Source organism: Coregonus clupeaformis, chromosome 11 (genome assembly GCF_020615455.1).
Source record: "Coregonus clupeaformis isolate EN_2021a chromosome 11, ASM2061545v1, whole genome shotgun sequence".
NCBI lineage: Eukaryota > Metazoa > Chordata > Actinopteri > Salmoniformes > Salmonidae > Coregonus > Coregonus clupeaformis.
In genome coordinates this window covers 32932028-33076206 of record NC_059202.1, presented here as the reverse complement: position 1 = coordinate 33076206, position 144179 = coordinate 32932028, and the positions used below count along the sequence as shown (strand labels likewise).

At 42.9% G+C, this 144179-nt stretch overlaps 3 protein-coding genes across 6 annotated transcripts in view; 2 read left to right on the top strand and 1 right to left on the bottom strand.

The window, feature by feature from the left end:
• The window catches only part of LOC121576810 (scaffold attachment factor B2), a 9693-nt gene extending 6866 nt beyond the window's left edge, over positions 1 to 2827 (top strand). The window contains exons 12-19 of one of the 4 annotated variants that reach the window (XM_041890295.2): positions 1 to 55; positions 154 to 296; positions 434 to 760; positions 965 to 1105; positions 1363 to 1405; positions 1559 to 1641; positions 1745 to 1861; positions 2051 to 2827. The exon at positions 1 to 55 is cut by the window's left edge and continues 69 nt beyond it. In XM_041890295.2, coding sequence (XP_041746229.2) covers positions 1 to 55; positions 154 to 296; positions 434 to 760; positions 965 to 1105; positions 1363 to 1405; positions 1559 to 1641; positions 1745 to 1861; positions 2051 to 2174 — 1033 coding nt within the window. In that variant the 3' untranslated portion in view covers positions 2175 to 2827. Of the gene's footprint in view, positions 56 to 153; positions 297 to 433; positions 761 to 964; positions 1106 to 1359; positions 1406 to 1558; positions 1642 to 1744; positions 1862 to 2050 lie in introns of all 4 variants that reach the window. The other 3 variants (XM_041890294.2, XM_041890297.2, XM_041890296.2) reach the window with 3 other exon arrangements.
• A 36441-nt stretch (positions 2828 to 39268) lies between these two features.
• On the top strand, positions 39269 to 102611 carry LOC121576809 (disintegrin and metalloproteinase domain-containing protein 10-like). Its single transcript, XM_041890293.1, has 15 exons — positions 39269 to 39388; positions 40766 to 40913; positions 41037 to 41155; positions 41284 to 41439; positions 56973 to 57058; positions 60318 to 60440; positions 71708 to 71800; positions 72006 to 72174; positions 89279 to 89442; positions 96879 to 97050; positions 98846 to 98990; positions 99302 to 99485; positions 101068 to 101167; positions 101472 to 101701; positions 102313 to 102611. The coding sequence occupies exons 1-15, from the start codon at positions 39328 to 39330 to the stop codon at positions 102415 to 102417; spliced, it is 2055 nt and encodes a 684-aa protein (XP_041746227.1). The 5' UTR covers positions 39269 to 39327; the 3' UTR covers positions 102418 to 102611.
• A 37902-nt stretch (positions 102612 to 140513) lies between these two features.
• Positions 140514 to 144179, bottom strand: part of LOC121577139 (lipoprotein lipase-like) — a 9635-nt gene continuing 5969 nt past the window's right edge. The window contains exons 4-6 of the mRNA XM_041890923.1: positions 142871 to 142947; positions 141291 to 141683; positions 140514 to 140736 (exon numbers count right to left, since the gene is read on the bottom strand). Of these exons, the coding sequence (XP_041746857.1) occupies positions 140514 to 140736; positions 141291 to 141683; positions 142871 to 142947 (693 nt within the window). The remainder of the gene's footprint in view (positions 140737 to 141290; positions 141684 to 142870; positions 142948 to 144179) is intronic.

The following is a 144179-nucleotide window of genomic DNA, read 5'->3' as shown; positions in this document are numbered from 1 at the left end:
GGACAACTCTAAGGGAGAGCCTGTTGTCAGCGTGAAATCCAAAAGCAAAGACCGGGTAAGATACCCAAACGCTGACCTCTGCTCCATCTATTGAACTTTCACAAACTTCTGTGAAAAGTGGTACGCTACATGAGCTTTTGTTGTTCAATCCAGAGCACCAAGAGTCGTGATCGCAGGTCTACAAGCAAAGAGAAGGATATCCTGTCATTTGACCAGATCAAGGAGCAGCGTGAGCGGGAGAGACAGAGACAGCGGGAGAGGGACATCAGGGAGGTGGAGAGACGCAGGCACTCTGGGTGAGGAGTTGCTGTAGCTGCAGGACAATTCACCTGAAGCCAGCTTGTTATAGCAGTTTGGTAGTATGCTTTGAAAAGGGATTCGTCATTCAAAGTGGGATCAGCTAAATATCTCCTATGCTTTCTGTTTGTCCCAGTGAGCGCGACCGCAGCAGTGGTGCAGATCGAGGCGGCGTAGACAGCCGCACGGAGCGCGAGCGTATCCGCTTGTTCCGGGAGAAGGAGGAGCGCGAGCGCCTCCTACGTAAGAGAAACTGGCTGGAGGTGGAGAAGGAGCAGCTGAACTTTGACCGCCTGGAGCGCGAGTTCCTGGAGCGCGAGCGTCAGCGTGTGGAGTATGAGCGCCGACGTGAGCAGGAGAGGATCCAACGGGAGAGGGAGGAGCTCCGCAGGCAGCAGGAGCAGCTGCGCTTCGAGCAGGACCGCCGGCCCCTCAAGAGGCCCTACGCTGACGTGGACAGCAGGTACACACTTTATCCCTGTCTTCCCCCCTCTCCATAGCGTCAGTACCCCCGTTTGAATTACCAGGTCGCTATTATAGAATAGATGGATGGATATGGCCACAACCTCAGCCTCTAGATCTTCAGTATGCATGCCTGTCATGTAAAGGTGTGCCTGGTTTGAGAATATTTTATTGCGACTGACTGACAAAGACCTGCTGCTTGTAGGAAAGACAACTGGCAGGACAACAAGAGGCTGGCTATGGATGACCGCTATGGGGGGCGCTCAGACTTCGGTCGGCAGGAGCGCTACCAAGACTTTGACCACAGGGACCGCAGTCGCTACCAGGACGATTCAGTCATTGACAGGTACAGAGTAGAGTAAGGTTATTTGACGCGAGCTGACACCAGCTGTCATGACGGTTTATGACATTGTCCTTGTGTAGGCCATATGATGGGGGGTCAAATATTTTGCGACTGATTCTGTAATAGATGCCTATATGTATACTTATGTAAAAAAGTAGTATTAATGGCCAACTGCTTGTTGGTGGTGAATTTGTAGTTGTGTGCCATATGCTTAGATCGATGCTGGATGTTTGTTTAATAATCAGAGATCTTTCCAGTAGGAGGGACACTTCACGGGCTGTGGTTGGAGACCGGGATAGCACGGTAAGAGACATGGCCTTATGTATGCAATGAGGCACAAGTATGTGTTATTGATCTTAATGTACTACCTCCTGTTTTACAGCATTTTCTCCCATTTGGTGGCTATTTAAATGTGAACCTCATTGTTTGGTTTTAATCATGCTTCCTTCTTGGCAGCACTTCTCGGACCGTACCGAGAGGCACGGGAGGGACACCTGGACCGCTGCAGGAAGTTATGACAAGCGTACTATTAATCCAAGGTCAGTTTGATTTAGATGGCTTTGCCGAGTTTATTTACCTCTCACGAGTTGGAGACCATGGTGTGTTCTGCACTGCTCGTCATCGACTGTCTGTTTCTTTCAGGGAGGGCCGTGACTGGGACTCAGGACGGAAAATAGATGGGGACCGAACGTGGCAAACAGGTCGAGATGGCGGCATCCCAGGCCAAAGTCACATTGGGGCACGGGGAGGAATGGCAAGGTAAACTCAAATCTATAGCATTATTTACTGCTTTTATCACACCTGAGACACACCAGTCAATGTAGAATTAGAAAATGTGGGGCCAGATGGAGTAAACTTTTGAGCCGGGTGCAACTGTTATTCCCCCTAGTAAGGGTGAAAACCTTTAGCAATATGGATACTGATAGTGTCTTGTTTTCTGACCCACAGTCGTGGTGGAGGCTACATACCAACGGGGACCTCCCAGTCCCTCTCTGGAGCTCTGAACCGTCAGAACCAGATGATGCAAGGCAGTGGGATGCAGGGTGGCGGGGCGTTCGGTCGCCGCTACTGAGGTCTGAACACCCTTGTTCCCAGTCACACGTTTAAGTGTATGCAAGTGAAACCGTCTGCAGCTTGTATATTGCTCACGAAAGCTTTGCGAATTCAGATGTTGCTTTTATAGTCCCTTTGACTTTCTTTCCTCCCTTTAAAACTAAGACACCATTGAACTGAACATCTGAGTTTTAAATGTCTCTGATCAGATCATCCATCGGTTTTCATTCAGTGTCCTTTTGTTTTCAAATTGATTGCAATGTATAATTTTTCTTTTCTATTTTTGGTGTATTTTAAGTGATTTGTATGGGGTTGACTTTTGGTAGAAATGCTCAGGAATGAGTCTACTCAAACCATTTGCTAAAACCTGTGGTGAACTTGGTTGCGGAAAAGTACGAACCCATTAATGATCATGATTGCGTTGCAGGCTTATTTTCAGTAATTGTCACATTGTCTTAGTTTTTGTACTTAAGCAACACCTTTTCAGACTTTGTATTGATACTAACTTCTTCACAGAACAGCAGTACCATGTTCACAATAGGAAACAATCAATCGTGTCGGATTCAACTACAGTTGTACTATACCGCTGGATGGCACCTGATGGCTATTTTTCTGTGAAATGAAAATGCTGCCTAATAAAATTCTTTTTGCAGTGCAACTGCTAAAAAAGTTGTTTGTCGCTTTCTCATAATGACGATTGTCTGGTAGATGTTAATAATTTAGACTTGCTTTAACAACAAAAAGATAGTGGTAGATATGAAACTCCACAAATCCAATAGAATAGTGGGCTTATAAGAGCTCAGGACTCTTCATGCAACCAGAAAAAAAGCAAGGACATAATCCTTGTGAAATGTGTTGTGTGGGCCTTAATTTAAGTTTAGGGCATACATTTAGCAGTGGTTTAAAGATAAATTGTAGAAATGGGTGGTTTTTAGCCACAATTATGATTTTTGTGGCTGTATTAACTAGTGACACCTTTCAAAATGTTACGTTGTGGGTCCTGGGGACCCCAAGGGATGCACGTTTTTGTTTTTTGCCCGAGCACTACACAGGTGATTCAAATAATCGAAGCTTGATGATTAGTTAAATATTTGAATCAGGGCTAGGGCAAAAAATGAAAACATGCACCCATTGGCGGTCCCCAGAACAGAGTTACGGAAACCCTGTTTTAGCCTATAGAAGGGCATTGAATAACATTCATACATAGAAAAACAAAAGTTGGCAGATTGGCGGTACCGATATCAGACGAGTCTGAGTCTTGTGGGGGTCATATAGCAAAACGGTAGGATGCTACAGAAGTTTTCGTGAGGAGAATGATTTTCGGGATGTGTCATGGTCTAACAAACATCGCTGTAGCTCGGCCACCTTCATTTTTACATTTTAGTCATTTAGCAGACGCTCTTATCCAGAGCGACTTACAGTTAGTGCATACATTTTTCATACTGGCCCCCCGTGGGAATCGAACCCACAACCCTGGCATTGCAAGCGCCATGCTCTACCAACTGACCTACAGGAAGCATTCCACTGCAGATGCGGAAGGCCGCAGTTGGCGGATGTAGTGGATTGAAACACAGCCCATGCAAAAAATAAATCTAGTTTAAACAGATTTGTATCTGTTTATTATTGTTATGCTAATTCTATTTCAGCGGGGGTGTGGACATCGACTATAGGGGGTTAACTAGAAAACCATGTTATTTTATTTCCCAGCTAGCAATGAAAATGAAGTGAAATGCCAGCTAGCTGTTTATTAATACTTTAGCTTGCTTGCTATCAAAGCTAATAGCTCTCCAGAGAGGAAAATAAGCTATCCAGCTAGCTAAGTTATTTATCTGTCAAATAAACCCGAACATGTTTTGTGACTGACTTACAGTAATATCACAAATTAATATTTCGGGGTCATTCCTTCCTGCACTTGAACCCTAGGTCCCTGCTGTGACTGTCCCTGCGAGTGTCAGTCGCATACAACATGACAGTGATTAGCTATTATTACCCCAAGTGGCTTGAACCTCTGACAAAGTAGGCGGTTCAGTACTAAGGTTGCAACATTTCTTCTTAAAAGGTGTCCCTGCGCTTCACTCTAACAAATCGATTGCACCAGCCGATCAGAATTTTGAAGGGGCCCTGCGACTGTCCCGTCAACTGACACAAACATGCTTTTCCGCAAGAGACCAATGGCGCTGGTCTACTTATTGTTCCCGCCCCGCTCTCTCCACCCGCCCGGAACAGACAAAATAGCCAGTAAGATGTCACGCTTCTGGGGCTGCCCTCCGTGTGTCGTGGAAATTCTAATCAAGTGAGAGAGACTTTGTCATTTCTTCAAACATACAGTCTTTATTTGATATCGATTAATTATTGCAATATTGGAGCTGGTCAACGAACCCCCGTTGAGAGCCCAACAAACAGGAAATGGTGACGTCATGGCGGGTTCCACCCCTCCCGGCAGATCAGGGCATCATAAGCTAGCATGTTTTCTTCTTGTTGCTATGTGTATCGGGTCATAGCCCACAAACAAGTGATAACGTTAGTTCCGTTACTCCTCTGTTCAAGCCAGCCTCTGTCACCTCATATTGCCACACAGCTGTGCCCTTGAACAGATATGAGAAGAAACAGGATGGGCTGAGACACTGTGGTCACTCTCAGGGGGTCTTTGTCTTGACCGTGTGACTAAATTGAACAAGAGGCAGAGTGGAAAAATACCAGCTCCTTACAAGACCTTCAAATAGACAGTTAGAAATGTACATGTTTAAGGCTCATACAGCGCATGTGCATAACAAAAGTTGTAATTTTGCCACGACATTCCTCCCCTTTTGAGATTAATCTCAACCTAATATAAAATTACAAGTAAGCATGTAAGTAATAATTCATAATGTAAACCAATTATGTCATAATCTAAGCAAAACTTAAACTAAGCAGAATATGAAACATTGTAGGGGAGAGCTTTCTTACACTAGTAAATCAAATCAAATCAAATGTTATTGGCCACATGCGCCTAATACAACAGGTGTAGACATTACAGTGAAACGCTTACTTACAGCCTTTAACCAACAATGCATTTATTTTTTAAATAAAAAAATAAAATAAAACAACAACAAAAAAGTGTTGAGAAAAAAAGAGCAGAAGTAAAATAAAATAACAGTAGGGAGGCTATATATACAGGGGGGTACCGGTGCAGAGTCAATGTGCGGGGGCACTGGCTAGTTGAGTTAGTTGAGGTAATATGTACATGTGGGTAGAGTTAAAGTGACTATGCATAAATAATTAACAGAGTAGCAGCAGCGTAAAAAGATGGGGCGGGGTGGGGGAGGGGGGGCAGTGCAAATAGTCCGGGTAGCCATGATTAGCTGTTCAGGAGTCTTATGGCTTGGGGGTAGAAGCTGTTGAGAAGTCTTTTGGACCTAGACTTGGCACTCCGGCACCGCTTGCCGTGCGGTAGCAGAGAGTACAGTCTATGACTAGGGTGGCTGGAGTCTTTGACAATTTTGAGGGCCTTCCTCTGACACCGCCTGGTATAGAGGTCCTGGATGGCAGGAAGCTTGGCCCCAGTGATGTACTTGGCCGTACGCACTACCCTCTGTAGTGCCTTGCGGTCGGAGGCCGAGCAGTTGCCATACCAGGCGGTGATGCAACCAGTCAGGATGCTCTTGATGGTGCAGCTGTAGAATTTTTTGATGATCTGAGGACCGATGCCAAATCTTTTCAGTCTCCTGAGGGGGAATAGGCTTTGTCATGCCCTCTTCACGACTGTCTTGGTGTGTTTGGACCATGATAGTTCGTTGGTGATGTGGACACCAAGGAACTTGAGGCTCTCAACCTGTTCCACTACAGCCCCGTCGATGAGAATGGGGGCGTGCTCAGTCCTCTTTTTTTTCCTGTAGTCCACAATCATCTCCTTTGTCTTGGTCACGTTGAGGGAGAGGTTGTTATCCTGGCACCACACGGCCAGGTCTCTGACCTCCTCCCTATAGGCTGTCTCATCGTTGTCGGTGATCAGGCCTACCACTGTTGTGTCGTCGGCAAACTTAATGATAGTGTTGGAATCGTGCCTGGCCATGCAGTCATGGGTGAACAGGGAGTACAGGAGGGGACTGAGCACGCACCCCTGAGGGGCCCCCGTGTTGAGGATCAGTGTGGCAGATGTGTTGTTACCTACCCTTACCACCTGGGGGCGGCCCGTCAGGAAGTCCAGGATCCAGTTGCAGAGGGAGGTGTTTAGTCCCAGGATCCTTAGCTTAGTGATTTGAGGGCACTATGGTGTTGAATGCTGAGCTGTAGTCAATGAATAGCATTCTCACGTAGGTGTTCCTCTTGTCCAGGTGGGAAAGGGCAGTGTGGAGTGCAATAGAGATTGCATAATCTGTGGATCTGTTGGGGCGGTATGCAAATCGGAGTGGGTCTAGGGTTTCTGGGATAATGGTGTTGATGTGAGCCATGACCAGCCTTTCAAAGCACTTCATGGCTACAGACGTCAGTACTACGGGTCGGTAGTCATTTAGGCAGGTTATCTTAGTGTCCTTGGGCACAGGGACTATGGTGGTCTGCTTGAAACATGTTGGTATTACAGACTCAGTCAGGGACATGTTGAAAATGTCAGTGAAGACACTTGCCAGTTGGTCAGCACATGCTCTGAGTACACGTCCTGGTAATCCGTCTGGCCCTGCGGCCTTGTGAATGTTGACCTGCTTAAAGGTCTTACTCACATTGGCTACGGAGAGCCTGATCACATAGTCATCCGGAACAGCTGGTGCTCTCATTTATGCTTCAGTGTTGCTTGCCTCGAAGCGAGCATAGAAGTGGTTTAGCTCGTCTGGAAGTCTTGTGTCACTGGGCAGCTCGCGGCTGTGCTTCCCTTTGTAGTCTGTAATAGTTTTCAAGCCCTGCCACATCCGACGAGCGTCAGAGCCGGTGTAGTACGATTCAATCTTAGTCCTGTACTGACTATTTGCCTGTTTGATGGTTCGTCGGAGGGCATAGCGGGATTTCTTATAAGCGTCCGGGTTAGAGTCCCGCTCCTTGAAAGCGGCAGCTCTACCCTTTAGCTCAGTGCGGATGTTGCCTGTAATCCATGGCTTCTGGTTGGGGTATGTACGTACGGTCACTGTGGGGACGATGTCATCGATGCACTTATTGATGAAGCCAGTGACTGATGTGGTGTACTCCTCAATGCTATCTGAAGAATCCCGGAACATGTTCCAGTCTGTGCTAGCAAAACAGTCCTGTAGCTTAGCATCTGCATCATCTGACCACTTTTTTATTGACCGAGTCACTGGTGCTTCCTGCTTTAGTTTTAGCTTATAAGCAGGAATCAGGAGGATAGAGTTATGGTCAGATTTGCCAAATGGAGGGTGAGGGAGAGCTTTGTATGCGTCTCTGTGTGTGGAGTAAAGGTGGTCTAGAGTTTTTTTCCTCTGGTTGCACATTTAACATGCTGGTAGAAATTAGGTAGAACTGATTTAAGTTTCCCTGCATTAAAGTCCCCGGCCACTAGGAGCGCTGCCTCTGGATGAGCGTTTTCCTGTTCACTTATGGCCTTATACAGCTCATTCAGTATCATCTTAATGCCAGCATTGGTTTGTGGTGGGAAATAGACAGCTATGAAAACTATCTTGGTAAATAAGATACTCTACTACAGGCGAGCAAAATCTTGAGACTTCCTTAGTATTGGATTTTGTGCACCAGCTGTTGTTTACAAAGATACACAGACCGCCACCCCTTGTCTTACCGGAGTCAGCCGTTCTATCCTGCCGATGTAGCGTATAGCCCGCTAACTGTATGTTGTCCATGTCGTCGTTCAGCCACGACTCGGTGAAACATAATATATTACAGTTTTTAATGTCCCGTTGGTAGGATAACCGTAATCTTAGGTAATCTAATTTATTCTCAAATGATTGAACATTGGCTAATAGGTTGATGGAAGAGGGCAGTTTACTCGCTCGCCGTCTGATCCTTACAAGGCACCCCGACCTACGTCCACGATATCTCCGTCTCTTTCTCATGCGAATGACAGGGATTTGGGCCTTGTCGGGTGTCTGTAGGATATCCTTCACGTCCGACTTGTTGAAGAAAAAATCTTTGTCCAATACGAGGTGAGTAATTGCTGTCCTGATATCCAGAAGCTCTTTTTGGTTATAAGAGACGATGGCAGAAACATTATGTACAGAATAAATTACAAATAAGTCTCCTGAGTGGCGCAGTGGTCTAAGGCACTGCATCGCAGTGCTAGCTGTGCCACTAGAGATCCTGGTTTGAATCCAGGCTCTGTCGTAGCCGGCCGCGACCGGGAGACCCATGGGGGGGTGCACAAGTCGTCCAGGGTAGGTGAGGGAATGGCCGGCAGGGATGTAGCTCAGTTGGTAGAGGATGGCGTTTGCAATGCCAGGGTTGTGGGTTTGATTCCCACGGGGGGCCAGTATTAAAAAGATAATGTATGCACTCACTAACTGTAAGTCACTCTGGATAAGAGCGTCTGACAAAAATGTAAATAACGCGGAAAAACACACATGATAGTACAATTGGTTAGAGGGCTGTAAAACGGCAGCCATCTTCTCCGGCGCCATTTTTCATTATTTACATTTAGCAAACGCTCTTATCCAGAGCAACTTACAGGAGCAATTAGGGTTAAGTGCCTTGCTTAAGGGCACATCGACAGATTTTTCACCCCTTTGTAAATGGCTTCTGTTGTGCCACTGAGTTTTAAAACCTTTAACCTTCTACACATACCATATACAGTTCTAACTTGCCAGTGTCTGCTGATGATTAGGTATAACAAAGATTGCCAAGTGCATCCTTTCTCAGAAAAGCGTTTGCTCCCAGAGTGCGGCTGCTTAGGAGAGAACACCTGCTTAGGAGATAACCACAGAATCTGGGCGTCCAGCCAATATTCCACTCCCACCGACCTTGTGAGAGCAAACCTCTGTCTACAAGAGGCACATTTCTGTCTGCAGCAGTAAAGGGTAGCTCAGCTAATCCTTCACAACCTGCATTCTGGCCCTGCTCATGGCAACAGGTAACATTACATTTGGCCTTGAATTTGTTACCAATTTGTTACCATTTGCATAATCAGATTTACCCCTATGGGAACTCCCACAAGCAGTAAATCTGCTCCTACCTTAACTTAATTGTATCCCATAAGGTAATTCAAGGAATATTAAAATGTATTAGTGACAGGTATCCCTCATTCAGGGGCAGCGCACTCTCTCTGTCCTTGTCATGGTCCGAATCACACATAGGACTAAATTATAACCTTTTTCCTAATCATTCGTGTTTACCCTGGACCCAAATACATTATTTAAAGACATTTCAAACATTTTGTGTACCAGGTTTACATTGGGTTTTTCAGTACATTTGTTATCAGGATAATTTACATGTGTGCAACCAAAATAGAATAGAGGCAATAGAAACTTCAGAAAATGTAATTTGTGTGCCCTTTAAGGTGTATCATTTCTAACCTGTGAAAAATCCACTAAACCCCCCCCCAAATTTTTTTTAATAATAATCAAACACAATACTAACAGCAGTAACAAATATTCATAACATAAACATTTCATTCGTTTTCTATTCATAACATAAACATTTCATTCGTTTTCACTTTTGCTAAATCTTAATCAGTCCAAACAATTTAAAATTTGAATTCTTACTTTCTAATTAACTTTCCAATTAACTTCACCTTCACATGGTGCAAAACATTCTTAAGGGAATCATTTAAACAATTCAAAGTTATAAAGAAGTAAACTCTTCATCTGTACAAAGAGGACAATCATCACGTTGATGCATCGATCTCAGTCCTCTTAAACAATGGGGCGGCTATTGTTTGCTAAACTCCCGTCCTGAGCCTGCCGTTGGCTCGAGCTGGAGCGGCAGTTATTTAAGCCCCGCCGTGGGACTATGCTGGTATTCTTCAGTTGCATTGTGGCCACTTCTCCCAGGGCCCATACGACATCTGCAATAAGAAGACTGACCATGAAAGCAACAAACATGATGCGTAGAGTCCGGTCCTGGTCCTCCCATGGCCACTGGGGTCGCCTATGACGATTAATCGGCTGGTACATCTTCATCTGGGTTGTGGGGCACCTTCCTGTAGTGGCTGGCATGAACCCACGTCGACCTCTCTGCAACCGTCAGGAGCACCTGAAAGGACCAGTCTTTCTGCGGAGATCCTTGATGACCACCCAATCTCCTGGCTGGAATTTCTGGAGCTGTCTTCCCTTTGGTTCAGGCAAAGACACTTTTATCCTGGGGAAAATAGACTTCAGAACATTGTTAAGTGCAGCACAGTAGCTTACCATTTGATCCTCGCAACCCATCAGTGTCAATCTGTTCTGTGGAAAAGGGGTTTACACATTTTTCTCAAAATTGCTCCGCAAATACAGAAAACCTGGAGCATGTGCCAATTTAGCAACATAGGGAAAATAGGACCTAGGCAAGGCCGGCAGGACATTTGGGCCCATCCACAGCTGAGTCTGTGAATCGCATGTACATTTTATGTTCCAGAGACAAAATTCCACTGGCCCTGCAGTAGATTGCAGGTCAGACACATCCTATAAAGAAAACATGTTTTTAACAGAGACAGGAAGTGCAACAAAATAGCCTCCAACAAGTTTTCAACCAATTTAGAATGTGAAATTGTCTTACCAGATGAGGTAAGGAACCCATGTTGCTTCCAGAGCGTACCAAAGTCATGCACAACCCCAAATGCATACCTGCTGTCAGTATAAATCATAACAGTTTTATCCTTAGCCAAAATAAATGCTCTAGTAAGAGCAAACAATTCTGCAGCCTGAGCTGACAGATGGGGTGGTAGCATAGCACTTTCTAAGGTAGTGGCAGCCGTAGTTACTGCATAAGCCACTAATGGTTCGCCTTGAGGTGATTTTTGAGCAGAACCATCAACGAATAGTTCCAAATCTATATTCATTAAAGGCACATCAGATAAATCAGGGCGTGGCTTACAGACCTGGTCAACTAGGACAGCACAATCATGGGGCTCACCATCGTCATCAGTTGGTAGGGCCATAGCACATTGACATTGCTACAGCTCTGAGGAAACACACCAACCCTCTCACCACACTGTCAAGTCTCTTAGAGTAGTATGCAATGGGCCGCTGCTTCCCACTGTGATCCTGTATAAGGACAGATTACATAAAGCCATTTTTTTTCACACACAAATAGATTAAATTGTTTAGAATGATCCGGCAACCTAAACAAGGAGAAGAAGTTAGCAGTTTTAATTTCTCAAGTGCCTGCAAGCCCTCAGGAGTCTGCTTTATCTTGTCCTTCATCGCCATCTTGTGGCCATGGATGAGATCAGAAAATGGTTGAGTGATTTCAGCCATTTCTGTAAGTGTCAACATGTGTTAAACAGTTCAAACAGTTCATCATTATGCTGTAGTGTATTAGGATTATGTCTTTTGTTAATGTTTTTCATGTAGAAATGAAAATATGTTTATGTTAGTTCAAAAGTAGCCATTTGTAGGGTGACGCCCCAGGGGAGACAGGTGATTGGACAGCAGAGGGAGCAACCCATATTTTTGCATTGTTTATAAGTATATGCTGGAGGAAGAGGGGGTTAGAAACAGACAGATTATTTTGGGACACTGTTTCTCCAGACACTGCAGGTCTGTAAACTTATGCTGAAAACTTGTGATATGAATAAAACTTGTGATCAAAGTTCAGTATAAGCGGACTCCTTTGTTTGACAGCAATAATTGCCAGCATCGACGCGATAGACTACAAATGGAGGCTCCGCTGAGATTGGCCTGCATCTTCCCTTTGTTTCATTCATGAGCAGCGAGGTGACTACCGCTCAAGCCGGCTATAAGGTGAGATTCCTCACAAATTATTGGGCGTTAGTTGTTTGGCTAGCTTATGGATGTGCGCTGGTGAAGGTGTACCATGTAAATTACTTGGGTTTGTGCTGATGTGGTGTTAATGCGGTCGACTAAGGGTCTGTCATAATTATTCAAAAATTGTACAGCAATTGATGGTAGTGAATAAAGGCAGATATACGTACAATTAGGGTATTGTGAATCTGAAAAGACCTCGAAACGAGGCCACCATAGGGTGGGCCATAAATCCTAATAACGCATTCGGTGTGATTAGGTGTGTTCTGGGAACACAGGTTTTTGGAATATATTCAATTGCATGTTACCGCTCAGCGGGTGGTTGACGAAGCATTTTGTTTGATGTAACCTCTCATAGGATATCCATGAACTCACGGCAGCATAAAGTTAGCGGTAAAGGAAAAATAATTTAGGCACAATGCAGGTTATTGTTACATGTTGCACGCCACATGATAAATGCTAATGCTAAATGCTAATGCTAAATGCTGATTGGGTTTCATGCCACATTGTACATAAAGGCTAATGCTAAATGCTAATGCTAAATGCTAATTGTGTTGCATGCTACATGCTAACGTGTGACCTTAGAGGGCCATTGCGATGGAATAAAGCCTCTTAAATTATGTTTGTGTGTGTAGAATTCAGGTTCTATGCGATTGTGAGCTCTGTTAAGTGTTATTGTTTGACTATAAACCCTTTATAGTCAAACAATAACACTTAACAGAGCTCACAATCGCATAGAACCTGAAAAGAGAGGGGCTGTGGTGAAATGCTAACGTTCTATTGTCTGGAAATCGTATCGTTAAATGTATTTGCGCATGCGTTTAATTTTACGACACTATACTACAAAACGGGGGAGTTTACGGCACTAGATTATGACACTTTTGTTTTACGGTACTAAACTACAACACGTTGTTTACTAAAACTACAAAACGGGGGATTTTGGGTAAATTGGTCATACTTCTGTTACACTGCAGGGGGAGACAGAAACACAGACGAGGGAACAAAGAGGAGAGATTTTAACACGAATGGAATCTTCTAGTTGTTAAAGCGGCTGTTGGTTAAAGATGAAACTGGTTTTGTGACCTATTGAATTGATAAATGAGAGGGATATATGTTGACTGATTAAAATAAATTAAATAAAATGACGGATTAAAATAAAATAAAAATGTTATTGAGCTATCTATATTTATTCCTGAGTTGATTCTTAGAGCGAATGTGAACGAAGGAATATTGAAGGCTAGAAGTAACTCAGTGATTGCATAAACTACTAAAATCTTTTTCTGTGTCTCTGTTCTTTTGTCATATGAGAGGAACGATAGGACGAGAGGAGAGAGAGGAGAAAGAGGGGAAGTGCTGACGTGTACATCACGTGACGCGACAGAGGATCGAGTCAAAAGGTTTCTTTGGTGCTGTTCTGTTTACAAAATCTTCCCCAACAGGATATTTGATGTTATGACAATTTCACAGAGGCTTGGCAACAGACTGATCATTTGAATAAAATTTGCATTTGGGAGTTTCTGTGTATCACTTGGGTTGATTGGAGTTGTGTGGAAATCAAGTACTGACATTATTCTGTAAAATTAAGATAATTGGGTGCTTATAAAGCAAGGGGGTTTATGGGTATTGTAGTCTGAAGTTGACTACTTGCATTTACTTTCCGGATGGGTTGTGGTAAGATAGCCACTAATTGATAAATTGGTAAGATAGGATATAGAAATAAAAAAATTGTTTTAATTATTCATAATTTTTAATTGATTTTTGATTGATGTTTTTATTTTAATTAAAAATATTTTTTGAATAAAAAATTTAATTGATTTTTTTTAATATTCATATTTTTGTTGATTGATTTAAAAAAATTGTTGTTTAGTTTATATTAATAATTAAAGGGGGGAAGCCATAGGCTATATAGTCTAAAATAAAATAATTCACAATAAAGGAATATAAAAGGGTTGTTACAATGGGGAGAAAGGACAGCAAGGCTATGAAGGTAATTACACCTGTTGATATAGTACAAAATAGTAATCCTTTAACTAAAGTATTGCTAGGTTATCCGGCAAATGAAACAAAAGTTGCCCTTCATTCTCAAACAAAAACTGATAAAAGATTCCAGCGATAAGATAAACAAAGGTATAGAGAAAAGGCTAAAGGAAGAGAAGGCGACAGAAAAACTAATGGCAGAAGTTAGTACACCTTTCTCACATACGGATTCAGCAAAAAGACCCCCACCTTATGAGAAGGAAGTAGAGCTTAGGGATGTTTATCCTCAGCTTCCAGTGATGATCCAGGAGGGTGATTATTGCATCAGAGATGAAGATGAACGAATAATAGATAGAGGACAAGCAGAAACGACCAGAAAGATGAATCCAAAACTCCAGAAGTAAGAAAAACCGAGATGTCTGGAAACTAAGAGAAGAATACAGTGAGGCCAAGGGAAAAGGCCACTAGTAAGAAGATGATGGAAGATGATATTTCGAGGGCAAAACTTAGAATATAAGCTGTTGAAGAATCCTGATATGACAACAACAAGAAAGAACAGGACCAAGAAACTCTCAGAAAACTCAATCAAATACAACTTACAACTGGTGGAGAAGAAGAAGGAGAAGAGAAGCTTTGGTTAGGAAGAATCAGAGTGCACCAAATCAACAATCACTGCCACAGCTTCAACAGGACCAGTTCCAACCGCAATTGTACCAGCCACCATTGGGGGTACCAGTTGTTTCATATCCACAGACAGTTTCTGGACAGACACAGAGTTGGAGAGGAAGAGGACGAGAAGGCTTAGAAGGAGGAGGAAGATTTCAGCTACACTTCCAGCAATCTCCAGAAGACTGTTATAATTATGGACAGGTTGGTCATTGTACCTGTTAATGCAATGGGCCAGGAGGAAACAACAGAGGAAATTTCTGAGGAAGATAAAGGAGCAAGTGAAGATCACCTGTTCTCTAGGTGAACCCTTCAAGGATTCTAGAGTGCCTAGAAGATACGAAGGGGGGTGTCAGCTGATAGCATCGATTAGAGAAGAAGGGAAAATATCCAACAATTGAAGTAAAAACAGAGGACTATGAGAAGTGATGGTGAATAGTGGAAAAACTTTTATCTGTGTTGAGCATAAAGAGGTTAAACATCTCACTATGTAAAATTAACTAATAAGGATAGGGATTTGAGGTAGTAAAACAGCTAATTACTCTTAAGGAACCAATTGAGCTCTTCTATAAAAATCTAAGAGAAATTAAAATAGACATACTAATATTAGAACATATACCTATTGCATTGCTGGAAAGAGATGCATTGTGTAAATTGAACTGTACAATAAGATGTACACTAGACGACTGTCTGGTAGAGGATTTAAAAAAAGTAGGGTTTTTGGGAATCATATTTGCTTAAAAAGATAATATCATAGGAAGGATGATAATCTATTAGACTGCCTATTAGACAATCTGTCTGAAAAATAAAGTTAAAAGGGGTGACTGTTATTCTGGGTTACATTCCTACACCAAGAGATTTCAGGCTAGGCTAAGGGATGTTTAGTCGTTTGCCAAGTCTGTGTGTAAAGAAGTCAGAAGCAGGTGGGGACTTCCCAATCACATATTCTAAAAATTGGTGGTAAAGGGATTTTGTGAATAAATCAGTGGAAAAGGTTTTTAAAGGTTAGGAGAAAAGATTAGATTAAAAAAGTTAGGAGAACTAGGGTTGAAGGAACTCTAAGACAGTAAGCTAAGTTTCAATGTTAGTTAGTAGTAAGAGAGAGAGAACAGTGGTGAAGGACATTTTAGAGTTTAGTGGGAAGATAGATATGGTAGGAGTTTAGATCTGTTAGGAGCAGATGCATTGAGAAAGTATGCGTTGCTGAATGATAAGAGAAGATTGAGGGTGATTGAGTATCTATACTTACAGTTCCCAGCAGGAAGATCAGGTAATTGTAGGTGTATTTTTTATAATCAAAAGTTTGAAAGTCAGGGATTAGAGGTAGGACGAGAGCAAAAAAAAAAGTGACACTAGTGGTGATAGAGGGAAATACAAGTAAGGAGTTAAAAGTCTTAGGGAAAAATAGATGAGTAACAACAATGACATTAACACTTCAGCATATTAAAACAACAGTGAGAAGCAATTTAACTCTTTCAACATTGATAGTTATTAAAGCCATAAATATATCGCATTTGATTATAAGGGAACCAATAGCTCCAGCACCAATTTTAGGGGAAAAAAAGACTGTTATTAGGGTTAGGATGGGGACGTTCCTCCCACATGGAGAGATAATTATGGAGAAGAAGTATTGTATCAGGACCAGAAGTAGAAGCTGTTGCACCTAGTCAAAGGAGGTATAGTTTGTACAACGATATGAAGTGGAAGAGGGTTATGAGTGATTGTTCATTTATTTTGCGTAATGTTACAGAGAAAGATCAGGGAGAATATATGTGTACTTATCTAATGCAAGCATTAAAATTTGTTCCGGTTAAGAATTATTGGTTAAAAGGCTATGTAATTCGTAAAGTGACGCTTATAATGGAAGATTTGAAATCTGTTGAAGCTTCCACAGTCACCGAAGGAGTTCAGGAGAAGTATATTACAGTAGTCACTCCAACAGTAAATAATACACAGAGGATATCGGTAGCTTTCCCACTAGAAGTAGTTAAGGGTGTTAATACATCAACTAAATCAACTACTTTAATGGTAACTTTGGAAGGGATTAATGATGCGACGGCAATAACAAATGTAGGAAGTATGACACCGACACCGACAACAACTTTTCTGAAATTAAAGGGGGTAGCAAGAAGGACTCAGGGGTTTATGGTACGGATAGAGAGTGCTGTCAATGGTAGTAAGGATAGGGTTAAAATAGGAGAGCAGATAGTGGTAGAGAAGAATATAGATTCATCTGAAATAGTGAAGGATATTATCATGGAGGTACAGGATGAGGTCTTTGATTTTAATGACAGACAAGGAGAGGTACAGTGGGGAAAAAAAGTATTTAGTCAGTCACCAATTGTGCAAGTTCTCCCACTTAAAAAGATGAGAGAGGCCTGTAATTTTCATCATAGGTACACGTCAACTATGACAGACAAAATGAGGAAAAAAAATCCAGAAAATCACATTGTAGTTTTTAATGAATTTATTTGCAAATTATGGTGGAAAATAAGTATTTGGTCAATAATAAAAGTTTCTCAAAACTTTGTTATATACCCTTTGTTGGCAATGACACAGGTCAAACGTTTTCTGTAAGTCTTCACAAGGTTTTCACACACTGTTGCTGGTATTTTGGCCCATTCCTCCATGCAGATCTCCTCTAGAGCAGTGATGTTTTAGGGCTGTCGCTGGGCAACACGGACTTTCAACTCCCTCCAAAGATTTTCTATGGGGTTGAGATCTGGAGACTGGCTAGGCCACTCCAGGACCTTGAAATGCTTCTTACGAAGCCACTCCTTCGTTGCCCGGGCGGTGTGTTTGGGATCATTGTCATGCTGAAAGACCCAGCCACGTTTCATCTTCAATGCCCTTGCTGATGGAAGGAGGTTTTCACTCAAAATCTCACAATACATGGCCCTGTTCATTCTTTCCTTTACACGGATCAGTTGTCCTGGTCCCTTTGCAGAAAAACAGCCCCAAAGCATGATGTTTCCACCCCCATGCTTCACAGTAGGTATGGTGTTCTTTGGATGCAACTCAGCATTCTTTGTCCTCCAAACACGACGAGTTGAGTTTTTACCAAAAAGTTCTATTTTGGTTTCATCTGACCATATGACATTCTCCCAATCCTCTTCTGGATCATCCAAATGCACTCTAGCAAACTTCAGACGGGCCTGGACATGTACTGGCTTAAGCAGGGGGACACGTCTTGCACTGCAGGATTTGAGTCCCTGGCGGCGTAGTGTGTTACTGATGGTAGGCTTTGTAACTTTGGTCACAGCTCTCTGCAGGTCATTCACTAGGTCCCCCCGTGTGGTTCTGGGATTTTTGCTCACCGTTCTTGTGATCATTTTGACCCCACGGGGTGAGATCTTGCGTGGAGCCCCAGATCAAGGGAGATTATCAGTGGTCTTGTATGTCTTCCATTTCCTAATAATTGCTCCCACAGTTGATTTCTTCAAACCAAGCTGCTTACCTATTGCAGATTCAGTCTTCCCAGCCTGGTGCAGATCTACAATTTTGTTTCTGGTGTCCTTTGACAGCTCTTTGGTCTTGGCCATAGTGGAGTTTGGAGTGTGACTGTTTGAGGTTGTGGACAGGTGTCTTTTATACTGATAACAAGTTCAAACAGGTGCCATTAATACAGGTAACGAGTGGAGGACAGAGGAGCTTCTTAAAGAAGAAGTTACAGGTCTGTGAGAGCCAGAAATCTTGCTTGTTTGTAGGTGACCAAATACTTATTTTCCACCATAATTTGCAAATAAATTCATTAAAAATACTACAATGTGATTTTCTGGAAAAAAAATTCTCAATTTGTCTGTCATAGTTGACGTGTACCTATGATGAAAATGACAGGCCTCTCTCATCTTTTTAAGTGGGAGAACTTGCACAATTGGTGGCTGACTAAATACTTTTTTCCCCCACTGTATCTGATCAGTACCGCTCGTTAGGGAAGAGAGAAACTAAATGGATGGGTTTGATTCTTCTGTTGTGAAAATTAAAGATGGATGGGCAGGTAGGAATCTTTGGTTCCAGCAGCTAGCTCATTCTGTAAGATCAGTGAGGAATCTTGAGGGTCCATGTCTGTTGAGAATTCCAGCACCAAACATTTTAGAGACGGTCGCTCAACCTCTATCGAGTATGTGTCAATCTTATGCTTTGTCATGACTGTTATATCAGCAACAATCATTAACAGATAAAATAATGTCGTTGTCAAAACATTTGTTTACGCCTAGGTTTAAGTGTTATTGGGTTAAGTGAATTAACTTGTGTGAATTTGTTAGATGGGAAGGAAAATCAGGTAACAGCGAACCCTGATGCATTGGAGGTGAAACCATTGAGCGCTAAAAGTTGTTTTTGTTCTAATAAAACCTATGATGTAAGGGGTATGTTTATGGGAATATCAGATTGTGATGATTATATGATAACTTTGGGTATGCATGACCTTAAGGGTAGTAATGAGAAATATAATGTTACTTTTTATGTTCCAGTTAGTAAGAAGAGCAGGACTTTGATGGTTAAAAGATTAGCTTTTGCCTGACAATGTGACTGTTGGGAATTTTATAGATATTTGGAGGGTTTGTGGTGATAAAGCGTATATATTCTTACCCTATGGATGGACAGGATGTTGTTACATGTCAACGTTGACGCTTCCATATGAGGCTTTTACCATTAAAAGAGGGGTAGCACCGGACACAGATAAATCTGAATCTAGGTTTGGAAATAGGGTGAAAAGGGACATGGCGACATTTCATAGTCTTGAAGCCTATCATTGGAGGATAAGTCTAAGAGAGAAGGGGGACTTTTTCCATGGTATGGTGTAACATTTTTGGCAGATCATATTGATAATATTAGCTATACTTTGATTCCAGATAGTTCAGATAGTATCACTATGCGTTGAAGAATATAAGGGATGCGTTTGGTAGATCTGAACGAGCTGGATGGTCAGCGAAGACTTGGTTGCAAGATCAGTTAGGCCCAGTAGGAGCAGTGATGGATTAGATTTTAATGGCAGCTTTGATAGCACTGTGTGTGATGTTTGTGATTTGTTACTGACCTTTGAGAAAGCTATGATATTGAGATAGGTTGGAGTAGTGATGCCTGGAGACAACACTCAGATGCCGTTGTTGACTGTTCCTGATCTGGATGAAGATGGACAAGTGGGACTGGATGGATAAATATCCTTTTTGATTATTTGATCATTTTTCAATTTTTTTTCAATATTAGTGTGATTTTAGTATGATTTTATGAATCAAAGGGGGGAAGTGTATGAATGAATCACATTATCCTATTTCATTATTCTATCATTTATATTGATTCATACATCATTTATATATCAGTTTTATATTCTTAGTTGATATTGATGTTTTAATTTGAAAGTGTTTGTTTTGTTTTGCAAGAGATACTGTTTGGTCTTTTATTTTCTTCCAGAAGCGTTTGGGGGAAAATGTAAAGATTGAAATACTCAAACAAGGACAATATGAAAGGAGAATGACTGGAGGAGATGGAACAAGGAAGGTGTGGAAAGGTTCCCATTCCATCATCAACGATGCATTGGAAGTCGAGACTACGGGGGAGATGAAGTGTAGTGGACTACATTCCAGTGTCTGCAATGAAATATAGACATATTTGCATGTGTAATACATAATTTGTGTCATAGTCTTAGGTATACATTTTTGTAGAATGATATTTGATGTTATTGAATACATGTGGGGAACTTAGATGTTTTTGTTTATTTTGTGAATGCTTAGGGACAGGGAGTCCAGGCAGGGATAGAGATTCACTGTAGGGTCCGATGGGTTGACCAGCCTTAGAGTGGACATTTTGGATAGTATTTTGTTTGCAGGGGCTTACATGTGTATTTAATTGCATCATAGTTTCAAATGCATTAATAAGGATTTATGAATTCATCGGGAGTACCTAGGTGGTTGCCTGGGGCAGAGGGACCGTGAGAGAATTTTACTGTCTTGATTGATGGATGGATTTGGAACGAAGGTTGCCAGACAGTTTTTCGCTCTCACACTCCATAAAGATTTGTTCATATTTCATAGTAATGTATTCACACTCCATAAAGATTTATTCATATTTCATAGAAAGGTATTTACACTCTAGAGAAAAATGTTTTTTGGTTTAATGTTAAAGATACTCAATAAGATAAATTGTTACTTGTCATAATCCTGTTTTGTTTGTTTTCGAGACTTTTAGTTCGTCTCGAAGGGGGGAATGTAGTGTATTAGCATTATGTATTTTGTTAATGTTTTTCATGTAGAAATGAAAAGATGTTTATGTTAGTTCAAAAGTAGCCATTTGTAGGGCGACGCCCCAGGGGAGACAGGTGATTGGACAGCAGAGGGAGCAACCCATATTTTTGCATTGTTTATAAGTATATGCTGGAGGAAGAGGGGGTTAGAAACAGACAGATTATTTTGGGACACTGTTTCTCCAGACACTGCAGGTCTGTAAACTTATGCTGAAAACTTGTGATATGAATAAAACTTGTGATCAAAGTTCAGTATAAGCGGACTCCTTTGTTTGACAGCAATAATTGCCAGCATCGACGCGATAGACTACAATGCTATCATTCATTCACAATCATTCTGTTACTGTGTGCGTCCACACATTAATTAATGGGGTACCCCTCCTTATTTGGTTAGTTCTTTAACGGTATCAACATTTCTTAACAGCAGTCAACTCTTAGATCAATCAGTTAACTAATTCCAGGCCTATTTTAAATTCAATTTGGTTCACTTAAAATCAATTCCAAAGATCAGTCAACACAATTCTCACTACTTTAATTCAGTTCCTGAAAATACAGGTATTCTTACTATACGTATCAACTCACTTGAAAACCAGGAATCAGTTACATCAAGAACCCCTTTTTCAAATTCTGTACACATGCCTTCTCTACACAAGACTCAAAGCATTTAACTTTTAAAACGTAGAATTCTAAAGTCTTCACCGGTAGTGCTGTGAAAGCAAAAGTTAGCGGTTACAACACTGCTACAACTAGCAGGCAGACAGAAAATGGTATTGTTGTAAATCAGGCATAACTCCTTCCGTCAGTAGCTTAGTTATAATTTTGTAAAACTACAGTCTACCGCAATTGTAGATCTTATAAAATGTTGGAAGGTCTAAAGGAGTCCACTGAGTTACAACAGTACTCTTATTCATTCCAATACCAAATTAATTCCCCTTAAACAAATGTCATATATTTCAACGCAAATTTCTAAGTCTTCAAACGTATAATTTCAAAACAATTCAGAACAATTTTTTTTCTCCATCAATCTTAAATAAAAACAACAGCAGTAAATGCTTTTCAAGCAGTACATTTCCCTTACGAATCTAAAACAACCTTAAAACAACTATTACCCGCTAACAGCAGTAAATGCTTTTCAAGCAGTACATTTTCCTTACAAAACAATCATCAAAAGAAATCACATCTAAAGCAACCTTAAACAACTATAACCCGCTAATTTAACCCACAACTCATTTCCCCATCGCAGTCATTACCGCACCAAGTTGTCAATGTTAATTTTCTACATACCTTATTTCAGGTAGGAACTTGGGGAAGAATGGTCACAACGCCCACACGCTTTTTGCGTTTCCTAAACTTCACTTAATCCAGCCAATTCAGTCTGTCATTTTATAATTGTAAATGGAAGAATACACACACAAGCCCAGTTAATGAGATATCCGTCTTCAGCTTTCAGCCTCATGGCCTTGTGTCGTTTATAATTCAAAGTCCATCTTTCTCTCGGCAACTTCCACTGCCGGCGACCCCGTGCAGTTTCTTCTTTTCCATGTATTAAGCTAACCAGCCCTCTTCCTCGCTCATCATGCAACAGTTTAGCCCAAATAATTATATTTTAGGCAAATCCATACTGTCTACATTATTTTCTCGTTTAGCGCGTTCCACTCCCAGAGTAGTTTTAGATTTATTTTAGGCACAATTTATGTCAGTACTTCATACTTTTAGAATGTCCTTCAACCAATTTCCGAATATCATCAATGTCACTATTTTTCCATTCAACCATTCGTCCAGTAGTCTTCAGGCTTCATGTTCTAAGAGTTCAGTTATCCTTCCCATTTTCGTACATACATTATTTTAGTATTTTTCTTCTACCGAAAAGTCGGCGTCTTTTCTTGTCTATCTTACTACGACGTTCTCCCATTCTTACTCAAGTTCTTTTACAATCATTCAATTTATGTAATTATTAGTATTTTAACAATGTTGTTCAAACCTATTTTAAGGTCTTACTTAAATCCTATCTACTTTTTTCTATGAAAACAAAACAAAACACTTCACTCAGTCATCAGCCTCAGTCTCATTTTACACACAATTAACCCATTTTTTTAAAAACGTAGTTGCCCTCCTATTTCCACCTAATCTGTCATGGTTCTCTCTTCAAAACAAACACACAAAATAGAGGAGTGATCAGTTCCTACAACCTAAATCATGTAATTGCATGGCTGCTAAAATATTGCCTTATTCCTCGTTGAACCACTGGAGAGCTAATCCAAATTGGTATCTTACCCACATAAAAAGAAAACACAGTTTTGCTATGATACTTAGTTTCAACTGTATGAGAAACAGTTATTCCTGTCCACTGATCTCTTAGGGCTGTATGTTGGCTGTGTGCTTCAATTATACAGAAGTATTTTCTTATTTCTAAAAGGGGGTTTGGTTTATAGATATCACAGGTACACGTTACTATTTTATACCATATAATTTAAATGCATTTCTACTAATTTCTTATAGTGTTTTTCTTTCCTTTAATGGCAGTACCATGCAGGACTCCGTTTTGTTAATTAAATGACAGTATCACGCAGGACTTCAAATAATTATCATAAGCACCTATCACAGTACCTTGCAGGACTTCATAGCTCTTAACGACAGTCTCCATAAGACTTCGTCTTTTTTAATTAAGTGGCAGGCCCCTCAGGACCCCAAGTAATTATTTTTACCTTTCTATCTATGACAGCTCCCCTTAGGACTTCATAGTTCTTAACGACAGTCTCCGTAAGACTTCGTCCTTCTAATACATTCTTAACGACAGTCTCCGTAAGACTTCATCTTTCTTAATTGAGTGGCAGTCCCCTTAGAACCCCAAACAATTATTCTAACTATCCATGACAGCTCACCTTAGGACTACATAGATTCTTAACGACAGTCTCCGTAAGACTTCGTCTTTCTTTAATTAAGTGGCCGTCCCCTTAGGACCCCAAATAATTCTCTATGATAGCACCCCGTAGGTCCACACAGATTCACAGCAGCCCCCTTAGGACCCCGTGATTTCTTTATCAATTGTTTCTAAGAAATGTCAGTCTCACCGTTTATTTATCGATGTTCGAGATCACGTATTCACCCGCCAATGCCCCTCTCCTTGAACCTTAGGCATGGATCAGCTTCTCCTCAGTGGAGTGTGAGTTTCCTTGAGTCACTTTGATGTAACCCCTGTGCACAGTTTAACCCAGTTCCTCAGGAGTGGTCAGCAGGTGAAGGCCGGGATCTCCTTCCTCATCGCCAAGAATGTTGTGGAAATTCTAATCAAGTGAGAGAGACTTTGTCATTTCTTCAAACAATCAATCTTAATTTGATATCGATTAATTATTGCAATAATGGGCTCTCAACGAATCACCTTCGTGGCCCCACCCCGACCGGAAAAAATTAGGGAGTGGGGTGTCTCGCTTTCTTTACCGTCTCTGGCTCGAATCTCTTGATAAAGGCGCTAGGTGTACTAAGGTCGCGTTAGCTCCTTTTCGCTAGCTGGCGACTTACCAGAATCGAACCATCTTGATGCACAATATTGATTGTGAATTGATTGAAATTGATCATACATTTTGTCTTTAGATCAAATAAAACAGCAGGCGACACCAAATACCAATTATCTGAGTCTTGACAATATGGAGAAGGCCATGGAGGCATGCAAAAAAACGGTACCCACCCACTGGGCACACACTGTTTGAATCAATGTCGTTTCAACATAATTTCAATGAAATTATGTTAAACCAACATGGAATAGACGTTGAATTTAAGTCTATGCCCAGTGGTTGGGTGGCAGACCTTAGCAGACAGGATGAGTGGAATGGTCGTCCATGGCTGCAGGAGTGGGCCTAAGAATAAGATGGCTGCTGTTATCAGAGGAAGATGAGAGAGGACTGGCACACTGGTGTAAATACCATGCTGACATAGGGTCACCCCTGACCAAAGACGATGTGTTTACCTGTGCCCCCGCCATTAGGATGAAAAGGAACCCAGGAGAGCAAATCATACCAATAGGTTGAAAATGGTGGATGAAATTCAAATTGAGGCAAGATAATATCTTGTTTATGCAGAAGCCATTAGACTTTACTGGAAACACAGCAGCAAACAGTGCCACTGCAACCCACAGCCACAGTGAAAACATGAAGTCACATTCCGAATCCCAACTGAAAGCAAGGGACATTACTGGGGTAGAGAAGAAACCGTCCCAGACAAGGGATGACCATTCCAATGCCAGCCTTGCTACATCTCCCTCAGAGTGTATAACTGGTTCAGCCACAGGTAATTATTGTTAGCTGACCATTTAGTTTCATTATCCCATCCTGTGATAGCTATATTGACCACCTGGAGATATGAATATCACGGATTGGACTCTGGTTCTATTCAACCTGATGTCCAAGGTCTGAAGGACAAGAATGAAAACCAGCAGTCCTGCAAAGTCACCCACATTTGAGAAAGGGGTCCTGTGGTATTTAGATTTTTTGAGGTAAAGTATTTAAAAAAACATTTTTTTCCCTCACTATTGATTTTAGTGCTTTAACAGAATCAGAGTTGAATGATGACGTTACTGATGACAGTGCAGATAATGAGCCCTTGATTAAGATGGTCAGAAATCCATCAATTGATGATCAGCTGAAAAGGACAGTGGAGAAACTGCTGGCCAAAGCCAACATGGAGGAGGTCACTATGAGGGACATTTTAAAGAAAGTTAGTCATCATTGTACTCAGTCTTTATGAAGAATTCATTCATAAAATGCTCATAAATTTCCTCATGTGAGGTATTTAAACTTAAGGGAAAAATGAATTACTAAGCTAAATCGGCAGCCAAAGAGTTTAAGTTAGGGAGTGGGGTGTCTGTTTCTGTCGTGTGTCTGTAAATAGCCTGTAAATACCCTGTTTTTTTGTATTTTTCGTACATATTTCCCTATCAGACTTTTCATCCTTCTACAAAATATACTTTCCTGCAACCCGCCTCACTCAATGTGGAACGGATTCTATTATTGACTTACCTTTTATCTAGAATCTAGAATCTCCAGTTGAAACTAGCTAGCCAGCTAACTAGCCACAGCTAGCGGTGTTTCACCCAGATCATTGGATTTTTCCGCGGGATTAATTTTAATCACTGGACATTGATCACCGGATATTCGGCCAGTCTGCACAGCGCGTTATCGACCCAGAACATATCAGTTTTTCTGCCGGAATCACTGATTCACTGGACCTTTAACTCCGGATTCATCGCTACCAGCTGGCTACAACAACAACAAAACGGACGCTGTGGTCTGGCTAATCATCCCGAGCTAGGCCCATCTCCCGGCTATCTACCTCTCTATCAACCGGACGGGACCACCTAGTGTTGACACGGAGCCCCGCCGATCCTACACGACTGGTCTGCCGACGAAATCGTCTGATGTGGTTACGACGTTAACCACGAAGATTCCATCCATCTGCTAGCCCTGGCCCGTTAGCACACGTTATCCGTGGCCTCTTACTCACTAAACTGAACTAGCTACTGAACTAGCTACTTGCTATTAGCCACAGCTAGCGGTGTTGCACCCAGAATATTGGATTTTTTTCCGCTGGGATTAATTTTTAATCACTGGACATTGATCACCGGATATTCGGCCAGTCTGCACAGCGCGTTATCGACCCAGAACATATCAGTTTTTCCGCCGGAATCACTGAATCACTGGACCTTTAACTCCGGATTCATCGCTACCAGCTGGCTACAACAAAACGGACGTAGCACACGCTAGCCGTGGCCTCTTACTCACTAGCGCTTCACCACCGGACCTTATGATAACTCAGCTATACAGCTGATATCTGCTGGACTGTTCCTTTTTACGGTACTACATCCTGTTTATGTTTAGCCTCAGCCCAAACATGGTTAGTTTATTGTTGTTTCGGTTATTTCTAATTGTACTGTATCACTGTAGACCCCCCAGCCTAGCTAAACCTGCCTTAGTTAGCTCCTTTGTCCCTCCGCCCATACACTCAGAGACCGACTCAATTGATGCCTCTAGAGATACTATCTCTTTCATTGTTACCCAACGCTTAGGTTTACCTCCACTTTACTCATATCCTTCCATATCCTTGTCTGTACATAATGCCCTGAATCTTTTCTATAACACCCGGAAATCTGTCCCCTTTATTCTATGTACCCAACGCACTAGAAGACCAGTTCTTAAAGCCTTTAGCCGTATCCTTATTCTAGTCCTCCTCTGTTCCTCTGGTGATGTAGAGGCTAACCCAGGCCCTGTAGCCCCCAGTATCACTCCTACTCCCCAGGAGCTATCATTTGATGACTTCTGTAATCGCAAAAGTCTTGATTTCTTGCACATAAATATCAGAAGTATACTTCCTAAATTTGAGTTATTCACTGCGTTAGCACACTCTGCAAACCCTGATGTTCTAGCAGTGTCTGAATCCTGGCTCAGGAAGGCCACCAAAAATTCTGAAATTTCCATCCCCAACTATAACATTTTCCGTCTAGATAGAACTGCCAAAGGGGGTGGAGTTGCAATCTACTGTAGAGATAGCCTGCAGAGCTCTATCATACTATCCAGGTCTGTGCCCAAACAGTTTGAGCTTCTACTTCTAAAAATCCACCTTTCCAGAAATAAGTCTCTCACTGTTGCCGCTTGCTACAGACCCCCCTCAGCCCCCAGCTGTGCCCTGGACACCATATGTGAATTGATTGCCCCCCATTTATCCTCTGAGTTTGTACTGCTTGGTGACCTAAATTGGGATATGCTTAATACCCCAGCCATCCTACAATCCAAGCTAGATGCCCTCAACCTCACGCAAATTATCAACGAACCTACCAGGTACAACCCTAAATCCTTAAACATGGGTACCCTCATAGATATCATCCTGACTAACATACCCTCTAAATACACCTCAGCTGTCTTCAACCAGGATCTCAGCGATCACTGCCTTATTGCCTGCGTCCGTAACGGGTCTGCGGTCAAACGACCACCCCTCATCACTGTCAAACGCTCCCTAAAACACTTTAGCGAGGAGGCCTTCCTAATTGACCTGGCCCAGGTATCCTGGATGGATATAGATCTCATTCCGTCAGTAGAGGATGCCTGGTTGTTCCTTAAAAGTAATTTCCTCTCAATCTTAAATAAACATGCCCCATTCAAAAATACAGAACTAAGAACCGATATAGCCCCTGGTTCTCCTCAGACTTGACTGCCCTTGACCAGCACAAAAACATCCTGTGGCGTACAGCATTAGCATCAAATAGCCCCCGCGATATGCAACTTTTCAGGGAAGTTAGGAACCAATATACACAAGCAGTCAGGAAAGCAAAGGCTAACTTTTTCAAACAGAAATTTGCATCCTGTAGCACTAACTCCAAAAAGTTTTGGGACACTGTAAAGTCCATGGAGAATAAGAGCACTTCCTCCCAGCTGCCCACTGCACTGAGGCTAGGAAACACTATCACCACCGATAAATCTACAATAATCGAGAATTTCAACAAGCATTTTGCTACAGCTGGCCATGCTTTCCATCTGGCTACCACTAACCCGGCCACCAACTCTGCACCCTCTGCTGCAACTTGCCCATGCCCCCCCGCTTCTCCTTCACACAAATTCAGACAGCTGATGTTTTGAAAGCGCTGCAAAATCTGGACCCCTACAAATCAGCTGGGCTAGACAATCTGGACCCTTTCTTTCTAAAACTAGCCGCCGAAATTGTCGCAACCCCTATTACTAGTCTGTTCAACCTCTCTCTTTCATAACGTCTGAGATCCCCAGAGATTGGAAAGCTGCCGCGGTCATCCCCCTCTTCAAAGGGGGTGACACTCTAGATCCAAACTGCTACAGACCTATATCCATCCTGCCCTGCCTTTCGAAAGTATTCGAAAGCCAAGTTAACAAACAGATCATCGACCATTTCGAATACCACCGTACCTTCTCCGCTATGCAATCCGGTTTCGAGCTGGTCACGGGTGCACTTCAGCCACGCTCAAGGTCCTAAACGATATTATAACCACGATTGATAATAGACAGTACTGTGCAGCCGTCTTCATCGACCTGGCCAAGGCTTTCGACTCTGTCAACCACCGCATTCTTATTGGCAGACTAAATAGCCTTGGTTTCTCAAATGACTGCCTCGCCTGGTTCACCAACTACTTCTCAGATAGAGTTCAGTGTGTCAAATCGGAGGGCCTGTTGTCTGGACCTATGGCAGTCTCTATGGGGGTGCCACAGGGTTCAATTCTTGGGCCGACACTTTTCTCCGTGTATATCAATGATGTCGCTCTTGCTGCTGGTGACTCTCAGATCCACCTCTACGCAGACGACACCATTTTGTATACATCTGGCCCTTCATTGGACACTGTGTTAACAAACCTCCAAACGAGCTTCAATGCCATACAACAATCCTTCAGTAGCCTTCAACTGCTCTTAAACACTAGTAAAACTAAATGCATGCTTTTCAATCGAACGCTGCTAGCACCCGCCCACCCGACTAGAATCACCACTCCGACGGGTCTGACCTAGAGTATGTGGACAACTACAAATATCTAGGTGTCTGGTTAGACTGTAAACTCAACTTCCAGACTCACATAAAGAATCTCCAATCCAAAGTTAAATCTAGAATCGGCTTCCTATTTCGCAACAAAGCCTCCTTCACTCATGCTGCCAAACATGCCCTCGTAAAACTGACTATCCTACCGATCCTTGACTTCGGCGATGTCATTTACAAAATAGCCTCCAACACTCTACTCAGCAAATTGGATGTAGTCTATCACAGTGCCATCCGTTTTGTCTCCAAAGCCCCATACACTACCCACCACTGTGACCTGTACGCTCTTGTTGGCTGGTCCTCACTACATGTTCGTCGTCAAACCCACTGGCTCCAGGCCATCTATAAATCACTGCTAGGCAAATCCCCGCCTTATCTAAGCTCATTGGTCACCATAGCAGCACCCACCCGTAGTCTGCGCTCCAGCAGGTATATCTCACTGGTCATTCCCAAAGCCAACACCTCCTTTGGCCGCCATTCCTTCCAGTTCTCTGCTGCCAATGACTGGAACGAATTGCAAAAATCTCTGAAGCTGGAGACTCTTATCTCCCTCAATAACTTTAAGCATCAGTTGTCAGAGCACCTTACCGATCACTGCACCTGTACACAGCCCATCTGAAATTAGCCCACCCAACTACCTCATCCCTATATTGTTATTTATTTTGCTCTTTTGCACCCCAGTATCTCTATTTGCACATAATCTCTTGCACATCTAGCATTCCAGTGTTAATACTATTGTAATTATTCTGCACTATAGCCTATTTTTGCCTTACCTCCATAACTTGCTACATTTGCACACACTGTATATATATTTTCTGTTGTATTTCTGACTTTATGTTTTTTTACCCCATATGTAACTCTGTGTTGTTTTTATTGCACTACTTTGCTTTATCTTGGCCAGGTCGCAGTTGTAAATGAGAACCTGTTCTCAACTGGCTTACCTGGTTAAATAAAGGTGAAATAAAAAAATAAATAAAAAAAAGTTATTTAAAAAAAGATCACATACAGTATATTTTAATATTGTGTCATGCCATCACATTTGGCTTTCTGACTCAACTTCACATTTCAGGTTTCTGACACATACCCTCACTATGACCTGTCAAGCAAGATGGCTTAAATCAAGGGGACAGTGAAAAACTGTGATTTTATTCGATTATGGACGTTATCTTTTGCATTTGTTGTGCATTTACCTAACTAGGCCTAACTTGTATTCCCACTCTGACATGAAGTTTTCCTCTGGTTTTGCAGTTGCTGTCTAAATGAAGAATCAACCAATCGATGCTTCTCGTTTGAATGAAGGGGTGATTTCTTATAATCAGCTCTGTCTGATATCACTAGTCAAGATTTCTGTTCTGTCGATATATTTAATAGATTACATTCTCATACATGACATTTGTGTGCAGAGACATAGATCTGCCAGCAGGACTGAAAACGTTGTTAAAGGTCTAAAGATGCTATGAAGCCAAATCTACGGTCTATTGACACGGTCTCTTAATTGGGTTGTTGTTTTGAACGAGTTGCATGTACGCCTCAGTCTCAAATTTAGTCAAACTCAAACTCCTTTTACTAAATGGGGAAACTATTTATGAATAATCTCTGCTCCCTCCTAAACCAGCACAGGCTTTCAAACTACAGTACTACCCGTTTACCTCAAATAATAAATTACATTCTGAAATTGTTGAATGAATCTCACACAATTTAATTCCATGATTGGATCTTTGATGGTCTATGATCTTATTCTTTATTACAGCCTACTGCATTCAAGTGCAATGTTTGGCAAAAAAATCAAAAAATGTGCAAAAGATGACAAGTTAAATGAATGTCATTGCCACATCTCTGGTCTGAGTTAAGAACACTGCAGACAGAGGGTGACTGCCTGTCTCTAATGAAATTTGCCCAACTAGAATCCTCAAGGGTGAAATGTTGCACAGAATGTACCAGTCAATTTTGAAGAAATAAGATGAAAAGCTGATAGCGTGATGGACGACCTTCGACCTGTACACTGTACTGTACAAATTGTGTTGCCTTGACCCTACATCTATCCTTTACCAAATTGCAATAATTGTTCATATTTCTCCTTATTGAAAAATACAGAGATGTCATGAGCCCTCTCACTCCACCGGGTTACCACCTTAATTTGTTTCTACTCTGCTCACCACTCTCTCTCTACTCAGCCTAACTAGCTCCACCTGTCCCTGCTCTGCTCGGCTCTAATTACTCTGCCAGCTGCGCTGCATTACCCACTAACCTCTCCCAGTATTTATAGCCCTGTCTTTCAGCTCTCCTTTGTCAGATCGTCTGCAAAGCTCACACCCGGAACCTGTGTGCTCGCGCTTTGGCTCACCCCTGTTTTGTGACCCCGGACCTGCCTGATTCCTGGATACTCTTCTGCCCCAGGAAAACCAGACCTGCTTTCTGCCATTACGACTCCTGACTACTCTTCGACCCCGGTAACTCTGACCAGCCTTCTGCCTTGCTACAACGTATTTGGATTTCCCTTGAACTGTACTTCTGCCTGTTTTCATCCGTCCCGTTGTGTCTGTGTTTCCTCCCCCCCCCAGGACTTCTGGACCACCAACCACCGGCGTCATCGGACGCATCGCTGCCACTGGGGGGAGGCACAGACCCAGCACATCGGACGGGATAACCCCTGGAGCCTTCACTCACTCCCTACATCCCTTTCCCCTTAAGTTTAAATAAACTTTCTGGTGTGACGCAATTGTGGTCCTCTTGTCGTCTGTCTGAACCGTGACAAGAGATGCCATACCCAAACAGATACTTACCAGGGAATACATTTGAGCTTACTTATGATTTTCTAAAAATAGTGTTCTCATATCAATAAAAAAATATCAGTAAATTTCAAAAACGTGGAAGGAATTCTTCTAATTTCTCACTTCTTTGAGCCCAATGGTTATTGTTCCTCCTCTGGAGTTCTCTGTTCAGTTCCTCTCTATCCATTACTCCCCCTCTTTGTAGTCTTTCTTCAGGACAATGGCTATTTCATTCAGAAAGAAGAATGGAAACAGCACCCTCAATGTCTACACTGGACAACCAGATTATGTATAAGGCTACTGCTAAGAAACATGGCATGGCCTATACAAGTGGGAAAGTGTCCTTTAAAATGTAATTTTCCTGTCAGGTTTCTATCGTTCATCCAACCCTGTTAATGAAAGTTAACTCTGGTTTATGTGGTGGTACATGTTGTCCAAATCGGGCATGGCAGCCACCTGTATTGAGGAAGTGAGCAATTTGATGAATACTGCAGACTGATAGATTTAACAGAAAAATTGAAGGACATTATATAACTTCACCCTGACTACTATAGGTCAAGTGTAAGGTAAATAAGCACTAGTGTTGCAAAGGAGGGTATATTACTGGAAACTTTTGAAGTTTACCAGTAAACTACCAGAATTTGTGTATTTTTCAAGGATTTTATGTAATGCTGGACTGCCCAACCCTGTTCCTGGAGAGCTGCCGTCCTGTAGGTTTTTGCTCCAACCCTAATCTAGCACACCTGATTCTAATAATTAGCAGGTTGATAAGATGAATCAGGTCACTAACACCTGGGGTTGGAGCGAAAACCTACAGGAGGGCAGCTCTCCAGGAACAGGGATGGCCAACCCTGATGTAATGTATCACAAGACATCTAGTGGCCCTTTTGGGTACTTCAGATTATCACAGGTGTCTGTAACAATCTCTGGCCCTCTGTGTGGCCTTATCACATGTAATATACAGTATATGAAATAACTGAATAATATGATTAAAAAATAATAATAATAGAATGACAAAGCTGTCTTATCCTAATTATAAACCATTAACTTAGTGAATACCGTTGGTGTTTAATGTGAAGGTTTCAACATGAAACATAATTTATATATATGTTTTACAAACCTTTATTTATTTTACTATGTTAATATGTATTTGTTAATGTTTTGGCATCAAACTGGTGGTAGTTGTGAAAAAAAGTAATTGTTGATTAGATGCTTTTTTCATTAATTAGGCTATTTTCTCTTAAACCATATGGTCTATCTACTAGAAACCCATGGACAATATGAACACAGATATAATACATTAATACTATATATGAATCCATAAAAAAAAAAGGTTATTCAAGTATAAATGACCAAAGTTACGATAGAATGCCATAGATTTTCTGTTAATTACCAAAATTACTGAAGATTCCAGTAAATTACCGATAACTTTGCAACCCTAATCAGGACGTAGGCCTACTGTATTAGATTTTTCTCAGGCATGTTTTTCGTACAACATTCTTGAGTTTTCTTCTCAGACGTTAATCTTATCTTGTTTTATGGTATTATGAAATCTGTAATAGGAAGTGTGAGTGATATTGTTATTATTATTAGTCATAGCTTCACCCAGCTGCAGATACCCTGGAACCCATACATGTAGGGTAACACAAGGACGTGTTTAGGCTTTTCTCCTCTAAGAAAAACATATTTCATTCAAGGATTCATTATTTAACAAAACACAGAAAAATTAGGTAGGCTAGAAATGTCATTTGTACTTTGTTTTACATTCTCAGAGGACTATCACATGCTGTTTCAAATATAAAGTAGCTGATCACGGACAGTGCCTAATCCGTAGTGATAGCCACTGCATGTTTACTACAAACAGCCACCTAGAAGTCCTTGCCGAGCCTCTTGTTTTGGGGTGCTTGTAGCATGAATGTCCTTGTGTCTGTTGAAGTTTTGGTCTCTTGGCTGCAGTGCTGCAACTGATGGCCCTTTCCCAAATACCATGCTTGCCTCACAGAGGGTGTTTTCTGCACCAGAGATACTTTAGTTCCCCAAAGTTTACAGCAGGGGACGATGCAATACCACATTTTGATTCTAATACTTCTCCATTGTCATTACCCCTCAAGGTTATGTCTAGAATTGATTGCACCTGAAGGTCTCATGGAGGATAGGACTTTTTCAAACAGATAATCCTCTTTTAGTGTTGGGAATGTGGGTCTATTGACACACATTATGTCTATCAGGCTTTCTCCCCTCTAGAACTTCACTATTTGTACAGAGCATATCTGCTGGCTGGGAATAGTGATAAGATATGGGTCGTTCCACCAATTGGGTGGGTGCCTTTTGAGTAGTGTAACTTGGTGGGGTAAAAAACGTGTTTTCACCTAATTTTAACATTCTGTCACAAAGAGCACATTCAACTTAATAAAAAACATGTTTTCCTATCTCAAGAGGTGTTAAATAAAATAAAAAATGACTATAGTAAGTGCCTATTAAGTGCCAAGTAAAGTAACAGGGTTGACGATTTCATCTTAAATCAGCCATAAATCCCCCAGGGGGGATGGAAGCTTGTTGTGTGCAACAGGGAGGGGCAATTGAATGCAAGCTTCACCCAAAAAACATTTGTTAAAACAGTTCTAGCCTATCTATGGGTAACAGGGTTGAAGTGTTATGCTCAACCCACTCAGTTTTCCACCACAAAACACCAGAAAATGGCCAAAAAGAGTATAACCTGCTTTGACACTAGGGTTTGACTATACGATTGAAAATGTTATGAAAAAAAAAATATTTCAAAAGGAATAGTTTCACCAAAACGTGAGTTCAGTTCACATAACAGGGTTGACCTTAAAATGAGGGACAGGTTTTTTTCTTTTTCTTCAAATGAATCACCAATCGTATTAAATAAATAATACATCGCCAGAAATGACTGTCAAAGCAACAAAATAAGTAGGACTTTACAACTTTGAGAAATGTTGGGGTGAGTTATAATGAGTGAGTTAAAGTGAGTTAGAATCTTCATAGTAGTCACAGAGGCAAATTTCTGGCACTTTAGCAATTCTTTATTCATATAAAAAATCAGATGTATTGAATGTTCCATGCAGTGCTCTATATTAAAGGGCACTTCATTTAATATAACAGGCTTTTAAAATGCAATATTTGTGCACAATTTCTACTTAAAATATCAAAGGGACACAAAGACACTCATTTCATGGAACGACCCATATACCTTCACCTTTCCCAGTCTTTGAAGCATCTTGAAAATAGTTCACTATGGCAGGGGTAGCAGCCTGCGGCACATGGGACATTTGTGGCCAGTCTAGAGTCTAACACGTTTCATGATTCTATGATTGCAACCTGAATGGGCTTCAATGGACAGAAATGGGTCAAAATGTTGGCCCTTGGTCACACTTGAGCTCTCCTGCCCTATGGACTTTCATACATGGACCCCAGACTGACATACAGTGCCTTCAGAAAGTATTCATACACCATCACTTATTCCACATTTTGTTGTTACAGCCTGAATTCAAAATTGATTAAATTGATGTTCTCTCACCCATCTACAAACAATACCCCATAATGACAAAGTGAAAACATGTTTTTAGAAATTTGTGCACATTTATTGAAAATGAAATACAGAAATATCTCATTTACGTAAGTATTCACACCCCTTTGCTGTAACACTCCAAATTGAGCTCAGGTGCATTCAATTTCCTTTAATCATCCTTGAGATGTCACTACAACTTGATTGGAGTCCACCTGTGGCACATTCAATTGTTTGGACATGATTTGAATTAGTGTCACTAGCAACCAAAAAGGCTCACAAAGTTGGTTTGAACCATTGATACCCGTGTTAAAAACGTATTCTTCCTATGGGATTAGAGCTAAAGGCTGAGTGTGCAGGGAACAGAGCGTAGAGAAGAGCGCTCTATATCTGGGCTAGTCCTAGGGCTGACTATTAAAGACTCCATACCGGACTAGACAGCCGTACATTTACAACTTTAGAGACCTCATGAACTGTTGAGATCACGTCTCGTTACGTCCCCGCCCCCCCATGTCCTAAAGTAACCTTGTGTAGAGTGTGGTTACCTGTGGGTGGGATGGGTGTGTGATGTCATATTTCAGATCAGGCCGTTCAACCCTGGCCAATCGGTTTAAGGCAGGATGTTTTGGGGGTGTCGGTCAGGGTATGGAACAGCAGCAGGAGAGATAAGGGTTATTCTACGAATCAGGTTTGAGGAGTTAACTCAAACTTTGGTCAGTTCTGAGTTCAGCACAGGATAACTAGTCAGGTAAATTTCTATGGCAACGAATCATTCAGAACTAACCTGCTCCGTGACAGGCTATCTCAGGGCTAACTCCATTTATCCTGAATGAAGTGTCTAGGCTTTGAGTTGATGACCAATGAAATACGATTCCCTCCCTCTCACAAAGATTGCGTCATCATCCCCTTCATTTGAGGAAGAAGACTGATTAAATATTTTATTAATCAAATGTTTTTTTATGTAAAAAAAAGAATAAAATGTTACACCTAAAAAGTAAAATCTTAAAATATCTATCACATTATTTAGTAATGACAGAATGCACTTGAAACTTCACGCAAAGTAAAACTTTTGTATGACAAATTAAATAATAATTATTATTATGATACAATAATTGTATTGATAGGAGTCGGGGAAAAAGGTGCTCAAGCATTGATAAGCACAACAAAGACGGCATTAACGATAAGTGAAGACAGCACTTCTAAAAGCCTATTTCACAACATAGCCTGTTGAATTTGCAAGATAACTTTTCCTTCATTTTGATTTTGGCACAAATTTAAATGGGGCACTGACTCGCCCATGGATTGATGTTTCAGTATTGTCTCAATAAAGAGTTTGCCGTTCGACTAGCCACGTGTGACATGCACACGCAGTTACATGCCTGCTAGAGTTAATGGCAAGCAATATCCACTGTCGTAGTACGGATGAAGCCTGAGCTGGAATGTGAAGCTGAAGCTGGTTAGCTTTAGAAAACCCTGAGTAGATCTAGCTTTCTTCGTATGATGCCCCTATAATATATAGCCGTAAAGAGCAAAATATTTACTTGGAGGAGAGAGGCCGAAGCTCAGCCCACCTCTAGTCGTGACAACCGTGTTTCTCTGGAGGTAAACCAGATCAGACAAGAAATGGAATTAGAGTTTAAGTCTTCATTTCAGTGTCAGACACAGGACATTGTCTGGCCACTATTGTGATCAGGCACATTTTTACTGCCATGATTAGCTCCTCTCAGTGTCCCTGGCATGAAAACAGTTACCGTCATGTTCAGCAGTTGCTCTTTATCTATTACAAATTACAATGACTTTTATTAATTGTGATTTTTAGATCAGTTTGATTATGTGGCCCCTGTTGGTACCTATATGCATTGCTTGTCTTAGCACTCTTCCACCTCTCCTTTCATATTGAGGTAATATGTGCATACCTCAGACCAGATGAAGTGCTGGTGTCTGGCTTGCATCACATTGTGGCCGGAGGAGATGCATTTCTCAGCTGTAGCCAGTTTGTCATGCAACACTGCAGGGCCTACTGAAAAACATCCAAATGAAAACAAACACATTACAGTAAAATATGATTTAAAGCAAATGTTATCCTGCTGTGTGTAATCTCTTATATAGGAACCTGGCTTTCGACACTTTATGCATAGACTGAGAGTGCACCATAGTTCTGTCCAGTCATTGGGTTGCCTTGTTCCGTTTGGGATGGGAATGTCTCCATTGCAGTTTCCTAAACTGAAAACCTTCACATTTGTTAATTGAATGAGTGTATTTCCAAGTAAAAGGAGCTCTATGAAAACCCCAGATGGTCTTTTTTTGTTCTAGTTTCATGAGGAATCACTCAACTGGTTACATTTATTAGAACTGGTGATGTCCATGCGTGCATCCCAAATGACACCCTATTCCCTGTACACTGAGTGTACAAAACATTAGGAACACCTGCTCTTTCCATGACAGACTGACCAGGTGAATCCAGGTGAAAGCTATGATCCCTTAGTGATTGTCACCTGTTAAATCCACTTCAATCAGTGTAGATCAAGGGAGGAGACAGGTTAAAGAAGGATTTTTAAGCCTTGAGACAATCGTATGTGTGCCATTCCGAGGGTGAATGGGCAAGACAAAAGATGAAGTTCCTTTGAACAGGGTATGGTAGTAGGTTTGAGTGTGTCAAGAACTGCAATGCTCCTGGGTTTTTCACGCTCAACAGTTTCCCGTGTGTATCAAGAATGGTCCACCACCCAAAGGACATCCAGCCAACTTGACACAACTGTGGGAAGCATTGGAGTCAACATGGGCCAGCATCCCTGTGGAACGCTTTCGACACCTTGTAGAGTCCATGGCCCGGCGAATTTAGGCTTTTCTGAGGGCAAAAGGAGGTGCTACTCAATATTAGGAAGGTGTTCTTAATATTTTGTACACTCAGTGTAGCGCACCACTTTTAACCTACTGGTTTTTACTTCCCTTTATATAAGTCTGATGACATAGTCACTCAATCAGAATATCTTGACTTCTGTTCCATATTGCTCCCCAAAATATAACACATTTTCTATTATAAAACATTCTCCAAATAGATCGGCTGTTGTGTGTATCCACTTCTAATTTGGGGTGGGGAAGTATTAAACGAGATGCCGATAGGCTAATCAGGGTGTCACTGTGTCCAAGGGGAGTTTCCAGCTAACATTTTCTAACACAACTAGCCTAAATAAAGATGATGGTAACTTCTCACCCCAATTTGTGTTAGGGTGACTGTACCAACCACAATTGACTTTATGACCTCTATCATTACCTCTATGAAACAGTAACACCATTGTTGTGAAACCACTGTTACCTAATACACATTCGTCTTCACTAATTGTATTTAAATAATAAATAATAATTTGGTGGGTGCTTATATCTGTCCTATTTGAATTGAAAATGTGTTTTTTTGCATATATTTCAAAGGACTCCCTAACTGTTAAGCCCCAGGATAACAACAAGTCTGAATTTGCCTTGGACTGTGTGTGTTCCTATCTTCCAATGGTAAGTCCTGGCATGAGCAGCTATCTAGTCACATTCCACAGTGAGGAGACCACAGGTAAGCAGCTATAGAGAGAGAGAGAGGGAGGAAGGAAAGAAGCACAGAAGACATCATGAATACACCCCAATACTGCTTTCTGATGTTGCTTATCTACTCAGGTGGACCCAATGCAGGTAGAATGGCTTTTATTTCCTGTGTGATACTTGACACCATTGTTAGGTTAGTGTTGAGGTGTGACAAGTCACGCGATGCAGGGGGGGATCTTACGCTGTAGTTCACATTTGGTGGCCTACCCTTAGCTTGGAACTATCAGACAAGACAGTGGATCTGCCTGAGCTTGTCCTCTGTGGAATGCTATGGCCAACAAACACATAGGACTACATTGATACAAAGGCCTCCATGTGGTGTTGATGCTGTGTTTTGTTTGATTAGATATGATATGAGATATTCTCTATTGAAGCTTTGTGTGAGTGTTATGTGGACAGTGTGTGTAAGCCCTCGACCATCTGTTTGGCATGTTCTTTGATAAAGGAGAAAACAATGTAGCACATTAATGGAGAAGTTGTAGTCATGATGAAATGATGTCACTTTTATCTGCTGTCCATAGGCCTACTAGAAAGAAGGAAATGCCTGATATTTATAACACAATCTAAATCAATCTGAATGGCAAAGTTGAAATGGATGAGAAATGTTCATAATGCCTGCCCAAGTAAGCCTCAGTTCAGTGTATCACTTCCCTACAGTAGCTAATTTATCTATAGACATTGTTTGTTTTCCCCCTCTCAAATGTTGTTATATAATCAAATCAAATTTGTATTTGTCACATGCGCCGAATACAACAGGTGTGAAATGCTTACTTAACCAACAATGCAGAATAAAAAGTACGAAAAATGTGCTCAATAAACTAAAGGAAAAACCTTAACACAATAAAATAACAATAACGAGGCTATATACAAGGGGTACCGGTACCGAGTCAATGTGGAGGGGTACGGGTTAGTCGAGGTAATTGAGGTAGCAGGTACATGTACAGTAGGTTGGGGTAAAGTGACTATGCATAGATAATAAACAGACAGTAGCAGCAACGTATGTGAAGAGTGTGAAGGAATGTGAATGAATGTTTGTGTGTGTGTGTGTGTGTGTGTGTGTGTGTGTGTGTGTGTGTGTGTGTGTGTGTGTGTGTGTGTGTGTGTGTGTGTGTGTGTGTGGAGCGTCAATATACATGTGTGTGTGTGTGTTTTCTGTGAGTGTGAGGTTAGTCCAGTGAGTGTACATCGAGCCTGTGCAAGAGAGTCAGTGCAAAAAATAATAAGAAATAGGAATAAAATAAGGGGCTCAATGTAAATAGTCAGGGTAGCCATTTGTTAACTGTTCAGCAGTCTTATGGCTTGGGGGTAGAAGCTGTTAAGGAGCCTTTTAAGCATTGTTTGTGCAGTTATCTGGAAAATGTTTTTGATTACGTCACAAAGCAGGTTAACACGGTTCTCACACCAGACAAGATAAAGCCACTGAATCTAAACTTTCATGTGTCTGTACTATGTCAACCTCTCTAGGAGCTCTGAATGGTATTAGCCCATTCATAAGGCATTACGAAGGCTTGTCATATGATCGTGAGGCCTTACACAGGAGACACCAGCGCGCCAAACGAGAGACACAGCCTCAGGACCAGACACTGCAGCTGGACCTCAGAGCTTTTCTCAGGTACTGGACACAAGCCCAGGAGATGCTGTTTCATTGCCTTTCTGATCAACATATAATTATAAACGCTTGTTTCAACACATGTTTCACTCTTTGTGCTGTGTGTCACACGATTGTTTACTTTAGGACCTTCCGGTTGCGTCTGAGGCGAGACACGACGGGATTAACAGAGCCTTTTAAAGTCTTCTCTGAAAACAGATCAAGTACAGCAGACCTCTCCCATCTATATTCTGGAGAACTTGAAGGTATATGACACTTCAGGGATTCGTGGCTTTATAATCGAACATACTGTAGCCTGCCTCCCCTCAATCTGCCTATCGGTCTCTCTCCCCCTCCATCTCTCGCTAACTCCCACCTGTCTGTCTCTCACCAGATGAGAGGGGATCTTCCTGTCACGGCTCTGTCATCCAGGGCCAGTTTGAGGGTTCTGTCCTCACAGCCAATGGGACGTATTACATAGAGCCCGTCCACAGATACACCAGCCAGCCCTCACAACACCACTCCATCATTTACCATGAAGACGACATCGGTAAGAGAGGACTGTTGAACATCTCATGAATGTTCTTCTCAAATGTATATTAAAACGGTCCAATGCAGCCGTTTTTATCTCAATATCAAATCATCTCGGGGTAAAAAATAAGTACCTTACTGTGATTATTTTAAACTAAAACAGTTTTAAAAAATTCACATTTTCAAGCAAAAATTTTGCTAGGACTGTGGGAGTGGTCTGAGTGAGGGGCCTTATTGGAGTAGTCTAATGGGAGAGATATGTAACCTGAAAACTAGCTGTTATTGGCAGTGAGGTTTGAAAATCTCTTTGTTAATGGTCTATTAACTTATACCGCCTGGTGATGTCGCCAGGCAGGCCAAAACTCCACTCATGCAAAACAAGCTGAAATTTCAGGTGGTCTTTCAAACAACTCTTACACTAAAAGGGCATTATCATCATTTTCACAATTTTCACAGTATTATTCCAACCTCATAGTGTGGACGTACACTACCAGTCAAAAGTTTGGACACACCTACTCATTCAAGGGTTTTTCTTTATTTGTACTATTTTCTATATTGTAGAATAATAGTGAAGACATCAAAAATATGAAATAACACATATGAAATCATGTAGTAACCAAGAATGTGTTAAACAAATCAAAATATATGTTATATTTGAGATTCTTCAAATAGCCACCCTTTGCCTTGATTAGAGCTTTGCCCACTCTCCCCTACAATCAGTGTGAGTGGGCCAGAGATAATGTGGCCATTTTGTACTACAGTAACTGCCTGTGGTTGTCATCTGAATTTGAGGTTGGATAAGGATGAAGGACTCCTGGTCCCAGACATGGGACGTCCCAGGTTTGTTTGTAAATAGGCCTGTAAGACACACACCCCTCCAGACAGACAGACAAACAGACAGACTGAAGGCCAAGCTCATCACAAGGTAATGAAGAAGACACTACGGAGGAAGTTTTACCACCAATCCATGGGGTCATAAAGCATTGAGATTATCTCCAGTGGCTTGGATTAGAGTAGCCTCTTGAAGTGTGTGTGTGTGTGTGTGTGTGTGTGTGGATGTGTTTGTGTGGATGTGTTTAACTATATAAGAATAGTAAACAAACAAAGAATGTGGGGACATTTTGTTAGTCCCCACAGTCAAATGCTATTTCTAGGGGGTTTAGGGTTAGGGTTAGAATTAGGTTTAGGGTTAGGGTTAGGAGCTAGGGTTAGGTTTAGGGTTAAGGTTATGTTTTCAGGTTAGGGGTAAGGTTAGGGTAAGGGTATGGGTTAGGGATAGGGAAAATAAGATTTTGAATGGAACTGAATTGTGTGTCCCCACAAGGTTAGTTATACAAGACTGTGTGTGTGTGTGTGTGTGTGTGTGTGTGTGTGTGTGTGTGTGTGTGTGTGTGCGTGCGTGCGTGCGTGCGTGTGTGTGTGCGTGCGTGCGTGTGTGCATGTATGACTGCAGTGAGGAGATAGAGAGGTGGGGGCAGGCTAGTACTGACAAGTCCCCATGCTGTATGGAGTGCTGAAAGAGGAGAAGCAGACAACCCAAGGTTAAACAATAACAGAGAAAGGAGTGTCCGAGTGTGCCTGTTTGTGAGCGCTCTGTGGTTACCCCTGGTCACATGACCGCTCTTTTGAACTCACACCACCGTGGTGAGAGAGAGGGGTAAATATCAAGCTTTTCCCATGCTCCCTGGGGCTGTCATTCACCCTGCGGGCGCTCCTTCTGCTCTGGGTGTGATTAGTTAAGAGGTTCACTCATGAAAACATACTTCCCAACCCACACCCTGCAAGCAAGCAGATGACAAAGTCTCTAGTTCTGATTGTAAGTGAGAAACAGTGAAGAAGAATACGTACTCCAGATGTGTGAAAGCATTTTTGTTTTAAGATCTATTCGAAACATGGGCAGCCCTCACACAGTGCTTTCAACGTTGTTCACATTGTGTGTTGTAAAGGGACAGTTCTCTAGTTGAATTCCATCCAGCCTCATAGACTGAATTCAGTCCCTTCATGGAGGATTTTGCAGAAAGAATCCGTGTTGGGAAATACCCCGAGACCACGTTTCAGGTCTTGAAACCACCCCAGGGTTGTCTCCTGGCCATGCTTAATGACATGATTTGTAGCCCACCATGGAAAGACGTCTCAGGAGGACCACTTTTAGCAAATTACTCTGTGAAAATGACAGAACCTTTCCATCAGCACATTCAGGGGATGTGGCCAAGTTCTCCTATAGGATCGAACTTTAATTAAAAAAATATGTCTGGTGACTGAGGGTTCTGGTCTACTCTGTGGCTGAGTATGGCACAGTGTTTCAGTTTTATGAAATCCTTATTTTGCCCTGAATTGGTTTGATCTTCAGGTAAACCAACTCAAGAGTTTTTGTGCTAGAGTTAGAACCATTATACGTTTAAACTGTGCACGTTTCACATAAAAAGTGTAGTTGGCTGTTTAAACTACAGTGCATTCGGAAAGTATTCAGACCCTTTTACTTTTTCCACATTTTGTTATGTTACAGCCTTATTCCAAATTGGATTAAATCAAATCAAATCCTCAGCAATCTACACACAATACCCCATAATGATAAAGCGAAAACAGATTAGTAAGAATTTTTTGGCAATTTATTACAAATAAAAAACAGAACTACCTTGTTTACATAAGTTTTCAGACCCTTTGCTATGAGACTCGAAATTGAGCTCAGGTGCATCCTATTTCCATTGATCATCCTTGAGATGTTTCTACAACTTGATTGGAGTCCACCTGTGGTAAAATCAATTGATTGGACATAATTTGGAAAGGCACACACCTGTCTATATAAGGTCCCACAGTTGACAGTACATGTCAGAGCAAAAACCAAGCCATGAGATCGAAGGAATTGTCCGTAGTGCTCCGAGAGAGGATTGTGTCGAGGCACAGATCTGGGGAAGGGTACCAAAATATTTCTGCAGCATTGAAGGCCCCAAGAACACAGTGGCCTCCATCATTCTTAAATGGAAGACGTTTGGAACCACCAAGACTCTTCCTAGAGCTGGCCACCCGGCCAAACTGAGCAATCGGGGCAGAAGGGCCTTGGTCAGGGAGGTGACCAAGAACCCGATGTTCACTCTAATAGAGCTCTATAGTTCCTCTGTGGAGATGGGAGAACCTCCCAGAAGGACAACCATCTTGGCAGCACTCCACCAATCAGGCCTTTATGGTAGACTGGCCAGACGGAAGCCACTCCTCAGTAAAAGGCACCTAAAGACTCTCAGACCATGAGAAACAAGATTCTCTGGTCTGATGAAACCAAGATTGAACTCTTTGGCCTGAATGCCAAGCATCACATCTAGAGGAAACCTGGCACCATCCCTACGGTGAAGCATGGTGGTGGCAGCATCATACTGTGGAGATGTTTTTCAGCGACAGGGACTGGGAGACTAGTCAGAAATGAGGCAAAGATGAACGGAGCAAAGTACAGAGAGATCCTTAAAAAAACCTGCGCTCAGGTCCTCAGACTGGGGAGAAGGTTCACTTTCCAACAGGACAATGACCTAGGCACACAGCCAAGACAACGCAGGAGTGGCTTCGGGACAAGTCTCTTAATGTCCTTGAGTGGCCCAACCAGAGCCCGGACTTGAACCTGATCGAACATCTCTGGAGAGACCTGAAAATAGCTGTGCAGCAATGCTCCCCATCCAACCTAACAGAGCTTGAGAGGATCTGCAGAGAAGAATTGGAGAAACTCCCCAAATACAGGTGTGCCAAGCTTGTAGCGTCATACCCAACAAGACTCAAGGCTGTAATTGCTGCAAAAAGGTGCTTCAACAAAGTACTGAGTAAAGGGTCTGACTACTTACAGTGAGGGAAAAAAGTATTTGATCCCCTAATGATTTTGTACATTTTCCCACTGACAAAGACATGATCAGTCTATAGTTTGAATGGTAGGTTTATTTGAACAGTGAGAGACAGAATAACAACATAAAAATCCTGAAAAATGCATGTAAAAAATGTTATAAATTGATTTGCATTTTAATGAGGGAAATAAGTATTTGAACCCTCTGCAAAACATGACTTAGTACTTGGTGGCAAAACCCTTGTTGGCAATCACAGAGTTCAGATGTTTCTTGTAGTTGGCCACCAGGTTTGCACACATCTCAGGAGGGATTTTGTCCCACTCCTCTTTGCAGATCTTCTCCAAGTCATTAAGGTTTCGAGGCTGACGTTTGGCAACTCATACTTTCAGCTCCCTCCACAGATTTTCTATGGGATTAAGGTCTGGAGACTGGCTAGGCCACTCCAGGACCTTAATGTGCTTCTTCTTGAGCCACTCCTTTGTTGCCTTGGCCATGTGTTTTGGGTCATTGTCAAGCTGGAATACCCATCCACGACCCATTTTCAATGCCCTGGCTGAGGGAAGGAGGTTCTCACCTAAGATTTGATGGTACATGGCCCCGTCCATCATCCCTTTGATGCGGTGAAGTTGTCCTGTCCCCTTAGCAGAAAAACACCCCCAAAGCATAACGTTTCCACCTTCATGTTTGACGGTGGGGATGGTGTTCTTGGGGTCATAGGCAGCATTTCTCCTCCTCCAAACACGGCGAGTTCAGTTGATGCCAAAGAGCTTGATTTTGGTCTCATCTGACCACAACACTTTCACCCAGTTCTCCTCTAAATCATTCAGATGTTCATTGGCAAACTTCAAACGGGCATGTATATGTGCTTGAGCAGGGGGACCTTGCGGGCACTGCAGGATTTCAGTCCTTCACGGCGTAGTGTGTTACCAATTGTTTTCTTGGTGACTATGGTCCCAGCTGCCTTGAGATCATTGACAAGATCCTCCTGTGTAGTTCTGGGCTGATTCCTCACCGTTCTCATGATCATTGCAAATCCACGAGGTGAGATCTTGCATGGAGCCCCAGGCCGAGGGAGATTGACAGTTATTTTGTGTTTCTTCCATTTGCGAATAATCGCACCAACTGTTGTCACCTTCGCACCAAGCTGCTTGGCGATGGTCTTGTAGCCCATTCCAGCATTGTTTAGGTCTACAATCTTGACCCTGACATCCTTGGAGAGCTCTTTGGTCTTGGCCATGGTGGAGAGTTTGGAATCTGATTGATTGATTGCTTCTGTGGACAGGTGTCTTTTATACAGGTAACAAGCTGAGATTAGGAGCACTTTCTTTAAGAGTGTGCTCCTAATCTCAGCTCGTTACCTGTATAAAAGACACCTGGGAGCCAGAAATCTTTCTGATTGAGAGGGGGTCAAATACTTATTTCCCTCATTAAAATGCAAATCAATATATAACATTTTTGACGTGTTTTTTCTGGATTTTTTTGTTGTTATTCTGTCTCTCACTTTTCAAATAAACCTACCATTAAAATTTTAGACTGATCATTTCTTTGTCAGTGGGAAAACGTACAAAATCAGCAGGGGATCAAATACTTTTTTCCCTCACTGTATGTAAATCAAATGATACAAACCCCAAAAAATCAATTTTAATTCCAGGTTGTAAGGCAACAAAATAGGAAAAATGCCAATGGGGGTGAATACTTTCGCAAGCCACTGTATATTGTCTAATCCTTTAACAGGATTGTTCAAGGATCATATGCATCATATGTGCCAATTTATGGAAGCTAAAATTCCTCCCTTGACAGCAATTACTAAATTATTTCAACAAGTTCCAAGGGTTTATGGTCCCTGAGGTGTTACAAATTCAGACAAATTGTTACGGTCAGGGAAACTACACAGGCTAATACAAAAACAACCACAAAGACCCCAAAGTCTCTCACTGTTCAAATAAATCTATCTTTAAAATTATAGACTGATCATTTCTTTGTCAGTGGGCAAACGTACAAAATCAGCAGGGGATCAAATACTTTTTTCCCTCACTGTATGTAAATGTAATATTTCAGTTTTTTATTTTTTATGAATAAGCAAAAATGTCTAAAAACCTGTTTTTGCTTTGCATTATGTGGTATTGTGTGTAGATTGATGAGGGGGAAAACAATTTCATCCATTTAGAATAAGGCTGTAACATAACAAAATGTGAAAAAATTCAAGCGGTCTGAATACTGTCCGAAGGCACTGTATGTATGGGGTATTTAAATTTACTCTGCTGCAGTTAGACAGATCAGGTTTAGTTATTTAAGTTGGCAATGAACTTAGCCCTTGTTTAAGAGTTTGGCTGCACGGTCTGCAGCAATTGCTGACTTTTGTCTCCCCAGGCATGCATAGTTAAGAGAGAGCCCAACTCTCCAGCTCTTAGGCTCAGCAGCACATGGCACAGCTTTGGAAATATTTCTGTCAATGGGTCAACGGCCGGCATTTACCCCCCCCTCCCCCTCCCCCTCCCCCTCCCCCAAATCCAACACCCCCACCCCTAACATCTATAGAGCCAAATGTCTGTTTCTCATTGGCCGTAGGTGCCTCAGCAGAATGGTGTGACCAATCACGTGTTGTCTCTCTGAGTGTTTGATCAAGAAACGGGCTGCCAAGGCAGCAGCATGACCGCAGCGTTTTCTCTGCCCTCTTCGGTTCAACCATCAAGTCTTCCCCTGTCAGCCCTCCAATCTGGGTTGTCAATTAGACAAAGAAACACTACCTGATTGATTTAGTAACATGGTATATTTATTCCAGGAAATCACAAGTGAAAGTGATTATTGTTATGTCGTGACATTATTATATAATATTTAATATGCATTCGACAAGTAAGCCTTGTCTGAGCCAGAACAGCCCATAGGGCAGGAGCCTATCTCCTGATTCTGTAGTGTGGGGCAGCTTGATATAATTTACAAGTACAACCCCTGGCTAGGACGCTAGTCTATCGCAGGGCCTTACCCCCTATCCATCTCTTTAATGCTGGGTGCCAAGCAGAGAAGCATCAGGTACATTTCTTTTAGTGTTTGGTATGACTCAACCCATTTCAAAATTCAATATTCACTCTTGCCACAAGGCCACTGAGTTGGTTCTATAATATTGAAGCTGATGCCAATGTGTACGCATTGATTTAATTGGAACAGTCAGTTCTCTCAAGCTAAAGCGGTTCTGTTCTCTCTGATGGGTTTGGATGAGGTCATGGGGTTTGCTATTGAATAATCCCCAAACACTCTGGTTTGGCTTGGGGATATACTGAGATTTATAGTTGGAGACAGAAGTAATAAAGCATGCAATGTTAGGCTATGTTATGAAATTACTTCATTGGCATTATTTTCTGTAAAAAGAAACATATGGTTAGATATTAGGTCATGATGGTCTGCACTGCCATTGGGGAATACCTTGTTGATTTTTGGTAATATCCACCAACATCTCCACAATGTTTGTGGTGTCTGGTGTGTGGATATAAAGGTCTGTGGGAAGCTACAAGCCACCGTGTGCCACAATGGATCCTATTGTGTGTAAATATTGTAGGAAGATACAATATCATCACTTGAATATTTGCTAATGTGAACCTATGTCTATATGCTTTTGGTTAATACATACAGTGCATTTGGAAAGTATTCAAACCCCTTGACTTTTTCCACATTTTGTTAATTTACAGCCTTATTCTAAAATGGATTTAAAAAAAAAAATCATCAGTCTTCACAAAATACCCCATAATGACAAAGAGAAAACAGATTTTTTGAATTTGTTGGCAATTTATTACAAATAAAAAACAGAAATACCTTCTTTTGAAAATGTAATACAGAAATATCAAATTGACATAAGTATTAACACCCCCGAGTCAATAATTTGTCTCGAAGAGCTTTCCACACCTGGATTGTGCAACATGTGCCCATTATTCTTGTCAAAATTATTCAAGCTGTGTCAAATTGGTTGTTGATCATTGCTAGACAACCATTTTCAGGTCTTGGGATAGATTTGTTGTCTTCTTGGTAAGCAACTTCAGTGTAGATTTGGCCTTGTGTTTTAGTTTATTGTCCTGCTGAAAGGTGAATTCATCTCCCAGTGTCTGGTGGAAAGCAGACTGAACCAGGCTTTCCTCTAGGATTTTGTCTGTGCTTAGCTCCATTCCATTTTTTTTTTATCCTGAAAAACTCCCCAGTCCTTAACGATTACAAGCATAACCATAACATGACACAACCACCACTATGCTTGAAAATATGGGGAGTGGTACTCACTAACACTTTGTTTTCAGGACAAAAAGTTAATTGCTTTGCCACATTTTTTTGCAGTATTACTTTAGTGTCGTGTTGCATGTTTTAGAATATTTTTATTCTATACAGGCTTCCTTCTTTTCACTCTGTCAGTTAGGTTAGTATTGTGGAGCAACTATAATGTTGTTGATCCATCCTCAGTTTTCTCCTATCACAGCCATTCAACTTTGTAACTGTTTTAAAGTCACCATTGGCCTTATGACGAAATCCCTGAGTGGTTTCCTTCTTCTCCGGCAACTGCATTAGGAAGGACGCATGTATCTTTGTATTGACTGGGTGTATAGACAAACCATCCAAAGTGCAATTAATAACTTCACCATGTTCAAAGGGATATTCAATGTCTGCTTTTTTTCTTTTTCTTACCCATCTACCAACAGATGCCCTTCTTTGCGAGGCATTGGAAAACCTCCCTTATCTTTGTGGTTGAATCTGTGTTTGAAATTCACTGCTCGACTGAGGGACCTTGTCCCTGACATCCTTGGAGAGCTCTTTGGTCTTGGCCATGGTGGAGAGTTTGGAATCTGATTGATTGATTGCTTCTGTGGACAGGTGTCTTTTATACAGGTAACAAGCTGAGATTAGGAGCACTCCCTTTAAGTGTGCTCCTAATCTCAGCTCGTTACCTGTATAAAAGGCACCTGGGAGCCAGAAATCTTTTTGATTGAGAGGGGGTCAAATACTTATTTCCCTCAATAAAATGCAAATCAATTTATAACATTTTTGACATGCGTTTTTCTGGATTGTTTTGTTGTTATTCTGTCTCTCACTTTTCAAATAAACCTACCATTAAAATTTTAGACTGATCATTTCTTTGTCAGTGGGCAAACGTACAAAATCAGCAGGGGATCAAATACTTTTTTCCCTCACTGTATGTAAATCAAATGATACAAACCCCAAAAAATCAATTTTAATTCCAGGTTGTAAGGCAACAAAATAGGAAAAATGCCAATGGGGGTGAATACTTTCGCAAGCCACTGTATATTGTCTAATCCTTTAACAGGATTGTTCAAGGATCATATGCATCATATGTGCCAATTTATGGAAGCTAAAATTCCTCCCTTGACAGCAATTACTAAATTATTTCAACAAGTTCCAAGGGTTTATGGTCCCTGAGGTGTTACAAATTCAGACAAATTGTTACGGTCAGGGAAACTACACAGGCTAATACAAAAACAACCACAAAGACCCCAAAGGCTACTCTGTCAGTTTATGGTAATTGGATAAATACATGTTTTCTACTCTGAGATAGGCCTACAACTACATTGTTTGCACTGGCAAGTTATAGAATGGTATGAGAGTTACACAAAACAGAAATATTAGTTGGTTGTGTTGTAGAGTGTTGGAACAGTATTCCGCCCATGTAAACTACTGTGAGCAAAGAAAACAGAAACATACTCATCTATTAGGTTGTGTGGTATGTATCTTTTTGGCCTATGCACCTTTGTAGTTAGTAATAGTTAGTAATGCTCACAGTAGTTTACATGGGCGGAATACTGTTCCAACACTCTACAACACAACCAACTAATATTTATGTTTTGTGTAACTCTCATACCATTCTATAACTTGCCAGTGCAAACAATGTAGTTGTAGGCCTATCTCAGAGTAGAAAACATGTATTTATCCAATTACCATAAACTGACAGAGTAGCCTTTGGGGTCTTTGTGGTTGTTTTTGTATTAGCCTGTGTAGTTTCCCTGACCGTAACAATTTGTCTGTAAGTAAGCATTTCACTGTAATGTCTGCACCTGTTGTATTCGGCGCATGTGACCAATAAAATTTGATTTGATTTGATTTGATTTGATTTAGTAAGAAATACACTCACAAGACATACATTACAGATCTCTGTATACAACCTGGGGATTTTCCATTTCATCAAGTCTATTATCAAGAAACAAAACCGCTCTCATCTACCAAGCCAGTTACCAGTAATTAGGTCCTTTATGATAAAAAGTCACACAGCCAAATAATCAAGTATTATATTTAACTTTTATTTTGACAGGGAGTCATGCTGAGACCAAGGTATTTTTTTCAGAAGACCCCTGTAATTACAAAAAAGTATACACAACAATATACACATCAATACACTACAAAAAGCAGTGATAGAACAATGATAGAAAACAAACACATTCTTCAGTAAAAGGCCATCAATCAGCTGTCTGAATTGCCCTAGAGGCACCAAAACATCCCATTTTAGAGAGTTTTGGAGATTATTACACAACTAAGGTGCAAAAATACTAAAAGCAGATTTACGTAACTCAGTGGAGATCGAAGGGATCTCCAGAGTTAGCCATCCCTGAGACCGGGTCTGGTAGCTCGTACGTCTGTAGGTTAACAATGAAGTAAGGTACGGTGGAAGTTTGTGTAAGAGGGCTTTAGAAACAAAAATAGTGCAATGCATCGATCTACGAGACCTCAGAAGGCCAGCCTACTTTCTGATACAGAATGCAGTGATGTGTACTGAACCTATCGCCCTTACTAAAGTGTCACCATAGTCTCATAAATGGTATGAATGCCGACTGAATTATTTGTTTTCTGCTATATAACGAAAGGCATGGCCTATTCCTATAAAGGAAGGCCATTTTAATTCTTCACTTCTTAACTAACTCATCAAAATGCTTTTTGAAAGATAGCTTTTCGTCAATCCAGATACCCAGATATTTATAAGCAGGGACACGATCAATGTGGGCACCATCCAAGGTACATATGCATAAATCATCAGATACATTTTTAAGCGTTTTATATAAATACTATATGCTTAGTTTTACCTGCATTAAGTACAGTACCAATTTCAGTTCAACAAAGACTTTCTGCAAAGCAAGAAAGGCAGATTGTAGCTCAGAAAGAGCCTTGTCAACAGAAGGTCAACAGAATACATACATATACATACACGCATACAAGTGGAGGTTATAATTACTTAGAAACAAACCAATATTGTTTATATATACACTGAACAGAATTGTAAATGCAACATGCAACAATTTCAAAGATTTTACTAAGATACAGTTCATATAAGGAAATCAGTCAATTGAAATACATTTATTAGGCCCTAATCTATAATAATAATATGCCATTTAGCAGACACTTTTATCCAAAGCGACATACAGTCATGTGTGCATACATTTTTACCTATGGGTGGTCCCGGGGATCGAACCCATTACCCTGGCATTACAAGCGCCATGCTCTACCAATTGAGCTACAGAGGACCATCTATAGATTTGACATGACTGGGCAGGGGTGCAGCCATGGGTGGGCCTGGGAGGGCATAGGCCCACCCACTTGGCAGTCAGGTCCACCCACTCAGAGTGAGTTTGTCGCCACAAAAGGGCTTTATTACAGACAAAAATTATCATCAGGACACCTTTATTAAGATCACAGAAGCCTGACTTAACATTATCAGAAGATACACATTATGTCCTTTCTGTCAGGTAGTTTTCAAACCAATTGCATGCATCCTGATCCAGGCCAATTTTAGATAACCTACAAATGAATAATGAGTGGTCAACAGTATCGTAAGCCTTCAACAGGTCAATGAAAAGGGCAGCACAATGCTGCCTTTTGTCCATTTTACTATATAATTTAACACCAATGAAGCAGCAGAGATAATGCTATGATCTGGCCTGAAACCCTACTGATAAGCACTTAGAAAATATTATTGTATTTAGGAAAGATCTAAGCTGAGAATGACTCATTTAATAGAGCGGATTAACGTTGCACGTATTCTAACCAGCCGCTCACAAACAAACCACTGGTGAACACACACAGCGCTCTTAATGTGGTTTTACTCTAATCCTCTACCCTGGAAATTCCACAGACCATTAACAGAGGTAAAGTGTCCGTTTTACAAATGAATGAGTAGAGCAGTTTATTCATTCTCTGTATGTTACACAGTAAACCTTGTCACTCCCAAACATTCTGCCACTGCACTATAAATTACAATGAGCTGACTGCCTGGGTCTCGCTCACTCTCCACACAGGCACTCTCTCTCTCTCTCTCTCTCTCTCTCTCTCTCTCTCTCTCTCTCTCTCTCTCTGTCTCTCTCACACTCACTTATTTAAGGATTGTAAGATTTTTGCTAGGCAAGACAGTTTAGAGATTGGGTGATAATTATTCATTTAGGAGGGGTCACCACCTTTGTGGAGCACATGGGTAGCCTTCCAAACCCTAGGGATAGCACCCAAGATAATCACCAGGTAAAAATATGTGTCAATGATTCCACAATCAGGGGAGTAGAAAGCTGCAGCAAGAAAGAATCAAGCAAATCAGCCCCAGTGGATTTTGTTTAAGCAAGGCGTCTACCACATCACAAATAAAACATTTTTAAAATGGAAACAAAGATTCACTAGAAGTTGACGGATCTTCCATCATGCCAAACATGCATTTTAACACTACAAACACGTTCACCGCTTCCCGCCAGAGAGAAAATGTTGTTTGGTTTTTCAGGTGTATACAAAAATTTATACAAAAATGTATACAAATTAGAAAGAGATAAACAAGTGCCTTAGACCACTGAGTGGCGCAGTGGTCTAAGGCACTGCATCGCAGTGCAAACTGTGCCACTAGAGATCCTGGTTCGAATCCAGGCTCTGTCGCAGCCGGCCGCGACCGGGAGACCCATGGGGCGGCGCACAATTGGCCCAGGGTAGGGGAGGGAATGGCCGGCAGGGATGTAGCTCAGTTGATAGAGCATGGCGTTTGCAACGCCAGGGTTGTGGGTTCATTTCCCACGGGGGGCCAGTATAAAAAAAAAAATGTGTTCACTAACTGTAAGTCGCTCTGGATAAGAGCGTCTGCTAAATGACTAAAATGTAAAGTAAATGTGTTTGTGCTTTTATTTATGTTTGTATTTAATACCCTCAAGAACCGTGATGAATTAAGGCAGAACACAATCTCTTTAAATGTTTAACTGTGTGTATTTATACAGTACTTAGTATATGTTAACGTACAGTGCCTTCAGAAAGTATTCATACCCTTGACTTATTCCACATTTTGTTGTGTTACAGCCTGAATTCAAAATGTTTTACATTTTAGTCATTTAGCAGACACTCTTATCCAGATCGACTTACAGTTAGTGAGTGCATACATTATTTTTTCTTTTTTTCATACTGGCCCCCCGTGGGAATCGAACGCACAACCTTGGCGTTGCAAATGCCATGCTCTACCAACTGAGCTACTTCCCTGCCAGCCATTCCCTCCCCTACCTTGGACGACGCTGTGCGCCGCCCCATGGGTCTCCCAGTCGCGGCCGGCTACGACAGAACCTGGATTCGAACCAGTATCTCTAGTGGCACAGCTAGCACTGCGATGCAGTGCCTTAGACCACTGCCCCACTCGGGAGGTTAGGCGGGAAGTTCAGGAGAAAACCTCCCTGGTCTTTATGGTTGAATGTGTGTTTGAAATTCACTGCTCGACTGAGGGACCTTACAAATAATTGTATGTGTGGGGTACAGAGATGAGTTAGTCATTCAAAAATCATGTTAAACACTATTATTGCCCACAGTGTGTCCATGCAACTTATTATATGACTTGTTAAGCAAATGTTTACTCCTGAACATATTTAGGCTTGCCATAACACAGTTGTTTAATACTTATTGACTCAAGACATTTCAGCTTTTCATTTTTATTAATTTGAAGAAGAAAAAATGTAAAACATACAGTTGAAGTCGGAAGTTTACATACACTTAGGTTGGAGTCATTAAAACTCGTTTTTCAACCACTCCACAAATTTCTTGTTAACAAACTATAGTTTTGGTAAGTCGGTTAGGACATCTACTTTGTGCATGACACAAGTAATTTTTCCCACAATTGTTTACAGACAGATTATTTCACTTATTATTCACTGTATCACAATTCCAGTGGGTCAGAAGTTTACATACACTAAGTTGACTGTGCCTTTAAACAGCTTGGAAAATTCCAGAAAATGATGTCATGGCTTTAGAAACTTCTGATAGGCTAATTGACATCATTTGAGTCAATTGGAGGTATACCTGTGGATGTATTTCAATGCCTACCTTCAAACTCAGTGCCTCTTTGCTTGACATCATGGGAAAATCAAAAGAAATCAGCCAAGACCCCAGAAAAAAAATTGTAGACCTGGTTCATCCTTGGGAGCAATTTCCAAATGCCTGAAGGTACCACGTTCATCTGCACAAACAATAGTACGCAAGTATAAACACCATGGGACCACGCAGCCGTCATACCGCTCAGGAAGGAGACTCGTTCTGTCTCCTAGAGATGAACGTACTTTTGTGCGAAAAGTGCAACTCAATCCCAGAACAACAGCAAAGGACCTTGTGAAAATGGTTGAGGAAACAGGTACAAAAGTATCTATATCCACAGTAAAACGAGCCCCATATCAACATAACCTGAAAGGCCGCTCAGCAAGGAAGAAGCCACTGCTCCAAAACCGCCATAGACAAGCCAGACTACGGTTTGCAACTGCACATGGGGACAAAGATCATACTTTTTGGAGAAATGTCCTCTGATCTGATGAAACAAAAATAGAACTGTTTGGCTATAATGACCATCGTTATGTTTGGAGGAAAAAGGGGGTTGCTTGCAAGGTGAAGAACACCATCCCAACCTTTAAGCACGGGGGTGGCAGCATCATGCTGTGGGGGTGCTTTGCTGCAGGAGGGACTGGTGCACTTCACAAAATAGATGGCATCATGAGGAAGGAAAATTATGTGGATATATTGAATTAACATCTCAAGAAATTCAGTCAGGAAGTTAAAGCTTGGTCGCAAATGGGTCTTCCAAATGGACAATGACTCAAAGCATACTTCCAAAGTTGTGGCAAAATGGCTTAAGGAGTCAAGGTATTGGAGTGGCCATCACAAAGCCCTGACCTCAGTCCTATAGAACATTTGTGGGCAGACCTGAAAAAGTGTGTGCGAGCAAGGAGGCCTACAAACCTGACTCAGTTACACCAGCGCTGTCAGAAAGAATGGGCCAAAATTCACCCAACTTATTGTGGGAAGCTTGTGAAAGGCTACCCGACACGTTTGACCAAAATTAAACAATTTAAAGGCAATGCTACCAAATACTAATTGAGTGTATGTAAACTTCTAACCCACTGGGAATGTGATGAAAGAAATAAAAGCTGAAAGAAATAATTCTCTCTACTATTATTCTGACATTTCACACTTAAAATAAAGTGGTGATCCTAACTGACCTAAGACAGGGAATTTTTACTAGGATTAAATGTCAGGAATTTTGATAAACTGAGTTTAAATGTAATTCCACTTTGACATTATGGGGTATTGTGTGTAGGTCAGGTGACAAAAAAATCGAAATCTAATTAATTTTAAATTTTCGGGCTGTAACAACAAAATGTAGAAAAAGTCAAGGGGTGTGAATACTTGCTGAGGATACTATGTGTGTGCTTTTCCAGTGTGTGTTTACATATGTGTGTGTGTGTTTATCCACATACAGATGCTCCTCCCATGGGAAGCAGCCGTGACGGGTTTTGTGGTGCAGAACGTCTGCAGCGCCTTGCCCAAAGCCTCAGACCCAATCAGGTAGGTCAGGCCAGACATCATCTCATACACACACAAACACAAACACACACACACACACGCCAAGTCCACCTGAGAAGAGACACCTCCCTGTCCTACTTTCTGTTATTGTCCTCCATCCTTCTCACCATTTCCACATCTGTGAAACCATAATTGTAATGGGCTTCCGAACCCTTTGATAACCAGAACTAACCAACAAAGTGTTTGACAGAACTCATGAGAAAAAGGTGTGTAAGATAAAAGATGAAAGAAAATATTTGATTCGTAGTATTGATTTGCTTGTTTTTCCTCTGTAGATGATCAGTCTATCATTTTAATAGTATGTTTATTTGAACAGTGAGAGACAGAATAACAACAAAAAAATGATTTGCATTTTAATGAGGGAAATAAGTATCTGACCCCTCTCAATCAGAAAGATTTCTGGCTCCCAGGTGTCTTTTATACAGGTAACGAGCTGAGATTAGGAGCACACTCTTAAAGGGAGTGCTCCTAATCTCAGCTTGTTACCTGTATAAAAGACACCTGTCCACAGAAGCAATCAATCAATCAGATTCCAAACTCTCCACCATGGCCAAGACCAAGGAGCTCTCCAAGGATGTCAGGGACAAGATTGTAGACCTACACAAGGCTGGAATGGGCTACAAGACCATCGCCAAGCAGCTTGGTGAGAAGGTGACAACAGTTGGTACGATTATTCGCAAATGGAAGAAACACAAAAGAACTGTCAATCTCCCTCAGCCTGGGGCTCCATGCAAGATCTCACCTCGTGGATTTGCAATGATCATGAGAACGGTGAGGAATCAGCCCAGAACTACACAGGAGGATCTTGTCAATGATCTCAAGGCAGCTGGGACCATAGTCACCAAGAAAACAATTGGTAACACACTACGCCGTGAAGGACTGAAATCATGCAGCGCCCGCAAGGTCCCCCTGCTCAAGAAAGCACATATACAGGCCCGTCTGAAGTTTGCCAATGAACATCTGAATGATTCAGAGGAGAACTGGGTGAAAGTGTTGTGGTCAGATGAGACCAAAATCGAGCTCTTTGGCATCAACTCAACTCGCCGTGTTTGGAGGAGGAAGAATGCTGCCTATGACCCCAATAACACCATCCCCACCATCAAACATGGAGGTGGAAACATTATGCTTTGGGGGTGTTTTTCTGCTAAGGGGACAGGACAACTTCACCGCATCAAAGGGACGATGGACGGGGCCATGTACCATCAAATCTTGGGTGAGAACCTCCTTCCCTCAGCCAGGGCATTGAAAATGGGTCGTGGATGGGTATTCCAGCATGACAATGTCCCAAAACACACAGCCAAGGCAACAAATGAGTGGCTCAAGAAGAAGCACATTAAGGTCCTGGAGTGGCCTAGCCAGTCTCCAGACCTTAATCTCATAGAAAATCTGTGGAGGGAGCTGAAGGTTCGAGTTGCCAAACGTCAGCCTCGAAACCTTAATGACTTGGAGAAGATCTGCAAAGAGGAGTGGGACAAAATCCCTCCTGAGATGTGTGCAAATCTGGTGGCCAACTACAAGAAACGTCTGACCTCTGTGCGTGCCAACAAGGGTTTTTCCACCAAGTACTAAGTCATGTTTTGCAGAGGGTTCAAATACTTATTTCCCTCATTAAAATGCAAATCAATTTATAAAATTTTTGACATGCGTTTTTCTGGATTTTGTTGTTGTTATTCTGTCTCTCACTGTTCAAATAAACCTACCATTAAAATGATAGACTGATCATGTCTTTGTCAGTGGGCAAACGTACAAAATCAGCAGGGGATCAAATACTTTTTTCCCTCACTGTACAGTAGCTATTGCAGATCATACACTGAACAAAAATATAAAACGCAACATGTAAAGTGTTGGTCCCATGTTTCATGAGATGAAATAAAAGATCCCAGAAATGTTCCATTTACACAAAAAGCTTATTTCTCACAAATGTGTTAACATCCCTGTTAGTGAGCATTTCTCCTTTGCCAAGATAATCCATCCACCTGACAGATGTGGCATATCAAGAAGCTGATTAAACATCATGATCATTACACAGGTGCACCTTGTGCTAGGGACAATAAAAGGCCACTCTAAAATGTGCAGTTTTGTCACATAAGACAATGCCACAGATGTCTCAAGTTGAGGGAGCGTGCAATTGTCATGCTGACTGCAGGAATGTCCACCAGAGCTGTTGCCAGAGATTTTAATGTTAATTTCTCTACCATAAGCCACAGCAAACATCGTTTTAGAGAATTTGGCAGTACGTCCTACCGGCCTCACAACCGCAGACCACGTGTATGGCGTCCTGTGGGCGACGTCAACGTTTGCTGATGTCAACGTTGAACAGAGTGCCCCATGGTGACGGTGGGGTTATGGTATGGGCATGCATAAACTACGGACAACGAACACAATTGCATTTTATCGATGGCAATTTGAATGCACAGAACTACTGTGACGAGATCCTGAGGCCCGTTGTGAGGCCTTTTCTTTTAAGGTACTGTATCTGTGACCAACAGATGCATATCTGTATACCCAGTCATGTGAAATCCATAGATTAGGGCCTAATGAATTAATTTCAATTTACTGATTTCCTCATATGAACTGTAACTCAATAAAATCTTTGAAATTGTTCCATGTTGCGTTTATATTTTTGTTGAGTATATATTGTTCTTTAGCGCCATAATAAGCTACCCTGTAAACTGATTAAATAAACAGCCTGTATGGCTTTGCGTGCCAGCTCCACGTATTTCCTCAATCTATTGTAGGCAGGCAGGCCATTGTCTCTGAGGCGTGAGGCTAATTGGTTTGTGGTCCCTACATCTTGATCAACAATGGGTATAGGGACAATTGAACATGTACACAACATCATGTAAAGTTATTTATTTATAGTCACTTGTTTGGAAACATACAGAATTTCCTTTATTTTGAGATTAGCTATAAAAATGGATCCAGCAGATGTTCTTGCCTGAGGAACTTTCCATCCTGCCGACCCCGTTCACCCTCCCTCAGACACTTTCCCACAGGTGGCTGGCCCTGAGGTCACACTCTGTCTATGTGGTCATGCTAGAAAGGACGAAAATTGGATTTTAACCACAAACCTTAGCTTTACCCAACGGGGTGAATGACCACACATTTGTGGTGGTGTGAGAATGCAAAAGGCCGTAAAACTAAATAACTTGTGTTCTTCCTGAATGGTTTTGATTAGCTTCCTTTTTTGTCATTTTGATCATGTCTATCTAGTGACTACCGTCTCATGTGACATTCACAGGAAGTTCCAGTGTCCAGGTCGAAGAGAACATTGGACCAGTCTAAAACCAGCTGCCTACTCCATCTCCATGCTGACCACTTCTACTACAGGAAGTTCAAGAGTGTCGAGGCTGTTGTGGCTCAGGTGATTGGCCGTAAGAAATGTGAACCAAAAAAAAGGCCAAATAGATGGTCTGTATGATGTTGGACGCCTTTTTAAAAATCTTTTTAGGATTATCCATGTCTATGGGTATGTAAGGGGCCTTCTTGTGCCTGTCCTTTCAGACCAGTGGCCAAATACTACGTTTGTACTCCAAATGTCCATTTATGGAATGGAGAGTTTTATTGTATTGTATTGATAACCAACCTCCGTGCCATTTGTGAGTTCCTTCGATGGGAAGGGTCGGGCCCAGGGTGTCTGCCAAAACTGACCTGTTCTATGTTTCAGGACCCAGAGAACATGCAGTACGTTTGAAACCATAGCATGCTAGATGCGGTCATTATGTAACAATGGTATGCCAGAGATAAGGCATCAGGATTTCCCTCAGTTCCCACAGTAATCCCGTCTGCTCTATTTACTAACTTTGTTCTCGGAAGTCGCATCCAGAACTGGAGGTACTACTGAATATTGGACAAATCTGGACAAAAGTTCACTGACTTGTTTTGGGTCATTTTCTCTTGCCGTTTCGTAATTTGTGTTAACCATTGTCAAGCATTTTTTATTGTCTATCAGAACTCCTTATCAGGATGTTATTATATTTTTAAAATGTCACTTATTGCTCTGAATTGTTCTAATTCGATAACTTTGTATTTGTATTTGTATTTATTAGGGATCCCCATTAGCTGCTGCCAAGGCAGCAGCTACTCTTCCTGGGGTCCAAACATATTAAAGCACTTACATTACATATAAAACAAAATATAAAACAGTACATCATATGACATTATTACACCACTACCTATCTACAATACAATATGTTTAATACCACCATACAACAATATCACAATGTGTGCGTATGCATGTGTCTATACTCTTGTGTGTGTCTCTTCACAGTCCCCGTTGTTCCATAAGGTGTATTTAAAATCTGATTCTACTGCTTGCATCAGTTACCTGATGTGGAATAGAGTTCCATGTAGTCATGGCTCTAATAGTACTGTGCGCCTCCCATAGTCTGTTCTGGACTTGGGGACTGTGGAGAGACCTCTGGTGGCATGTCTTGTGGGGTATGCATGGGTGTCCGAGCTGTATGCCAGTATTCCAAACAGACAGCTCGGTACATTCAGCTTGTCAACACCTCTTACAAAAACAAGCAGTGATGAAATCAATCTCTCTTCCACTCTGAGCCAGGAGAGACTGACATGCATGTCATTCATGTTAGCTCTCTGTGTACTTTTAAGGGCCAGCCGTGCTTCCCTGTTCTGAGACAATTGCAATTTTCCCAAGTCCCTTTTTGTGGCACCTGACCACACTACTGAACAGTAGTCTAGGTGCGACAAAACTAGGGCCTGTAGGACCTGCCTTGTTGATAGTGTTTTTAAGAAGGCAGAGCAGCGCTTAATTATGGACATACCTCTCCCCATCTTAGCTACTGTTGTATCAACATGCTTTGACCATGACAGTCTACAGTCCAGGGTTACTCCAAGCAGTTTAGTCACCTCAACTTGCTCAATTTCCACATTATTCATTATGAGATGTAGTAGGGTTTAGTGAATGATTTGACCCAAATACAATGCTTTTAGTTTTGGAAATATTCAGGACTAACTTATTCCTTGCCACCCATTCCGAAACTAACTGCAACTCTTTGTTAAGTGTTGCAGTTATTTCAGTTGCTGTAGTAGCTGACGTGTATAGTGTTGAGTCATCCGCATACATAGACACACTGGCTTTACTCAAAGCCAGTGGCATGTCGTTAGTAAAGATGGAAAAAAGCATAAGACTCTGACTATACTTTAACCAGAATAAGACTCTGACTATACTTTAATTTAATTTATAAGGAAATACAAACTAACCACAGTACTTAAGTGGTAGCCTTTCTTCAAATGTATGTACAACGTACAGTGCATTCGGAATGTATTCAGACCCCTTGACTTTTTCTACATTTTGTTACATTACAGCCTTATTCTAAAATGGATTAAATTGAGTTTTTTCGTCATTAATCTATACACAATACCCCATAATGACAAAGCAAAAACAGTTTTTTTGTAAATTTTTGCAGAAAAAAAAACACATGACATTTACATAAGTATTCAGACCCTTTACGCAGTAGTTTGTTCAAGCACCTTTGACAGTGATTACAGCCTCGAGTCTTCTTGGGTATGACGCTACAAGTTTGGCACACCTGTATTTGGGGAGTTTCTCCCATTATTTTCTGCAGATCCTCTCAAACTCTGTCAGGTTGGATGGGGAGCATCGTTGCACAGCTATTTTCAGGTCTCTTCAGAGATGTTAGATCGGGTTCAAGTACGGACTTTGGCTGGGCCACTCAAGGACATTCAGAGACTTGTCCCAAAGCCACTCCTGCGTTGTCTTGGCTGTGTGCTTAGGGTCATTGTCCTGTTGGAAGGTTAACCTTGGCCCCAGTCTAAGGTCCTGAGCACTCTGGAGAAGGTTTTCATCAAGGATCTCTCTGTACTTTGCTCCGTTCATCTTTCCCTCAAACCTGACTAGTCTCCCAGTCCCTGCCACCACCATGCTTCACCGTAGGGATGGTGCCAGGTTTCCTCCAGACATGATGCTTGGCATTCAGGCCAAAGAGTTCAATCTTGTTTTCATTAGACCAGAGAATCTTGTTTCTCATGGTCTGAGAGTCTTTAGGTGCCTTTTGGCAAACTCCAAGCGGGCTGTCATGTGCCTTTTACTGAGGAGTGGTTTCCGTCTGGACACTCTACTCTAAAGGCCAGATTGGTGGGGTGTTGCAGAGATGGTTGTCCTTCTGGAAGGTTCTCCCATCTCCACAGAGGAACTCTAAAGCTCTGTCAGAGTGACCATCGGGTTCAAGGTCACCTCCCTGACCAAGGCCCTTCTCCCCCGAATGCTCAGTTTGGCCAGGCGGCCAGCTCTAGGAAGAGTCTTGGTGGTTCCAAACTTCTTCCATTTAAGAATGATGTAGGCCACTGTGTTCTTGGGGACCTTCAATGCTGCAGACATTTTTTGGTACCCTTCCCCAGATCTGTGCCTCGACACAATCCTGTCTCAGAGCTCTACGGATAATTCCTTCGACTTCATGGCTTGGTTTTTGCTCTGACATGCATTGTCAACTGTGGGACCTTATATAGACAGGTGTGTGCCTTTACAAATCATGTCCAATCAATTGAGTTTACCACAGGTGGACTCCAATCAAGTTGTAGAAACATCTCAAGGATGATCAATGGAAACAGGGAGCTCAATTTCGAGTCTCATAGCAAAGGGTCTGAATACTTATGTAAATAAGGTATTTCTGTTTTAAATTAAATTACATTTGCAAAAATTTCTAAAAACCTGTTTTCGCTTTGTCATTATGGGGTATTGTGTGTAGATTGATGAGGATTTTTTTTTATTTAATCAATTTTTGAATAAGGCTATAACGTAACAACATTTTGAAAAAGTCAAGGGGTCTGAATACTTTCCGAATGCACTGTATGTATACAGTTTTTTTGTTGGTACATTAGGAGAGGAGTCGGAACTAAAAATCCCTAAAAAGGCATAGCGCCTCAAGTACAAAGACGTACTTTGCTTTATGTATTTTTTTTGTGTGTGTGTTTTTTGTTAAACGTCTGCTCATCCCACATGCCCACACACTCTTTATATATGTAATGTATACAATACCTATGTATTTATACTATGATCCTCCTATTCTATGGAATGCCCACCGCCCTCATATGTCATGTTTGCTAAAATGTTTTACCTGGTTCTTCAATGATAGACGGAACAGTTAAGGTTAACTTTAATCTATACCAACAAAATCCTATTTATCACATGGAAAGTACTCGGGCTCCATGATGGGGAAAAAAGCATATGGTTCTCGAACGCTTAAAGAGATTGTCAGCAGATGTGGTTTTCTTGCAAGAGTTACATTTTTAAAAAATGAGAAATTGAACATTTAAAGAGGAGCTGGGTTGGAGAGGCCTATGCTGCCACCTACTGTAGTAACAGCAGAGATGTAGGCATCCTGATAAATACGCATACACAATTTTCCCTAATTTCCCAGCACATGGACCAAGAAGGCTGTTTTCTAATGTTGAATTGTACCTTACATGGTGAAAAATACACACTGATTTCATTGTATATCCCACCAGGGGCTTTAATATTATTCGATAAAATCCAGACAGGAACTATTATTTTAGCAGGTGACCTAAATTATACATTTGATAAGATTGACAGATTTAAGTAATAAAAAAAGGCACATTTAGGGAGCCTCCAAAGAGGCAGAAAAATGTCATCTCTACAAATGATTTACAGGACATTAAATACGAAAAAATAAAAACCCTTACCATCACAAATTTAGACATAGAGGACAGAGAAAATCGATATATAATATAATTTGGGGATGCCATTAAGGCGTACATTAGGGGGATGATAATCTCATACTCTGCAAAAGTGAAATCTGATTTAGAAATGAAAATTAAAGGAAAAAAATCATTATTTTAGAAAAAGCCCATAAAGAATCATTACATGGTAAAGAAGAAAATATATTTTGGAACTTAAGCAGGAATATGATCTTTTACTTTTGAAGAAAGCCAACAACTACAGGTTAAACTCAGAGCATACTACTTATTTGCAAATAAACCTGCTAAACATCTCACAGCTCTCACAAAATGAAAACATGCTAAACCAGTTATAATTTTAAAAGATAAAAGATACAAAAGCGTTAATTAGAAACAACAACGCGATTAATGACAAAAGCTTCTATTAAAATATATATACAGTACCAGTCAAAAGTTTGGACACACCTACTCATTCAAGGGTATTCTTTATTTGTACTATTTTCTACATTGTAGAATAATAGTGAAGACATCAAAACTATGAAATAATACATATTGAATCATGTAGTAACCAAAAAAGTGTTAAACAAATCAAAATATATTTTATATTTGAGATTCTTCAAAGTAGCCTCCTTAGACTCAACAACTCTGATGCAATTATCAGCAGAAAAAGAATTATCACTAAAAACAGAGATCACCCAAGAATAAATATTAGATACTGTTAAAACATTTGCACGGAGAAAGCACCAGGAATGGATGGCTTTCCCATAGAATTCTATTCAACATTTTGGGACAAAATAGCCCCCTTATTTACACAAATGACAACACACGTCACTCAATTCAGTGCTTCCTAGTTCCATGTATCAAACAGTTATTTAAGTTATATTAAAACCAGGAAAATCTGGAGAGTTCCCTGCTGATTATAGACCCATAACTTTAATAAATTGTGACAATAAAATAATAACAAAGCTTAATGGCAATAAAATGACAAAGGTCTGACCAGACTTGATACATATCAATCAAACAGGGTTTATTAAAAATAGAGACTTGTAAACAAATACAATAACACTTTTCAAATTAATACAATACGCAAAAAAACTAGATAATTATGAATATTTATCAATAATGTCTGTTGATGCCAAAAAGGCTTTCGACTGTCTTGAATGGACTTTTCTATTGAAACATTTTGAATCTTTCAACTTTCCAGCTGAAATAATACATTTAATAAAAAATGTGTGTAAATGTTCTGAAGCAAAAATATATACAAATAATACATTATCTGATGAAATTGCTTTAGAAAGAGGCACAAGACAGGGATGTACCCTCTCCCCCCTCCTGTTTGCACTGGCAATTGAACCGCTTGCAGAAAGAATTAGACAGGACCCAAGTAACAGCTATCAGTATTGGCAAACGTTAATATACAGTATGTCTGCATGTTTAAAAACATGGCGTATGGGGGTGTAGTGAGATACCTGATGGGTTGGACGATTTACATTTTAGCAGACAATCTTATCCAGAGCAACTTACAGTTAGCACATACTGGCCCCCCGTGGGAATCGAATCCACAACCCTGGCGTTGCAAGTGCCATGCTCTACCAACTGAGCTACAGGAGGGCCTGGAGATTACAGGAGATGCTCTTCTCATCACTCATCTGTATCATCACTCAAAATGTATACTACAAACGTGGAAATCAATCAATCCGCCATCATTAACACAATGGAAAAATCGAATGATTTATTATTGAAATATTGAAAGTGCATGGGCTACGGAGAGAAACATAATGGTGCAGTTTCAGGCCATGTGGCAAACAATAATACAGGCACTAGGGATGGAGGTGTGAGCATGTGGGTCTGGCCAGAGGAGATGTAGTTGTTGTTTATGTGTGGCTGTAGGTTGTTGTTCATATGTGTATGTTTGTAGCCTAGTTGGTGTAAAAAAAGTATTATGAAAAAAAAGCCAACAACTAAAATTAGACCCTCAATATTTATTGAAAGGAGCATCAAGCTCATCACCGTGCACTTTCACCACCCTGTGATGTTCATCATAATTGATTTGATCTGTAGCCTAAGAAACTGTGTCATTAAATGTTTTATCGACATGTACTTTACTCGCATAAAAAGGTTTTATGGTCACCTGTTTAATGTCAAGCCATTTTGAGGATGCTGACATTTCTGAGGGACACCGCACTGTACATATCTGACGTTAGAGAAGCTTCCATTGAAATACACTCTCTGTGTTCTATTGGATAAATAACTTTCCAACCATGTGATGGCAAGTGAGTTTCTTTAATAACAATTTATGATCAATAACGTCGAAAAGTTAGAATAGTAAATGTTAGCACACGGTAAAGCGTAGTGCATAAGGGAAGTACCAAAACACCTTGATATATGGGAGGTGCATGCAAGCATATGAGGAAATTTGGCTAGGATGGAAGAAATTATATCGTAAGACCTGCAAAAGGGCTAATGTAAACCAGAGAAAAAACGCACTACCCTCCCGTCTCCAATAAAAAAAACACACAACCCTCCCCAAAGCAAAAACAAAATTTAGACAATCCTCCCCTATGTTGGATCACCCCACCATGATTGGTAAGTTAGCCTAGCCAGTTATCTAAACTTGTGGTAATCATGTCCGAATACTGACCGGGCATGCAGGGCAGGTGACCAGGGGCTGGTGCCCCCATTGATTCTGTTAGTCACTCTCAATCAAATATCATTAACATGGCATAAGTCATGGGAAAATGTGTATAATTGCAGGAAATTATCTTTAAAACTGCAAATGTTTCTCTCCACCCCATGGCAAAATGGGTAGAATTTCAGGAAATTTGCACACAAAAAAAAATGGGGCGGCAGGTAGCTTAGTGGTTAAGAGCGTTGTGCCAGTAACCGAAAGGTCGCTGGTTCTAATCCCCGAGCCGACTAGGTGAAACATCTGTCGATGTGCCCTTGAGCAAGGCACTTAACCCTAATTGCTCCTGTAAGTCGCTCTGGATAAGAGCGTCTGCTAAATGAATGAAAAAAAAATTAAGTGTTATAAAATTGCTAAAATGTATCTCCGCCCCATGGCAAAATGTGTAGAACTGAAGAAAACTTGCTGCAAAACAATATCTCTTCCCCATGGCAAAATCAGTAGAACTGCATGGAATGTGTTATAAAATTCTCTCTCCGCCCCATGGCAAAATGAGCAGAACTGCAGAGAACGTGCTTTAAAACTGCAACATTAGCACCCCATTGAGAATTGCAGGCAATTAACTTTAAAAAGGGGGGAGGGGAGGGGAGGGGGCAAAATGCTAGAGGGCCCCCAAAAGGCTAGAGCCAGCCCTGAACCACTCTGGAATCAATGCAAATGCAATCGAAAGTCAAATAAAACACTTAATGAGAGCCCTGGCATTCTGAGTTTGAGCCGAATATGATCACCTGTTGCGCAGTGAGAGCCAGCTCCTCATAGCTAGTTGATGCATGGAATTAAATAAGTGTTCCTATAAGCCCATGTTGTGCAACATTTCTATAGGCTATGCTATTCAATTGTGTAAGAAAACAGAGTTTTGATGGCCTCTATGAAAAAGAGGAGGATCCCCTCAGCTTTCTATAGGCTAGGCCTACTATATTTATTCATAAACTTTCTTAATATTAACCACATTGCTTCGCTTTACAACTGGAGTAGCCTACCTGGCTGGCATGAAAATTAACTGCGGGTAAAGCGTCCTCCATTCGCTATTCAAGTGCATATGGATGACATGTCTTTCTTGCTTCTGCCCCTGTTCCGACAGGTGCATGATAATGGCCCATTCCAAATCAAAACTAATTTCACACATATATTATTTAGTATATATAAAGACAAGATTAAATTGAGAATGGTCTTATGGGTGAGAATATTATCAGGTGCTTGTCAAATTGAGAATGAGAGACTGATGAAGTGTGTGCAGCCTGTGCAAGAAACAGAGCATCAAATCATCATGGGGAGTCGCATCATGCAGCCTTAGAATGTATTAGAGATCAAAACATATAGTCTAAGGTTTGTATCACAACTAAAGTTGCAAAAAATCACTCTAAATTAAGCATATAGGAGGACCTGTTTCATCACTTTGTTAACCTTTGTTAACCGCTCAACACAGAATAGCTGCATGTGCGCACTCCCTCAGAAACTGTATAATATAAAATATTGCCACGGGATTATAATCAAATCTTGTCTGCTAAATGGGTAAGTGTAGCCCACAGCAATATGGCATAGCCAGATCAGGGCCTAACATAAGGATGACTCAGAATACACTATTCTGTTCTTCTGAAATACATTTTCTTCATATCATGTTCCTTTAGACCTGCCTAAAATAAATAATGGGTTTATTGTGAAGGTGTAGGCTATATTAAATGGATTTATTAGACTTTTTAAAATGTAGATGTTCCAAAAGGTCCACATCAGTGGCTTGTAGGCTATGTGTGGAAGCCTGGAGATGCTAAACGTGTTTATGTTCATTAACGGTCAATTACCGTGAGACCGGCAGTTATTTGCATGACAGTTACTGGCTGACAAAATGTCATGACCGCCACAGCCCTAATCCTAATAGTGTTTGATGTTATTCAGGATTAGTTAGATTGAATAAAATATAAATGTCAACAACAGTTCAATGCTGCTATTCAGTCAGATGACTGGATAAAACAGATTATTAAGGAAACATGTTGGAATTCCATTTGGTATGTACAGTATGAGTTAATTCATTAGCTTTTTAAGTTAAACTTTCATAAAGGCTAGAGTCATCTGTATGGGTGGTGGTTATGCAGTCAGTGTGTGCAATAAGCCACCTTCTCTATGCCAACTGCCAAGCCCTCTCCTCTTCTGACCACACAGCTGCTGTGGCATTACACTGGGAAGGATTAGGAAAGAGCTGTCAGGGTGACATAGGTGCCAAGAGGGTGTGCCAGTCGTTAGCTCTAGCTACCCCATATGGCTAAATTAACCCAATACTAAGGGCATATCAACACAGGTTCAAGTGCCATTTGGCTGCCTTCTATCTCTTCTGTGCCAGCTACACCCATCAGTATGTAGTAACACCATGGCCATGCCCAGCACTATTACTACGGCAGCAGGGGCTGCCAAGGCGGCTGCAGCCAAGTCTTTGTACCAGTAGTGAGTAGTGTGACTTTGAGCCACCATGCCCATGACACAGGCCCAGCCCCATAGACCTGCAGTGAATTCTGGCGTAACTGGCGGACTTATTGGGTCAAAGGCTCACCGTGACCTCCCACCAACCAGCCTGCCTGTCCACCCGCTGATTGCCTGACTTGCTGGGATGCTGTGCACTATACTGTATGAAAAACTACTAGGCCTATGTGTAGTTTATCTATGGAGTAAACTGGGATTGCGTAAGTCTGACCACCTCTGCTGTGAAGTCACACAGGACCATTCTAGTCCAGAGGAAATAGGACGGTCACTCAGCAGACCTGGGTTCAAATACTATTTCAGTCACTTCAATCACTTTTCAATACATTTAAAAACAAGTACTCCCATGCATTTAACCCGGGTGTTTGGAAATAGTATTTGAAATAAGTATTTGAAAATACTTGCAAATGTCATGAGCCCTCTCACTCCACCGGGTTACCACCTTAATTTGCTTCCACTCTGCTCACCTCCCTCTCTCTACTCAGCCTAACTAGCTCCACCTGTCCCTGCTCTGCTCGGCTCTAATTACTCTGCCAGCTGCGCTGCATTACCCACTACCTCTCCCAGTATTTAAGGCCCTGTCTTTCAGCTCTCCGGTGTCAGATCGTCTGCAAAGCTCACACCCGGAACCTGTTTGCTCGCGCTTCTGGCTCACCCTGGTTTTGTGACCCCGGACCTGCCTGTTTTTGGGATACTCTTCTGCCTCAGGAGATCCAGACCTGCTTCTGCCATTACGACTCCTGACTACTCTTCAATCCCGGTAACTCTGACCAGCCTTCTGCCTTGCTACTACGTATTTTGGATTTCCCTTGAACTGTACTGCTGCCTGGTTTCATTCCGCCCCGTTGTGTCTGTGTTTCCTCCCCCCCCCCAGGACTTCTGGACCACCAACCACCGGCGTCATCGGACGCTTCGCTGCCACTGGGGGGAGGCACAGACCCAGCACATCGGACGGGATAACTCCTGGAGCCTTCACTCACTCCCTACATCCCTTTCCCCTTAAGTTTAAATAAACTTTCTGGTGTGACGCAATTGTGGTCCTCTTGTCGTCTGTCTGAACCGTGACAGCAAATACAATTTGGTAGACTATTTGTTTTTTACAAATAACCATTCAAATACACAGAAAAAAGTATTTAAAAAGCAAATATTCTGAACACAGGTCTGTCACTCAGTAAGTGAATGTGATCTCCCTGCCAGCTTTTAATGGCACATGGCAGCTACACCATCTGCTCCTCTCTTCTCACCTTTGCTGACCTAGCCAGATTCTTTCCACTCGTGACGAGTTATGTTTTCCATGGTGCTTGACAAGACCTTGTTGTGGCCACTGGAAGTCTTTATTTTTAAAACAAGCATTGTAAATGATGCACTGACGTCGTCTGCGTGTAAATTTGGCCCTTGTTGTCACTGGTGACCCCATTCTCACAGGACAGAGACGAGGCTGCTGTCTCCTCACTCCGAAGCATAAATATTTATGGAAAGTTCACGCTGTGCGTCATTGTTGTTTGCAGAAGAAAAGGGATTCTATACTATGTTCTGTAGGAACTGGTTAGCATGTGACTGGTTTGCACGTGTAAGGTACAATGTCACCATTCTCCCACCCATGCTGAAAATACAATGGATTAAATAGCTTTGTGGAGTAGATTAAGAATTGTCTTAATGCCATATCCACTGTACTGCAATGACTCTCCACAAGCAGAGAAGTAGAATGTCCTCTATAGAGAAGCAGTGTATATAACACAGTGAGCTGTTTTATGAGAATCTTCTCCCTCTTTTGTCTCTGTGTCCTTCTCTCCTAGGTTGCCTCCTACGTGAGAGCGGTGAATGATATTTATGACAAGGCCGACTTTGACGGACTCAAGCTAATCAACTTCAAAGTGAAATCCCTCAGTGTAAGAACTCCACTCATACTACAGTATGATTACCCCTAAGCTAATCAAGCTAAGCTAGCAACTTGATATGTGCAATTCACAAACTAGTTATGTTTTCCCTTTCTTTCTCTTCTCCTTGGACTCAAAGGCTCCTTTATGGTTTTTGGGAAGAGCTATTATATACATAATTCACCATCCTCAGGTGCTGCTGATGTGTCTCCTATAGGTCATGAAAGAGGAGGACGAGACCAACCCCCTGAATCGGCCCTTCATCGGCCCAGAGAAGCTACTCAGTCTGTTCTCTGAGAGTAACTGGGGAAACTACTGTCTGTCCTACCTGCTGACCAACAGGGACTACAGTGGAGTGCTGGGGCTGGCCTTTGAGGGCAAGACAGGTGAGAGGCAAGGACTGGAAAGCAATAGAGACACACACACGGGCACAAGCACTCTTGCTGTAATGGGACCTGATCTAACAGAATCCCCTCAGCAGTCACAACATGGACATAAAAATAGACCCACCCCCTCCCACTACCTCTTAAACACTACCGCATTACACACACATACAAACCCACACTCTCTGTGGGTTGTGGAGAGCAGTGCGTCTATTAGTAACAGTTGAGCTAGCTTAGCACCTTCCCAAGTGATCGGTATTTGCCCTTTGTCCATTTCTGGCATTGACATGTGACAATATAGTGAAAGGTTGATAACAGATAGCCACACTGACAGCCACCGTCATCCCCGGCCCCTCCCAACACCCACATTGGAAATGTTTCCATGCCAAGTCTAAATAAATAGGGTCATTGGATATTTGACCTTCACAGCATCATCTTCATGTGACTTTGAAAGGAAGTTAACATGGCTGTTATCAGGCCCAGTGCTTTTACAGGTCCATAAACTAGGCCGTGTCGACACTCACTGTGGATTTTTAAGATGGTACGTGTAGAATAGATACTTTTGCTGCTGGCCTGTTTCCAAAGTGTGCTGAATTATGGCACTACAGCGTATGCCCTGTGAGTTTTCTCTCCCTATGGACAGAGTTCACCAATCAATATTCCTGAATTTTGACTGCGCTCCAATCACAGCTGCATCTCCAATCAAAGTTGCGTGTCCAATGTCTTCTCTAGAAGCGAAATTCACATCTGACCTTTCCACATCTGATATGCATCTTATTTTACCTAACTCGACCTGTTTGAATACCCCAGGTTTTGTGGGTAAAGTGTTTTACGGAAACAAATAATCTTTGCAAAACACCTCTGGCATGTCATCAATGAAACACACAGTGCTGCCATTCTATGGACAATGTGACATTTCTTAATGTCACCGCGGTTTCACAGGCCGGTGACAAAGCCTTCTGTTTTATTATTGTTGTTGGTGAGGAAGTGGGGGGGGACCTGTTCCCACAGTGGGTGGAGCACCTTGGGTGTTTCCATCACATCGTTAGCTGGGCCGCCTTTGATTGGCTGATCAGAGGGGCGTGAGCGAGTGACTTTCATGAATCCTATGTGACCTCCCCTCTCCCCCTCCCCTTCATGGTGCTATAAACCCTGTTGAACCCTGGTGTGTGTGTCTTTGTCCCCCCCACACACACACAATCAGCCAGCCCTCTTATGCCCCCAATATGGGTGTGTTCATATGTCTTTCTCTAAAAAGAAAGGGGAAAAAACCTTGTCAGTGTGGTGGGGGGTGGGGCGCCACTTTCCACTCCCACATAAGTAACATTCCTTTTCAAAGTGACAAGCTGATTGCATAGGAATGGATGGTAATTTTGAAGCAGCAACAATAAAGGAGGTTGTTTAAAGAACTCCTTAAAACTGTGGTAGTGTAGTGGTTAACTACCTGTTCATGTTTTACTGAAAAACCAGGTTGGGATCAGTTCAATTCAGTTGTTAACATATAGACTAATATGTTATTAAATTGTGTTCTTACACTGGTACAGTCATGCCCTATGAGAGATGTACAACTGTGCATGTGCGAAAATAAAGAAAGGGCATTCCCGCGTTCTGGTTGAAACACCAACGATGAACATGTGTGTTTATTCCTCCATTAAGTAAGCCAGTATTCCTGTCCTGAATATGACAGCACCAACAGGTTATGGGCCCAGAAGGGAACATGGAAGCCGATGGAATAGATTATGTTTCGACGGAGATGAAAAAAACTATGAAATATGGGAGACGAAGATTTTGGGGCACTTGCGTTTGCTAGGGCTAAAGGCCACCATATTGAGCATGGATGAAGATGAAGAAGACGGAGAGAAAAATGAAGAAGCCTACGCCGAATTGATACAGGTTTTGGATGATACAAGTCTTTCCCTGATAATGAGAGAAGCAGCAGATGATGGGAGAAAAGCGTTGAAGATATTGAGGGAACATTATGCAGGTAAAGGGAAGCCACGTGTGATTAGCCTCTACACTGAGCTAACTTCTCTTCAGAAAGACGCTGATGAAAGTGTTACGGACTATATCATTCGTGCTGAGATGGCTATTACAGCACTGAGGAATGCTGAAGAGACTTTAAGTGACGGGCTGTTGATTGCAATGATTCTGAAAGGTTTGCCCGAATCATTTAAGCCGTTTGCCATCCACATAACGCAGAGTGACGAGCCGACAACTTATGGCAAGTTCAAAACCAGGTTGAGGAGCTATGAAAGCACCGAGAAGTTTAGCGCCATTTCCACTGACGACAACGTGATGAAGGCAAGTAACATTAAAGTTAGCTGGCCAAGAGGAAGAGATAAAGGGACTGAGATAACCTGCTTCAACTGTGGCCAGAAAGGGCACAAGGCCCGGGAATGTACCGTTACTGGAGAGCACAGAGAACGGAGACAGTGGTGTAGTTTTTGCATGAGCTCCACTCATACTGACGCAAATTGCAGACGAAAAAGAAGGGACAATGTGAAACAAGCAACAGATGCTGAAGGCCACACATTTGCATTCAGAATAAGTGACTGTCAGGTTCGTGGACTGAAACAAAAAGGGCTGATGGTTGATACGGGAGCAACGTCACATATAGTCACGGACATCGGGAAGTTTAAGGAGTTTGACGAGACTTTCAAACCGGAAAAACATTCTGTGGAGCTGGCTGACGGAACAAGAACGAATGGTGTCGCGGAGAGGAGAGGTGCAGCGGAAGTTTACCTGAGAGACAACACTGGTCGTCGGGTGAAAACAACGCTGACGAAGGCGCTGTACGTGCCGTCGTTTCCACAGGACATTTTCTCTGTTAAAGCAGCGACAGCCAACGGAGCTTCAGTCAACCTTCGACAGGGGTGTAACAAGCTCATCCACAAGAACGGTACCACTTTTGACATCGAGGAGTACGATAGACTTTACTATCTTAACACTGTAAGAGATGAAAATGATGATGCATGTCATGGGTGCTATAATATTCACACATGGCACAAAATTCTTGGCCACTGTAATTTTGAGGATGTGTCAAAGTTAGAAAATGTGACAGAGGGAATGAAAATCACAGGTAAGATTGACAAATCTACCCTCAACTGTGAAATCTGCACACAGGGAAAATTTGTTCAGAGCAGAAACAGAGAGCCTGATGAAAAGGCAAATGTGTGCCGATTTCACAGTTGAGGGTAGATTTGTCAATCTTACCTGTGATTTTCATTCCCTCTGTCACATTTTCTAACTTTGACACATCCTCAAAATTACAGTGGCCAAGAATGTTGTGCCATGTGTGAATATTATAGCACCCATGACATGCATCATCATTTTAATCTCTTACAGTGTTAAGATAGTAAAGTCTATCGTACTCCTCGATGTCAAAAGTGGTACCGTTCTTGTGGATGAGCTTGTTACACCCCTGTCGAAAGTTGACTGAAGCTCCGTTGGCTGTCGCTGCTTTAACAGAGAAAATGTCCTGTGGAAACTTGTCCACACTGATTTGGCTGGCCCTATTGAGCCAGAGGCAAAAGATGGGTTCAGATATACTCTAGCATTTACGGATGATTATTCAGGGGCAGTTTTTGTGTATTTCCTAAAAGCAAAGGGTGATACTGTAAAAGCTACTGAGAAGTTTATTGCTGATGTGGACCCTTATGGGAAAATAAAGTGTGTCAGGTCAGATAATGGCACAGAGTACACAGCCAAAGAGTTCCAGTCACTGCTCAGTAAGAATGCCATAAGACATGAAACTTCAGCCCCTTACTCACCCCATCAAAATGGGACCGCTGAGAGAAATTGGAGAACACTGTTTGAAATGGCAAGATGCATGCTACTTGAGAGCAACCTACCAAAGAAATTGTGGACATATGCTGTAATGACTGCTGCAGTAATTCGCAATAGGTGTTACAGTAAGCGTGTAGGACAGACTCCATACTACATGATTACTGGGAGAAAGCCTGATCTTTCAAAGATGAAAGAATTTGGATCTGTTTGCTATGCATACAGACAGAACAAGAAAAAGTTGGACTCAAGATGTGAAAAGGGTATTTTTGTCGGGTATGATAAAAATAGTCCAGCATACCTAGTCTACTACCCAGACACTGGAAAAGTTCTTAAAAACAGATTAGTCAAGTTCGTTACAAAAGGTGTAGTCGAACGCCAAACTCAGACAGATTTGGAAATGAGTGATGATCTTCATGGGGAGAGATTTGAATCCCCCATGCCAAAAGCCAAGATGGCAGATCAAAATTCAGAAGAGACACAAGATGTGCAAATCGAGACTTCAGATAGTCAGAGTCCACGCTATCCAGACAGAGCGAGGAAGAAACCCCAGTACTTAAAAGACTATGAGTGTAAAGTGAAGGGTGATGACCAGATACCACCTAGTGTTGACTACTGCTACAGAGTAATGTGCAATGCACCACAAACCTTCAAAGAAGCAATGATTTCACCAAAATCAGAGATTTGGGCTACTGCTATGAAGGAGGAGATGGATTCCCTTAGGGAAAATGATACATTCACATTGACTACACTGCCAGAGGGTAAAAATGCAGTGGGGGGCAGGTGGGTCTATGCGGTCAAAAACAATTCAGATGAGACTGAGACATACAAGGCAAGATATGTTGCAAAGGGGTATAGTCAAGTGGCAGGAATAGACTATAAGGATACTTTTTCTCCAACTGCAAATATGACATCAGTACGTTGTTTGATGCAGCTAGCAGCTCAGTATGACTTAGAGTTACATCAGATGGATGTCAAAACAGCATATCTACATGCTCCTATTGACTGTGAAGTGTACATGGAGCAACCAGAGGGTTTTGAAGTCAGGTCAGATACAGGTGAGCAACTAGTCTGCAAACTGAACAAGTCACTGTACGGCCTGAAACAGTCAGGAAGGAACTGGAACAAATGTTGCATGATCACCTTAGTGAAAATGGTTTTACACAGAACCCAGCTGATCACTGTGTTTATAACAAACAAACTGCAACAGAAAGGATCATTTTGATAATTTGGGTCGATGATCTAATTATCGCTGCTAGTGATAGTGACTCACTCACAAGTGTAAAAGAAATGTTAAGTGAAAATTTTTAGATGAAAGATCTTGGGAGGCTTAGACATTTCCTAGGCATTGATTTTACACAAAGTGAAGGGAAAATAAAGATGAACCAAACAAGGTACATAACCAAGATACTGAAAAGGTTTGGTATGTCAGACTGTAAAACAAGGTCAACACCATGTGAACAAAAACAAAACTTTGATGGTGATGGTGAACCTATTGATTCAAAAAGGTATCGTGAAGTGATAGGCAGCTTGATATATGTGATGACATGTGCAAGACCGGATATCAGTTGGATTGTCAGCAAGCTGTCACAATACCTATCAGAACCAAAAGAGCAACACTGGATAACAGCTAAACATGTGTTGAGGTACTTGAAGGGGACAATGAATCAGGAGTTGTGTTACAAAAAGGGGGTGGAAAAACTCAACCTCGTAGCATATAGTGATGCTGATTGGGCAGCAAATCAAAGTGACAGACGAAGCATAACAGGGTATCGTTTTAGTTTAACTAAATGTGGACCTGTTATTTCAGGCCCAAATCCCCGTCATTCACAGGAGAAAGAGACAGAGATATCGTGGACGTAGGTCGGGGTGCCTTGTAAGGATCCGACGGCGAGCGAGTAAACTGCCTCTTCCATCAATCCTATTAGCCAATCTTCAATCATTGGAAAATAAATTAGATGACCTACGATTACGCTTATCCTACCAACGGGACATTAAAAACTGTAATATCTTATGTTTCACCGAGCCGTGGCTGAACGACGACATGGACAACATACAGCTAGCGGGCTATAAGCAACATCGGCAGGATAAAACGGCTGACTCCGGTAAGACAAGGGGTGGCGTTCTGTGTATATTTGTAAACAACAGCTGGTGCACAAAATCAAATACTAAGGAAGTCTCGAGGTTTTGCTTGCCTGAGGTAGAGTACCTTATGATAAGCTGTAGACCACATTTTACCAAGAGAGTTTTCATCTCTATTTTTCATAGCTGTCTATTTACCACCACAAACCAATGCTGGCATTAAGATTGCACTCAATGAGCTGTATAAGGCCATAACTAAACAGGAAAACGCTCATCCAGAGGCAGCGCTCCTAGTGGCCGGGGACTTTAATGCAGGGAAACTTAAATCCGTTCTACCTAATTTCTACCAGCATGTTAAATGTGCAACCAGAGGAAAAAAACCTCTAGACCACCTTTACTCCACACACAGAGACGCATACAAAACTCTCCCTCGCCCTCCATTTGGCAAATCTGACCATAACTCTATCCTCCTGATTCCTGCTTATAAGCAAAAACTAAAGCAGGAAGCACCAGTGACTCGGTTAATAAAAAAGTGGTCAGATGACGCAGATGCTAAGCTACAGGACTGTTTTGCTAGCACAGACTAGAACATGTTCCGGCATGCATGAGAGCACGAGCTGTTCCGGATGACTATGTGATCACGCTCTCCGTTGCCGATGTGAGTAAGACTTTTAAGCAGGTCAACATTCAGAAGGCCGCAGGGCCAGACGGATTACCAGGACGTGTACTCCGAGCATGTGCTGACCAACTGGCAAGTGTCTTCACCGACATTTTCAACATGTCCCTGACTGAGTCTGTAATACCAACATGTTTCAAGCAGACCACCATAGTCCCCGTACCCACGAACACTAAGATAACCTGCCTAAATGACTACCGACCCATAGCACTGACATCTGTAGCCATGAAGTGCTTTGAAAGGCTGGTCATGGCTCACATCAACACCATTATCCCAGAAACCCTAGACCCACTCCAATTTGCATACCGCCCCAACAGATCCACAGATGATGCAATCTCTACTGCACTCCACACTGCCCTTTCCCACATGGACAAGAGGAACACCTACGTGAGAATGCTATTCATTGACTACAGATCAGCGTTCAACACCATAGTGCCCTCAAAGCTCATCACTAAGCTAAGGACCCTGGGACTAAACACCTCCCTCTGCAACTGGATCCTGGACTTCCTGACGGGCTGCCCCCAGGTGGTAAGGGTAGGTAACAACACATCTGCCACGCTGATCCTCAACACGGGGGCCCCTCAGGGGTGCGTGCTCAGTCCCCTCCTGTACTCCCTGTTCACCCATGACTGCAGGGCCAGGCACAACTCCAACACCATCATTAAGTTCGCAAGCAGTACCGGAGTGCCAAGTCTAGGTCCAAAAGACTTCTCAACAGCTTCTACACCAAGCCATAAGACTCCTGAACAGCTAATAATGGCTACCCGGATTGTTTGCACCCCCACCCCATATTTTTACGCTGCTGCTACTCTGTTAATTATTTATGCATAGTCACTTTAACTCTACCCACATGTAAATATTACCTCAACTAGCCGGTGCCCCCACACATTGACTCTGCACCAGTACCCCCCTGTATATAGCCTCCCTACTGTTATTTTATTTTACTTCTGCTCTTTTGTTCTCAACACTTTTTTGTTGTTGTTGTTTTATTTAATTTTTTTATTAAGAAATAAATGCATTGTTGGTTAAGGGCTGTAAGTAAGCATTTCACGGTAATGTCTACACCTGTTGTATTCAGAGCTTTTGGCAAATAACATTTGATTTGATTTGATTTGATTGTCCTGTTGGAAGGTGAACCTTGGACCCAGTCTGAGGTCCTCAGCGCTCTGGAGCAGGTTTTCATCAAGGATCTCGCTGTACTTTGCTCCATTCATCTTTCCCTCGATCCTGACTAGTCTAACAGTCCCTGCCACTGAAAATCATCCACACAGCATGATGCTGCCACCACCATGCTTCACCGTAGGGATGGTGCCAGGTTTCCTCCAGACGTGACGCTTGGCATTCAGGCCAAAGAGTTCTGTCTTGGTTTCATCAGACCAGAGAATCTTGTTTCTCATGGTCTGAGAGTCCTTTAGGTTCCTTTTGGCAAACTCCAAGCGGGCTGTCATGTGCCTTTAACTGAGGAGTGGCTTCCGTCTGACTACTCTACCGTAAAGGCCTGATTGGAGGAGCGCTGCAGAGATGGTTGTCCTTCTGGAAGGTTCTCCCATCTCCACAGAGGAACTCTGGAGCTCTGTCAGAGTGACCATCGGGTTCAATTTTATTGGCCACATGCGCCGAATATAACAGGTGTAGACATTACAGTGAAATGCTTACTTACAGCCCTTAACCAACAATGCATTTATTTTTTTATAAAAAAGTAAAATAAAACAACAACAAAAAAGAAGTAAAATAAAATAACAGTAGGGAGGCTTATACAAGGGGGTACCGGTGCAGAGTCAATGTGCGTGGGCACCGGCTAGTTGAGGTAGTTGAGGTAATATGTACATGTGGGTAGAGTTAAAGTGACTATGAGTAGCAGCAGCGTAAAAAGATGGGGTGGGGGTGGGGGGGCAGTGCAAATAGTCCGGGTAGCCATGATTAGCTGTTCAGGAGTCTTATGGCTTGGGGGTAGAAGCTGTTGAGAAGTCTTTTGGACCTAGACTTGGCACTCCGGTACCGCTTGCCATGCGGTAGCAGAGAGAACAGTCTATTAGGGTGGCTGGAGTCTTTGACAATTTTGAGGGCCTTCCTCTGACACCGCCTGGTATAGAGGTCCTGGATGGCAGGAAGCTTGGCCCCAGTGATGTACTGGGCCGTACGCACTACCCTCTGTAGTGCCTTGCGGTCGGAGGCCGAGCAGTTGCCATACCAGGCGGTGATGCAACCAGTCAGGATGCTCTCGATGGTGCAGCTGTAGAATTTTTTGAGGATCTGAGGACCCATGCCAAATCTTTTCAGTCTCCTGAGGGGGAATAGGCTTTGTCGTGCCCTCTTCACGACTGTCTTGGTGTGTTTGGACCATGATAGTTCGCTGGTGATGTGGACACCAAGGAACTTGAAGCTCTCAACCTGTCACCTCCTAGACCAAGGCCTTTCTCCCCCGATTGCTCAGTTTGGCCGGGTGGCCAGCTCTAGGAAGAGTTTTGTTGGTTCCAAACTTCTTCCATTTAAGAATGATGGCGGCCACTATGTTCTTGAGGACCTTCAATGCTACAAAAATGTTTTGGTACCTTTCCCCACAATCCTGTCTCAGAGGTCTACAGACAATTCCTTCAACCTCGTGGCTTGGTTTTTGCTCTGAAATGCATTGTCAACTGTGGGACCTTATGTAGACAGGTGTTTGCCTTTCCAAATAATATCAAATCAATTGAATTTACCACAGGTGGACTCCAATCAAGTTGTAGAAACATGTCAAGGATTATCAATGAAAACATGATGCACCTGAGCTCAATTTCGAGTATCATAGCAAAGGGTCTGAATACTTATGTAAAAAAAATTAAATACATTTGCAAACATTTCTAAAAACCAGTTTTCTCTTTGTCATTATGGGGTATTGTGTGTAGATTGATGAGGAAATATTTTTAATTTAATCGATTTTAGAATAAGGCTGTAACGTAACAAAATGTGGAAAAAGGGAAGGGGTCTGAATACTTTCCAAATGCATTGTATATACATTACCAGTCAAAAGTTTGGACACACCTACTCATTCAAGGGTTTTTCTTGATTTTTACTATTTTCTACATTGTAGAATAATAGGGAAGACATCAAAACGATGAAATAACACATATGGAATCATGTAGTAACCAAAGAAGTGTTAAACAAATCCAAATATATATTTTTTATTTGAGATTCTTCAAAGTAGCCACCCTTTGCGTTGATAACAGCTTTCCACACTCTTGTAATTCTCTCAACCAGCTTCATGAGGTAGTCACCTGGAATGCATTTCAATTAACAGGTGTGCCTTCTTAAAAGTTAATTTGTGGAATTTCTTTCCTTCTTAATGCGTTTGAGCCAATCAGTTGTGTTGTGACAAGGTAGGGTTGGTATACAGATGCTAGCCCTATTTGGTAAAAGACCAAGTCCATATTATGGCAAGAACAGCTCAAATAAGCAAAGAAAAACGACAGGCCATCATTACTTTAAGACATGAAGGTCAGTCAATCCGGTGCAGTCTCAAAAACCATCAAGCGCTATGATGAAACTAGTTCAAGTCACAGACACATCTCAACATCAACTGTTCAGTGGAGACCACGTGAATCAGGCCAATTGCTGCAAAGAAACCACTACTAAAGGACACCAATAAGAGGAAACACGAGCAATGGACATTAGACTGGTGGAAATCTGTCCTTTGGTCTGATGAGTCCAAATATAAGGTTTTTGGTTCCAACCACCATGGCTTTGTGAGACGCAGAGTTGGTGAATGGATGATCTCCGCATGTGTCGTTCCCACCGTGATGCATGGAGGAGGAGCTGTGATGGTGTGGGGTTGCTTTGCTGGTGACACTGTCAGGGATTTATTTAGAATTCAAGGTACACTTAACAGGAATGGTTACCACAGCATTCTGCAGCAATACGCCATCACATCTGGTTTGCGCTTAGTGGGACTATCATTTGTTTTTCAACAGGACAATGACCCAAAACACACCTCAAGGCTGTGTAAGGGCTATTTTACCAATGAGAGTGATAGTGTGCTGCATCAGATGACCTGGCCTCCACAATCACCCGACCTCAACCCAATTGAGATGGTTTGAGTTGGACAGCAGAGTGAAGGAAAAGCAGCCAACAAGTGCTCAGCATATGTGGGAACTCCTTCAAGACTGTTGGAAAAGCATTCCTCATGAAGCTGGTTGAGAGAATGCTAAGAGTGTGCAAAGCTGTCATCAAGGCAAAGGGTGGCTACTTTGAAGAATCTCAAATATAAAATATTTTGATTTGCTTAACACTTTTTTGGTTACTACATGATTCCATATGTGTTCTTTCATAGTTTTGATGTCTTCACTATTATTCTACAATGTAGAAAATAGTACAAATAAAGAAAAACCCTTGAATGAGTAGGTGTTTACAAACTTTTGACTGGTACTGTATATATATTTTACAATTTAAAAACATACATAGACAAAAACAATAGACAGCTTAACATTTCCAGACATACATTTCCACAAACATTAATGACATCACAGTTGCTCAGACCCATGCTCAGACATCACACTTGCTCAGACCCATATTCCCACCGTATCCACACCCAATGTTGTTTCAAATGCTTGTAAGAATAAGATTTAAAGTGCATTTCAAGTTTGATTTGATTTAGGACTATTCTTTAACTTAGATTTTTGGTTGAAATGGAGACGTGAATCCAACATATGAATTATTAATTTTCAGACAAACTGGAAATAAATCCAGACTCAGTTGCACTGGTGGAGCTATCCAAACAGAAGAAACATCTCCTTCAAATGTTGATATTTGCTTGCGTTGACAACCAAACACAATTCAATATCACTTTTGCAATACGGTAAATAGCCTAGCCTATTAACTTGTTGACAAGTTAACAAATTGTATGTTGGATTAATTTCTCCATCTCAACCAAAAATAAAAGTTAAAGAAATAAAAGAATAGGATTAAGCCAGTGGTTCAGATCCAACTATTCAAGCAGTAGAAACATCTCCTTTAAATGTTGATCTTTAGTTGCCTTTGTCAACCAAACACAAATCAATATGACTTTTGTAAGACAGTAAATAGCCACATTTTAAGGCTATTTTACAAACTAATTAACAGTATTTGTTAAACCTTAAAATGAGTAATACATCAATGACCACATTTTGAGGTTACTTTAACAGTAAATGTCTTCTTATGTAATCATATAAAGTGTGCATGTTCAGGGTTGCAGGCCTGTGGAAATATTCACAATTGCTATAACAATCTGCACAGAATCTCAAATGGCAATGATCAGTTGCACCATGTACTTTAATGTAATCTCAACTGAAATTCAGGTAATTTGGTTGTGCTATTAGATGAAGCACAACGATAACACATTAAGTTATTGTATAGTATAGGGACAAAGTGGAGGAGCATTTCAGCGGGTCGGAGGCGTATGTGGTAGGGGCTTCTAACGATCACGGATTACAAAAAGAAAGCCAGTCACGTCGCGGACAACAAAATCGCCCTACTGGACGAGCTAAACACCTTTTTCTCCCGCTTCGAGAATAGCGAATCTGAGCTGCCGAGGAGAGCCCCTGAGGACTACGAGGGCTACGTGCTTACGATCTCCACGGAGGACGTACAGTATGTAAGTCAGTCAAGCATGTTAACCCTCGCAAGGCTGCCGGCCCAGATGGTATCCCTAGCCGCACCCTCCGAGCATGTGCAGACCAGCTAGCTGTTATGTTTTCGGACATTTTCATCTCTCTAGCTAAGGCTGTTATCCCCACCTGCTTCAAGATGTCCACTATCATTCCCGTGCCCAAGAAACGGAAAGTAACTGAACTGAATGACTACCGATTCGTAGCACTCACTTCCGTCATCATGAAGTGCTTCTAGAGTCTAGTCAAAGACCACATCACCTCCTCCCTCCCCGACACACTCAACCCTCTCCAATTCACCTACCGCCCTGACAGATACACGGACGATGCAATCACCATTGCACTGCACACAGCCCTCACCCACCTGGAAAAAAGGAATGCATATGTGAGGATGCTGTTCATCGACTACAGCTTCGCCTTCAATACCATAGTACCCTCTAAGCCAGGGTTCTTCAATTCCGGTCCTGGAGGGCCGAAACACCTCTGTTTTTCATCCTCTCCTTCTAATCAGGGGCTAATTCAGACCTGGGACACCAGGTGAGTGCAATTAACTACCAGGTAGAAATAAAAAACAGAAGTGTTTCGGCCCTCCAGGACCGGAATTGAAGAACCCTGCTCTAAGCTCATCACAAAGCTCACGACCCTGGGACTGAACTCCTCCCTATGCAACTGGGTCCTGGACTTCCTGACGGGATGCCCCCAGGTGGTGAAGGTAGGCAACATTCCCTCCTCGACACTGATTCTCAACACGGGGGCCCCACAAGGGTCCGTCCTCAGTCCCCTCCTGTAATCCCTGTATACCCCATCATCAAGTTCACTAAAGACACGACAGTAGTGGGCCTGATTACCAACAACGACGAGACGACCTACAGGGAGGAGGTAGGCACTCTGACAGCGTGGTGCCAGGTAAACAACCTCTCCCTCAACATCAGCAAAACAAAGGAGCTGATTGTGAACTTTAGGAGGAACCAGGTTGGACACGCCCCCATCTTCATCAACAGGGCCGCCGTGGAGACTGTAAAAAACGCAAAGTTGCTCGGGGTAGACATCTCCAATGAGCTGAAATGGTCAAACCACATGGACACTGTGGTGAAGAAGGCACGGCAGCTACTCTTCAACCTCAGGAGGCTGAAGAAATTCGGCCTGTCCCTGAGGGGAAGGATATTATTATTGTTTCATTCAATTCTCAATTACCCCCTTGCTGCTCCCCCTATGGACATTTTACACCCTGTGCATGTGACCCTGTGCATGTGACTAATAAACTCATCTAATCTAATGCAATCTTGTATTCCTATTTGAACTTTGTTGTGCTTTTAAATGGTTGAAAGCGCAGTGATAATAAATGTAGGTGACAACTAAACCAAAAATCAGACATATATTTTCCATTGGAATTTGGTTGTGCTTTTAGATGGTTGACAGCATAGAGATAACACATTGGGAATTCAACAAACTTTTGGCTGTCTTTTTGATTGGGTGAAAATATTGTTGAACTCTCATTAATCAACATGTCTACCAAATATTTCCCAATTCTCCACGTTGAAATGATGTGGTGTACCCAGTGGGCTATTCATTTAAACATTTGAATCGGGGAACAATGCTTATAGGTGAATCATTACATCCCTAGTACTAAGGCAAGAAAATGATCAGAAGTTCTGTAAATGTATTTGAGAATTGTATCATTGCTATTCTGCTATACTGTAGATACGTTTCAACACAGATCCAAAAATTGCTTGTATGCGATTGAGAAAAACTATAATGTGAAGTTGATAAATGAAGTAAGCGTGTTGTTGTTTTGACAGTGCAGTCTACAGTAGCACATGGTCAGTTTACGCTCCATTTCCACTTTTCTATTTCCCGATCGTCATAGGAGAGCCTCGTTAGAGCCAGGTCCTCCCTCCCTCTAATGTTGTGTGTTACTGTGTTTGTCCAAGACTGTGAGAGAGTGTGTGCTTGTGTAGATTTTGAAGGGGTGCTTGTGTTTGTCAGTGTATTCATGCTTGGATGTGTGCACGTGTGTGTTTGCCTGTGTGTGTGTGTGTGTTTGCCTGTGTGTGTGTGTGTGTGTGTGTGTGTGTGTGTGTGTGTGTGTGTGTGTGTGTGTGTGTGTGTGTGTGTGTGTGTGTGTGTGTGTGTGTGTGCGTGCGTGCGTGCGTGTGTGTGTATGTGGTGTGAGTCTATGTAACTAATAATAGGAGGCATTCATCAGGGCTCTTTCTAAGGAGGAGAAGAGGATGAGGGGGACACAAACATAAACAGAGCTGATTACAGTTGGCTTAGCCAAACCACAACCTAGGCTCATAACAACACTGGGGCCAAAGCCATGCTCTTTCTAAGTAACTCAGCACTCTGAATAGCCCATTTGGGTTAATTCAGGGAGTCAGTGGGGATGCGTACAGCATTCTTAATTAGCCTAGAGATGTTCGGGTAGGCAGCCCGGCCTGTGTTGTGAATTCCCCAAGTGAAGCATGGCTGGGTTGGCTATGCTCACTCAAGTAGGGGCTCCTTTTGATGGTGATCCTTAATTGCCTTTTGATCAGCCTCAAAGCCATGGGAATCTCTAGGACATGTGATGTTGAATCCCATATGGATGAACAATCTTGGATTAATGTACATTCCATCCACAAAGCAGCATGGATTAGATGCTTAAATTAGAGGTAGCCCTAACCCACAGATATTGGATCAGATTACCATATCCCTAGTCTTAACCTTACATAATAACTTGACTAAATAATACCTGGCTGCATCTTTGGACTGGGCAGGCATACCCACCCTGCATCCCACTGCTGGCTTGCCTCTGAAGCTAAGCAGGGATGGTCCTGGTCAGTCCCTGGATGGGAGACCAGATGCTGTTGGAGGGCCAGTAGGAGGCACTCTTTCCTCTGGTCTAAAGACATATCCCAATGTCCCAGGGCAGTGATTGGGGACATTAACCTGTGTAGGGTGCTGTCTTTTGGGATGTTAAACAGGTGACCTGACTCTCTGTGGTCACTAAAGATCCCATGGCACTTATCGTAAGAGTAGGGGTGTTAACCCCGGTGTCCTAGCATACAATCATGGCCACCTAATCATCCCCAGCTTCTAATTGGCTCATTCATCCTCCTTCCTCTCCCCTGTAACTATTCCCCAGGTTGTTACTTTAAATGAGAATGTGCTGTCAGTCAACTTGCCTGGTAAAATAAGGTTTAAAATAGTGGTGTTAGTAACTGTATTTATTAAGGATCCCCAGCAGCTACTCTTCCTGGGGTCCAGCAACATTAAGGCAGTTATAGACAGTGGTAGTAGTAGTGGTGGTGATGATGAAGATAATATCATATAATGAATATAACGATGACAATATATACTGAGTGTACAAAACATTAGGAACACCTTAATATTGAGTTGCACTCCCTTTTGCCCTCGGAACAGCCTCAATTCATCGGGGCATGGACTAAAAGGTGTCGAAAGCATTCCACAGGGATGCTGGCCCATGTTGACTCCAATGCTTCCCACAGTTGTGTCAAGTTGGCTGGATGTCCTTCGGGTAGTGGACCATTCTTGATACACACAGGAAACTGTTGAGCGTGAAAAACCCATCAGTGTTGCAGTTCTTGACACACTCAAACCGGTACGCCTAGCACCTACTACAATACCCCGTTTAAAGGCAGTTAAATCTTTTGTCTTGCCCATTCATCCTCTGAATGGCACACGTACACAATCCATGTCTCAATTGTCTCAAGGCTTAAAAACCCTTCTTTAACCTGTCTCCTCTCCTTCATCTACACTGATTGAAGTGGATTTAACAGGTGACATCAATAAGGGATCATAGCTTTCACCTGGATTCACCTGGTCAGTCTATGTCATGGAAAGAGCAGGTGTTCCTAATGTTTATACACTCAGTGTATGTGACTATAATGGTAATGTAGTAGTGGTGTGGTAGTAGTAGTGGTAGTAGTAGTAGTAGTAGTAGTAGTAGTAGTAGTAGTAGTAGTAGTAGTAGTAGTAGTATAGTGGGAGTTGTATTACAAGTGGTGGTTATATTGCCTGGGGAACAATAGAATTGGACAGAAGTGTTGTGCAAAAACTCAATTGGTATAGCCTGATTCTCTTCGCTCAATATGTGCTTGTATAAGCTGCAAATATCCTTTGCCTGTGGCAGGTAGAAGACATGCTACATGCCGCCCCCTAAAACCCCTGAATTCAAAACATTCTTCATCTGATCAATTAGTGGCTGTGCCCCTTGGCAAAGGATGGCGGTGCCCCCCTTTCTTGAGCCAAGGTAAACCCCCAACTCCTAAAGCCCATGACCAAAGTTTTTCTATGATCCACATACTGTAACAAAACGGGCCTCTCTGAAATGAGTGGTGGGCTAGCTGAAGGATGATGTCACAGTACTGCATTCTGTGAGAAAAAGGCCAGCTGTTTGTAATTGGTGGCGGTGGGATCGCCTGCAGTACAGGAGCGTTATATAAGCCAACAAGTTAAGGCAAGTCACCGATACACAGACCCAACTGGCCGTGAGGCTTTCATCTGCCCCAGTGAGAACTTAGCCTGCCTTCTGGCCTATCCACACCTCCATTGATGTTTAGGGGCCTGGGGACAACCTTGATAAAACACTGAAAAATACGGCCGTGTTGTGTTAAAGAGAAGGGTCAAGGTCACGTATGCAACCTAATATAATGCAAACAATATAGTGAAGGGTGGAAAAACGTCCCTGGGGATGTCTGTTGGACAGCTGGACAGCCATAACACAGCTATTAAAGAAGAAATGGCACATTAGTAACAACTAACGCGTTCATGACGTTAAGCAACCCAGTGCATCTGAGGTTTCTCACGCTTTATTTATACTGCACTGAACATATTGTCTACTGTACACATTCTGCCAAGCAAATTGCCCTTTCACCTAAATGATAGTATCAAGTCTCTATTTATACCTTATCTTTACTCTCCTTACCTTTCCCTTATATTTCAGGGAACTGGGGAGGGATTTGTTCACGACACACGCTCATGCGGGATGGTAGCAACGCCAGTCTGAACACAGGCCTGATCACGCTGCAGAACTACGGCCAGTACCTGCCCCCCCGACATGTTCAACTCACCCTGGCCCACGAACTGGGCCACAGCCTGGGTGCCCCTGTGAGTTCTGGACAGTATCACACTTGCCTATCCTTAATGTTTTACCCCCATTGGAGTCCTAGCACTTTCCTTTACTTGTTATCTTAATGATATTTGGTGTTTGACATGTCACTTCATTACATTACCTATTGTGTTGTACTGGTCATGCTGCAGCTCTCTAAATTAATTTGTTGCAGGAATTGAACCCTGTGCGCAAAGGCGTTCTTATTTCTTGGAATTCAGACAGTATGTGAAATAGCTGTTTGCACATGTTGAGCTTAAATTTTACATGTATTAAATGTAGAGTTCACATGTTAACACCACCTTTTCACATGTGAGGAGAATCATATGTCTTCATGTTTTTGCAGTTTCACATGTTAAAAACGTTTACATCTGAGAATCGGATATGCTGTTTCACGTTAAGAAAATATCACTTTCACATGTGGAATTGTAGGTTCACATGTAAGTTGCATTGTCACTTGAAAGTTTTTCACGTATGAAACTGCAGATTAGATTTTTACATGTGATTGTTTTTCACATATGAACTTGCAAAAAAACTCCACATTTACGCCAGTGTTTGTAAACAAAGTAAATGTAGACAAACCATGGTTGAAACTATAATTTTTATATCAGGGATGGTCAGTCCTTGCATCCATAGCATAGTCTCCTTGCATCGATAGCGTAGTCTATGGATTTGAGAGTGGTTGCATTTCTCCAGCCCCATCCCTCAACTTTAAACACCTTTACTAGAGTAACAGTGTTATTATATGATGCAATCCTCTAGTGAGTGAGTTACTTTTGATGTTGAGAACATCAAAATCATTTTTAAATGCGAGAGCAAATGAATTGTAAATGGATAGCCAAAAATAGTTCGTGATTTTTTAAATTTATGATAATGCAATTAAATAAAACGGCTCCTTCTTTCCTGCAATTTTCCCTATCTTTGGTTATGTTACCCTGGCCTTTTTTTATTTGCAAGTTTTAGTGTATTAATTCCAGCAACATAGCACCCTACATCCCACTGCTGGTTTGCCTCTGAAGCTAAGCAGGGTAGGTCCTGGTCAGTTCCTGGATGGGAAAGCAGACCATGCTGGAAGTGGTGAAAATAAACGTGTGGGGAAAAAATGTACGTGTGAAACTTCACACTTGTCCGAAAGCCCCGTCTGAGCCATGTGAAAATGTCACTGTTGAAATTTTTCAAATGTGATTTGTTCACACGTGTCCGAAAACCAAGTGTTTTTTTTCACGTGATTTTTTCATGTTTTGTTTTTGTGAGGAAGACCTTCCTTCCCTGGCCTTTGGTCAAACAGGATTTGTTTTGAGTGTGTATATGTAGTATGACCAATCCCAATGATCCGCCAGTTCTTAATTTCCCACGTATTGAGCACACTTAAAGCTCCATGTCTGTTTGCATTGTTCCAGAACAAAACAATCTGCAAATGTTCCACTTCACTGCTGCCGATGTTATAAAAGTTTATCTTTATTGACTAATGCAGAGCGATTCACCGAAACGTGGGTTATTTTTCTGTTTTTAAATCACTAATTTACCTATGTAATTGACCTATGTCACTTCAATTATTTTATTTTTTAGCTACAGTGGGGAAAAAAAGTATTTAGTCAGCCACCAATTGTGCAAGTTCTCCCACTTAAAAAGATGAGAGAGGCCTGTAATTTTCATCATAGGTACACGTCAACTATGACAGACAAAATGAGGAAAAAAAATCCAGAAAATCACATTGTAGGATTTTTAATGAATTTATTTGCAAATTATGGTGGAAAATAAGTATTTGGTCAATAACAAAAGTTTCTCAATACTTTGTTATATACCCTTTGTTGGCAATGACACAGGTCAAACGTTTTCTGTAAGTCTTCACAAGGTTTTCACACACTGTTGCTGGTATTTTGGCCCATTCCTCCATGCAGATCTCCTCTAGAGCAGTGATGTTTTGGGGCTGTCGCTGGGCAACACGGACTTTCAACTTCCTCCAAAGATTTTCTATGGGGTTGAGATCTGGAGACTGGCTAGGCCACTCCAGGACCTTGAAATGCTTCTTACGAAGCCACTCCTTCGTTGCCCGGGCGGTGTGTTTGGGATCATTGTCATGCTGAAAGACCCAGCCACGTTTCATCTTCAATGCCCTTGCTGATGGAAGGAGGTTTTCACTCAAGATCTCACGATACATGGCCCCATTCATTCTTTCCTTTACACGGATCAGTCGTCCTGGTCCCTTTGCAGAAAAACAGCCCCAAAGCATGATGTTTCCACCCCCATGCTTCACAGTAGGTATGGTGTTCTTTGGATGCAACTCAGCATTCTTTGTCCTCCAAACACGATCGAGTTGAGTTTTTACCAAAAAGTTATATTTTGGTTTCATCTGACCATATGACATTCTCCCAATCCTCTTCTGGATCATCCAAATGCACTCTAGCAAACTTCAGACGGGCCTGGACATGTACTGGCTTAAGTAGGGGGACACGTCTGGCACTGCAGGATTTGAGACCCTGGCGGCGTAGTGTGTTACTGATGGTAGGCTTTGTTACTTTGATCCCAGCTCTCTGCAGGTCATTCACTAGGTCCCCCCGTGTGGTTCTGGGATTTTTGCTCACCGTTCTTGTGATCATTTTGACCCCACGGGGTGAGATCTTGCGTGGAGCCCCAGATCGAGGGAGATTATCAGTGGTCTTGTATGTCTTCCATTTCCTAATAATTGCTCCCACAGATGATTTCTTCAAACCAAGCTGCTTACCTATTGCAGATTCAGTCTTCCCAGCCTGGTGCAGGTCTACAATTTTTTTTTCTGGTGTCCTTTGACAGCTCTTTGGTCTTGGCCATAGTGGAGTTTGGAGTGTGACTGTTTGAGGTTGTGGACAGGTGTCTTTTATACTGATAACAAGTTCAAACAGGTGCCATTAATACAGGTAACGAGTGGAGGACAGAGGAGCCTCTTAAAGAAGAAGCTACAGGTCTGAGAGCCAGAAATCTTGCTTGTTTGTAGGTGACCAAATACTTATTTTTCACCATAATTTGCAAATAAATTCATTAAAAATCCTACAATGTGATTTTCTAGAATCTTTTTTCTCAATTTGTCTGTCATAGTTGACGTGTACCTATGATGAAAATTACAGGCCTCTCTCATCTCTTTAAGTGGGAGAACTTGCACAATTGGTGGCTGACTAAATACTTTTTTCCCCCACTGTATATGCGCACATTGCACAGTTTCTGTAGAGATAAATCAGCTCAAGCCCTTACTGTGCAATGCAGTAGGGAGTTGTAATTTCCAACAGGCAAATATTCGACATAGTTTAGGGCAGAAAACGTTGTAATTAACTACAATGACCATAATCCATTGCATACCTACTTGTCCAGTCTGTGATTCTTTCAGCCTGCTACATAAAAGAGACAGAAGAATGTGCGATGTAGAGGGATAGATTGACAGAGAGCAGTTGCTTCCCAAGGTACTGTATCTCTACCTGAAAATAAATGACTTAAGTGATTGATAGTTGGTATTCAGCAGTCATAAAATGCCTTATTTACTTTGAAGAACTACAAAAATTGTGATTTTGTCAGACAGCATAGGAAGCAACTCTATAGAGATGAGATTATGACTTGGAATTAAATAATAAAGTCATCAAATAAAACAAATGTAATATACACAAGTAATGTGATTCAATTATGGGTAATAAGTGATAAGCATTAATGGGCAGTCACTACCATCATGGGACTTTTATTAATTGTTTTATTCTGTGTTGTTACAGCATTCAACCCACATAATGCATAGTGAATTTAATGTTTTAAAAAACAATCGAAACCGAAAACCGTGATTGTTTTTATTAATCGAAGAAACTACCTCAAAAACTACCTCAAAAAGCCCTAATCGCTCAGCACTACGAATGTACAGTATTTTTGTTACATTACAGTCTTATTCTAAAATTGATTAAATAATTTTTCCCTCATCAATCTACACAAAATACCCCATAATGACGAAGCGAAAACAGGTTTTTAGAAAACAGAAATACCTTATTTACATAAGTATTCAGACCCTTTGCTATGAGACTCGAAATTGAGCTCAGGAGCATCCTGTTTCCATTGATCATCCTTGAGATGTTTCTACAACTTGATTGGAGTCCACCTGTAGTAAATTAAATTGATTGGACATGATTTGGAAAGGCACACACCTGTCTTTATAAGGTCCCACAGTTCACAGTACATGTCAAAAACCAAGCCATGAGGTCGAAGGAATTGTCCGTAGAGCTCCGAGACAGGATTGTGTCGACGCACAGATCTGGGGAAGGGTACAAAACATTTCTGCAGCATTGAAGGTCCCCAAGAACACAGTGGCCTCCATCATTCTTCAATGGAAGAAGTTTGGAACCACCAAGACTATTCCTAGAGCTGGCCGCCTGGCCAAACTGAGCAATCGGGGGAGAAGGACCTTGGTCAGGGAGGTGACCAAAAACCCGATGGAGGAGATGGGAGAACCTTCCAGAAGGACAACCATCTCTGCAGCACTCCACCAATCAGGCCTTTATGGTAGATTGGCCAGATGGAAGCCACTCCTCAGCAAAAGGCACATGCCAGCCCGCTTGGAGTTTGCCAAAAGGCACCTAAAAGACTCTCAGACCATGAGAAACAAGATTTTCTGGTCTGATGAAACCAAGATTGAACTCCTTAGCCTGAATGCCAAGCGTCATGTCTGGCGGGAACCTGGCCCCATCCCTACGGTGAAGCATGGTGGTGGCAGCATCATGCTGTGAAGATGTTTTTCAGCGGCAGGGATTGGGAGACTAGTCAGGACCGAGGGAAAGCTGAACGGAGCAAAGTACAGAGAGATCCTTGATGAAAACCTGCTCCAGAGCGCTCAGGACCTCAGACTGGGGCCAAGGTTCACCTTCCAACAGTACAATGACCCTAAGCACACAGCCAAGACAACGCAGGAGTGGCTTCGGGACAAGTCTCTGAATGTCCTTGAGTGGCCCAGCCAGAGCCCGGACTTGAACCCGATTGAGCATCTCTGGAGAAACCTGAAAATAGCTGTGCAGCGATGCTCCCCATCCAACCTGACAGAGCTTGAGAGGATCTGCAGAGAAGAATGGGAGAAACTCCCCAAAAACAGGTGCGCCAAGCTTGTAGCGTCATACCCAAGAAGACTCGAGGCTGTAATTGCTGCCAAAGGTGCTTCAACAATGTACTGAGTAAAGGGTCTGAATACTTATGTAAATGTGATATTTCCGTTTTTTATTTTTCATTGCAAAAATGTTTAAAAACCTGTTTTTGCTTTGTCATGATGGGTATTGTGTTTAGATTGATGAGGGGAAAAACAATTTAATCAATTTCAGAATAAGGCTGTAACGTAACAAACTATGGAAAAAGTCAAGGGGTCTAAATACTTTCCGAAGGCACTGTATGTTATGGAGTCTTGGCACATGCTCACACTTATTTTAAAAGGCTGCCATAAATGGGAGGCTTTCAATTTTCCTCACCACAGGTGTTTTTCGCAGAACAATACATTTTTAGATTTTAATCATTTAGCAGATGCTCTTATCCAGAGCAAGTCGGTTAAGTGCCTTGCTCAAGGGCACATCAACAGATTTTTCACCTAATCGGCTCGGGGATTCGAACTAGCGACCTGTCGGTCACTGGCTCAATGCTCTTATCTTAACCGCTATGCTACCTACCACCCATTATTGGCACCCCTTACAGCAACCCCCCCACACACACACTTTCCCTCCATATCCACCACCAGCACCATCTACGACCTTTCTCCAACTGCCTAGAATGCCAACACCCCACCCCACCCCACTCCACCACCACCCCTCCCCCATACACTGCTCCCCCAGAGATGTTATTCACACTTCCATAGGCAGCAATGGATTCTTCCCAAGCGTTCCTGCACAGATTAGTTCTGCTACAGCATGTCGGTCTGTGACCCTTTTATAAATCCAGCAGGTTCTTGGCTGAGTGGTGCGTCCACTGACAGGCATGCCTCATTGTTTCCAGATGGAGGATGGGATAGGACACAGAGAGATCAGAGGGCCTGCTTCACCTGAGATTTATGATGAGGGGGAAGGGGGAGGTAGGGGGTCTGAGGGGAGAGAGGGGCCCTGACCTTTGGCCTATTTTGGTAATGATATTCTCTCACATAGTCCCATAGCGTCTGGAAACCCTCTTGCTATCCTCAGTGACAGCATGGCCCTCTGAGAGAAAGAGGGAAGAGAGAGGGAAAAGTGAGAGAAGACAGAGGGAAGAATCAGTGGAGGAAAAAAAATAATCCTGAACCTAACAAAGGGGTCTCAGTCATTTGTCTCAACATAGTTTATTTCCCCCTTAAACTGTTCTAAGTGACTTAAACTGTTCTAAGTGATTACATTAACCAGCCCATATTAACATTTCAACAGCGGATTAAAACAAATGAACGATTGGACCACATAATTTTTTCTGGTAGATAATCAGAGAAAGTGCGTCTTGGAGAGATCCAGAGAAGAAGGCCTCAGGGCTGTATCTATCTGTGCTGTCCTGGGTGTTTTTTAAATTTATTTTAATTTAACCTTTATTTAACCAGGTAAGCCAGTTGAGAACAAGTTCTCATTTACAACTGCGACCTGGCCAAGATAAAGCAAAGCAGTGCGATAAAAACAACAACAGAGTTACATATGGGGTAAACAAAACATAAAGTCAAAAATACAACAGAAAATATATATACAGTGTGTGCAAATGTAGTAAATGATGGAGGTAAGGCAATAAATAAATAGGCCATAGTGCAAAATAATTACAATTTAGTATTAACACTGGAATGATAGATGTGCAAAAGATGATGTGCAAATAGAGATACTGGGGTGCAAATTAGCAAAATAAATAACAATATGGGGATGAGGTAGTTGGATGGGCTAATTACAGATGGGCTGTGTACAGGTGCAGTGAACGGTAAGCTGCTCTGACAACTGACTCCTAAAGTTAGTGAGGGAGATAAGAGTCTCCAGCTTCAGAGATTTTTGCAGTTCGTTCCTGTCATTGGCAGCAGAGAATTGGGTGTGTTGTTTGTTATGAGCACATTGTATTCCTCTTCCAGAATCATGGCCATCAGCACTTTTGTCTCTCACCTAAAATTACCTTCATTTAAGTTAACAAGCATTTGCAATAAAGAGACTTGGTTTTAGTCTTAAGCCTGGGATCTTGAGGGGAATGAACTCTTTATTTTAAAAATGTTTACCATGACTTCAGTAGTTGCTTTCCCAGAATCACCCCATACAAATCTCTCCAATAGTCTTACTTTTAATGAAAAAGGATATTCAGTAATAACTTCATTTTCATCTGGTGGAAATGATTGAATTTGACATAAATATGTCTGAATATGAGGGCCCCAATGTCCATAATCTTGTACTAGAAGGAGACAAAACTTATTGAGGTCATTCTACTGTGAAGTAGAACCTTTATGTTCTGTGTTGTATTTGCTTCTCAGCACGATGAAGGTTTTGATTGTGGGAACCTGGGTTCTTCTGGAGGGAAAGGCAGGTTCCTGATGTTCCCTCACGCTACCAACGAGGTCCGGGAGAACAACGATAAGTTCTCTCCCTGCAGCATCAAGCATATCAGCCGAGTCCTGAAAGTCAAGAAGGATGACTGCTTTGTGGGTGAGGAGCTAGGTCTAAACAAACGAGACCTCCTCTGTGGAAAAGAGGACATCAATAGCATGTAGTGTTCTGTCTCTCTACAATGCCTTCAGAAAGTATTCACACCCTTTGACTTTTTCCACATTTTGTTGTGTTAAAGCCTGAATTTAAAATGGATTAAATTTAGATTTTTTTGTCACTTCCCTACACACAATACCTGATAATGTCAAAGTGGAATTATGTTTTTCAAAATGTTTACAAATTAATTAAAAATGAAAATCTGAAATGTCTTGAGCAATAAATATTCAAGCACTTTGTTATGGCATGCTTAAATAAATTCAGGAGTAAAGATCACATAATCACATAATAAATTGCATAGACTCACTGTGTGCAATAATAGTGTTTAAAGTGATTTTTGAATAACTACCTCATCTCTTTACCCCACAAATACAATTATCTGTAATCTCCCTCAGTCGAGCAGTGACTTTTTAAACAGATTCAACCACAAAGACAAGGGAGGTTTTCCAATGCCTGTCAAATAAGGGCCCCTATTGGTAGATAGTAAACACAAAAAAACAGACATTTAATATCCCTTTGAGCATGGTGAAGTTATTAATTACACTTTGGATGGTGTATCGATACACCCAGTCACTACAAAGATACAGGAATCCTTCCTAACTCAGTTGCCGGAGAGGAAGAAAACCACTCAGCGATTTCACCATGAGGCCAGTGGTGACTTTAAAACAGTTACAGAGCTTAATGGCTGTGATAGGAGAAAACTGAGGATGGATCAACAACATTGTAGTTACCCCACAATACTAACCTAATTGACAGATTGAAAAGAAGGAAGCCTGTACAGAATAAAAGTATTCCAAAACATGCATCCTGTTTGCAACAAGTCACTAAAGTAATACTGCAAAAATGTGGCAAAGCAATTAACTTTTTGTCCTAAATACAAAGTGTTATGTTTGGGGTAAATCCAATACAACGCATGGTTATGCTTGTAATTGTTAAGGACTGGGGAGTTTTTCAAAATAAAAAATAAATGGAATGTAGCTAAGCACAGGCAAAATCCTAGAAGAAAACCTGGTCCAGTTTGCATTCCACCAGACACTGGGAGATGAATTCACCTTTCAGCAGGACAATAACCTAAAACACAAGGCCAAATCTACACTGAAGTTGCTTACCAAAAAGACAGTGAATGTTACTGAGTGGCCGAGTTACAGTTTTGACTTAAATCTACTTGAAAATCTATTACAAGACCTGAAAATGGTTGTCTAGCAATGATCAACAACCAATTTGACAGAGCTTGAAGAATTTTGAAAATAATAAATGGGCAAATGTTGCACAATCCTGGTGTGGAAAGCTCTTAGAGACTTACCCAGAAAGACTCACAGCTGTAATCACTGCCAAAGGTACTACTACAAAGTATTGACTCAGGGGTGTGAATACTTATGTAAATGAGATATTTCATTTTCATTTTCAATACATTTGCAAAAATGTCAAAAAACATGTTTTACTTTGTCATTATGGGGTATTGTGTGTAGATGGGTGAGATAAAAATAATAATAATAATAATCCATTTTCAATTCATGTGTAACACAACAAAATATGGAATACGTCAAGTGGTATGAATAATTTCTGAAGGCACTATCTCTCTGTGTCTCTCTCTGTGTCTCTCTCTGGGTCTCTCTCTGGGTCTCTCTCTTTCTCTAATCTGATTAATTCCAATCATTTAAGAAGATACTCCATCTACATGAGTCAGCAGTGTTGAGATGAGCTGATGTGTGTGGCTATATGTGTTCTGTCCTGTCAGTCAGTGATCAGCCCATCTGTGGGAATCAGATTGTAGAGGAGGGGGAGGAGTGTGACGTGGGCCACAACGAGACAGACCTCTGTTGCCACAGCGCCAAGGAATCTGTGGGCATCCAGTGTCACCTGAAACCAGACAAGAAGTGCAGGTAATTTCTGTTCAAAAGTTTAGCAAATAAAATCAGTAGTAGGATTAAAATTGTCCCTTTGCTATTTGCTGATCCTAGATCTGTTTCTATGGGTAATTTCAATCCAAAGTTTACATAACATCACCCATCACCTTTGGCAAAGCAGAGTTGTGGTTGTGGCTGTGAGGATAATTACCTATTGTCTTACCATTCAAAAACAAAACAGTAAACCACAACACCTATATTATGAAATTGTCTCTCTTTGTCTGTCCGCCCACCTGTCTCTGTCTGTCTGTCTGTCTATCCGTTTGTCTTTCTGTCTGTCCCCTCAGTTCCAGCCAGGGTCTGTGCTGTGGGCCAGCGTGTGTCTTGAAGCCGTCAGGGGTCAGCTGTGAGGAGGAGTCAGACTGTCAGCTGGAGAGTGTGTGCTCTGGCCTCTCCCCCATCTGCCCCAAGCCTGCAGCCAAGGCCAACATGACCGAATGCAGTCTGGGCACCCGGGTGTGTCTCAACGGGGTGAGCACCGCAGGAGGGCCAGACAATGACTCAACATTTTCACCCATTGCACCCACTGTCTCAACAGTATCCACTTTCACAGGATCTGTTGTCCTTGGTTGCCAACTTGAGGACATTTACTCAATTCTTTCACCCATTCAGATGATAAATGGGGTTCTGAGTTTGGAGAGTCGTTCTGCATGTGAAGATTGCTCAACTTTTTCAATGTAAATTCTATATGTATGGCTCTCTATGGGGGCATAAATCCTGAAATATAAGATTTGGGCCAGAACCCATTTGTGACGCAACCTGGAGCAGGGAACAAGTTAACTGAACACGGATGATAAGGATTTGTGGGAATGAGCAGGCCTGTCCGGCATGTTTTTCTGTGAGACTTCACTGTGGGCCATAATGTACTTGTGCTCATCCAGGCTTCAGTGTTCTCCTCTCTCTTATTCTCCTTTCATTCTCTCTATGCCCTCTCCCCTCTCTCCTCTATTTCACCCTCCCTCTTTCCCTCTATCCTTCCCTTCCTCTTCCCCTATCCTTCTCCCTTTCTCCATCTCTCTCTCTCGCTCCGTTCTTCACTCTCCCCTATCCTTTTCCCTTTCTCCATCTCTCTCTCTCGCTCCGTCTTTCACTCTCCCCTATCCTCTCCCCTCTCTCCTCTATTTCACCCTCCCTCTTTCCCTCTATCCTTCCCTTCCCCTTCCCCTATCCTTCTCCCTTTCTCCATCTCTCTCTCTCGCTCCGTTCTTCACTCTCTCCTATCCTTTTCCCTTTCTCCATCTCTCTCTCTCGCTCCGTCCTTCACTCTCCCCTATCCTTTTCCCTTTCTCCATCTCTCTCTCTCGCTTCGTCCTTCACTCTCCCCTATCCTTTTCCCTTTCTCCATCTCTCTCTCTCGCTCCGTCCTTCACTCTCCCCTATCCTTTTCCCTTTCTCCATCTCTCTCTCTCGCTTCATCCTTCACTCTCCCCTATCCTTTTCCCTTTCTCCATCTCTCTCTCTCTCTCGCTCCGTCCTTCACTCTCCCCTATCCTTTTCCCTTTCTCCATCTCCCTCTCTCGCTCTGTCCTTCACTCTCCCCTATCCTTTTCCCTTTCTCCATCTCTCTCTCTCGCTCCGTCCTTCACTCTCCCCTATCCTTTTCCCTTTCTCCATCTCTCTCTCTCGCTCCGTCCTTCACTCTCCCCTATCCTTTTCCCTTTCTCCATCTCTCTCTCTCGCTCCGTTCTTCACTCTCCCCTATCCTTTTCCCTTTCTCCATCTCTCTCTCTCGCTCCGTTCTTCACTCTCCCGTATCCTTTTCCCTTTCTCCATCTCTCTCTCTTGCTCCATCCTTCACTCTCCCCTATCCTTTTCCCTTTCTCCATCTCTCTCTCTCGCTTCGTCCTTCAATCTCGCCTATCCTTTTCCCTTTCTCCATCTCTCTCTCTCGCTCCGTCCTTCACTCTCCCCTATCCTTTTCCATTTCTCCATCTCTCTCTCTCGCTCCGTCCTTCACTCTCCCCTATCCTTTTCCCTTTCTCCATCTCTCTCTCTCGCTCCGTCCTTCACTCTCCCCTATCCTTCTCTCTCCATTTCTCCCTCTATTTCTCAGAATTGTGCTAAGTCACTGTGTGTGAGGTACGGCCTGGAGCAGTGTGACTGTCTGGGAGAGTCCAAGAAAGAAAAGTGCCACATGTGCTGCCGACAGCCGGGTAACCACAATTCCCCTCTTCTCCTCCCTCACCCTCATTTCCTCAGCTGTGCTTAGATCTGGGGAAAGTGTTTATGACTGGGGGACAAACAAGGCTGTGTACATTTACTTTGAGATTCCCATCATAATACATTCTTCTGTTTGAATACCCACATCTGATGTGCAGTGCTGTGTAAAAGTACAATTTAACAAGGATAAGGAGCTTAGTTACAAATGTGTGCATGTGTTTTTCCACTCAGTAAACTCAATCATTTCACCTATAACAAAATGTTCACTGTATTTCTCCATGTATTTATTCACCTCAGACAAGCCTGCAACCTGTGCCAGCACCACATCCTCTGTCTTGACCAGGCATTTCCAGGGAAAGCGTGTAGCCTTGGTTGCCGGGGCGCCGTGTTCAGCCAAGCAGGGCTACTGCGACATGTTCCAGGTGTGTCGCATCCTGGACGCTGATGGGCCCATCGCCAGGCTGAAGAACTCCTTCCTCCACCTGGTAGACCTGGATGAGTTTGACGACCTGGCTGAGTGGATAAAGGTTTGTTTTATGTTTGTTGTGCTTTAGGGGGTTGGCTATCTATCTACACTATGACGTATTTATTTTACAACAGGCCAGAGGATCCTAGCAGATGTGGTGTGTTGAGATGCGTATTGAGCTCAGAGTGTGTATGGAAAGCTTCCTCTTTTGATGTTCTTCGTTCAGATGTTCCAGCCTCAGTTGGCTTTGAGCTTTGGTCTCACTAGAAAGCGCGACGAATCAGGAATGCCCACAGGGATTTAAAAGAGCTGCTCAGGTGTGTCATGTTGAGTTAGCGAGACGGTGACACATACTAGTGCTTAAATTTAACACTCCTACAATTGGTTTGGGAGCCATGCCAGCTAAAGTTTATTAGGCTGTGATATGGCAATAGTAGTGTTTCCATACCACAGATGAATCGGCTAATGCATGCCATTGGTTCCATCCAAATGAGTGTGACACATTTGGAATGCTAGCTGACTAACATCCTGTAGCAAATGGCTTCATGTCACCTCAAGTCAATGTGAATTGAAGTAAATTGCAGTGGTGTTTTGACTATTTAACAGCTGACTATAGCAGATTGGAACTAAAGTGTGTGAGTGTTTGACTTGTTGTGCTCTTGTTGTCCGCAGACTCACTGGTGGGCCATTCTCCTGGCCATCATGACTCTGTCTGCCGTGATGGTCAGTACCGTGTGCCTGTGTGGACGTACCCTGGACATGGGTGACCCAGAGTAACCACCTGTATCTCCAACAGTGGTGGTTGGTGCCGTTCAAGATTAGGGAGAACTATTTATTTTTTTATGAGCATGGCCTTATTTCTATTACAGCATCTTGGATGATTGTCATTCATATTGCATTCACTCAGATCAATGTAATGTAGTGTCGAGTCAAATGTTGCTAGTTATGCTGTAACAAAGGAGTCCGCTTATACTGAGCTCTGATCATAAGTTTTATTCATATCACAAGATTTCAGCATAAGTGTACAGATGTATATATAATCCGGAGAGCAGTGGTTCCCAAATTGCAATGTCTGCTCTGGTCCTCTTTGTCTCCATCCAGTATATATAATCTTCCCCAAAATATGGGCTGCTCCCTCTACTGTCCAATCCCCTGTCTTGTATAGGGCGTCACCCTAAAAACCATTCCCTCTGTTCTACTTGAAAACATTATCAAAGTCATAATCTTAATACACTACATATTTCCCCCCTTCGAGACTAACCAAAAGTCTCGAAAACAAAAAGAATAGGATTATGACAAGTAACAATTTCTCTTATTGAGTATCTATAACAATAAACCCAAAACACTTTTCTCTGGAGTGTAAATACCTTTCTATGAAATATGAACAAATCTTTATGAAGTGTGAATACATTACTATGAAATATGAACAAATCTTTATGGAGTGTGAATACATTACTATGAAATATGAACACATCTTTATGGAGTGTGAGAGCGAAAAACCTGTCTGGCAGCCTTCTTTCCAAATATCCATCCATCAATCAAGACAGTAAAATTCTCTCACGGCCCCTCTGCCCCAGGCAACCACCTAGGTACTCCAGATCAATTCATGAATCTTTATCAATGCATTTGAAACTATGATGCAATTAAATACACATGAAATCCCCTGCAAACAAAATACTATCCAAAAATATCCACACTAAGGCTGGTCGACCCATCGGACCCTACGGTGGATTATCTCTATCCCTGCCTAGACTCCATGTCCCTAAGCTTCCACGAAATAAACAAAAACATCTAAGATCCCCACATGTATTCAATAACATCAAATATCATTCTACAAAATTAATACAGAAAGAATATGACACAAATTATGTATTACATATGCAAATATGTCTATATTTCATTGCAGACACTGGAATGTAGTCCACTACACTTCATCCCCTCCGTAGTCTCGACTTCCAATGCATCTTCGATGATGGAATTGGAACATTTCCACACCTTCCTTGTTCCATCTCCTCCAGTCCCTTCATATTCTCCTTTCATATTGTCCCTTCATATTGTCCTTGTTTGAGTATTTCAATCTCTACATATTCCCCCAAATGCTTCTGGAAGAAAAGAAAAGACCAAACAGTATCTTTTGCAAAACAACATTTTCAAATTAAAACATCAATATCAACTAAGAATATAAAAATGATATATAAATGATATATGAATCAATAGATAAATGATAGAATAATGTGATTCATTCATACATTTCCCCCCTTTGATTCATAACAACATACTAAAATCACACTAATATTGAAAAACATTTGAAAAATGATCAAATAATCAAAAATGATATTTATCCATCACTACTCCATCCAGTCCCACTTGTCCCTCTTCATCCAGATCAGGAACAGTCAACAACGGCATTTGAGTGTTGTCTCCAGGCATCACTACTCCAACCCCTCTCAATATCATAGCTTTCGCAAAGGTCAGTAACAAATTACAAAAGAAAAACATCACACACAGTGCCATCAAAGCTGCTATTAAATCTGAACCATCACTGCTCCCACTGGGCCTAACTGATCTTGCAACCAAGACTTCACTGACCATCCAGCTCCTTCAGATCTACCAAATGCATCCCTTATATTCTTCAATGCATCTATAAGACTAGTGATATTATCTGAACTATCTGGAATCAAAGTATAGCTAATATTATCAATATGATCTTCCCAAATTTTACACCATACCATGGAACAATCCCCCACTTCTCTCTTAGACTTATCCTCCAATGATAGGCTTCCCTGACAATGAAATTCCTCTAAAATTGATGCTGGAGCTATCTGCTCCCTTGTAATCAAATGCAATATATTTATGGCTTTAATAACTATCAATGTTGAAAGAGTTAAATTGCTTCCCACTGTTGTTATAATAGACTGAAGTGTTGATGTCCTTGTTGTTACTTCATCCATTCTCCCTAAGACTTTTAACTCCTTACTTGTATTTCCATCTATCACCACTAGTGTCACTACATTCACTCTCTCTTCCTACTAACATTGAAACTTAGCTTACTGTCCTAGAGTTCCTTCAACCCTAGTTTTCCTAACTTTTTTAATCTAATCTTTTCTCCTAACCTTTAAAAACCGTTTCCACTGATTTATTCACAAAATCCTTTTACCACCCATTTTTTTAGAACATGTGATTGGGAAGTCCCCACCTGCTTCTGACTTCTTTACACACAGACTTGGCAAACGATCGAACATCTATTAGCCTAGTTTGAAATCTCTTTCCCCTCTTGGTGTAGGAATGTAACCAAGAATAACAGTCACCCCTTTTAACTTTATTTTTCAGACAGATTGTCTAATAGGCAGTCTAATAGATTGTCATAGGAAGGAGGACATTATCTTTTCAAGCAAATATGATTCCCAATAGAAACAATAGAACACTATGGAAAATATGGGAAACCAGGCCTGCTATTCATAGCAGACTTCGAAAAGGCATTTGATAAAGTTCGACTGGAATTTATATATAAATGCCTGGAGCATTTCAATTTTGGAGAATCTCTTATAAAATGGGTCAAAATCATGTATAGTAACCCTAGGTGTAAAATAGTAAATCATGGCTATTTCTCAGAAAGTTTTAAACTGTCAAGAGGAGTGAAACAAGGTTGTCCACTATCGGCATATCTATTTATTGTGGCCATCGAGATGTTAGCTATTAAAATCAGATCCAATAATAATATCAGAGGATTAGAAATACAGGGCTTAAAAACAAAGGTGTCATTGTACGCAGATGATTCATGTTTTCTTTTAGATCCACAACTAGAATCCCTCCACAGCCTCATAGAGGATCTAGATACATTTTCTAACCTCTCTGGATTAAAACCAAATTATGACAAATGTACTATATTACGTATTGGATCACTAAAAATAAAATTTTTACATTACCATGTAGTTTACCAATAAAATGGTCTGATGGTGATGTGGATATACTCGGAATACATATCCCAAAGGAAATAAATGATCTCACTTCAATAAATTTTTATAGAAAGTTAGCAAAAATAGATAAGATCTTACTACCATGGAAAGGAAAATACCTGTCAATTTGTGGAAAAATCACCCTGATTAACTCTTTAGTATTATCCCAGTTTACCTATTTGCTTATGGTCTTGCCTACGCCTAGCAAACAGTTTTTTATATTATATGAGAAAAAATTAATCAATTTTATTTGGAACGGCAAGCCAGACAAAATTAAAAGAGCATATTTATATAATGAATATGAATTCGGAGGACAGAAATTATTAAATATTAAAGCATTAGACCTATCACTAAAATCTTCAGTCATCCAAAAGTTATACTTAAATCCGAACTGGTTCTCAAGCAAATTAGTAAGATTGTCTCACCCACTGTTCAAGAAAGGCCTTTTTCCCTTTATTCAGATTACAACCTCTCACTTTCAGTTATTTGAAAAGGAAATAATCTCCCAAATGTCACTATTTCTAAAACAAGCCATAGAAAGTTGGTTGCAATTTCAATTTAATCCTCCAGAAACGACAGAACAAATAATGCAACAAATATTGTGGTTAAATTCAAATATACTAATTGACAAAAAACCTTTATTTTTTTGACAGAATGTTTAAAAAAGGTATAATCTTCGTAAATGATATCATCGGTAGGACTGGTGGAGTTATGTCGCACATGCAGCTAACAAAAACATATGGAAATGTCTGCTCTACCCAAAATTACAACCAAATAATTGCAGCCTTACCGCAAAAGTGGAAGAGGAAAGTTGAAGGGGGAGAAAGTAAGGAACTTGTCTGTCGGCCTTGCATTAAAGAACATAATTGGTTAAGGGAAAACTGTGATAAATAAAAAAGTATATCAGTTTCACTTAAGGACCAAAGGATTGACAGCCGTCCCATATAGATTGCAAAATAGTTGGGAAGAGATCTTTGACGTACCGATCCCATGGCATAGTGTTTATGAACTGACACGCAAAACGACACCGGATTCAAAAATTAGAATCTTTCAATTTAAATTATTATATAAAATTCTTGCTACCAATAGAATGTTATTTATATGGGGGATACAATCTTCCCAGCTCTGCAGATTTTGCTGTGAAGAGATAGAATCATTAGATCATTTGTTTTGGTTCTGTCCATTTGTAGCTTGTTTTTGGACACAGGTCCAGGAATGGCTAAAGGATTGCAATATTTACCTGGAACTAACCTTGCAGATAGCATTACTGGGTGATCTGAAAAGTCATAGTCAATCAATCAATAATATAATAATACTTTTAGCAAAAATGTTTATTTTTAATTCACAATCTGTAGAAGCAATGAGAATAGAAAGGTTCAGAACTTTTGTAAAACATCACAGTACGGTTGAAATATATATATGGCAAATAGAAATCCTATATGGATGGTGTTAAGAGATAGATGGGAGGTATTGAATATCAAATCAAATCAAATCAAATCAAATTTTATTGGTCACATGCGCCGAATACAACAGGTGCAGACATTACAGTGAAATGCTTACTTACAGCCCTTAACCAACAGTGCATTTATTTTAAACAAAAAAAGTAAGAATAAAACAACAACAAAAAAAGTGTTGAGAAAAAAAGAGCAGAAGTAAAATAAAGTGACAGTAGGGAGGCTATATATACAGGGGGGTACCGTTGCAGAGTCAATGTGCGGGGGCACCGGCTAGTTGAGGTAGTTGAGGTAATATGTACATGTGGGTAGAGTTAAAGTGACTATGCATAAATACTTAACAGAGTAGCAGCAGCGTAAAAAGGATGGGACTAATAACAAATAACAACAAATAATAACAAAGATAGCTAATAATGTAAGCATACTGTGTCCATAATAAGTATATACAGTGGGGGAAAAAAGTATTTAGTCAGCCACCAATTGTGCAAGTTCTCCCACTTAAAAAGATGAGAGAGGCCTGTAATTTTCATCATAGGTACACGTCAACTATGACAGACAAAATGAGAAAAAAAATCCAGAAAATCACATTGTAGGATTTTTAATGAATTTATTTGCAAATTATGGTGGAAAATAAGTATTTGGTCAATAACAAAAGTTTCTCAATACTTTGTTATATACCCTTTGTTGGCAATGACACAGGTCAAACGTTTTCTGTAAGTCTTCACAAGGTTTTCACACACTGTTGCTGGTATTTTGGCCCATTCCTCCATGCAGATCTCCTCTAGAGCAGTGATGTTTTGGGCTGTCGCTGGGCAACACAGACTTTCAACTCCCTAGGCTAGGCCACTCCAGGACCTTGAAATGCTTCTTACGAAGCCACTCCTTCGTTGCCCGGGCGGTGTGTTTGGGATCATTGTCATGCTGAAAGACCCAGCCACGTTTCATCTTCAATGCCCTTGCTGATGGAAGGAGGTTTTCACTCAAAATCTCACGATTCATGGCCCCATTCATTCTTTCCTTTACACGGATCAGTCGTCCTGGTCCCTTTGCAGAAAAACAGCCCCAAAGCATGATGTTTCCATCCCCATGCTTCACAGTAGGTATGGTGTTCTTTGGATGCAACTCAGCATTCTTTGTCCTCCAAACACGACGAGTTGAGGTTTTACCAAAAAGTTCTATTTTGGTTTCATCTGACCATATGACATTCTCCCAATCCTCTTCTGGATCATCCAAATGCACTCTAGCAAACTTCAGACGGGCCTGGATATGTACTGGCTTAAGCAGGGGGACACGTCTGGCACTGCAGGATTTGAGTCCCTGGCGGCGTAGTGTGTTACTGATGGTAGGCTTTGTTACTTTGGTCCCAGCTCTCTGCAGGTCATTCACTAGGTCCCCCCGTGTGGTTCTGGGATTTTTGCTCACCGTTCTTGTGATCATTTTGACCCCACGGGGTGAGATCTTGCATTGAGCCCCAGAACGAGGGAGATTATCAGTGGTCTTGTATGTCTTCCATTTCCTAATAATTGCTCCCACAGTTGATTTCTTCAAACCAAGCTGCTTACCTATTGCAGATTCAGTCTTCCCAGCCTGGTGCAGGTCTACAATTTTGTTTCTGGTGTCCTTTGACAGCTCTTTGGTCTTGGCCATAGTGGAGTTTGGAGTGTGACTGTTTGAGGCTGTGGACAGGTGTATTTTATACTGATAACAAGTTCAAACAGGTGCCATTAATACAGGCATCGAGTGGAGGACAGAGGAGCCTCTTAAAGAAGAAGTTACAGGTCTGTGGAAGCCAGAAATCTTGCTTGTTTGTAGGTAACCAAATACTTATTTTCCACCATAATTTGCAAATAAATTCATTAAAAATCCTACAATGTCATTTTCTGGATTTTCTTTTCTCAATTTGTCTGTCATAGTTGACGTGTACCTATGATGAAAATTACAGGCCTCTCTCATCTTTTTAAGTGGGAGAACTTGCACAATTGGTGGCTGACTAAATACTTTTTCCCCCCACTGTAGGTTGTATGTTGGGAGCTTTTGGGAAAGAGCACAGTTAGAAAGATATGGCATTTAGAAGCAAACCGGATGGACATCATGAAAATGATCGGAGAGGTTGAGAGTAGAAGAAGTTCAGGAGCAAAAAAATAAATAAATATATATATATATATATTTATATATATATATATATATATATATATATATATATATAGAATTATTGTAAAATTAACTCAGTCCATAAGGTGTAGATAGTAAGTATAGACCGGAAGTAGAGGCCTGGGCGTTGTTGTTCACTAATTTACTCCAAGTAGGGAAAGGATGGTGGGGTTGAAAAGTAATAAAGGGGAATATATATATAAAAAATAAAAATAAACATGCGGGATTGGAAGTGATGCAGACAATTACATTGATAGAAGATACAATCTATCTGCAATATTAAGCTGATCCATTCCCCCCCCCAAAAAAAATAAAAAAAATAAAAATAAATAAATATGATTCCCAAAATCCCTACTCTTTTAAAATCTTCTACCAGACAGCCGTCTAGTGTACATCTTATTGTACAGTTCAATTTACACAATGCATCTCTTCCCAACAATGCAATAGGTATATGTTCTGATACCAGTATGTGTATTTTAATTTCTCTTTGATTTTTTTATAGCAGAGCTCAATTGGTTCCTTAAGAGTAATCAGCTGTTTTACTCCCTCAAATCCCTATCCTAATTAGTTAATTTTACATAGTGAGATGTTTAACCTCTTTAGGCTCAACACAGATAAAAGCTTTTCCTCTATTCACCATCACTTCTCATAGTCCTTTGTTTTCACTTCAATTGTTGGATATTTTTCTTCTTCTCCCTAAATCGGTGCTATCATCTGACACCCCCCTTCGGATCTTCTAGGCACTCTAGAATCCTTGCTCCTTTAAGGGTTCACCTGGAGAACAGGTGATCTTCACTTGCTCCTTTATCTTCCTCAGAAATTTCCTCTGTTGTTTCCTCCTGGCGCATTGCACTCACAGGCAAAGTAACCAACCTGTCCACAATTATAACACTCTTCTGAAAGTTGCTGGAAGTGTGGCTGAAACCTTCCTCCTCCTTCTAAGCCTTCTCGTCCTCTTCCTCTCCAATTCTGTGTCTGTCCAGAAACTGGCTGTGGATATGGAACAACTGGTACCGCTATTGGTGGCTGATACAATTGCATTTGACCTTGTTCAGTTGAAGCTGTAGCAGTGATTGTTGATTTGGTTCACTCTGATTCTTCATAACCAAAGCTTGCTTCTTCTCCTTCTTATTCTCCCCCAGCTGTATTTGATTGAGTTTTCTGAGAGTTTCTTGGTCCTGTTCTTTCTTGTTGTTGACATATCAGTATTCTTCAAAAGGTTATATTCTAAGTTCTGTCCTCGAAATATCATCTTCCATCATCTTCTTACTTTTCTCTCTTTCCTTGGCCTCAATGTATTCTTCTCCTCCAATTATTGGGATCCTTTTCTCAGCAGTTTCTTCTGTATCTTCAGCTTCTTGAGTTGTTCCTCCAGTTGTGTTACTTCTTCTAAACTACTCGCTTTATCCAGGCATGATACGCATCGGTCTATATCTCTTCTATTTCTTCTTTGCTAATCATTGTAGGATAAAATCCTCTTGGATATGAAGCACCTTTAATCTCCAAGTCTTCATCTTTGTCTTCATCTTTCCAAACCTCATTCTTCTCTTAGTTTCCAGACATCTCGGTTTTTTCTTACTTCTGGAGTTTGGATTCATTTTTATGGTCGTTTCTGCTTGTCCTCTCTCTATTATTCAACCACTTTCATCATGTTGATGACGTCAGGGTTAAGAGTCCCTTCCACTGGCTATGGTTGTTCAATGTCAGGCCAACGTTTGTTCCATTTGCTGGATAACCTCGCAATACTTTAGTTAAAGGATTACTATTTTGTACTATATCAACAGGTGTAATTACCTTCATAGTCCTGATATCCTTTTTCCCCATTGTAACAACTCTTTTATATTCCTTTAATGTGAATTATTTTATTTTAGACTATATAGCCTATGGCTTCCTCCCTTTAATTTTTAATATAAACCAAAATATAAACCCTAAATAACAAAAATGTATCAATAAAAAATATGAATATTCAAAAATAAATATTATTTATTTTTTATTTCCCCCCCCCCCCCAATTAAACAATTAATCAATAAATTTATGAATAATCAAAAATAATTTTTTATTTATATTTCCTATTTTACTAATTTATCAATTAGTGGCTATCTTACCCCCTTCAATGTCACACCCTGGCTCTGGGACTCTATATGTTGAGCCAGGGTGTGCTCATTCTGTGGTGTTCATTCTAGTTTGTTGTATTCTATGTTTGCCTGAGTGACTCCCAATCAGAGGCAACGAGTGTCAGCTGTTGGCTGGTTGTCTCTGATTGGGAGCCATATTTAAACTGTCTGTTTTCCCTTTGTGTTTGTGGGGTTTTGTTCCGTGTTCGGTCATTGATACCGTGGACTTCACGAGTCGTTTCTTGTTTTGTATTGTGTTTACACTTTAACTAATTAAAGTATGTTCGTTCATCACGCTGCGCCTTGGTCCTCCCCTCTGTTAGACGATCGTGACATTCAATCAGGATAAGTACAGGAAAGTAGACAACTTCAGAGCAATCCAAAAAGAAAATACCTATAATCCAGCAACACTACAGTACTCATAAATCCCATTGCTTAATAAGCATCCAATTATCTTAATTTTACAGAATAATGTCAGTACTCGATTCCCAACACAACTCTAATCAAACCAACTCATGCACAGAAACTCCAATACGCAATTTTATTTTAATCAATCTTTTGCCAAGTCTTTGTGAAATTGTCATAACATCAAATATCCTGTAGGGGAAGGTTTTTTTGTAAACAGAACAGCACTAGCCTGATATTGACTCGATCCGTTGCAGCAGACTCTTGTCGCGTCACAATCTGTCACGTGATGTACACGTCAGCACCTCCTCTCTTTCTCTCTCTCTCCTCTCGTCCTATCGTCTCTCATATGACAAAAGAACACAGAAACAGACAAGAATTTAGCAGTTTATGCAATCACTGAGCCACTTCAACCATTCAATATTCCTCCGTTCACATTCGCTCTAAGAATTAACTCAGGAATCGCATAAATAGCTCAATAACATTTTTATTTTATTTATTTACTTAATTATTTTTATTTTTAATCCGTCAACATCTCTCTCTCATTTATCAATTCAATAAGTCTCAAGAAAACAGTTTCATCTTCAAACAACAGCCGATGTAACAACCAGAATACACCATTAGACTCTAAATGTCTAATTCTTTGTTCCTCCGTCTGTGTCTCCCCCCTTGCACAGTGTAACAGAGGATTGATCTATTTACCCCTACGTCACTCTAGTGTCGTAAAATCACACGTGTCGTAATCTAGTGTCGTAAAATCACACGCATGCGCAGTACATTCATCACCACGATTTCACCGTGGAAGCAGCTCCAGACAACAGAACGTTAGCATTCTGCTATAGCTCCTCTCTTTTACCCTTTATAGACAAACAATAACACTTAACAGTTCACAAGACACCAGGCACCAAGCCCAAGCTAACTAAACACATTTATGGTGGCTCGTCCCATTCCAATGGACCACCAAGGAAGAAATATTAATCATAACCCTGCATAAAAAATTGGCATATAGCATGAATTAGCATTAGCATTAACATTTAGCATTTAGCATTAGCATTAGCATTAGCATTAGCATGAAGCATAATTAGCAGGCCACGTTAGCATTTCTCCCTCCGCCGTGCCGTAAAATTCCATTTGTTAGCTAAATTTGTGCTACCACGAGATCTGTGGAATCGATACGAGAGATCACATCAAACAAACAATTCGTCAACCGCCAGCTGAGCGGTAATATACATTATCAATATACCACGGTCTCCAGTCCTCAGGACTCACCTAAAACACATCTAACGCGTTATCAGGATTTTTGGCCCACCATAGAGGTCGCCTGTCTACCAGGGCTTGTCCATGATCCACAGCGGCTCTAAGTTACATACACATCTGCCTAGGCATTCCTTATTCCACTTAATCGATTGTTCTTGAACTCTCATTCAAGCCAAATATCTCTATAGACACTCTATAGGCTCTCTCCCCCCTTTTGCGCTGTCTACCAGTGCAAACAAGTTTAGAATGGTTAGGCCAGACCCCTTATAGTCAACAGCAATAAAAGCAACACAAAGCACACATCGGTCCCCAACGGTACATCTCTCCAGCGCACACCCAAATAGCCCCCGAACTAACAAATGCCCAAAGCGGTGAGGAAACTCACCCTTATCTGGCCATGACTTCGGAACGAGAGACAGCTCAGCGCCCATGAATGGAACAAAGGAGAGACGCAGACCGTCCCTTTTCGTGACGCCATTTTGTAGCGTCGAGTCAAATGTTGCTAGTTATGCTGTAACAAAGGAGTCCGCTTATACTGAGCTCTGATCATAAGTTTTATTCATATCACAAGATTTCAGCATAAGTGTACAGATGTATATATCATCCGGAGAGCAGTGGTTCCCAAATTGCAATGTCTGCTCTGGTCCTCTTTGTCTCCATCCAGTATATATAATCTTCCCCAAAATATGGGCTGCTCCCTCTACTGTCCAATCCCCTGTCTTGTATGGGGCGTCACCCTAAAAACCATTCCCTCTGTTCTACTTGAAAACATTATCAAAGTCATAATCTTAATACACTACAGTAACATCGATAGGTTTAGGCTACTACATAGTACTCGAATTTGCCCTATACCCATCATGAGGTTGCTACAACCTAGCCAACAAATTAAAGTTTATAACGTAATCAGGGTGACAGACAGTGGCACATTCAATTCCGCCTTGCACACTCTTGTTTTGCAACTAAAACTACAGTTTCTATTGGACAAATTCAGGTAGGTCTCTCCCCATTTCATTCCGTTCGCTTCCATTTAAGAAACGTTTTGTAACAGAACCGGCGGAATGAATACACCCCTGATCACCTGCACACATAGTTCACTTTCATAGCAGCAACATACAGCATCATCACTTTGCTCGTTGTATACAGTACCAGTCAAAAGTTTGGACACACCTACTCATTCAAGGGTTTTCTTTATTTTTACTATTTTCTACATTGTAGAATAATAGTGAAGACATCAAAACTATGAAACAACACATATGTGTTAAACAAATATATATTTTATATTTGAGATTCTTCAAATAGCCACCCTTTGCCTTTATGACAGCTTTGCACACTCTTGGCATTCTCTCAACCAGCTTCACCTGGAATGCTTTTCCAACAGTCTTCAAGGAGTTCCCAAATATGCTGAGCACTTGTTGGCTGCTTTTCCTTCACTCTGCCGTCCGACTCATCCCAAACCATCTCAATTGCGTTGAGGTCGGGGGATTGTGGAGGCCAGGTCATCTGATGCAGCACTCCATCACTCTCCTTCTTGGTAAAATAGCCCTTACACAGCCTGGAGGTGTGTTGGGTCATTGTCCTATTGAAAAACAAATTATAGCCCCACTAAGCCCAAACCAGATGGGATGGTGTATCGCTGCAGAATGCTGTGGTAGCCATGCTGGTTAAGTGTGCCTTGAATTCCCACACCATAACACCTCCTCCTCCATGCATCACTGTGGGAACTACACATGCGGAGATCCTCCGTTCACCCACACCGCATCTCACAAAGACACGGCAGTTGGAACCAAAAATCTCCAATTTGGACTCCAGACCAAAGGAAGAATTTCCACCTGTCTAATGTCCATTGCTCGTGTTTCTTGGCCCAAGCCAGTCTCTTCTTCTTATTGGTGTCCTTTAGTAGTGGTTTCTTTGCAGCAATTCGGCCTGATTCACACAGTCCCCTCTGAACAGTTGATGTTGAGATGTGTCTGTGAATTGAACTCTGTGAAGCATTTATTTGGGCTGCAATTTCTGAGGCTGGTAACTCTAATGAACCTATCCTCTGCAGCAGAGGTAACTCTGGGTCTTCCATTCCTGTGGCAGTCCTCATGAGAGCCAGTTTCATCATAGCGTTTGATGGTTTTTGCGACTGCACTTCAAAGTTCTTGAAATGTTCCATATTGCCTGACCTTCATGTCTTCAAGTAATGTCGTTTCTCTTTGCTTATTTGAGCTGTTCTTGCCATAATATGGACTTGGTCTTTTACCAAATAGGGCTATCTTCTGTCCCCTACCTTGTCACAACACATCTGATTGGCTCAAACGCATTAAGAAGGAAAGAATTTCCACAAATTAGCTTTTAAGAAGACACACCTGTTAATTGAAATGCATTCCAGGTGACTACCTCATGAAGTTGGTTGAGAGAATGCCAAGAGTGTGCAAAGCTGTCATCAAGGCAAAGGGTGGCTATTTTGATTTGTTTAACACTTTTTTGGTTACTCCATGATTCCATATGTGTTATTTCATAGTTTTGATGTCTTCACTATTATTCTACAATGTAAAAAATTGTGAAAATAAAGAAAAACCCTTGAATGAGTAGGTGTGTCTAAACCTTTGACTGGTAGTGTAATTAATTCTCGCATCTACGCGCTCTCCTCCTCTCACCTTTTCCCCTCACTTGTGGACTTCAGCTTACAACTCAACAGCTGTCCGTGACCAGGAGCAAAAAATCTCTCCAAGCCAAACCTTCGTACCTGCTAACCGCTACACAGCCTACATCGTTGTCACCATATTAACGTTATAGTCATCAAACTAGAACTAACGCGTTAGTAAACCCACAATCCAAGCCAAGTGTACAATTACACAGTAAAGTGTACAGCAAGCAGTTTAGTAGTTACACCGGCGGGCCCGGGTGGCAATACATTTATAAAACCAAAGCTTACCTTGACTTGGAAGAGTTGCAGTGTTAGATAGCCTTAGCCAGCTAGCTAACATAAATAGCATTCTTCTCTGTTTGAGTCAGGTTGTTGAGTAGGCTAAATCAGCTGCATTAACTAAGTAAGTGAAAGGTGTAAATTAAGAATAAAAAAAAATACAACTAAATCTCTCTCTCTCTCTCGCTCTCTCTCTCTGCTGCTTCTTCTTAATTTTTGAATAAATTAATTTATTCAAAACTGTTCAACTATTGTCTTTCTCTTTAAGTCAACTACTCAGCACACCATGCTTCCAGTACTAGATTCATTCTCTGATCCTTTGATTGGATGGACAAGATGTTAGTTCATACTGCAAGAGCTCTGATAGGTTGGAGGACGTCAGAGGTGGGATCAAGACACTATTATTCGAGTCTCAAGTCGAGTCCAAGTCGTGCGTTCTAAAAGTAAGTCAAGTCGAGAAAAGTCACATGTTTTTTTCAAGTCAAGTAAATAAATAATCTATAAATGCAAGGACTTGTTCAACTACAAATCTTTTTCTATTTATTGAGGCTACCAGACTGCACTTTTCATTATTTTGTCTACAACATATTTTGATTATGTAATAATTTATTTTAAAAACAAATTCCAAATGCAAGCTTCATTCTTAAATGATCACTTTCAAGCAATTTTGACATACCAAAAGACAAGTAGGCCTATGCTAGTAATTGTTGCTTGATGCCCCATTACTGGTGAGCTTGCAAAGTAAACCGTTAATACTCTCGATCACCAAAATGTTTTGGGAGCTAGATATTTATTAATTTATGGAAATCCTCTCTCCCTACCATTTGACGTTTGCACTGCACCCAATCCTATAGCTGTACAGAAAATCCAATCTGTTCGCTAGCTCAGTGGTTCTCAAACTTTTTGACCCGCGACCCCCAAAAAGCAGTGTTTCAAAGCTTGCGGCCCCACACGCAGGCACATACACGCGAACACACATGCACAATGGCTGGGCAAATGTAGCCTGTCATTACAGCCATAAACAGCAATGCATTTTCAAAGCTTAAGGTACAGAAATAAACTGCGTTTTACACCTGCATTTTTTGTTGAAAGTCATTCATGTTAGCAGCCAATATATCAAGTAGGGATGTAATGTCACTTCTATGGAGTCCAGAGCAAGCAGAATCATACAACCTACCTACCTATGCAGCGGAGGTTTCAGGATCGGATGGAAAGCATGGTCTGTCTGCACCCGCATGCTGTCACTTTGGAGGGCTGCCTGCCCGCAGAATGCTCGTTGCCAACTGCGTAGCACCTTTCTTCCTCACAAGTACTGTAAATAATTTGCCAGAATGTGAATCTTCATCCCATAATATTGAAGGCAGTGCGATGTTACAGCTAAACTACATGACCAAAAGTATGTGCACGTCAAACATCTCATTCCAAAATCATGGGCATTAATATGGAATTGATCCCCCCTTTGCTGCTATAACAGCCTCTACTCTTCTGGGAAGGCTTTCCACTAGACATTGCTGTGGGGACTTGCTTCCATTCAGCCACAAGAGTCTGGCACTGATGTTGGGCGATTAGGCCTGGCTCGCAGTCAGCGTTCCAATTCATCCCAGGTCAGGGCTAAGGTCAGGGCTCTGTGCAGGCCAGTCAAGTTCTTCCACACCAATCTCGGCAAATCATTTCTGTATGGACCTCGCTTTGTGCACAGGGACATTGTCATGCTGAAACAGGAAAGGGCCTTCCCCAAACTGTTGCCACAAAGTTGGAAGCACAGAATTGTCTAGAATGTAATTGTATTTTATTTTTGATTTAACTAGGCAAGTCAGTTAAGAACACATTCTTATTTACAATGACGGCCTACACCGGCCAAACCCGGACGACGCTGGGCCAATTGTGCGCCGCCCTATGGGACTCCCAATCACGGCCGGTTGTGATACAGCCTGGAATCGAACCAGGGGGTCTGTAGTGACGCTTCAAGCACTGAGATGCAGTGCCTTAGACCGCTGCGCCACTCGGGAGCCCAGTAATTGTATGCTGTAGTGTTAAGATTTCCTTTCACTGGAACTAAGGGGTCTAGCCCGAACCATGAAAAACAGCCCCAGACCATTATTCCTCCTCCAACAAACTTTACAGTTGGCACTATGCATTGGCAGTGGCGGCTCCTGAAAAAATTCTCAGGGGGGGCAATTTTTCTGATAATTTAGGTGACCTACACACATTTTAAAAAAGATATGTCCAGCAACAACATGAAGACAGGGGCAGCATATAAGTCAATACCAGAAGCATTTATTGACTGATCTCAAAAGTGTTGGCTTACCAGGGTTGGTGGAGCCCTCAGTTTCATCTTTGCCTCGCAAAGCTAACTCAAACACTCCGCAAAACTTCACACACTGGATTAGCCGGCTGAGGATGTGGCGGTTCTTGCTAATGTCGTAGTAAATATATTTGTTATAGTGAATATGGAATATGATATGTTGAGTAAAATGTTGTGCTAAGATCTATTTAGGTCAGGAGCTGGTTATAAGTTCTGTTCCTATCCAATAACAATGGACAAAAGGGTCCTATCTTGTCAGCCTTGTCAGCAGGTGGCCAAGGACAACACCCACGCCATAGGCCTCTCAGTTCTTCCAACTCACGAGTTCTTGCTCTGAGGACACACACACACACACACACAAACACACACACACACACATCATCACTGTTAAACACACACACACACACACACACACACACATCATCATCACTGTTAAACACACACACACACACACACACACACACACACACAAAAATCCCCTCTCTTAGGCTGAACATTTGAAGACAGAGAACCCGACTCAGAGCCAATGCAACAGTGACAGTAGCCTGGAGGGGACCTCGCCCAACTCATCAGGACCAATCAGAAGATCAGAATTACTAGATTCAACCTACTTCATTTATTGCATAAAATGTCTGCACACAATGTTTCGGGGCTCTCTTCAGATAATAATAATAATATGCCATTTAGCAGACGCTTTTATCCAAAGCGACTTACAGTCATGCGTGCATACATTTTTGTGTATGGGTGGTCCCGGGGATCGAACCCACTACCTTGGCGTTACAAGCGCCATGCTCTACCAGCTGAGCTACAGAAAGTGGATACTCATGGATGCGCATCGCAATTGTAAAATGTCAACACAATTGGAGACACCACGTCATTTTTGGAGACATGTTATTGACAGTAAACTATTGTAGATGCGACTGCTAACTAAATAAAACATTTTAGCTGGCTAGCTAATCATCTTAGCTAAATGTGGGGCAAACAATTCAGTTATTTACCGTTAATTTGAGGGATTGGGGTGAAAGAAATCGAGTTACATAGTGATACTTTACGATATACTGTATTGACAATATCGCAATATTTTAGCGCTAGTTGGCTGTACCTGCACCAAAACACCATTATTGTTCCTTCATAGCTTGTTCTCAATCTTTTCACATTGGGAGCCAATTTGTTTTCAGCACTTTTATTTCCATGATTTTTCTCTTATCTGATATGGTAAGTAATGGGGCTTAATGTATAGCTCCCTAAGAGTTTGACGAACGGGTCCGTGCACGCGATTCCAGATATCTTTACCTCTGAATAAACTGCCTTTATTATACCATATCCACCCTGTCCAAAGTCTCTACTTGGTCTCAGTTCTCCAGTAAACTTGTGATTATCAACACTAACCTCATCGTTGTGGCGGCGGACAGCTAGCCTGTATCCCTCATCAAGTTGAGTGGCAATGTTATTTTTCCGTTCAGTACCAATTTTTGGAAAATCCTCGGGTGTAGGACTTTCCGCCTTTAGTAGAAACCTGTTGAATTATTAAATTTGGTCTGGGAGGTCCTAATTGTTTCGTTGCCAATTTATCTTCATTTGTTCGCCGACAAAAAGGAACTTCTTTCAAAGACACAATCCGCTCTTTTCTCAGTTACGTTCATGGTTACGTTACGTTACGTATGACGAAAGCGTAAGTGCAAGCCCTCAGACACCCATAGAGATTGTATTGAAGGCTCTGAAATTTGAAAAAAATAGATTTTACATGGGAGTCTATGACAGACTTCTGGGCGATTTTCAACCTGACTGAAATCGCCCCAAAAGGGGGGGGAGCCATTTGAAGCACGACTTTAGCCTGATTCGACATTTAGTGGCAGTGTGGCACTGTGGCAGATCAGACGTATAGATTACAACACTGATAACTACTGTTGCCGTGATATAATTGATTAGAAAAAAAATCCCTTCCTTTTCCCGTTTGGCAGTGCGTCGCCCATATCGCCCTATTGAACAGGCCGCCCCTGTGCATTGGGGCAGGTAGCGTTCTCCTGGCATCCGCCAAACCCAGATTCGTCCGTCGGACTGCCAGATGGTGAAGCGTGATTAATTACTCCAGAGAACGCATTTCCACTGCTCCAAAGTCCAATAGCGGTGAGCTTTACACCACTCCAGTCAACGCTTGGCATTGCGCATGGTGATCTTAGGCTTGTGTGCGGCTGCTCGCACATGGAAACCCATTTCATGAAGCTTCCGACAAACAGTTAATGTGCTGACGTTGCTTCCAGAGGCAGTTTGGAACTCAGTAGTGAGTGTTGCAACTGAGGACAGACGATTTTTGTGCGCTACACTCTTCAGCACTCAGTGGTCCCGTTCTGTGAGCTTGTGTGGCCTAACACTTTGTGGCTGAGCGTTGTTGCTCCTAGACATTTCCACTTCACAATAACAGCACTTACAGTTGACCAGGGCAGCTCTAGCAGGGCAGAAATTTGACGAACTGACTAGTTGGAAAGGTGGCATCCTATGACGGTGCCACGTTGAAAGTCACTGAGCTCTTCAGTAAGGCCATTCTACTGCCAATATTTGTCTATGGAGATTGCATGACTGTGTGCTCGATTTTATACACCTGTCAGCAACGGGTATGGCTGAAATAGCCGAATACACTAATTTGAAAGGGTGTCCACATACTTATGTATATATAGTGTATTTTTCACATTCAGTTTAACATTCACAAGTTGTGACCCCAAAACCTTCTCCCCACTTTGAGAACCACTGCGCTAGCTCACCCTACCTGTGTTGATTGGCAGTTTTCTGGTCCAATCAGAGGGCAGAGTGCGTTTCACTAGCTAATCTGTTGCAGTTTTATTTTTACAAGTGCATGCTGCAGCTACTGTCTCTGGCTGCATGGAGAGTAATCCATGGAGACATCCGTGCCACAAAATGAGTGAGAAAATGTTACAAAACCTGGCCGGATAATTTCAAGTCATCAGTCTCAAGTCAAAGTCGAGTCCCGAGTCTTGAGGCTCCAAGTCCAAGTCAAGTCTCAAGTTATTTTATTTTCTATCAAGTCAAGTCTTAAGTCATCAAATTCGAGTCAGACTCGAGAAAAAGTAATGTGACTCAACTCCACACCTCTGAAGGACATCCTCCAGAGGTCGTCATAATTACTGAGTAAGTCTATGGAAGGGTGTGAGAACCATGAGCCTCCTAAGTTTTGAATTGAAGTCAATGTACCATGAGGAGGACAAAAAAATAGCTGTCCTCTGGCTACACCATGGTGCTACCCTATAGGGTGCTGTTGAGGATACTGTAGACCTTCATTTGCAAAACAGTATGTTTTAATCAGTTATTTGGTGACGTGAATATGTAACCCCCTGGTTATTTTTTAATTTTTTTTAACACAGACGGTATTACTTACTGTGTACTGACCTCTCCACCTGAAATGCAATAACAACACAAACATGAATAACAATAATCCTAGTCAGTCAGTAACTTGGCTAACCAGGCTAATTAAACACTCATGTAAATATGCACATCAGCCAAATGATACCCAACCAGCCTAATAGTCTATTTGCAGTGAAATTAGGAGGGACATTTTTCTTGCCAACTTTTTCAGTCACCAATTAATCAATAAACAGGCAGTGGAATGAAGTAAGTGTTCAAAAGTCCTTCCCTTCCGATCTGTGTGGGTACACAGGCAAAGCACTCGAGATTAAGCAGTTTAAACACCGCCTTCGCCCAATCCGTTTACGAAAAAAGATTGCAGTCGAGTGCTGTATAACTGCAGTATGCGGCAAATACAGCGTCCAAAATAACACCGTTTTTTTTCCTGCAGTAATTTTGCAGTGTAACTGCATTTAGAGTGCAGTATAAGTGCAGTTCAACTGCGTCCCCTTACAAAAAAAGATTACTGCGGTAAAAAAAAAAACTGTGTTATTTTGGACGCAGTATTTGCAGTATTTGACGATACCCCCCAAACTGGAACTAATGCTACTGGGATCTCACAAATCCCATTCAGTCCTGGCAGATTCTCTCCGTCTACTGCAGAATCTGCCCACAGGAGATTATCCCTCAACCGACAGTTGATCAGTGCAGGCGCAATCGGTGCGCTCTCTGACGTAAGACAATGGGGTCACCCTGACTTGGGCAGCCTAGTGGAATGGGGTCAGAAACTCAGGGAAACAATGGAATCAGTCAGGTTTATTTGGGTGCAGCAGAAGGATTAGAACTTGTATCAAAAACACAATGGGTGTTTATTTTTATTATGGGGGGATAGATCAGTTATAACATTTGTAGATATAATTTAAGACGATCAAATAACATTACTTGCATCATTTCTAATCCCTTTATATATATACAGTATATATATATATATATACAGTACCAGTCAAAAGTTTGGACACCTACTCATTCAAGGGTTTTTCTTTATTTTTACTATTTTCTACATTGTAGGATAATAGCGAAGACATCAAAACTATGAAATAACACATATGGAATCATGTAGTAACCACAAAAGTGTTAAACAAATATATATTTTATATTTGAGATTCTTCAAATAGCCACCCTTTTCCTTGATGACAGCTTTGCACACTCTAGGCATTCTCTCAACCAGCTTCACCTGGAATGCTTTTCCAACAGTCTTGAAGGAGTTCCCACATATGCTGAGCACTTGTTGGCTGCTTTTCCTTCACTCTGCGGTCCGACTCATCCCAAACCATCTCAATTGGGTTGAGGTCGGGGGATTGTGGAGGCCAGGTCATCTGATGCAGCACTCCATCACTCTCCTTCTTGGTAAAATAGCCCTTACACAGCCTGGAGGTGTGTTGGGTCATTGTCCTGTTGAAAAACAAATGATAGTCCCACTAAGCCCAAACCAGATGGGATGGCGTATCGCTGCAGAATGCTGTGGTGGCAATGCTGGTTAAGTGTGCCTTGAATTCTAAATAAATCACAGACAGTGTCACCAGTAAAGCACCCCCACACCATAACACCTCCTCCTCCATGCTTTACGGTGGGAACTACACATGCGGAGATCATCCGTTCACCCACACCGCGTCTCACAAAGACATGGCGGTTGGAACCAAAAATCTCCAATTTAGACTCCACACCAAAGGACACATTTCCATCGGTCTAATGTCCATTGCTCGTGTTTCTTGGCCAAAGCAGGTCTCTTATTCTTATTGGTGTCCTTTAGTAGTGGTTTCTTTGCAGCAATTCGACCATGAAGGCCTGATTCACACAGTCCCCTCTGAACAGTTGATTTCTGAGGCTGGTAACACTAATGAACCTATCCTCTGCAGCAGAGGTAACTCTGGGTCTTCCATTCCTGTGGCGGTCCTCATGAGAGCCAGTTTCATCATAGCGCTTGATGGTTTTTGCGACTGCAATTTTCCGGATTGACTGACCTTCATGTCTTGAAGTAATGATGGACTGTCATTTCTCTTTGCTTATTTGAGCTGTTCTTGCCATAATATGGACTTGGTCTTTTACCAAATAGGGCTATCTTCTGTATACCCCCCCTACCATGTCACAACTCTGTGTTGTTGTTTTTATCGCACTGCTTTGCTTTATCTTGGCCAGGTCGCAGTTGTAAATGAGAACTTGTTCTCAGCTGGCTTACCTGGTTAAATAAAGGTGAAATAAAAAATTTAATAAAAAAACAACACAACTGATTGGCTCAAACGCATTAAGAAGGAAAGAATTTCCACAAATTAACTTTTAAGAAGGCACACCTGTTAATTGAAATTCATTCCCGGTGACTACCTCATGAAGCTGGTTGAGAGAATGCCAAGAGTGTGCAAAGCTGTCATCAAGGCAAAGGGTGGCTATTTGAAGAATCTCAAATATAAAATATATTTTGATTTGTTTAACACTTTTTTGGTTACTACATGATTCAGTATGTGTTATTTCATAGTTTTGATGTCTTCACTATTATTTTACAATGTACTTTTTTTTTTAAATAAAGAAAAACCCTTGAATGAGTAGGTTTGTCCAAACTTTTGAACGGTAGTGTATCTATATACACAATATACAGTGAGTGTACAAAACATTAGGAACACCTTCCTAATATTGAGTTGCACCCCCTTTTGCTGTCAGAACAGCCTCAATTCGTCGGAGCAAGGTGTTGAACGCATTCCACAGGGATGCTGGCCCATGTTGACTCCAATGCATCCCACTGTTGTGCCTAGTTGGCTGGATGTCATTTGGATGATTGACCATTCTTGATACACACTGGAAACTGTTTAGCGTGAAAAACTCTGCAGCGTTGCAGTTCTTGACACACTCAAAACGCTGTGTCTTAAATATTTTGTCTTGCCCATTCACACTCTGAATGGCACACATACACAATCCATGTCTCAATTGTCTCAAGGCTTACAAATCTTTCTTTAACTTGTCTCATCCTCTTCCTCTACACTGATTGGTGACATCAATAAGGGATCTGTCACGCCCTGGCTCTGGGGACTCTTTTATGTTGAGCCAGGGTGTTAGTTTCTATGTTGTAGTTTCTATGTGTTTATTCTAGATCGTTTAGATCTATGTTGGCCAGGGTGGTTCCCGATCAGAGGCAGCTGTTGCTCGTTGTCTCTGATTGGGAACCATACTTAGGCAGCCTGTTTTGCACAGTTATTTGTGGGATCTTGTTCTGTATAGGTTTGTGTTGGTGAACCTGTAGACTTCACGTATCGTTTGTTGTTTTGTTAGTTTGTATAAAGTACTCATTAAAAGATGTACGCATATCACGCTGCGCCTTGGTCCGTTTCTCACGACGATCGTGACAGAAGATCCCACCAAAGAAGGACCAAGCAGCGTGTTCAGGAGCAGACACCGGGAAAGGAACTGGAGAAGTTGGCGATATCCCAGGTGGGCGAATGGTGGTCTTGGGAGGACGTGTTCGCGGGCAAAGGGCCATGGGAAAAAGTTAAAGCCCTGGCGAGAGAGGAGGTACGGCGTCAACCGTGCCGTCGTCGGACAGGCGAGAGGCAACCCCAATACATTTATTTGGGGGGGCACACGGCATGGAAGACGGGGCTGCTGGAGGCAGCAACAGGGCGAGTTTGTGGACTAGGAGAGGAGGCCACCAGGTTACGGGGGCCATTGGTCATGAGGGGGAAGGAGAGTGTAGAGGCACGGCGAGAGGTACTGGGGTGTGTTACCAGTCCGGTCCGGCCCGTTCCTGATCCCCGCACAAGGCCAGTGGTGTGTGTTCCCAGTACGGTCCGGCCTGTTCCTGTCCCTCGCACCAAGCCTGTGGTGCGCGTCGCCAGCCCGGTCCGGCCTGTTCCTGCTCCCCGCACCAAGCCTGTGGTGCGCGTCATCAGCCCGGTCCGGCCTGTTCCTGCTCCCCGCACCAAGCCAATGGTGCGCGTCGCCAGCCCGGTCCTGCCTGTTCCTGCTCCCCGCACCAAGCCTGTGGTGCGCGTCGCCAGCCCGGTCCGGCCTGTTCCTGCTCCCCGCACCAAGCCTGTGGTGCGCGTCGCCAGCCCGGCCCGGCCTGTTCCTGCCCCTCGCACCAAGCCTGTGGTGCGCGTCGCCAGCCCGGTCCGGCCTGTTCCTGCTCACCGCACCAAGCCTGTGGTGCGCGTCGCCAGCCCGGTCCGGCCTGTTCCTGCTCCCCGCACCAAGCCTGTGGTGTGTGTTCCCAGTACGGTCCGGCCTGTTCCTGTCCCTCGCACCAAGCCTGTGGTGCGCGTCGCCAGCCCGGTCCGGCCTGTTCCTGCTCCCCGCACCAAGTCTGTGGTGCGCGTCATCAGCTCGGTCCGGCCTGTTCCTGCTCCCCGCACCAAGCCAATGGTGCGCGTCGCCAGCCCGGTCCGGCCTGTTCCGCTCCCCGCACCAAGCCTGTGGTGCGCGGCCGCCAGCCCGGTCCGGCCTGTTCCTGCTCCCCGCACCAAGCCTGTGGTGCGCGTCGCCAGCCCGGTCCGGCCTGTTCCTGCTCCCCGCACCAAGCCTGTGGTGCGCGTCGCCAGCCCGGTCCGGCCTGTTCCTGCTCCCCGCACCAAGCCTGTGGTGCGCGTCATCAGCCCGGTCCGGCCTGTTCCTATTCCCCGCACCAAGCCAATGGTGCGCGTCGCCAGCCCGGTCCGGCCTGTTCCGGCTCCCCGCACCAAGCCTGTGGTGCGCGTCGCCAGCCCGGTCCGGCCTGTTCCTGCTCCCCGCACCAAGCCTGTGGTGCGCGTCGCCAGCCCGGTCCGGCCTGTTCCTGCTCCCCGCACCAAGCCTGTGGTGTGTGTTCCCAGTACGGTCCGGCCTGTTCCTGTCCCTCGCACCAAGCCTGTGGTGCGCTGCCGCCAGCCCGGTCCGGCCTGTTCCTGCTCCCGCACCAAGTCTGTGGTGCGCGTCATCAGCCCGGTCCGGCCTGTTCCTGCTCCCCGCACCAAGCCAATGGTGCGCGTCGCCAGCCCGGTCCGGCCTGTTCCTGCTCCCCGCACCAAGCCTGTGGTGCGCGTCGCCAGCCCGGTCCGGCCTGTTCCTGCTCCCCGCACCAAGCCTGTGGTGCGCGTCGCCAGCCCGGTCCGGCCTGTTCCTGCTCCCCGCACCAAGCCTGTGGTGCGCGTCATCAGCCCGGTCCGGCCTGTTCCTATTCCCCGCACCAAGCCAATGGTGCGCGGCGCCAGCCCGGGTACGGCCTGTTCCGGCTCCCCGCACCAAGCCTGTGGTGCGCGTCGCCAGCCCGGTCCGGCCTGTTCCTGCTCCACGCACCAAGCCTTTGGTGAGCGTCGCCAGCCCGGCCCGGCCTGTTCCTGACACTCGCACCAAGCCTGTGGTGCGTGTCGCCAGCCCGGCCCGGCCTGTTCCTGCCCCTCGCACCAAGCCTGTGGTGCGCGTTGCCAGCCCGGTCCGGCCTGTTCCTGCTCCCCGCACCAAGCCTGTGGTGTGTGTTCCCAGTACGGTCCGGCCTGTTCCTGTCCCTCGCACCAAGCCTGTGGTGCGCGTCGCCAGCCCGGTCCGGCCTGTTCCTGCTCCCCGCACCAAGTCTGTGGTGCGCGTCATCAGCCCGGTCCGGCCTGTTCCTGCTCCCCGCACCAAGCCAATGGTGCGCGTCGCCAGCCCGGTCCGGCCTGTTCCTGCTCCCCGCACCAAGCCTGTGGTGCGCGTCGCCAGCCCGGTCCGGCCTGTTCCTGCTCCCCGCACCAAGCCTGTGGTGCGCGTCGCCAGCCCGGTCCGGCCTGTTCCTGCTCCCCGCACCAAGCCTGTGGTGCGCGTCATCAGCCCGGTCCGGCCTGTTCCTATTCCCCGCACCAAGCCAATGGTGCGCGTCGCCAGCCCGGTACGGCCTGTTCCGGCTCCCCGCACCAAGCCTGTGGTGCGCGTCGCCAGCCCGGTCCGGCCTGTTCCTGCTCCACGCACCAAGCCTTTGGTGAGCGTCGCCAGCCCGGCCCGGCCTGTTCCTGACACTCGCACCAAGCCTGTGGTGCGTGTCGCCAGCCCGGCCCGGCCTGTTCCTGCCCCTCGCACCAAGCCTGTGGTGCGCGTTGCCAGCCCGGTCCGGCCTGTTCCTGCTCCCCGCACCAAGCCTGTGGTGAGCGTCGCCAGCCCGGTCCGGCCTGTTCCTGCTCCCCGCACCAAGCCTGTGGTGCGCGTCGCCAGCCCGGCCCGGCCTGTTCCTGGCGCTCGCACCAAGTCTGTGGTGCGCGTCGCCAGCCCGGCCCGGCACATTCCTGCTCCCCGCACCAAGCCAGTGGTGCCAACCAGTGGCGCCAACCCGGTTCGGCCTGTTCCTGCTCCCCGCACCAAGCCAGTGGTGCGCGTCGTCAGCCCGGTCCGGCCCGTTCCTGCTCCCCGCACCAAGCCAGTGGTGCGCGTCGTCAGCCCGGTCCGGCCCGTTCCTGATCCCCGCACCAAGCCAGTGGTGCGCGTCGTCAGTCCGGCATGGTCCGTGCCTGTTCCACCTGTGCCTGGTCCGGCACCGGTCAGCTGCTCCACGCCAGAGCCAGAGCAATCCGCTCCACCGGTGTTCAGTCCAGCTCCGGCCAGCAGGGCCAGACCACGAGGGCGAGAGAGAGAGTGGTGGTCACGTCCGGAGCCGGATCCGCCTCCGAGGCGGAATGCCCACCCGGCCCCTCCCCTGTTGGGTTTAGTTGGCGCGGTCGCAGTCCGCGCCTTTGGGGGGGGGGTACTGTCACGCCCTGGCTCTGGGGACTATTTTATGTTGAGCCAGGGTGTTAGTTTCTATGTTGTAGTTTCTATGTGTTTATTCTAGATCGTTTAGATCTATGTTGGCCAGGGTGGTTCCCGATCAGAGGCAGCTGTTGCTCGTTGTCTCTGATTGGGAACCATACATAGGCAGCCTGTTTTGCACAGTTATTTGTGGGATCTTGTTCTGTATAGGTTTGTGTTGGTGAACCTGTAGACTTCACGTATCATTTGTTGTTTTGTTAGTTTGTATAAAGTACTCATTAAAAGATGTACGCATATCACGCTGCGCCTTGGTCCGTTTCTCATGACGATCGTGACAGGATCATACCTTTCACCCGGATTCACCTGGTCAGGCTATGTCATGGAAAGAGCAGGTGTTCCTAATGTTTTGTACACTCAGTGTATATATATACTTGATTCCAAGTGTATTGGCCAATCAATCAATAATCTTAATTCCAACCCGCAGATGTCCCTAGAGTAACTGATCTTTCCAGTACAATACCATTTTACTATTTCCTTTTGCAATACATCATTCTATTTTACTGTGATGTCTTATGAGGGTCTTGAACCTCTCTATTTGTACAATTTCTACCAAGATTGCGCTAAAAATAAACACTTTACCTAAGAGTATAATCATATTTTCCATTGATTGATCATGGTTTTTCAGATCTCCTAACAGTACTGTTTGTATGTCCATCTGAACACAGATTTTATGACATAGCAACCACTTCTGGACCTGACTCCAAAAGCGAGCCACAGAAGGACAGCACCAAAATAGATGATCTATTGATTCTGTTTCCTTGTGGCAGAGTCTGCACAGGGCTGACTGTTCAATGCCCCATATATTGAGCATTCTTTTTGTGGCAAGAATTGCATATTATAGTTTAAATTGAAAAGAACGGATTGATGCGTCAATTGTTGTTTTGTATATCAGTTCATAAACCCGATTCTATGGCATTGGGACATAAAAAATATTTTCCCAACTATCTTACATTTTATGCGGCATAGTTATCAAATCTCTCGAGCTTAAGTTAAATTGAAACATTTTACAAGGATGAAATTGGAATTGTAACCAACTCTGTATGGCTTCATTTAAAAAGGAGGATACTTTAAACAGGGTTCCATTGTCAATCCACCTGAAATGGTTGGTTTGTCTGTAAATCGTCAAAAAGCCCCCTTCTGAACATTGGATGGGCGGTGTTTCTATTGTTGAAAGTTCCACTAAAAAGATGCGATGACCCCTTTTTACAATTTAGTCATTTAGCAGACGCTCTTATCCAGAGTGACTTTCAGGAGCAATTAGGGTTAATTGCCTTGGTCAAGGGCACATTGACAGATTTTTCATCTAGTTGGCTCGGGGGGGGGGATTTCGAATCAGCAACCTTTCAGGTTACTGGCCCAATGCTCTTTACCACTAGGCTACCTGCCACCCCCTTCTTGAATAAAATTAAGGAGCGGGACGTGACTGGAAGCTTTTTTATATGTTCTAAATTTAATGTAGATTGTGTATTATTGAAATGATAGTCTGTTTTCTCTGCATGGATGTGTGGATGGGTCTATACTTTATAGTATTTCTAAGCATGATCCTGGAAAAAATTTCATGTTTACTATCTTTCCATTAAAGCACTCATTCAACTTCAAAATAGCAGTTACAATTTATTAAAGTGTGTATATAGTCACATTCAGTATTTACAGGTTATAAATAGAGTGCAGATATACTTTCAAAGGTAAAAGGTCAAAAAAATATATAGTAATATTCTGTACCATAGAAGTATATGCCAACATGGTATTTACACATGGTGCACTTAGCAAGTAACCGCTTTAGTAACCTTTTCTCTGTTTTCAGTGCAAAAGTTTTCCATCTCCCCCCTTTATACAGGCTCAATAGAACAGGCAGAAATGGAATGAGTCACAATACTGATCTCAGAATTATCATATTTGTTATAAAATAGACTACTCAGTGCTGTTGAAAATAGTCTGACATTTAGATATCACAATAATATTGTTTCTAATATCCTCATTACCAGGCAATTATTACTTAAACTATAATGCAAAGTCAACTGTGCAGTCTACTGAGGAAGGCTGTCATGTTTCTATTGTTGATGTCGACTCACTTTACAAGAACAACTCATTGACTTCTTTCAGTGAAGCTACCTGTTCACAGTTATAACATGGCATCCACAGCTAAATGAACATTATTGGGTTATAGTTCAGCAGCAACCATGGATATGTCAGTCAAAATACATCACATAAGCACTTGCAATGAAACAGAGGTAACTTTCTGTATAAATCGTTGTAAAAATGTATTTGTTTATAATATTGAATAACATTTATAACATTGTAATAACTAAGAAATAATGGTTATCCCACTGATATGTAGTGTATTCGGCTGCAAAGGCCCCACAATTACTGGCCTCAAATTAATATAATTGTATAAAATAGCAGTCATTGCATTATTGCTCAAGTGCTTGACTAAAATCACAAAGTTATGTGCATTTCGGACCTCAAAATATTACTGTCTCAAAGACCATGTAAAAGATACAACTCGCTATGTATATTTAAAAAAAATTACAGTATCAACAAATACATGCAGTAGGTTGAGATAAGTTCATTGACAATAAGTTATTTTAAGGCACACTGAGTCCGATCCTACAATCACATAGTATTGAGGATGACATTTGTGAATGCTCTGTCAGTTTAAGCATAACATAGGAAACACTAGGTTTTAACTGCAGGTACCTCGAGGCCTCTTCTCATTCTGTCTATGGGTCGCCGTCAATCAGATGCACCAACAACTTTGTATAAGAACCATCTCTTTGGGGTTGCCAGAAAATCAGCAAAGATGATGGCATTCACTATCCTTTAGCACCACATCATAGTTGATGTGGCACAAAAGCAGTGCTTAAGAAAAAACACTTAAAATATTTACACATTTGTAATAACACATTTCTGTACACTATATACAAGGTGGTAATGTACAGCGCCATTGCAAAATTTCCTATTTTGTTGCATTACAACCTGTAATTTAAATGGATTTTTATTTGGATTTCATGGAATGGACATATACAAAATAGTCCAAATTTGTGAAGTGAAATGAAAAAAATAACTTGTTTCAAAAAATTCAAAAAAATTAATAACGGAAAAGTGGTGCGTGCATATGTATTCACCACCTTTGCTATGAAGCCCCTAAATAAGATCTGGTGCAACCAATTACTACCTTCAGAAGTCACATAATGAATTAAATAAAGTCCACCTGTGTGCAGTCTAAGTGTCACATGATCTGTCACATGATCTCAGTATATGTACACCTGTTCTGAAAGGCCCCAGAGTCTGCAACACCACTAAGCAAGGGGCACCACCAAGCAAGCGGCACCATGAAGACCAAGGAGCTCTCCAAACAGGTCAGGGACAAAGTTGTGGAGAAGTACAGATCAGGGTTGAGCTATAAAAAAACATCAGAAACTTCGAACATCCCACGGAGCACCATTAAATCCTTTATTAAAAATTTTAAATAATATGGCACCACAACAAACCTGCCAAGAGAGGGCCGCCCACCAAAACTCACGGACCAGGCAAGGAGGGTATTAATCAGAGAGGCAACAAAGAGACCAAAGATAACCCTGAAGGAGATACAAAGTGGAGATTGGAGTATCTGTCCATAGGACCACTTTAAGCCGTACAAGCCACAGAGATGGGCTTTACGGAAAAGTGGCCAGAAAAAAGCCATTGCTTAAAGATAAAAATAAGCAAACAAACACGTTTAGTGTTCGCCAAACAGCATGTGGGAGACTCCTCAAACATATGGAAGAAGGTACTCTGGTCAGATGAGACTAAAATTGAGCTTTTTGGCCATCAAGGAAAACGCTATGTCTGGCGCAAACCCAACACCTCTCATCACCCTGAGAACACCATCCCCACAGTGAAGCATGGTGGTGGCAGCATCATGCTGTTTTTCATCGGCAGGGACTGGAAAACTGGTCAGAATTGAAGGAATGATGGATGGCGCTAAATACAGGGAAATTCTTGAGGGAAACCTGTTTCAGTCTTCCAGAGATTTGACACTGGGATGGAGGTTCACCTTCCAGCAGGACAATGACCCTAAGCATACTGCTAAAGCAACACTCAAGTGGTTTAAGTGGAAACATTTAAATGTCTTGGAATGGCCTAGTCAAAGCCCAGACCTCAATCCAATTGAGAATCTGTGGTATGACTTAAAGATTGCTGTACACCAGCGGAACCCATCCAACTTGAAGGAGCTTGAGCAGTTTTGCCTTGAAGAATGGGCATAAATCCCAGTGGCTGGATGTGCCAAGCTTGTAGAGACATACCCCAAGAGACTTGCAGCTCACAATAAAAAATATTTTGCATCTTCAAAGTGGTAGGCATGTTGTGTAAATCAAATGAAACAAACCCCCCAAAAATCAATTTTAATTCCAGGTTGTAAGGCATCAAAATAGGAAAAATGCCAAGGGGGGTGAATACTTTCACAATCCACTGTATTTGTATAGTTTGAAAGACAAAATCATTTACAGCTGTATAAATTCTTTTTCTAAGTGCTTCGGCAGTGGAAGGGGGGCATTCGTCCATTGCTCCATGCATTCAGAATAAGTGGTTGCTGGGGTTAACGCTGTAAAACAAACAGGGTTTTTGTCAATGGACCCCTTGACTGGCAATAATGCTGTCACGCCCTGGCTCTGGGGACTCTAGTATGTTGAGCCAGGGTGTGAGTTTTCATTTGTTTTTCGTTTCTAGTTGTTGTATTGCTATGTTGGCCAGAATGGTTCTCAATCAGAGGCAATGAGTGTCAGCTGTTGCTGGTTGTCTCTGATTGGGAACCATATTTAGACAGCCTGTTTTCCCACAGTGGTTGTGGGATCTTGTTCCAGTGTGGTTTGTGTTAGACCGAGGACGTCACGTCACGTTATCGTTTGTTGTTTTGTTCGTGTTATCATCATTCTTTAATAAATATGTTCACTTTTCACGCTGCGCCTTGGTCCTCTGTACCCGACGATCGTGACAGAAGATCCCACCAACACTGGACCAAGCAGCGTGTCCAGGAGCCAGCGCCAGAGGTATCACTAAAGGACATCAACCTCGGCTGGGCCTGGCCCACGGGGAGGAGAGACCCCCAGACAATTTTTAGGGGGGGGCTCAAGCCGTGGACGACGGGGCAGCAGGAGGCCGCTATAGAGCGGTCCAGCGGGGTTGCAGAGGAGGCCGCCAGGTTAAGGGGGCCACTGGTCACAGAGGAGAGGGAAAGTGTAGAGGCACGGCGAGAGGTACTGGGGTGTGTTACCAGTCCGGTCCGGCCCGTTCCTGATCCCTGCGTAGGGCCAGTGGTGTGTGTCCCCAGTACGGTCCGGCCTGTTCCTGTTCCTCGCATCGAGCCTGTGGTGCGCCGTCGTCAGCCCGGCCCGGCCTGTTCCTGCTCCACGCACCAAGCCTATGGTGCGCATCGTCAGCCCGGTCCGCCCGCTCCTGCTCCCCGCACCAAGTCAGTGGTGCGCCCGTCAGCCCGGTCCAGCCCGCTCCTGCTCCCCGCACCAAGTCAGTGGTGCGCTCGCCAGCCCGGTCCGCCCGGCTCCTGCTCCCCGCACCAAGTCAGGGGTGCGTTTCGTCAGCCCGGCTCGGCCCGTTCCTGCTCCCCACACCAAGCCAGTGGGGTGCGTCGTCAGTCCGGCACAGCCCGTGCCTGTTCCACCGGTGCCTGGTTTGGCACGGGTCAGCTGCTTCACGCCGGAGCTAGAGCAATCCGCTCCACCAGTGTGCAGTCCATCTCCGGTCAGCAGGGCCAGACCGGACCAGGGGTACTTTGGGGGGTTAGAAAGGGAGTGGGGATCATGCCCGGAGCCGGATCCGCCGTCAAGGCGGAGTGCCCACCCGGTCCCTCCCCTGTGGTGTTTGGTTGGCGCGGTCGGAGTCCGCGCCTTTGGGGGGGGGTACTGTCACGCCCTGGCTCTGGGGACTCTAGTATGTTGAGCCAGGGTGTGTGTTTTCATTTGTTTTTCGTTTCTAGTTGTTGTATTGCTATGTTGGCCAGAATGGTTCTCAATCAGAGGCAACGAGTGTCAGCTGTTGCTGGTTGTCTCTGATTGGGAACCATATTTAGACAGCCTGTTTTCCCACAGTGGTTGTGGGATCTTGTTCCAGTGTGGTTTGTGTTAGACCGAGGACGTCACGTTATCGTTTGTTGTTTTGTTCGTGTTATCATCATTCTTTAATAAATATGTTCACTTTTCACGCTGCGCCTTGGTCCTCTGTACCCGATGATCGTGACAAATGCAGGAAAAAAGTATTGCAAGAAGAAAGAAAATAGCTGATTAGATTTTTTTTTATCACCTTTTTGATGTTTTTTTCCATTCATCTTTGCATTTTACAAATGTAACATCCTGTTGTAAGCTGAGGGCATGAGGATCTTTAATGCAGAACACCATCCTGGAAAAGGGTCAAACAAGAATAGAATATTAAAAGGTCAAGTAAACTACTTAAACATTTTATTAAGGAAAATTCCAACCAAAAACTATTAGTCCATTGTTGATATAGTGCCAAAATGTTTTGCATGTCAGCAATCAAATTCAAGATATATAAAACTTTCAAAATACAGAATGCATCATAGTGTCACGGTTTACTAAGCCAGAACCCAGAAGCAGACCAGGACAAGGTAAATTGAAACAAAGGTGAGTGTTTATTTAATAGATCCACGAGTGAGGCTGAATAATCCAGGGAACAGAGCGGGTGGCGTGGATGGGTTGTTGAGGGTGCAGTGGTAGGTCCAGTAATGGCTCGGCAGCCGCCGACCATCAGGCAGAGGTTGGGTGAAGGTTCCGGGTGAGTGACTGCAGATAGAACAAAACGGAGGTAAGTATACAGCAAGTCAAAAAGGTGCAAAACAACAAAACTAACGCTAGAAGTTCCAAGGCTGATACACGGACAAACATACTGTTCATGGCTAACGATCCGGCAGGGAATGGATGTTAGGCCAGAGCCTAAGAAGGGTGATGATCAGGACCAGGTGTGCAGATTGCTGATGGGATGCAGGTGCGGAAATCAAGAGAGCTCCCGCCTAGCAACGTTGCCCGGCAACCAGGCAGGGAGCGTTCCAGAACCCTCGGGAAACTGGAGATCCCGAGCAGAAAAACTAGTACACAGACAGGAACCGACTCAGACTGCCGGGATCGTTACAGTACCCCCTCCGACGAACGCCACCGGGCGGACTCCCCGGAGCGCCAGGATGGAGGCGGTAGAAGTCACGAATGAGGTCAGCATCTAGGATCTGTCGCCGCGGAATCCAACTCCTCTCTTCAGGACCATACCCCTCCCAGTCCACGAGATACTGGAAACCCCGCCCCGCCGTCTGGAATCCATGATGCGCCGCACCGTGTAGGCAGGACCACCTCCGATCATCCGAGGAGGAGGAGGAGGAGGCGGAGGAGGCAACAGAGGACTGAGGAGAACAGGCTTGAGGCAGGAGACATGAAAAGTGGGATGGACTCTGAGCGTTCTCGGTAGTTTGAGTCGAACTGCAACCGGATTGATCACCTTCTCCACCACAAACGGACCAATGAACTTCGGTAACAACTTCCTAGACTCAGTCCGTAAAGGAAGATCCCGTGTGGCCAACCAGACCCTATCTCCGATGGTATAGGTGGGAGCGGGGATCCGGCGACGATTCGCCTGGAGCTGATACCGGTCCGAACTCTAAGGAGTGCCTTTCTGGCCCGATGCCAGGTCCGGTGGCAACGACGAATATGGGCCTGAACAGAGGGCACTGAGAGCTCCTTCTCCTGAGAAGGGAACAAGGGAGGTTGGTAGCCATACAGGCACTGGAAGGGAGACATCCCAGTGGCAGATGTAGGGAGAGTATTGTGGGCATACTCAACCCAAGGCAACTGAGAGACCCAGGAGGTGGGGTTGGAGGAGACAAGGCAGCGTAGCGTGGATTCCATCTTCTGGTTGGCTCTCTCCGCCTGACCATTAGATTGGGGGTGAAAACCAGATGTGAGGCTGACTGTAGCTCCAATGGCCAAACAGAAGGACTTCCAGACAGCAGAGGTAAACTGAGGGCCACGGTCGGAAACGATATCACTGGGCAAACCGTGGACCCTGAAAACCTCCCCTAACCAGGATCTCGGACGTCTCCGAGGCAGAGGGAAGCTTGGCAATAGGCACAAAGTGGGCGAACTTGCTGAATCTGTCCACGATAGTCAGAACGACCGTGTTCCCCTCAGAAGCGGGCAACCCAGTGACAAAGTCCAGGGCCAGATGCGACCATGGTCGCCGGGGAATAGGAAGGGGGTGAAGTAGTCCAGAGCTGGGCCGATTGGTACTCTTATTCTGCGCACACACTGGGCAGGCAGCAACAAAACCCCGAGTATCCTCGGCCATGGCAGGCCACCAAAAACGTCTGCGAAGAAACGCCATCGTCCGAGCCACGCCAGGGTGACAAGCCATCTTGCTGGCGTGGGACCATTTGAGGACAGCAGGACGAACCGACTCAGGCACAAACAACCGACCGGGTGGACCGTTACCGGACCGGGCTGCGTCCGAAGGGCCGCCATCACCTCCTCCTCAATCTTCCACGTAACTGCTCCCACGACGCAGTTCCGGGGGAGAATTGTCTCGGTCTTGGACCCACTCTCTTCCGTCTTGGAGAACATCCGGGACAAGGCGTCCGCCTTGCCGTTCTTAGATCCAGGTCGGAACGTCAGGGAAAAAATTGAATCGTCCGAAAAACAACGCCCACCTGGCCTGACGGGAGTTGAGACGTCTAGCCGATTGCACGTAAGCAAGATTCTTGTGGTCAGTCCAGACAATAAACGGTTGCTCCGCCCCCTCCAACCAGTGGCGCCACTCCTCCAAGGCAAGTTTCACCGCGAGAAGCTCCCGGTTACCCACATCGTAGTTCCTCTCCGCAGGCGAAAGGCGACGAGAGTAGTAGGCGCAGGGATGGAGTTTACTGTCCGTGGAGCATCGCTGCGACAGGATGGCGCCAACTCCCACATCAGACGCTCCACTTCAACGACGAACTGACGGGCCGTGTCCGGTTGAGAGAGAATCGGTGCGTTGGTGAATCGCCTCTTCAAATCCAGAAACGCTCGATCCGCCTCCGGATTCCACTTGAAGGTCCTGATACTGGAAGTCAAGGCAGTTAACGGAGCGGCCACACGGCTGTAATCCCGGGATGAATCTGCGGTAGAAATTCGCAAACCCCAAAAAATCTCTGGAGCTGCAATCTCGTTACCGGGCTGGGCCCATTCCAGAACCGCTCTAACCTTCTCCTGGTCCATCCTAATCTCTCCCTGGAGATGATGTACCCGAGAAAGGATGTCGTGTGGGCGTGAAACTCGCACTTCTCGGCCTTCACGAACAGGCGATTCTCCAACAATCGCTGCAGAACCTGCCGGACATGCTGGACGTGGTCGGAAGGTTCCTTCGAGAAGATCAGAATGTCATCCAGGTAAACAAACACAAAGAGACCGATCATATCTCTCAGGACGCCGTTCACCATACTCTGGAATACCGCTGGAGCATTGGTCAGTCCAAACGGCATCACCTGATACTCGAGTGACCCATCGGTGTATTGAAACCCGTCAACCACTCGTCCCCCTCTCTGATCCGGGACCATGTGATACGCATTGCGTAGGTCTAGCTTGGTGAACACCGTAGCACCCTGTAAGGAGTCGAAGGCAGAACTCATCAAGGGCAGGGGATACTTGTTCTTGACCGTGATGTCATTCAACCCCGATAATCAATACACGGTCGAAGAGAGCCATCCTTCTTACCCACAAAGAAGAATCCTGCCCCCAGGGGTGATGACGAGGGACGAACGAGACCAGCAGCTAGGGACTCCTTGATGTAGGTCTCCAAAGCCTCACGTTCAGGTCGGGAGATACTGTATAACCTTCCCTTGGGGTAGACAGCTCCAGGGAACAGGTTGATGGCACAATCATATGGTCGGGTGGGGAGGGGAGTGACAGAGCCTTCTGCTTACTGAACACTTTCCCCAAATCGTGATATGTCTCGGGAACCAGGGACAAATCTGGGGGTTTAGCCTCAATCACCTGACTGGGAACCGAATGGGGACAGGCAGTCTTGAGACAGTTAGCATGACAATCAAGGCTCCAACTCGTTACCTTGCCCGTCACCCAATCGAACGTGGGATTGTGTTCCTTCAGCCAGGGGTATCCAAGGACCAGAGGAACATGGGAAGACGGCAGAATGAAGAATGAAATCATCTCCGAATGATTCCCCGACAACAGCATCTTAACCGGTTCAGTCCTCATCGTGATACGTGCCAGACTACTGCCGTTCAGAGTGGTCGCTTCAATGGCTTCCGGCAATTGCTCCTTGGAAAGCCCCAGCTGTTCCACCAACTCGGCATCAAGAAAGCTTCCATCGGCACCTGAATCGATAAAAGCGTTAATCGCTAAGCTCTGATTCCTGTTCATAAGGGTAGCCGGGAAACGGGGTCTGACAGAGGTATTGAGAGGTCGAAACTGGCTCGCTACAAGTCCTCCCAACTTTAGCGAGCCGCGCAGTTTGACGACCGCCGGGAACAGGTGGCGAGGTAATGTCCCGAACCACCACAGTAGAGGCAACAGTTAGTCCTACGTCTGAGTTGGCATTCCTCCTCGGTTAACCCGTGCCGCCTCTACTTGCATTGGTTCAGAATCGGGAGACCGGACCTCTCCACTAATCCTGTGTGGTGGACGATGATCGACGTATTCTGGTCCAATCCCGACCCGACTGGAACCTGAGAAGCTGATCGATTGGACGGAACCCATTGCTTCTCCCTCCTTCGCTCTCGGACTCGATTATCCACCCGAATAGACAAGGCTACCAAGCTGTCCAGGTCACTAGGCTCCGGATAGGAGATCAACTCATCCTTGAGCTGCTCCGACAGACCCTGGTAAAAGGCCGCTTGCAGAGACTCCTCATTCCACCCACTCTCCACAGCCAACGTCTTGAACTCGATCACGAAGTCGGCCACGCTGCGAGTTCCTTGGCGAAGCGAAAACAGGCGCCTAGCTGCGTCCCCTCCCTCGGACGGAATGGTCGAAGAGCTTCCTCATCTCGGCCGTGAACCCCTGGTATGAAGCCATGCAGGGGTCTTGTCGTTCCCAAACGGCTGAAGCCCACTCCAGCGCTCGACCATGCAGCAACTCAATCACAAAGGCTATCCTAGCCTTGTCTGTGGCATAAGAGTAGGGCTGTAGATCGAACACTAACCCACACTGCATAAGGAAAGAACGGCATCTTCCCAGCTCCCCCTCATATTTATCCGGCGCGGAACCTTGGGCTCACGGAAGGACACAGCTCCAGAAGCGGCAGGCGAGATGGGTGAAACCGGTAGTGGATCCTCCACCGGAAACTTGCGCTGGTTCTGGACCTCCGTCAGACCGGTAGAAAGGTTCCGAACTGCCAACGCGATCTCCTGTAGCTCCGTGCTATGATGGCCCAACATCTTCTCCTGATGGGTAATGGCATGGCGAACAGAGTCCAGGTCCGCTGGGTTCATTACTGGCCGGATCGTTCTGTCACGGTTTACTAAGCCAGAACCCAGAAGCAGACCAGGACAAGGTAAATTGAAACAAAGGTGAGTGTTTATTTAATAGATCCACGAGTGAGGCTGAATAATCCAGGGAACAGAGCGGGTGGCGTGGATGGGTTGTTGAGGGTGCAGTGGTAGGTCCAGTAATGGCTCGGCAGCCGCCGACCATCAGGCAGAGGTTGGGTGAAGGTTCCGGGTGAGTGACTGCAGATAGAACAAAACGGAGGTAAGTATACAGCAAGTCAAAAAGGTGCAAAACAACAAAACTAACGCTAGAAGTTCCAAGGCTGATACACGGACAAACATACTGTTCATGGCTAACGATCCGGCAGGGAATGGATGTTAGGCCAGAGCCTAAGAAGGGTGATGATCAGGACCAGGTGTGCAGATTGCTGATGGGATGCAGGTGCGGAAATCAAGAGAGCTCCCGCCTAGCAACGTTGCCCGGCAACCAGGCAGGGAGCGTTCCAGAACCCTCGGGAAACTGGAGATCCCGAGCAGAAAAACTAGTACACAGACAGGAACCGACTCAGACTGCCGGGATCGTTACACATAGTCTATTTCTGCACTGCTTTTTCAAAACATTTATATTACTGATGTTTTTATGGATGACAATTGTCTTCATTTCATGATTTTAAAGAAATTAGGCCTCTCAAAACTCACTTTTTCTGAGTCTCCCCAACTCTGATGCGTATTTTGTGAACCTCCACTTCAGAATCCGCATAATCATCTGACCACCAAGACGACACCATTTTGAGCATGGACGAGGCAGACCAACTAGTAGACTCCTCCCACTTGAACTTTACCATCAGTAGGTGGCCTATGTCTTTCTCCGCTACCAACAGGAAGGAAGGGGTCTTATTGGTCATTATCTTCTCCTTTCTGCCAATGAGAAAGAGCATAGATGCTCAACAGATTAATGTCAACTCACTTCACAAGAACAACTCATTTAACTCTGAGAAGTCTTTATGGTCTATAGTTCAAGTTCTCGTGCTACTGTATTCTATGATTAGAATACAGTAGCATGAGAACTTGAACTGTAGATGTGGTCTAAGGCACTGCATCGCAGTGCTAACTGTGCCACTAGAGATCCTGGTTCGAATCCAGGCTCTGTCGCAGCCGGCCGCGACCGGGAGACTCATGGGCGGCGCACAATTGGCCCAGCGTCGTCCAGGGTAGGGGAGGGAATGGCCGGCAGGGATGTAGCTCAGTTGATAGAGCATGGTGTTTGCAATGCCAGGGTTGTGGGTTTGATTCCCACGGGGGGCCAGTATAAAAAAAAAAAAAAAAAAAAAGATGTATTCACTAACTGTAAGTCGCTCTGGATAAGAGCGTCTGCTAAATGACTAAAATGTAAAATGTAATGTAAATGTTGATATTGCATGTGCTTTGTTGTATGGTTTAGGGTTTAACTGCCTGTTGGAGCAGGTACTCACAGTGTCAGCTTGAGGTCTTCAACATCTCCTTTGGTTCCAATCAGAGAGACTGTCAGTGAAGGCTCCATCTCAGACCTGTCCACCTTACTGGAGAAGTGGATCTTCAGCTGGTAATGATAGACTCTGAACGGCATGGAGGCCCTGGTCTTGGTGTACATCTTGATGCTGCGTGTCTTGCGGATCTTTCTGATGTTGTAGCCCACGGTGTTACAGTGGTTCTTTCGGCAGCTGAGGCACATTCCGCGGTCGAACATGTCGTTGCTCCCGCAGTGGTATGCCATGCTGGCCTCCTGCTCGTTGACCAGGGAGTCGATGAACAGGTGGATGGAACGCTCATGGGAACATCTGGGAACGTCGGTGATGGCTGTGAACAGAAAGGGGATAGTTGCATTACTGGTCCACATTCAAAAACCAGAGTTGAGATTCTCAATTGAAGGATAAAGTTCCCTTCCCTAACATTACCATTATAGATAGTAATATCAACCTTTATCTGGGCCCTACAATAAGAGTGATGTTTCTAGTGACCTTCTGAAGGGATTCTCTCTAGCCGTGATGTTTGGGGGCCTCTGTTTTTAACAGCTATGAATGGGCCTTTGTCAGGCTGACAGCTACAATGTTAGTCGTAAAGACAGATAAGCGACTAGCTGCAGAGTTACTGCAACTGCTGTCATATTGTTGTACTGAAGTCACCACCCTATTGTTGACAAGCCCTGCCATCTTCGAATAAGTTACAAATGGACAATTACATGTCTGCCTTAGCCAATGATAGATCAGTACCCAAATTGACAACAGAGTCATTGTGTGGAAAGTGATTGTGAATGTTGTTATATACACTGAGTATACAAAACATTAAGGACACCTGCTCTTTCCATGACATAAACTGACAAGGTGAATCCAGGTGAATCCTTATTGATGTCACTTGTTAAATCCACTTAAAATCAGTGTAGATGAAGGGGAGGGGACAGGTTAAAGAATGATTTTTAAGCCTTGAGACATGGATTGTGTATGTATGCCATTCAGAGGGTGAATGGGCAAGAGAAAATATTTAAGTGTCTTTGAACGGGGTATGGTAGTGGGTGCCAGGCACACCGGTTTGTGTCAAGAACTGCAACGCTGCTGGGTCTCACGCTCAACAGTTTCCCGTGTGTATCAAGAATGGTCCACCACCCAAAGGACATCCAACAAACTTGACACAACTGTGGGAAGCATTGGAGTCAACATGGGCCAGCGTCCCTGTGGAACGCTTTCAACACCTTGTAGAGTCCCTACCCCGACGAATTGAGGCTGTTCTGAGGGCAAAAGGGGGGCTGCAAATCAATATTGGGAAGGTGTCCTTAATGTTTTGTACACTCAGCGGACTCCCGAGTGGCGCAGTGGTCTAAGGCACTGCATCACAGTGCTAGCTGTGCCACTAGAGATCCTGGTTCGATTCCAGGCTCTGTCGTAGCCGGCCGCGACCGGGAGACCCATGGGGCGGCGCACAATTGGTCCAGGGTAGGGGAGGGAATGGCCGGCAGGGATGTAGCTCAGTTGGTAGAGCATGGCGTTTGCAATGCCAGGGTTGTGCATTCGATTCCCACGGGGGGAATCCTGCCACATGAGCACCTAGACTGTAGCCAATGAGGTGGAGGTTTTCAAGAGGTATGTTGGTTGCCTCCTACAAAAAACATTGGAGTAAAGTGTCAAGTTCATTGCCATAGAAACTAGGGGTGTGAACATGAAACGTTAAAACGAAGTTGGGATCCTTAACGTAAAGAAAAATCCCTAACCCACAATTTAAATTACAGTGTAGTTATCACAAAACATAATTTTCCGTGTTGTAGCCTAACTAGTCTGTATGGCTATAAAGGCCTGGGGGAAAGTTGCGTAATTTAAATAAAACCAGCAAACTTAGGTGAATTTGCGAGGCATGCAAGACAATTAAGACATTGCGGTTCTACCTGCCCTCCTCTCTCTCCCTCGCGCTGGCCTGCCTGCTCTCTCTCTTTGCTAATGACAAGAGTGTGTGTTCAGTCTTCGGTCTGTTGCATGTAGAATATCCAGGCTTAGGCTATTCATGGGGCCGATGTTGCTGGGATACAGAGGTATCTTCGGGCCAGTCTTGTGAGCACGGGGTAAGCTCCTCTTCGTTGCTAAGTGGATGGGGTGTTTTTGTCTCATAATATGAAATTACAGTGGGTTACCAGTATAGCCTGTATCGATTACCCTTTTCAGATATAATGGTGTGTGGCCCCTTGAAAGCGCCTCGGCTACGGCACGTTTGTTTATGTTAGGGTAGGCCAAACTACGGCTTTTTAAAACGCCGACACAAAACCTTCTCTGGAGACATGAAAGGCATTTTGCTTGTCTGCAAAGCAGTGCCGTGCAATGTTCTCTCCAAAAAATGTTTGCCACTGAGCAAATTTCTGGTCTGCTGAGCGCAAAGTTGAACATTGTGAAAATTCTGTGCAACTTCCAGCGCACGTTTACTGTGAACACTGAGGCTGTACCCACTTTAAGTTACCGTTTTAACAGTGGCCATGAAGGCTACTGTGGCTGTTTCATCATAATGTAGGCCTACCAGAGTGTCCTACCATCAAAAACAATGGAGAAAATGAATCATTTTAACAGCCTACAGTAGCAGCCAATGTGTGGTGTTCAATGTATGCCTTCGTTCCATGAGACTTAAAAAAAAAAAAAAAGGGCTTGACATTAACCTGTTTATCCACTTGTCCTTCAGACAAGGTGATTGAAAATGTTGTGTTGTTTGATGCAAGAAACCACTTTACAAAATAAAATGCATTATTATTCCCATACCATTATTACAGAGAATCATACAAATTAAGCTACCCTCTGCCTATTGGCTACTTAGCTTATTCAAGCCTGTCTCAAAATACAACACTGCCCCTT

Coding starts and splice junctions, on each gene's coding strand:
- LOC121576809 (XM_041890293.1), top strand. CDS start 39,328: ATGAATACACCCCAATACTGCTTTCTGATGTTGCTTATCTACTCAGGT. Junction 72,175..89,278: donor GGCCTTTGAGGGCAAGACAG/GTGAGAGGCAAG, acceptor CTTATATTTCAG/GGAACTGGGGAGGGATTTGT. Junction 99,486..101,067: donor CCCGGGTGTGTCTCAACGGG/GTGAGCACCGCA, acceptor TCTATTTCTCAG/AATTGTGCTAAGTCACTGTG.